The 143,488-nt window shown below is 44.5% G+C and overlaps 6 protein-coding genes across 13 annotated transcripts in view; 3 read left to right on the top strand and 3 right to left on the bottom strand.

The window, feature by feature from the left end:
- The window catches only part of LOC129816840 (vang-like protein 1), a 71,895-nt gene extending 34,177 nt beyond the window's left edge, over positions 1-37,718 (top strand). The window contains exons 4-10 of the mRNA XM_055871768.1: positions 7,255-7,686; positions 11,489-11,664; positions 30,918-31,051; positions 31,518-31,559; positions 32,951-33,116; positions 33,391-33,625; positions 33,754-37,718. Of these exons, the coding sequence (XP_055727743.1) occupies positions 7,255-7,686; positions 11,489-11,664; positions 30,918-31,051; positions 31,518-31,559; positions 32,951-33,116; positions 33,391-33,625; positions 33,754-34,014 (1,446 nt within the window). The 3' untranslated portion in view covers positions 34,015-37,718. The remainder of the gene's footprint in view (positions 1-7,254; positions 7,687-11,488; positions 11,665-30,917; positions 31,052-31,517; positions 31,560-32,950; positions 33,117-33,390; positions 33,626-33,753) is intronic.
- A 1,371-nt stretch (positions 37,719-39,089) lies between these two features.
- casq2 (calsequestrin 2) lies at positions 39,090-45,000 on the bottom strand. Its single transcript, XM_055872040.1, has 11 exons — positions 44,427-45,000; positions 42,121-42,205; positions 41,851-41,951; positions 41,653-41,764; positions 40,929-41,002; positions 40,689-40,819; positions 40,320-40,365; positions 40,137-40,191; positions 39,838-39,938; positions 39,651-39,725; positions 39,090-39,517 (listed from the first exon to the last, which is right to left on the bottom strand). The coding sequence occupies exons 1-11, from the start codon at positions 44,661-44,663 to the stop codon at positions 39,311-39,313; spliced, it is 1,224 nt and encodes a 407-aa protein (XP_055728015.1). The 5' UTR covers positions 44,664-45,000; the 3' UTR covers positions 39,090-39,310.
- Positions 45,001-54,497: 9,497 nt separating this feature from the next.
- Positions 54,498-64,207, bottom strand: LOC129816839 (potassium voltage-gated channel subfamily E member 2-like). Of its 2 annotated transcripts, XM_055871767.1 has the most exons (3): positions 64,050-64,207; positions 56,275-56,352; positions 54,498-55,935 (listed from the first exon to the last, which is right to left on the bottom strand). In XM_055871767.1, the coding sequence occupies exon 3, from the start codon at positions 55,927-55,929 to the stop codon at positions 55,597-55,599; it is 333 nt and encodes a 110-aa protein (XP_055727742.1). In that variant the 5' UTR covers positions 55,930-55,935; positions 56,275-56,352; positions 64,050-64,207; the 3' UTR covers positions 54,498-55,596. The 2 variants fall into 2 exon arrangements, with proteins under 2 accessions (XP_055727742.1, XP_055727741.1); XM_055871766.1 differs by lacking the exon at positions 64,050-64,207 and having other exon boundaries at positions 56,275-56,557.
- Positions 64,208-65,501: 1,294 nt separating this feature from the next.
- Positions 65,502-71,609, bottom strand: LOC129816837 (sodium/myo-inositol cotransporter-like). 2 transcript variants are annotated; one of them, XM_055871764.1, is made up of 2 exons: positions 71,343-71,609; positions 65,502-69,212 (listed from the first exon to the last, which is right to left on the bottom strand). In XM_055871764.1, exon 2 carries the CDS (start codon positions 68,938-68,940, stop codon positions 66,784-66,786), a length of 2,157 nt encoding a protein of 718 aa, XP_055727739.1. In that variant the 5' UTR covers positions 68,941-69,212; positions 71,343-71,609; the 3' UTR covers positions 65,502-66,783. The 2 variants fall into 2 exon arrangements, with proteins under 2 accessions (XP_055727739.1, XP_055727738.1); XM_055871763.1 differs by having other exon boundaries at positions 65,502-68,995; positions 71,343-71,608.
- Positions 71,610-75,059: 3,450 nt separating this feature from the next.
- LOC129816838 (ATP synthase subunit O, mitochondrial-like) lies at positions 75,060-82,424 on the top strand. Its single transcript, XM_055871765.1, has 7 exons — positions 75,060-75,123; positions 75,592-75,636; positions 75,818-75,928; positions 76,108-76,237; positions 76,904-77,016; positions 78,748-78,834; positions 82,196-82,424. The coding sequence occupies exons 1-7, from the start codon at positions 75,097-75,099 to the stop codon at positions 82,304-82,306; spliced, it is 624 nt and encodes a 207-aa protein (XP_055727740.1). The 5' UTR covers positions 75,060-75,096; the 3' UTR covers positions 82,307-82,424.
- A 4,208-nt stretch (positions 82,425-86,632) lies between these two features.
- On the top strand, positions 86,633-142,197 carry LOC129816834 (protein dopey-2-like). 6 transcript variants are annotated; one of them, XM_055871757.1, is made up of 36 exons: positions 86,633-86,934; positions 93,485-93,653; positions 94,699-94,880; positions 95,065-95,235; positions 95,367-95,556; positions 95,916-96,014; positions 96,223-96,346; positions 97,714-97,817; positions 98,030-98,141; positions 104,851-104,971; positions 108,968-109,087; positions 109,215-109,326; positions 109,438-109,641; positions 110,175-110,518; positions 111,251-111,666; positions 113,481-113,752; positions 114,056-114,208; positions 118,324-118,424; positions 118,644-118,834; positions 118,965-120,649; positions 120,781-120,972; positions 121,100-121,225; positions 122,570-122,704; positions 122,823-122,878; positions 123,005-123,109; positions 125,452-125,518; positions 125,750-125,906; positions 126,746-126,828; positions 126,908-127,167; positions 127,304-127,365; positions 127,450-127,578; positions 135,436-135,572; positions 135,722-135,777; positions 135,935-136,075; positions 136,198-136,330; positions 140,702-142,197. In XM_055871757.1, the coding sequence occupies exons 2-36, from the start codon at positions 93,516-93,518 to the stop codon at positions 140,951-140,953; spliced, it is 6,930 nt and encodes a 2,309-aa protein (XP_055727732.1). In that variant the 5' UTR covers positions 86,633-86,934; positions 93,485-93,515; the 3' UTR covers positions 140,954-142,197. The 6 variants fall into 6 exon arrangements, with proteins under 6 accessions (XP_055727732.1, XP_055727731.1, XP_055727733.1 ...); XM_055871756.1 differs by having other exon boundaries at positions 93,479-93,653; XM_055871758.1 differs by lacking the exon at positions 86,633-86,934 and adding an exon at positions 87,566-87,820.
- The last annotated feature ends 1,291 nt before the right edge of the window (positions 142,198-143,488 follow it).

Here is a 143,488-nt window from a genome sequence, read left to right as displayed (position 1 = left end):
TTTAAAACTGAACCCAGATCAGAGGATAATTCTCAGACCTTCGCAAGTCATGTCAGGATTTTTGCTGTAGAGGGAGTTCTGGGTCACCCACAGACATAATTAAAACGGTTTTAGAAACTAGACAGTGTTTTCTATCCAATATTAGTAAGGATATGCATATTGTACGATCAAGAATTGAGCAATAGGCCGTTTAATTTGGAGACCAAAATATGCTAATGCGGAACAGCACCCCCTATAGTTGCAAGAAGTTAAGCCATTTTGCCACAACATTGGAAGTATGCTTGGGGTCATTGTCCATTTGGAAGACCCATTTGCGACCAAGCTTTAACTTCTTGACTGATGTCTTGAGATGTTGCTTCAATATATCCACATAATTTTCCTGCCGCATGAGGCCATTCTATTTTGTGAAGTGCACCAGTCCCTCCTGCAGCAAAGCACGCCCACAACATGATGCTGCCACCCCCGTGCTTCACAGTTGGGATGGTGTTCTTCAGCTTGCAAGGCTCCCCCTTTTTCCGCCAAACATAACAATGGTCATTATGGCCAAACAGTTCTATTTTTGTTTCATCAGACCAGAGGAAATTTCTCCAAAGAATACGATCTTTGTCCCCATGTGCAGTTTCAAACCTTAGTCTGGCTTTTTTAATGGCGGTTTTGGAGTAGTGGCTTCTTCCTTGCTGAGCGGCCTCTCAGATTATGTCGATATATGACTCGTTTTACTGTGGATATAGATACTTTTGTACCTGTTTCCTCCAGCATCTTCACAAGGTCCTTTGCTGTTGTTCTGGGATTGATTTGCACTTTTCGCACCAAAGTACGTTCACCTCTAGGAAACAGAACGCGTCTCCTTCCTGCGCGGTATGACGGCTGCGTGGTCCCATGGTGTTTAGACTTGCGTACTATTGTTTGTACAGAACGTGGTACCTTCAGGCATTGGGAAATTGCTCCCAAGGATGAACCAGACATGTGGAGGTCTACAATTTTCTTTCTCTGAGGTCTTGGCTGATAGCTTTTGATTTTCCCATGATGTCAAGCAAAGAGGTACTGAAGGTTGGCCTTGAAATACATCCACAGGTACACCTCCAATTGACTCAAATGATGTCAATTGGTCAATTGTACCCTATCATAAGCTTCTAAAGCCATGACATTTTCTGGAATTTTCCAAGCTGTTTAAAGGCACAGTCAACTTAGTGTATGTAAACTTTTGACCCACTGGAATTGTGATACAGTGAAATAATCTGTCTGTAAACAGTTGTTGGAAAAATTACTTGCATGCACAAAGATGTCCTACCCGACTTGTTAACAAACTATAGTTTGTTAACAAACTATAATTTGTTAACAAGATATTTGTGGAGTGGTTGAAAAACGAGTTTTAAATGACTCCAACCTAAGTCTATGTAAACTTCCGACTTCAACTGTACACACACACAAGAGAAGAGAGAGTTTATAATGGTCACAAACACCCAGAACCTCAAATGTAAAGAGAGAGAAGCGAGCTGACAAACTTTTCTATAAACTTCCGGCTTCAGCTGTACCTACCCTTACCTCCTGGGGGGCGGCCGGTCAGGAAGTCCAGGATCCAGTTGCAGAGGGAGGTGTTTAGTCCCAGGGTCCTTAGCTTATTGATGAGATTTGAGGGCATTATGGTGTTGAATCCTGAGCTGTGTCAATGAATAGCATTCACACATAGGTGTTCCTTTTGTCTAGGTGGGAAAGGGCAGTGTGGAGTGCAATAGAGATTATATCATCTGTGGATCTATTGGGGCGGTATTCAAGTTGGAGTGGGTCTTGGGTTTCTGGGATAATGTTGATGATGTGAGCCTTGACCAGCCTTTCAAAGCACTTCATGGCTACAGACGTGAGTGCTATGGGTCGGTAGTCATTTAGGCAGGTTACCTTCGTGTTCTTGTGCACAGGCACTACGGTGGTCTGCTTTAAACATGTTGGTATTACAGACTCGGACAGGGAGAGGTTGAAAATGTCAGCGTATGCTCGCAGTACACATTCTGGTAACCTGTCTGGCCTTGTGAATGTTGGCCTGTTTAAAGGTCTTACTCACATCGGCTGCGGAGAGAGTGATCACACAGTCTTCCGGAACAGCTGGTGCTCTCATGCATGTTTCAGTGTTATTTGCCTCCAAGTGAGCATAAAGTAATTTAGCTCGTCTGGTAGGCTCGTGTCACTGGGCAGCTCTCGGCTGTGCTTCCCTTTGTAGTCTGTAATGGTTTTTAAGCCTTGCCACATTCGACGAGCGTCAGAGCCGGTGTAGTACGATTCGATCTTAGTCCTGTATTGATGCTTGGCCTGTTTGATGATTCGTCGGAGGGCATAGCAAGATTTCTTGTAAGCTTCCGGGTTAGAGTCCCACTCCTTGAAAGCGGCAGCTCTACCCTTTAGCTCAGTGCAGATGTTGCCTGTAATCCATGGCTTCTGGTTGGGGTATGTACGTGCGGTCACTGTGGGGACGACGTCATCAATGCACTTATTGATGAAGCCAATGACTGATGTGGTGTACTCCTCAATGCCATCGGAGGAATCCCGGAACATATTCCAGTCTGTGCTAGCAAAACAGTCCTGTAGCTCAGCATCTGCTTCATCTGACCACTTTTTTATTGATCTAGTCACTGGTGCTTCCTGCTTTAATTTTTTGCTTGTAAGCAGGAATCAGGAGGATAGAATTATGGTCAGATTTGCCAAATTGAGGGCGAGGGAGAGCTTTGTATGCGTCTCTGTGTGTGGAGTAAAGCTGGTCTATTTATTTATTTATTTTTTCCTCTGGCTGTACATTTAACATGCGGATAGAAATTTGGTCAAATGGATTTAAGTTTCCCTGCATTAAGGTCGCCGGCTACTAGGAGCGCCGCCTCTGGGTGAGTGTTTTCTTGTTTGCTTATGGCAGAATACAGCTCATTCAATGCTGTCTTAGTGCCAGCCTCTAACTGTGGTGGTATGTAAACAGCTACGAAAAATACGGATGAAAAATCTCGAGGTAGGTAGTGTGGTCTACAGTTTATCATGAGATACTCTACCTCAGGTCAGCAATAGCTCGAGACATCCTTAGATATCGTGCACCAGCTGTTATTTACAAAAATACATAGTATTTTTATACTATAATACAAAAATATATAGTCCGCCGCACCTTGTCTTAACAGACGCCGCTGTTCTATCCTGCCGGTGCAGCGTATAACCAGCCAGCTGTATGTTGATAGTGTCGTCGTTCAGCCACAACTCTGTGAAGCATAAGATATTACAGTTTTGAATGTCCCGTTGGTAGTTTAATCTTCCACGTAGGTTATCTATTTTATTGTCCAAAGATTGCACATTTGCTAGCAGAATGGAAGGAAGTGGGGTTTGATTTGATCGCCTACGAATTCTCAGAAGGTGGCCCGCCCTCCGGCCCATTTTTCTCCGCCTTCTCTTCACGCAGATCATGGGGATCTGGGCCTGTTCCAGAGAAAGCAGTATATCGTTCGCGTCGTGCTTGTCAGACTCATTAAAAGAATAAAAGGATTCTGCCAGTCCGTGGTGAGTAATTGCAGTCCCGATGTCCAGAAGTTATTTTCGGTCATAAGAGACGGTAGCGGCAACATTATGTACAACATTTGTAAAAAATATAAGTTGCCAATAAATGAACAAATAACACAATCGGTTGGGGACATGTAAAATGTCTGCCGCCTTGTCCGGTGCCATTTTAACACCAGTGTATAATCAATGTATAATCTCAAAACAGTGTACCCTATATCAGTCCACCGAATCCAAGCAGTCTTATTAGTCTATTCTAGGCCTACTTGGAGTAGGCTACACAGTGAGAGTGTGTGTAATTTACAATGGCAAGACCAAGAAGAATGGATGTGCATGCTGTGTTAGAGTTGCTACAAGATGAAAACGACTCAGATGGCGGGGAAGAGTGGATTGTGACATCTCTGAGGATTATTATTCTGATTCATGCTGATTGGCTTTCCATATCTGGGAATGGATCCATATCAGGCAGCAAGTGAGCGAGTGTCGGATAATGTTTTGGATCAGATGGCATGGGTGTACTTGGTGAAAGGATGAACTCGCCGCTACAACATGCTTGACTTGGCTGCTATCAACGCACACGTGTTGTTCAATCAGCACATGAACAACACCCATGAGCAGGAGGGAATCGAATGAAATACAACTTTATTGTCCATCCAGAACAGACATTTTTCTTTAGCGTCACCGTTCATTGAAAGGATCACATACTAGTCCATCATATTGCATACACTAAAAACATAGAGGACATTGATACATTTACTCACAAATGACCGCAGTCCCAACTGCACTGGATAGATAAATATATCATATACTGATACAATGTACATTGCATTTAGTAGTTCAACAGCACAAGGAACACATTAATGTTTGAACACGTTCTTCTTGACCATGGGCATTCTGAAGCGCCGGCAAGAGGGAGGCCTCTCAAACTGAGGGTGTAGAGGGTGGGAGGGGCCGCCAACGACAGCCAGTGCCTTCTTTATGGTTGCCTTGTGGAACAGACTGGTCAACTGTGCCTGTGGTCGACCAATTACTTTGCTGGCTGTGTTTACTATTCTGGTCAGTTTTGCTTTTGCTCCCCACGCTCAGACTACCATACCAGACTGTCATATTGAACGTGAGGATGCTCTACACCAAGCTGCTGTACACCCTCTCCAGAACATCCTGACTGACCACAAACCCCTTCAATTTCCAGATTAAAAACAGGTGCTGACTTGCTTTAAAAAAAAATACAGTCTGCATTCTCTGTGAAACTCAGCATGTTAAATTATAAATTTGAGAGGGGAGGGCCAAGGCAGCAGAAAAGATTCTACGTGAGCCATTGCGTAAGCCGAATTGCGCACAGCTCCCATGGAGGAAAAACTGCAAGGTGGGCAGATGCACTCGGAACAGAACCCATGACACCGGTTTCAAGCGGCAAGCGAATTGTTGCAATCAAGTGAAAGTGACAAAGACTTGTGGTGACTATTAGAAGAAGGGATAACAGCTACATGAGATCCAACTGTTGCGTGAAGACTCACACCATACTGTAAACATGAGTGAGGCCACAGATAATGTGTCCAATTACTGACAATAATAGACTTTTTAACAGCTGTCATATCAACACTTATGTTCATTATAATGCAATTATTGCTTTTGTGCTGATTTTCACTATTCACAAGCATGCTTGGCGCCTACACTGATATTTTCTTCATTGACCAGGTGTCTTGCAGTTTGGGTATTTATTTGTTTTGTAGTTTATAAAAATTACATTTTACTGTGTTTCAATGCACATTCTTTTGTTTCATAGTTGTAACAAAGGCACTCCACCAATAAAATAGATTTTCCACTTTAAATTCAGTTTTTGTTGCTTTTTCGTTTTTACATATAGCCTGCACAGTAACATGAACAAATGTGTATGTTCTTTCAAATAATTATATTTTGGTATACTAATGTTACCATAAACACAACCAAAAAGACATTGGCACAAAAAGGGGTCCAATGAGGCCTGACTTTTCTAGTTAAATGGATTTATTAGACTGGTGGCTATTGGTGCTCCTCAAGGCCCAGCTATTCTCCTGTTAAATATGCATACGGTCAAATGACCATCATGGCGCTTTGAGGATAAAATGCTGAAAGTTTTTGTCTTTTGTGATATTTGTCTGAAAGTACTGATCAAGTTTAAAGTACACGGCCTCCCGGGTGGCGCAGTGGTCTAGGGCACTGCATCGCAGTGCTAACTGCGCCACCAGAGTCTCTGGGTTCGCGCCCAGGCTCTGTCGCAGCCGGCCGCGACCGGGAGGTCCGTGGGGCGACGCACAATTGGCATAGCGTCGTCCGGGGTAGGGAGGGTTTGGCCGGTAGGGATATCCTTGTCTCATCGCGCTCCAGCGACTCCTGTGGCGGGCCGGGCGCAGTGCACGCCAACCAAGGGGGCCAGGTACACGGTGTTTCCTCCGACACATTGGTGCGGCTGGCTTCCGGGTTGGAGGCGCGCTGTGTTAAAGAAGCAGTACGGCTGGTTGGGTTGTGCTTCGGAGGACGCATGGCTTTCGACCTTCGTCTCTCCCGAGCCCGTACGGGAGTTGTAGCGATGAGACAAGGTAGTGATTGCTAGCGATTGGATACCACGAAAAAATGGGATGAAAAATAAATGAATAAAGTTTAAAGTACACATATTTAGGAAAAGTCAGGGACAGGTGGGTTCAAGGTTTTTAGTGAAATTAAGTTATTAAATTCCAAAATTGAAAACAGTCAGATTGACCGTCTTGGCAGTTCTAGTGTTAAGATTATTTTAAAAGAGCTGACCCATCACTCTCTCAAATAGGGGTCACCAGATTAATGTTTATCTCCATTCTCTGTCGTTCTCTCCATCGTTCTCCCCTTCTCTCTTTTTCTAACATTTTGTGTTTCTCACCCCCTCTCTTGTGAAGCTTTAGGGGTGTCATGTGGGTAAGTGTATGTGATCTGACAGAAGAAGGTGGCTACAGTATTCCAATCTACTTCTCATGGAATACACACACACACTGTTCCGAGCTCCTTACCAGGGAGAGGGAGAGAGCAAGATAATAAATAGCTGAATAACTGGCAGTAAGAGAAATGCTCTCTTCGGCAGACAGGCCTTTAATCAGTCTCTCGCTGTGCTCCTTCCTCTTACGGCACATTTATGTTCCTCTCCATCCTGAGCAGATTTGACTCTTAATTTGCAATGCTAGACCTGCAAAACATCATCCTTATTGTGATTCAGATGCTTGTGTGTGTTTGTGTGTGTGCGCATCTCTGTCATCCCTACCTGGTCATGATGAGCAGTCTGAATGTGTACTGTCCTCCTCTATGTGGATCAGTGGGGAGCTGAAAGCCTGTCACAATAACACAGAACCCCAGGAAAGCCGAAGGCTTCTTTAAATAGAATGACGGATGGGATGTTTGCGGTAAACCTCAAGGGATTTAGTCAGTGTATCTCTAGTCTGTCTGTCTTTGTGTGTAGCAGAGATAGAGAATGGAATAAAACCAGCATTTATGTGTATCTATCTACCATTGTGTATTTGTTACTTTGGTTTGTCTCTCATATCCCTCCACAGAGACTATTCCTGTCCTTTTCTATCTTCTGTTTTCACTCTCTTCCTCTCTCACTCTTCCTCCACCTCTCTTCTCTGGAAGTGTCTGTGCTATCAACCATATGCTACGTTTTAATCTCTTCTCTCTCCTTCTCTCTGTCCTTTCCCTCTCTTTATCTCCCTCTCCTCTCTCTTTTAGGATGATAACTGGGGGGAAACTACCACGGCGGTGACAGGCACCTCAGAGCTTAGTCTATCCCAGGAGGAGGTGGTTGGTCTGGGGAAGAGGTCGGAGGACGGCCTGGGGCAGGGCTGTCGGCGCTACGCTTCCCTAGCTCTGGGCCTCTGTGTGGGGCTACTGGTCCTGGCCACCCCCCTGGCCTTCCTGGTCCTCCCGGCGGTGCTGTGGCCGGCCAGGCTGCAGGCCTGTGGCTCAGCCTGCGAGGGCCTCTTCCTCTCTGTGTCCTGTAAACTTCTCATCCTTCTGCTAGCTGTGTGGGCGATCTTCCTGCGCCAGGCCCGTGCCAGCCTGCCCAGGGTGTGTGTGTACCGAGCCCTCCTGGCCATTCTCACACTGCTGCTCACAATCTCCTACTGGCTGTTCTATGGGGTCCGCATCCTCGACTCACAGGTGTGTATGTTTCATAATCGTGTGCGTGTGTACATCAAATTGTATTTGTCACATTCACCAAATACAACAGGTGTAGACGTACAGTGAAATGCTTACTTACAAGCCCTTAACCAACAATGCAGTTTTAAGAAAAATAAGGGTTAATGCATTTACTAAAATAAAATGAACTAAAAAACAAAACAATAAGAAGAAAATAGAAAAAGAACAAATAATTAAAGAGCACAATCAAATAATGGTAGCAAAGCTATATACAGGGGATGTCGGTACAGAGTCAATGTGTGGGTGCACTGGTTAGTCGAGGTAATTGAAGTAATATGTACATGTAGGTAGAGGTAAAGTGACTGTGCATGGATAATAAACAGAGAGTAGCAGCAGCGTAAAAATGGGGGGGTCAATGCAAATAGTCCAGGTAGCCATTTGATTAGCTGTTCAGGAGTCTAATGGCATGGGGGTAGAAGCTGTTAATAAGCCTTTTGGACCTAGACTTGGCGCTCCGGTACCGCTTGCCGTGCGGTAGCAGAGAGAACGGTCTATGACTAGGGTGGCTGGAGTCTTTGGCAATTTTTAGGGACTTCCTCTGACACCGCCTGGTATAGAGGTCCTGGATGGCAGGAAGCTTAGCCCCAGTGATGTACTGGGCCGTACGCACTACCCTCTGTAGTGCCTTGCGGTCAGAGGCCGAGCAGTTGCCATACCAGGCAGTGATGCAACCAGTCAGGATGCTCTCGATGGTACAACTTTTTGAGAATCTGAAGACTCATGCCAAATCTTTTCAGTCTCCTGAGGGGGAACAGGCGTTGTCATGCCCTCTTCATGACTGTATTGGTGTGTTTGGACCATGATAGTTCATTGGTGATGTGGACACCAAGGAATTTGAAGCTCTCAACCTGCTCTACTACAGCCCTGTCGATGAGAATGGGGGCGTTCTCGGCCCTCCTTTTCCTGTAGTCCACGATCATCTCCTTTGTCTTGATCACGTTGAGGGACAGGTTGTTGTCCTGGCACCACACTTCCAGGTCTCTGACCTCCTCCGTATAGGCTGTCCCATCGTGGTCGGTGATCAGGCCTACCACTGTTGTCGTCTGCAAACTTAATGATGGTGTTGGAATCATGCCTGGCCATGCAGTCCTGGGTGAACATGGAGTACAGGAGGGGACTGTGCATGCACCCCTGAGGGGCCCCTGTGTTGAGATTCAGCATGGCAGATGTGTTGTTACTTACCCTTACCACCTGGGGCAGCCCTTCAGGAAGTCCAGGATCCAGTTGCAGAGGGAGGTGTTTAGTCCCAGGGTCCTTAGCTTATTGATGAGCTTTGAGGGCACTATGGTGTTGAACGCTGAGCTGTAGTCAATGAACGGCATTCTTACGTAGGTGTTCCTTTTGTTCAGGTGGGAAAGGTCAGTGTGGAGTGCAGTAGAGATTGCATCATCTGTGGATCTGTTGGGGCAGTATGCAAATTGGAGTGGGTATAGGGTTTCTGGGATAATGTTATTGATGTGAGCCATGACCTTTTCAAAGCACTTCATGGCTACAGACGTGAGTGCTGCAGGTCGGTAGTCATTTAGGTAGGTTACCTTAGTGTACTTGGGCACAGGGACTATGGTGGTCTGCTTGAAACATGTTGGTATTACAGACTCAGTCAGGGACAGGTTGAAAATGTCAGTGAAGACACTTCAAATGCCATTTTATTTGGTCTTATACACATGGTTAGCAGATGTTAATGTGAGTGTAGCAAAATGCTTGTGCTTCTAGTTCTGACAGTGCAGTAATATCTAACAAGTAATCTAACAATTCCACAACTACCTAATACACACAATCTAAATGGATGGAATAAGAATATGTACAAATATGGATGACCGAGTGGCATAGGCAAGATGCAATAGATACGTATGAGATTATTAAAGTTAAAGTGGCATTATTAAAGTGACTAGTAGGGCCTCCCGGGTGGCGCAGTGGTCTAGGGCACTGCATCGCAGTGCTAACTGCGCCACCAGAGTCTCTGGGTTCGCGCCCAGGCTCTGTCGCAGCCGGCCGCGACCGGGAGGTCCGTGGGGCGACGCACAATTGGCATAGTGTCGTCCGGGGTAGGGAGGGTTGGGCCGGTAGGGATATCCTTGTCTCATCGCGCTCCAGCGACTCCTGTGGCGGGCCGGGCGCAGTGCGCGCCAGCCAAGGGGGCCAGGTACACGGTGTTTCCTCCGACACATTGGTGCGGCTGGCTTCCGGGTTGGAGGCGCGCTGTGTTAAGAAGCAGTACGGCTGGTTGGGTTGTGCTTCGGAGGACGCATGGCTTTCGACCTTCGTCTCTCCCGAGCCCGTACGGGAGTTGTAGCGAAGAGACAAGGTAGTAATTACTAGCGATTGGATACCACGAAAAATTGGGGAGAAAATGGGATAAAAAAATAAATTAAAAATAAATTAAAAATTGACTAGTGATCCATTTATTAAAGTGACTGATGATTTCAAGTCTGTATGTAGGCAGCAGCCTCTCTGTTTTAGTGGTGGCTGTTTAACAGTCTGATGGCCTTGAGATTGAAAAACAGCTTCGGTCTCTCGGTCCCAGCTTTGATGCCCTGTACTGACCTCGCCTTCTGGATGGTAGCGGGGTGACAAGCAGTGGCTTGGGTGGTTGTTGGCTTGGGTGAACTCTTTGGCCTTCCTGTGACATCGGGTGCTGTAGATGTCCTGGAGGGCAGGTAGTTTGCCCCCGCACCACCCTCTGGACAGCCCTGCGGTTGTGGGCGGTGCAGTTGCCGTACCAGGTGGTGATACAGCCCGACAGGATGCTCTCAATGCCAGTTGGTTAACGCATGCTCAGAGTACACTACCTGGTAATCCGTCTGGCCCTGCGGCCTTGTGAACTTAGACCTGTTTAAAGGTCTTACTTACATAATCTATGGAGAGCGTGATCACACGCCTAGTTAAATAAAGGTTAAATAAATAAAATTAAATCACACAGTTGTCCGGAACAGCTGGTGCTCAAATGCATGTTTCAGTGTTGCTTGCCTTCAAGCGAGCATAGAAGTCATTTAGCTCGTCTGGTAGACTCGTGTCACTGGCAGCTCATGGCTGTGCTTCCCTTTTGTAGTCCGTAATAATTTGCAAGTCTTGCCACGTCCGATGAGCGTCAGAGCTGGAGTAGTACGATTCAATCTTAGTCCTGTATTGACGCTTTGTCTGTTTGATGGTTCGTCAGAGGGCATAGCAGGATTTCTTATAAGCTTCCAGGTTAGAGTCTAGCTCCTTGAAAGCGGCAGCTCTACCCTTTAGCTCAGTGCGGATGCTGCCTGTAATCCATGGCTTCTGGTTGGGGTATGTATGTACGGTCACCGTGGGGACTGTCATTGATGCACTTATTGATGAAGCCAGTGACAAATGTGGTGTACTCCTCAATGCCATCGGAAGAATCCCGGAACATATTCCAGTCTGTGCTAGCAAAACAGTGCTGTACCTTAGCATCTACGTCATCTGACCACTTATGTATTGATCTAGTCACTGGTACTTCCTGCTTTAGTTTTTGCTTGTAAGCAGGAATCAGGAGGATAGAATTATGGTCAGATTTGTCAAATGGATGGCAAGTGAGAGCTTTGTACGCATCTCTGTGTGTGGAGTAAAGGTGGTCTAGATTTATTTTTTATTTTTTTACCTCTAGTTGCACATGTAACATGCTGGTAGAAATGAGGTCAAACGGATCTAAGTTTCCATGCATTGTAGGCCCCGGCCACTAGGAGCGCCACCTCCTGGATGAGCTTTTTCATGCAACTTGCAAACACGTGTGTGTGTGTTAACTCTGTGTTTCCAGGATGAGGACTACCAGGGTATCGTCCAGTTTGCTGTGTCTCTGGTGGACTCTCTGTTGTTTGTCCACTACCTGGCCATCGTTCTGCTGGAGCTCAGACAGCTCCAGCCCTGCTACAGCCTGTGTGTTATACGCTCCACTGACGGAGAGACACGCTACTACAACCTGGGACAGCTCAGGTAATACACACACACACAGAAACACACTCACAGACACACTCAAAACTGACTGAAATATGATGTAGAGAAATTCAATCATTTCATAAGCATCTTAACATATTAACCAAGCAAATCCATGCTGCTACAATCTCTTGCTAAAATGGTGCAGCTGACTGTAGCAAAGTCACTGATCTTCCAGCAATATGAACTCTGTCTGTATACAACAGTGGAGCCTCGGGGATCTGGCTGGTGTACTTATTGTGGCCCTGATGATCTGAGTAACCCTGTTGTGTCCACTATTGCCACTTAGCAGAAGCCAGTCATCTGATCAATCAGCTAGCATAAACATCTACAGATAATCAGACTATTAGAGAATGCCTTTAGAATGCCCCCCACCCATACACGTGTGTGTATACACACACACACACACACACACTGTTGAACTGTGAGTAATTGGAGACTTAAGTCCAAGGGGAAGAGTGGCAGTAATTTAGTTACTAAATCACCCAGAATGTTCCAGTCCAGTCCTTTAACTCTGGGGGGCTGTTCTGAGAATTGGGGTGGGGCCTGAGAAAAGCGGGCCGCTTTGATTGATTATGATGAATTCCCTCTAGTAACTGATCTAAGGTCAGCTTTGTGTTTTTCCCTTTACATTTACATTTTACATTTTAGTCATTTAGCAGACGCTCTTATCCAGAGCGACTTACAGTAGAGTGCATACATTTTATAACATTTTTTTTTTTTTTTTTTTACATACTGAGACAAGGATATCCCTACCGGCCAATCCCTCCCTAACCCCTAACCCGGACGACGCTTTGCCAATTGTGCGTCGCCCCACGGACCTCCCGGTTGCGGCCGGCTGCGACAGAGCCTGGGCGTGAACCCAGAGACTCTGGTGGCGCAGCCCTAGACCCCTGCTCCACCCGGGAGACCTTTAATGGTTAGGGTTTGTGGAAGACAAACTCATCCTAGATCTGTGCCTTAGGACAACTTCTACCCAGAGCTGTGCTGGGTGATTCCTCACAAAACTAGAACAAACAACATCATGATTTTGGGGATTTTCACAAAATGTAATCCATAGAAGGATCCTTTTCTTAATGTTTTTATTATTTGTTCAATCAATAGGCAGAATACACAGCAGTGAACAAATGATAAATGCCTTGTCAGTGCAACCCAAAATAAAACCCACTCCATGGATTGTTGACATATATTTGTCATTTGTATCTTAAAGCGTAATTGAGACAATAATTGAAGTTGGAGTATTTGTGACATTTAGGCCTTACCCAGGCCTCCTTTAAGTCTCCATAATGTTTCATCTGTAGGTGCACAATTCAATAGTTGGTGTCATATGAAGCCTTACGGCTTGTACTTTATGAGTAGTATTTTGATTTCAATATTTTTTTTGTAATGAATAATGCCAACATGAATCTTGAAAATAGATTTTATTATTACTGACATATCAATGTTCTAGAGTGGGATTTCTGCTAGTTTTAAAATCAACAGTGAAGAGGCGACTCCGGAATGCTGGCCTTCTAGGCCGAGTTCCTCTGTCCAGTGTCTGTGTTCTTTTGCCCATCTTAATCTTTTATTTTTATTGGCCAGTCTGAGAAATTGCTTTTTCTTTGCAACTGCCTGGAAGGCCAGCATCCTGGACGCCTCTTCACTGTTGACATTGAGACTGGTGTTTTGTGCGTGCTATTTAATGAAGCTGCCAGTTGAGGACTTGTGAGGCGTCTGTTTCTCGAACTAGACTCTCAAATGTACTTGTCCTCTTGCTCAGTTGTTCACCGGGGCCTCCAACTCCTCTTTCTATTCTGATTAGAGACAGTTTGTGCTGTTCTGTGAAGGGAGTAATACACAGCGTTGCACGAGATCTTCAGTTTCTTGGCAATTTCTCACATGCCTTCATTTCTCATTTCTCAGAACAAGAATAGACTGCTGAGTTTCAGAAGCAAGTTCTTTGTTTCTAGCCATTTTGAGCCTGTAATCGAACCCACAAATGCTGATGCTCCAGATACTCAACTAGTCTAAAGAAGGCCAGTTTTATTGCTTCTTTAATCACCACAACAGTTTTCAGCTGTGCTAACATAATAATGATCAATTAGCCTTTTAAAATGATAAACTTGGATTAGCTAACACAATGTGCCATTGGAACACAGGAGTGATGGTTGCTGATAATGGGCCTCTGTACGCCTATGTAGATATTCCATAAAAAATCTGCCGTCTCCAGCTACAATAGTCATTTTGTAACGGCAGCCTTCCCTCTCTTCACGTGAAGAGAGGGTGTAACAGGGATCGGACCAAGACGCAGCGTAGCTCGTGTTCAACATGACTTTAATAAACAAGACGAAACTGTGAACACTTACAACTAACAAAATAACAAACGTGGCAAACCGAAACAGCCCTATCTGGTGCAGAGAAAACACAGAGACAGGAAACAACCACCCACAAAATCCCAACACACAACAAGCCATCTATATATGATTCTCAATCAGAGACAACACAAAACACCTGCCTCTGATTGAGAACCATATTAGGCCAAACATAGAAACAGACAAACTAGACACACAACATAGAATGCCCACCCAGCTCACGTCCTGACCAACACTAAAACAAGCAAAACACACAAGAACTATGGTCAGAACGTGACACATTTACAACATTAACAATGTCTACACTGCATTTATGATAAATTTGATGTTATTTTAATGGACAACAAGGACATTTCTAAGTGACCTCAAACTTTTGAACGGTACTGTACATTGGCATAGTAGGCAATGTAACCAATCACAGCCCTACTATTAATTGTATCATTGCACATCCTGCAAATCACAAAGAAAGGGTGACCATTTTGAATCCATTTTCAAATTCACTCTGTTGGTAATGCTGACAAATTGGATCATAACTCTAAAAGTAGTGGAGATCCCACTCTGGAATGTTGATATGCACTTAGATTATATTATGTTCAACAATATATAGAACATTTTGCCAAATATTTTTTTGGTTCAAGTTTATATTTGACAATGTTCATACATTTAATAGAAGAAAGTTGTTATTGAAATCAAGATTGTACTCATATTACAGAGCAAGAAGCAAAGCTTTATACGACACCAACTTTTACTTGTGGCACCAACAGATGAACCATTATGGAGTCTTAAAACCTCTTAAGGATCGAATCCTTTTTTTCAATTTTTGCCTAAAATCACATACCCAAATCTAACTGCCTGTAGCTCAGGACCTGAAGCAAGGATATGCATATTCTTGATAGCATTTGAAAGGAAACACTTTGAAGTTTGTGGAAATGTGAAATGAATGTAGGGAGCACTGTATGACATAGCCCTGGTCTGCAGTAGTCTGGTCTGGGGGAGTAGTGTAGATATGAGGCATGCTGTAATGGACTATCTACTTATTTTCTGACCTTTTCTTATAATCCATCTGTTCTCTCTGTCCTCCTCTTATGCCTCTCTCTCCTCTCTTCTCTCTCTCTTTCAAGGGGCTTTATTGGCATGGGAAACATATGTTAACATTGCCAAAGCAAGTAAAGTAGATAATAAACAATACAAATGAACAGTAAACATTACACTCGCTGAAGTTCAAAAAGAATAAAGACATTACAAATGTCATATTATGTATGTATTTATACAGTGTTGTAACAATGGGCAAATGGTTAAAGTACAAAAGGGAAAATAAATATGGGTTGTATTTACAATGGTGTTTGATCTTCACTGGTTGACCTTTTCTTGTGGCAACAGGTCACAAATCTTGCTGCTGTGATGTCACACTGTGGTATTTCACCCAGTAGATATGGGAGTTTGTTTTCGAATTCTTTGTGGTTCTGTCTAATCTGAGGGAAATACAGTTGAAGTCAGAAGTTTACAAACACTTAGGTTGGAGTCATTAAAACTAGTTTTTCAACCACTCCACAAATTTCTTCTTAACAAACTATAGTTTTGGCAAGTTGGTTAGGACATCTACTTTGTGCATGACACAAGTCATTTTTCCAACAATTGTTTACAGACAGATTATTTCACTTATAATTCACCATATCACAATTTCAGTGGGTCAGAAGTTTACATACACTAAGTTGACTGTGCCTTTAACCTGTTTGGGCTGCAGGGGCAGTATTGAGTAGCCGGATAAAAGGTGCCCATTTCAAACGGCCTCGTACTCAATTCTTGCTCGTACAATATGCATATTATTATTACTATTGGATAGAAAACACTCTAGTTTCTAAAACCGTTTGAATTATATCTGTGAGTAAAACAGAACTCATTTTGCAGCAAACTTCCTGACAGGAAGTGGAAAATCTGAAATCGATGCTCTCTTCTAGGGGCTGCCTATTAAAGTCCTTGATATTTATTAGCTTAGATGCACTTCATACGTCTTCCACTAGATGTCGACAAGCAGTGAGAGAAGAAATTGAGTGTGTAACTTGATCTGGGCTCGCATAATAGCTCTTGGCATGACGTGTCACCAGTTTCCTGTTTTCTGGAGAGCGCGCGAAGGGACCTGGATTTGCCTTCTGTACAGCTGTCGTTATAGGCGACTAATATCTCCGGCTTTGATTTTATTTGATACATGTGACAATATCATCGTAAAGTATGTTTTTTCAATATAGTTTCATTTGATTATTGAATTTTTTTCGGGACGTTAGGCGTGTTGCGTTGTGTGCCTTTGTTCAGGAAGGAGAGCTTAGCGCCACTTTGCTAGCTTTCCGTGCTAATTGACTGGAGAAGAGGACATTCTAAATCCAAACAACGATTGTTCCCGACAAAGGACCCCTTGTACAACATTCTGATGAAAGATCATCAAAAGTAGGACCCATTTTATGATGTTATTTCATATATCTGTCGTACATGTGAACTAGTCGTTTGCGGCCAGGTTTTGGGTACTCTCTCGCCATAACGTAAACTGCATATCGTAATGAAGTTATTTTTAGAATTCTAACATGGCGATTGCATTAACCTGTTAGGCGGGCTGTCCCGACGTCGGTACACTTATGACAACATCCAGCTCAATTGCAGGGCGCGAAATTCAAAATCTATTTTTTTTAAATATTTAACTTTCACACATTAACAAGTCCAATACAGCATTTGAAAGATAAACATCTTGTTAATCCAGCCAATGTGTCCGATTTTTAAAATGTTTTACAGCAAAAACACCACGTATATTTATGTTAGTTCACCACCAAATACAAAAGAGGACAGACATTTTTCACAGCACAGGTAGCATGCACAAAGCCAACCTAACTAACCAAGATCCAACCAAACAAACCTAGAAACAACTTCCTCAGATGACAGTCCTATAACTTCTTGCAACTATAGGGGGTGCTGTTTCGCATTAGCATAATTTTCTCTACAGATTAAACTGCCTAGTACTCAATTCTTGCTCGTACAATATGCATATTATTGTTATTATTGGATAGAAAACACTCTCTAGTTTCTATAGCCGTTTGAATTATGTATCTGAGTGAAACAGAACTCATTCTACAGCACTTTTCCTCCCAGTGTGTGAGATTTAGACATCTTGGCCTCTGGTTCCAGATCAGTTTTAAAAGTCTCTGTTAATCCTATGAGATACAAACATTGCCCACGCCTTCCTCTAGATGTCAGTAAGTGGTGACAATTTGAATGGAGTCGATTGCGCAATCATTGGCTCTATAAATCACCAAATACCGGAAGTAGCGTTCCTTTGGACACTGCGCTCAACGCAAGAAGGATATCTGACTGGCCTTTTTCCAAGCCTTGGTTTAGCCAGTAATATAGCGTCGGTCATCTTTTTACTTGTTATAGGTGTTAGAAACATCATAATGTAGTTAATTTAAACCGTTTTATAGCAATTTATATCCGTTTAGTGCGATTTTGAGGCATTGCTTTGTAATAGACTTTGAAGCTCCGGGCACGTTTCGGGGTCCCGGTCGTACGTTAGTGGGCATTTTGACGGACAAGTGGACATCTTTCGACCAAAAGAAGATTAGACCCAAGAAAGGATTCATTGTCCAAGATTCTGATGGGAGAACAGCTCATAGTAAGAACAATTTATGATGATAAATCGTGTTTCTGTCGATAAATGTTAAACGTTTATGCCGCCATCTTGTTTGCTATAGCTTCACTTGGCGCAACCTGTATTGAAAAGTAAGAATAATTTTAAAAATGTAATTCCGCGATTGTATTAAGAATTAAATTGTCTATCAATCGCTGTCCACCCTGTATTTATGTATAAGACTAGATCACTGTCTAATATGGTGCAGGACATTTTCTGACCAGCTGAGCTACTTTTGTCATTGTCTAACCATGATTTTGGTGGCTAAATATGCACATTTTCGAACAAACTCTATATGTATGTTGTAATACGATGTTACAGGAGTGTCATCTGAAGAATTCTGAGAAGGTTAGTGAAAAAATTTATATATTTTGGCGATGTTGACGTTATCGCTCTCTTTGGCTAGAATCAATGCTCTGGTAATGTTTGCACATGTGGTATGCTAATATAACGATTTATTGTGTTTTCGCTGTAAGACACTTAGAAAATCTGAAATATTGTCTGTATTCACAGGATCTGTGTCTTTCGATTAGTGTATGCTGTGTATTTTTACGAAATGTTTGATGATTAGTAATTAGGTAATACACGTTGCTCTATGTATTTATTCTAGTCTAGTTGTGACGGTGGGTGCAATTGTAAACTATGATTTCTACCTGAAATATGCACATTTTTCTAACAAAACCTATCCTATACCATAAATATGTTATCAGACTGTCATCTGAGTTTTTTTCTTGGTTAGTGGCTATCAATATCTTAGTTTAGCCGAATTGGTGATAGCTACTGGTGTTGAGAGAAAATGGTGGACAAAGAAAAATGATGATTTTTGCTAACGTGTTTAGCTAATAGATTTACATATTGTGTCTTCCCTGTAAAACATTTTAAAAATCTGAAATGGTGGCTTTATTCACAGGATCTGTATCTTTCATTAGGTGTCTTGGACTTGTGATTTAATGATATTTAGATGCTACTATTTAATTGTGCCGCTATGCTAGCGATGCTAATCAGTGTGCGGGGTGCTCCCGGACCCGGTGTAGAGGCTCGTGAAAGGATAACATGTTACACAATAAATCTATATTTTGTTCGAAAAATGTGCATATTTGAGCTACACCATCCCAACTGTGAAGCACGGGAGTGGCAGCATCATGTTGTGGGCGTGCTTTGCTGCAGGAGGGACTGGTGCTCTTCACAAAATAGAATGGCCTCATGCGTCAGGAAAATTATGTGGATATATTGAAGCAACATCTCAAGACATCAGTCAAGAAGCTAAAGCTTTGTCGCAAGTGGGTCTTCCAAATGGACAATGACCCCAAGCACACTTCCAATGTTGTGGCAAAATGGCTTATGGACAACAAAGTCAAGGTAATGGAGTGGCCATCACAAAGCCCTGACCTCAAACCTGCAGAAAATGTGTGGGCAGAACTGAAAAAGCATGTGCGAGCAAGGAGGCCTACAAACCTGACTCACTTACACCAGCTCTGTCAGGAGGAATGGGCCAAAATTCACCCAACGTATTGTGGGAAGCTTGTGGAAGGCTACCTGAAACATTTGACCCAAGTTAAACAATTTAAAGGCAATGCTACCAAATACTAATTGATTGTATGTAAACTTCTGACCCACTGGGAATGTGATGAAATAAATAAATGCTGAAATAAATCATTCTCTCTCCTATTATTCTGACATTTCACATTCTAGAAAAATAAAGTGGTGATCCTAACTGACCTAAGACAGGGAATTCTTTCTATGATTCAATTTCATGAATTGTGAAAAACTGAGTTTAAATGTATTTGGCTAAGGTGTATGTCAACTTCTGACTTCAACTGTGTGTGTCTCTAATAATCAAATCAAATCAAATTTTATTAGTCACATACACATGGTTAGCAGATGTTAATGCGAGTGTAGCGAAATGCTTGTGCTTCTAGTTCCGACAATGCAGTAATAACAACAAGTAATCTAACCTAACAATTCCGCAACTACTACCTTATACACGCAAGTGTAAAGGGATAAAGAATATGTACATAGAGATATATGAATGAGTGATGGTACAGAACGGCATAGGCAATGGTGCAGTACATGGTATAGAGTACGGTATATACCTATGAGATGAGTACTGTAGGGTATGTAAACATAAAGTGGCATAGTTTAAAGTGGCTAGTGGTCCATGTATTACATAAGATGGCAAGATGCAGTAGATGATATAGAGTACAGTATATACATATACATAAGAGATGTGTAATGTAGGGTATGTAAACATTATATTAGGTGGCATTGTTTAAAGTGGCTGGTGGTACATTTTTACATAATTTCCATCAATTCCCATTTTTAAAGTGGCTGGAGTTGAGTCAGTATGTTGGCAGCGGCCGCTAAATGTTAGTGGTGGCTGTTTAACAGTCTGATGGCCTTGAGATAGAAGCTGTTTTTCAGTCTCTCGGTCCCTGCTTGGATGCACCTGTACTGACCTCGCCTTCTGGATGATAGCGGGGTGAACAGGCAGTGGCTTGGGTGGTTGTTGTCCTTGATGATCTTTATGGCCTTCCTGTGACATCGGGTGGTGTAGGTGTCCTGGAGGGCAGGTAGTTTGCCCCGGGTGATGCGTTCTGCCGACCTCACTACCCTCTGGAGAGCCTTACGGTTGTGTGCGGAGCAGTTGCCGTACCAGGCGGTGATACAGCCCGACAGGATGCTCTCGATTGTGCATCTGTAGAAGTTTGTGAGTGCTTTTGGTGACAAGCCGAATTTCTTCAGCCTCCTGAGGTTGAAGAGGCGCTGCTGCGCCTTCTTCACAATGCTGTCTGTGTGGGTGGACCAATTCAGTTTGTCCGTGATGTGTACACCGAGGAACTTAAAACTTTCCACCTTCTCCACTACTGACCCGTCGATGTGGATAGGGGGGTGCTCCCTCTGCTGTTTCCTGAAGTCCACAATCATCTCCTTTGTTTTGTTGACGTTGAGTGTGAGGTTATTTTCCTGACACCACACTCCGAGGGCCCTCACCTCCTCCCTGTAGGCCGTCTCGTCGTTGTTGGTAATCAAGCCTACCACTGTAGTGTCGTCCGCAAACTTGATGATTGAGTTGGAGGCGTGCATGGCCACGCAGTCGTGGGTGGACAGGGAGTACAGGAGAGGGCTCAGAACGCACCCTTGTGGGGCCCCAGTGTTGAGGATCAGCGGGGTGGAGATGTTGTTACCTACCCTCACCACCTGGGGGCGGCCCGTCAGGAAGTCCAGGACCCAGTTGCACAGGGCGGGGTCGAGACCCAGGGTCTCGAGCTTGATGACGAGTTTGGAGGGTACTATGGTGTTAAATGCTGAGCTGTAGTCGATGAACAGCATTCTCACATAGGTATTCCTCTTGTCCAGATGGGTTAGGGCAGTGTGCAGTGTGGTTGCGATTGCGTCGTCTGTGGACCTATTGGGTCGGTAAGCAAATTGGAGTGGGTCTAGGGTGTCCGGTAGGGTGGAGGTGATATGGTCCTTGACTAGTCTCTCAAAGCACTTCATGATGACGGAAGTGAGTGCTACGGGGCGGTAGTCGTTTAGCTCAGTTACCTTAGCTTTCTTGGGAACAAGAACAATGGTAGCCCTCTTGAAGCATGTGGGAACAGCAGACTGGGATAAGGATTGATTGAATATGTCCGTAAACACACCAGCCAGCTGGTCTGCGCATGCTCTGAGGACGCGGCTGGGAATGCCGTCTGGGCCTGCAGCCTTGCGAGGGTTAACACGTTTAAATGTTTTACTCACCTCGGCTGCAGTGAAGGAGAGCCCGCAGGTTTTGGTAGCGGGCCGTGTCAGTGGCACTGTATTGTCCTCAAAGCGGGCAAAAAAGGTATTTAGCCTGTCTGGGAGCAAGACATCCTGGTCCGCGACGGGGCTGGTTTTCTTTTTGTAATCCGTGATAGACTGTAGACCCTGCCACATACCTCTTGTGTCTGAGCTGTTGAATTGCGATTCAATTTTGTCTCTGTACTGGGACTTAGCCTGTTTGATAGCCTTGCGGAGAGAATAGCTACACTGTGTGTATTCGGTCATGTTTCCGGTCACCTTGCCCTGGTTAAAAGCAGTGGTTCGCGCTTTCAGTTTCACGCGAATGCTGCCGTCAATCCACGGTTTCTGGTTTGGGAATGTTTTAATCGTTGCTGTGGGTACGACATCGTCAATGCACTTCCTAATGAACTCGCTCACCGAATCAGCATATTCTTCAATGTTGTTGTTGGACGCGGTGCGGAACATATTCCAATCCGCGTGATCGAAGCAGTCTTGAAGCGTGGAATCAGATTGGTCGGACCAGCGTTGAACAGACCTGAGCGCGGGAGCTTGTAGTTTTAATTTCTGTTTGTAGGCTGGAATCAACAAAATGGAGTCGTGGTCAGCTTTTCCGAAAGGAGGGCGGGGGAGGGCCTTATATGCGTCGCGGAAGTTAGTATAACAATGGTCCAGAGTTTTGCCAGCCCTGGTAGGACAATCGATGTGCTGATAGAATTTAGGGAGTTTTGTTTTTAGATTAGCCTTGTTAAAATCCCCAGCTACGATGAATGCAGCCTCAGGGTGTGTGGTTTCCAGTTTGCAGAGAGTCAGATAGAGTTCGTTCAGGGCCATCGATGTGTCTGCTTGGGGGGGAATATATACGGCTGTGATTATGACCGAAGAGAATTCCCTTGGTAGATAATGCGGTCGACATTTGATTGTGAGGAGTTCTAGATCAGGTGAACAGAATGACTTGAGTTCCTGAGTGTTGTTATGATGGTCACACCACGTCTCGTTAATCATGAGGCATACCCCCCCGCCCCTCTTCTTACCAGAAAGATGTTTGTTTCTGTCGGCGCGATGCGTGAAGAAACCAGCTGGCTGCACCGACTCCGTTAGCGTCTTTTGAGTTAGCCATGTTTCCGTGAAGCAGAGCACGTTGCAATCCCTGATGTCTCTCTGGAAAGTTACCCGTGCTCGGATTTCATCGACCTTATTGTCAAGAGACTGGACATTGGCGAGTAGTATGCTAGGGAGTGGAGCGCGATGTGCCCGTCTCCGAAGCCTGACCAGGAGACTGCTACGTTTTCCCCTTTTACGGCGTCGAGTAGCTTCGCCGGCTGGGATCAGGTCCATTGTATTGGGTGGAAGGCAAAACACTGGATCCGTTTCGGGAAAGTCATATTCCTGGTAGGAACGGTGGTTAGTTGACGTTAATCGTATATTCAGTAGTTCCTCCCGACTGTATGTAATGACATCTAAGATCACCTGGGGTACCAATGTAAGAAATAACACACAAAAAAACAGAATACTGCATATTTTACAAGGAACGCAAAGCGAGGCAGCCATCTCGCTCGGCGCCCGGAAGTAGATGGTCATACATTGGGCAGGAGGTTAGGAAGTGCAGCTCAGTTTCCACCTTATTTTGTGGGCAGTGTGCACATAGACGGTCTTCTCTTGAGAGCCAGGTCTGCCTACGGCAGCCTTTCTCAATAGCAAGGCTATGCTCACTGAGTCTGTACATAGTCATAGCTTTCCTTCAGTTTGGGTCAGTCACAGTGGTCAGGTATTCTGCCACTGTGTACTCTCTGTTTAGGGCCAAATAGCATTCTAGTTTTCTCTGTTTTTTTGTTAATTCTTTCCAATGTGTCAAGTAATTATCTTTTTGTTTTCTCATGGTTTGGTTGGGTCTAATTGTGTTGCTGTCCTGGGGCTCTGTGGGGTGTGTTTGTGAACAGAGCCCCAGGACCAGCTTGCTTAGGGGACTCTTTTCTAGGTTCATCTCTCTGTAGGTGATGCCTTTGTTATGGAAAGTTTGGGAATCGCTTCCTTTTAGGTGGTTGTAGAATTTAACAGCTCTTTTATGGATTTTGATAATTAGCGGGTATCGGCCTAATTCTGCTCTGCATGCATTATTTGGTGTTCTACGTTGTACACGGAGGATATTTTCTGCATGCAGTCACAATTTGATCTTTGTCCCATTTTGTGAGTTCTTGGTTGGTGAGCGGACCCCAGATCTCACAACCATAAAGGGCAATGGGTTCTATAACTGATTCAAGTATTTTTAGCCAGATCCTAATTGGTATGTCAATTTTTATGTTCCTTTTGATGGCATAGAATGCCCTTCTTGCCTTGTCTCTCAGATCGTTTACAGCTTTGTGGAAGTTACCTGTGGTGCTGATGTTTAGGCCAAGGTATGTATAGTGTGTCTAGATGGAATTTGTATTCGTGGTCCTGGCGACTGGACCTTTTTTGGAAGACCATTAATTTGGTCTTACTGAGATTTACTGTCAGGGCCCAGGTCTGGCAGAATCTGTGCAGAAGATCTAGATGCTGCTGTAGGCCCTCCTTGGTTGGTGACCGTAGCACCAGATCATCAGCAAACAGTAGACATTTGACTTCAGATTCTAGTAGGGTGAGTCCGGGTGCTGCAGACTTTTCTAGTGCCCTCGCCAATCCGTTGATATGTGTTGAAGAGGGTGGGGCTTAAGCTGCATCCCTGTCTCACCCCACTGCCCTGTGGGAAGAAATGTGTGTGTTTTTTGCCTATTTTAGCCGCACACTTGTTGTTTGTGTACATGGATTCTATAAAGTCGTATGTTTTTGGTGGTTTACCCTAGAGGTCGACTGATTTAATTGGAATGGCCGATTTCAAGTTTTCATAACAATCGGGTAATCGGCATTTTTGGACACTGATCATGGCCGATTACATTGCACTCCACGAGAAGACTGGAGGCAATATTAAACGAGGGAAATTGTGTCACTTCTCTTGTGTTCATTGCACGCAGAATCAGGGTATATGCAACAGTTTGGGCCGCCTGGCTCGTTGCGAGCTAATTTGCCAGAATTTTACGTAATTATGACATAACATTGAAGGTTGTGCAATGTAATAGGAATATTTAGACTTATGGATGTCTAAATATAGACATCAGACATCAGACATCATATAGACGTTAGATAAAATATACGTAACGGTTCCGTATTTCACTGAAAGAGTAAACATTTTATTTTTGAAATGATAGTTTCCGGATTTGGCCATATTAATGACCTAAGGCTCGTATTTCTGTGTGTTATTATGTTATAATTAAGTCTATGATTTGATATTTGATAGAGCAGTCTGACTGAGCGGTGGTAGGCAGCAGCAGGCTCGTAAGCATTCATTCAAACAGCACTTTAGTGCGTTTGCCAGCAGCTCTTCGCAATGCTTCAAGCATTGAGCTGTTTATGACTTCAAGCCTATCAACTCCCGAGATTAGGTTGGTGTAACCGATGTGAAATGGCTAGCTAGTTAGCGGGGTGCGCGCTAATAGTGTTTCAAACGTCACTCGCTCTGAGACTTGGAGTAGTTGTTCCCCTTGCTCTGCAAGGGCCGCGGCTTTTGTGGAGTGATGGGTAACGATGCTTCGAGGGTGGCTGTTGTCGATGTGTTCCTGGTTCGAGCCCAGGTAGGTGCGAGGAGAGGGACGGAAGCTATACTGTTACACTGGCAATACTAAAGTGCCTATAAGAACATCCAATAGTCAAAGGTATATGAAATACAAATGGTATAGAGAGAAATAGTCCTATAATTCCTATAATAACCTAAAACTTCTTACCTGGGAATATTGAAGACTCATGTTAAGAGGTACCACCGGCTTTCATATGTTCTCATGTTCTGAGCAAGGAACTTAAACGTTAGCTTTTTTACATGGCACATATTTGTAAGGGCTGTCGTTCTCCTCTTCCTCAGACGAGGAGAGGAGAGAAAGATCAGTGGACCAATACGCAGCATTCGGGAAATAAGCCATCTTTTATTTGACACGATGGCAACACGAAAACAAACACTGAGAACACCCTACCTAAATATGACTCTTAATTAGAGGAAAACGCAAACCACCTGCCTCTAATTAAGAGCCATACCAGGCAACCCAAAACCAACATAGAAACAGAAAACATAGACTGCCCACCCAAAACACACGCCCTGACCATAAACACATACAAAAACAACAGAAAACAGGTCAGGACCGTTACAGAACCCCCCCTCAAGGTGCGAACGCCGAGCGCACCAGCACAAAGTCCAGGGGAGGGTCTGGGTGGGCAGTTGACCACGGTGGTGGCTCAGGCTCTGGACGCTGTCCCCACACCACCATAGTCACTCCCCGCTTCTGTCTTCCCCTCCCAATGACCACCCTAAAACTAACATCCCCTAAATGAACGGCCAGCACCAGGAGAAGGGGCAGCACCGGGACAAGGGGCAGCACCGGGACAAGGGGCAGCACCGGGACAAGGGGCAGCACCGGGACAAGGGGCAGCACCGGGACAAGGGGCAGCACCGGGACAAGGGGCAGCACCGGGACAAGGGGCAGCACCGGGATAAGGGGCAGCACCGGGATAAGGGGCAGCACCGGGATAAGGGGCAGCACCGGGATAAGGGGCAGCACCGGGATAAGGGGCAGCACCGGGATAAGGGGCAGCACCGGGATAAGGGGCAGCACCGGGATAAGGGGCAGCACCGGGATAAGGGGCAGCACCGGGATAAGGGGCAGCACCGGGATAAGGGGCAGCACCGGGATAAGGGGCAGCACCGGGACAAGGGGCAGGTCCCGGCTGAGATACTCTGGCAGATCCCGGCTGAGGGACTCTGGCAGATCCCGGCTGAGGGACTCTGGCAGGTCCCGGCTGAGGGACTCTGGCAGGTCCCGGCTGAGGGACTCTGGCAGGTCCCGGCTGAGGGACTCTGGCAGGTCCCGGCTGAGGGACTCTGGCAGGTCCCGGCTGAGGGACTCTGGCAGGTCCCGGCTGAGGGACTCTGGCAGGTCCCGGCTGAGGGACTCTGGCAGGTCCCGGCTGAGGGACTCTGGCAGGTCCCGGCTGAGGGACTCTGGCAGGTCCCGGCTGAGGGACTCTGGCAGGTCCCGGCTGAGGGACTCTGGCAGGTCCCGGCTGGACGGCTCTGGCAGGTCCCGGCTGGACGGCTCTGGCAGGTCCCGGCTGGACGGCTCTGGCAGGTCCCGGCTGGACGGCTCTGGCAGGTCCCGGCAGGACGGCTCTGGCAGGTCATGGCAGGACGGCTCTGGCAGGTCATGGCAGGACGGCTCTGGCTGGTCATGGCAGGACGGCTCTGGCTGGTCATGGCAGGACGGCTCTGGCTGGTCATGGCAGGACGGCTCTGTAGGAAGGAGAAGGAGAGACAGCCTGGTGCGTGGTATAGGCACTGGCTGCGCTGGAGAGGAGGAAACAGCTGGAGAGAGAACCCGGAGAGACAGCCTGGTACGGGGGGCTGCCACCGGAGGACTGGTACATGGAGGTGGCACCGGGTCTACCGGACCGTGAAGGAGGACACGTGCTCTTGAGCACCGAGCCTGCCCAACCTTACCAGGTTGAATGGTGCCCGTAGCCCTGCCAGTGCGGCGAGGTGGAATAGCCCGCACTGGGCTATACTGGCAAACCGGGGACACCACTCGTAAGGCTGGTGCCATGTATGCCGGCCCGAGGAGACGCACTGGTGGCCAGATGCGTTGGGCCGGCTTCATGACATCCAGCTCGATGCCCAACTTAGCCCTCCCAGTGCGGCAAGGTGGAATAGCCCGCACTGGGCTAAGCACGCGTACTGGGGACACCGTGCGCTTTACCGCATAACACGGTGTCTTACCAGTACGACGCCTTCTACCTCCACGGTAAGCACGGGGAGTTGGCTCGGGTATCCTACCCGGCTTTGCCACACTCCTCGTGTGCCCCCCCCCAAGAAATTTTTGGGTCTGACTCACGGGCTCCCAACCGCGTCGCCGCGCTGCCTCCTCATACCAGCGCCTCTCAGCCTTCGCTGCTTCCAACTCCTCCTTGGGACGGCGATATTCCCCTGGCTGAGCCCAAGGTCCTCTACCGTCCAGGATCTCCTCCCAAGTCCAGGAGTCCTTGTTGCTCTGTTGAGCACTCCCTTGCCGCTTGGTCCTAGTTTGGTGGGTGATTCTGTAAGGGCTGTCGTTCTCCTCTTCCTCAGACGAGGAGAGGAGAGAAAGATCAGTGGACCAATACGCAGCATTCGGGAAATAAGCCATCTTTTATTTGACACGATGGCAACACGAAAACAAACACTGAGAACACCCTACCTAAATATGACTCTTAATTAGAGGAAAACGCAAACCACCTGCCTCTAATTAAGAGCCATACCAGGCAACCCAAAACCAACATAGAAACAGAAAACATAGACTGCCCACCCAAAACACACGCCCTGACCATAAACACATACAAAAACAACAGAAAACAGGTCAGGACCGTTACAATATTGCAATTTTACTTTCTTCTCCAACACTTTGTTTTTGCATTTTTTAAACCAAATTGAACATGTTTCATTATTTATTTGAGAGTAAAAAAATGTGATTGATGTATTATATTAAGTTAAAATAAGTGTTCATTCAGTATTGTTGTAATTGTCATTATTACAAATAAATAAATAAAAAATCGGCCGATTAATCGGTATCGGCGTTGAAAAATCATAATCGGTCGACCTCTAGTTTATCCATACATCTCCATTTTGGATAGATCGTTCTTTGTGTTGTTTGTTTAGTGTTTTCCAATTTTCCCAGAAGTGTTTAGAGTGTATGGACATACCTAGCGTGCAACAGAGCTGCAGTTGTGACCTGTTATTGTTTGTTATGTTGTGATAGTGCCTAGGGGGGCATATGGTGGAGGGAATGCTGCCACCTCCAGGCAGGTGTTTGTCCCCCTGTGTGCTGAGGGTGTCAGGTTCTTGTCCAGTTCTGGCATTTAGGTCTCCACAGACTAGTACATGTCCCTGGGCCTGGAAATTATTGATTTTCCCCCTCTAGGATAGAGAAGCTGTCTTCATTAAAGTATGGGGATTCTAGTGGGGGGATATAGGTAGCACATAGGAGGACATTTTTCTCTGTTGAGATCATTTCCTTTTGAGTTTCTAGACAAATGTAAAATGTTCCTGTTTTGATTAATTTAATGGAGTGAGTTAGGTCTGCTCTATACCAAATTAGCATACAGCCTGAGTCCCTTCCCTGTTTCACACCTGGTAGTTTGGTGGATGGGACTACCAGCTCTCTGTAATCTAGAGGGCAACCAGCGGGTCCGTCTCCTCTATACCAGGTTTCTTGTAGGATGACAATGTCTGTATTTCCGATTTCTTTGAGGAAGTACAGGTTTGGGTGAAGTCCAGCTCCTGTGTGAAGTGTTGGGGCTGCGTTTGAGAACGATGTCCTTTAGAGTCCAGGCGAAGGTGGGCACTGCTGCCTTGTATAGGTGGACCTGGTCATAGAAGCTGTTCAAGTCCAGGGTGGAGTGGTGGGCCAGGAAAACATTTGGTTTTGAGGCACAGTCACGGGCAATACTAATACTACCATACAGCGTTTACCCGCTGTATGGTAGCAGGGTGGAAGTATTTTCGTGGTAGCAGAGTGGAGATAAGCACTTGTGCGTTGGGGAAAGTAGAAGAAGCTTTTTCAATCACTCCCTTCAGTGCTGTGGCCACCCTTTCCTGCTGTGCTCTCAGGTGGTTTGTGCCTGTGTGTATTATGTGGCTAGGTGAACCTAGTTGGTCCTCAGACAGAAGGTCTAGGGCACGCTAGGTGTTTGGACACGAGTTTAGACACACTGTGTTTGGGAAAAAGTTAATTTTCTTCTATATATTGCCCATTTGAGTCCATAAGGAGTACAATCTGTGTCTTGTGTATGTCCTCAGTGGGTGTGGGGGGGTTGTCAGGAGAGCTATCAGGGTGGCTGACGGGGGGCTCAGAGGGGGTGAGATCCCCTGGGCTTGGGGTTTCTCATTTGTCTGTTCTGCTGTGATGTCTACGCTATGGTCTGGTGTGGACTGTTCTGCTGTGGTGTCGAGACTTTTGTTGGGTGCTGAGGTGGGCTGTTCTGCTGGCTTCTCTGCGGGGGTGGCCACCTCTCTAGTGGGTTGTTCTCTGTCACACGCCATCCCCCTCACCCTCTCCTCCAGCAGTCTGATCCTCTCCTCTAGTGCTCTTTTCATCTCCTGCTCTTGCTTTTTATTTTGTTGAAGTTGTCTCACCACAGTCCAGAGTGCAGATTTGTCTCTCCACCTCCAGCTCTCTGGGTCTGGTTAAGGGGGTGGTGTTGTGCTGGACTGATGTCTGGGTCTGTGCTGATTGGAGTGTAATCACCTGCTGTTCCAGCTCCACCTGCCTTACCTCCAGCTGGGTAAATGTATCCTTCATTTCAATGAGGGGGTAGTACTCTGTGCTGGGAGGTTGACTTTCCGCTTGGGGTTGCTCGTCTATGGGGTTATATAATGAAGAGGTCTGGTCTGACCCGCTCGGGGTGGGGGTATCTTAAGGGAGCGCTTCTCCTACTGGGATAATTCTTTGATTAGGTGAAAGTACAGTTGAAACTATTTGGGGTTGCCCTGTACAAATACTGTTTCAGACTTATAGAGACTTATATTAGCAGACTCTGAGTCCTCGTTGTTTAGTATCCTGAGTGTCCACCCCTCGTAAACACCCCCCCCCCCCTCTTAACAGAGAGGTAGTGAGCTAATGTAGCACTGTGCCTTGCCAGGGGATGGTCTGTGTGGAAGATGAGGTTGCTGATGTTTCCATTTTTATAATTGTCAGCAAAAAGTGTCACTTGATTTTCCATAAGGAGCTTCATTTTGTTGTCTTTTCTTGCCTTATCATTCTTTACATACACAGGGTACTGTATTTTAATTACCTCTGAACAGCGAGAGGCAGCTTCTAAAGCCTCCATTTGGTTGGAGTAGACTGTTTGACTCTCCTGCCATTGTTGGGCTAAAGGGCTTTGACACCTCTCACTTGACACGTCAGTGCTAATTGAAGTTGTATCAAGCTTGGCAGCCTTAATTTAGCATTCAGTCTTTATAAAGTAATGTAATGTATTTTTCTTCTTGGCTTTTGGAAATAAAATATAGCTTCAGACTAAACATTACTCACTCAGTTCCAGGTTGGATGGTGTTTTCAGGTTTCTGCTGTTTTCTAGAGCATTTGCTGTATAGCGTTGGAATAATAATCTTTGGTAGTTGTAAGCCTTCCAGGTGATTCCGTCCAAAATCAGGTTGTAGGTTTTGAGTATTGATTTGGAGTGAAGGTTATGTTGTAGACGGAAGCATCCTGTATATGTTCCTGACAAAAAATCCAAGTTTATCTAACTCTAAACATATATTTTTTTAAGAACATGCTGAAAAATGCAGAAGCTCATCTGATCATGACCTCTCTCTCTATCCCCCTCTCTCTCTCTATACCTCTCTCCCTCCCCTCTCTCTTTCTCTTTGTCTGTGTCAGTATTCAGAGGGCAGCTCTGTCTCTGCTGGAGTTCTACTACAGGGACTTCCCTGTCCATAACCCTGCCCTTCTCTCCGCCTCCAAGCACCGTGCCGCCAAGCACCTGGCCGGCCTCAAGGTCTACACCGTGGACGGTTAGTACACCTACGTTTTTTCTATGGTTCCTCAGTGCTTACATTTGGTTTGTGTCACTGTGTCGTCTGACTTCCTATCATCTCTCTTTTCCTCATCTTAATGTGCAGCACTGACTCTTTCATTCTTTGTCGCTCTGTCTCTCCATTCTCTCAGATCTCTGTCTCTCCATTCTCTCAGCTCTCTGTCTCTCCATTCTCTCAGCTCTCTCTCTCCATTCTCTCAGCTCTCTGTCTCTCCATTCTCTCAGCTCTCTGTCTCTCCATTCTCTCAGCTCTCTGTCTCTCCATTCTCTCAGCTCTCTGTCTCTCCATTCTCTCAGCTCTCTGTCTCTCCATTCTCTCAGCTCTCTGTCTCTCCATTCTCTCAGCTCTCAGTCTCTCCATTCTCTCAGCTCTCTGTCTACCGTATTTGTTGCTTCGTTGTGACGCTCTCTCTTCATCTACTCTCCCATGCCACCCTAAGCAGCGTTTAAAGCTAAAGTGAGAGCTTACCTTTTGGACAATGACAGTAAGTAAAGATGGGTAATGATCTCTGCGTGCCCTCTCACTTTTCACTAGTGTACACTACTAACCTCACACCTCACTTCCCTTCCCCCACCCCCAATGTTTACACTGCTTCTAAGCATGCACACACAGATACACACCAATCTAACCCCCACTTTCATTCGCGAGATATGCTTTACACACACACACACACACACACACACGCACAGGCACCAACTTCCCAGCTCAGTGCGAAACAGCTTTTATGGTTCTTCTCTATGTTCTTTGTAGCAGAGTTTGATAGAGGAGTATGCTGGTACATTGTCCTCACAGACATTTGCATTTCAGCCTTTTAATAATTCATCACACTAGCTCCTTCTGCACATTCCCATGCTATCTCTTTGTCTTTGTCTCTGTCTCTCTCTCCTCTTTCTCTCTCTACCCCTCGTTCTCACGTTCACTCTCTCTCCTCTCTCTGTCTCTCTGTATTTCATCCTCCTTTTGTCAGTGTGTTCTCCAGTTAAGTCAGCAGTGTTTCTGTAGGCTAGCAGAGTGGGTCTTTATGTTTCTAGTGTTTTTAACCAGCCCAGATGTGCTCTAATGGAACTCACCCGTATTTATTTTGGGGGATTTAGAAAAAATTGGATTGCAATGAAATTTCATAAAACATTTATTTCTCAATCGGAAAAAGGCTGTGCTACCAAGCCTGTGCTTCGTTCAGCCTCACACACACACACACACACACACACACACACACACACACACACACACACACACACACACACACACACACACACACACACACACCACACACACCACACACACCACACACCACACACACACACACACACACACACACGCGCACGCACACATATACACACTCACACACCTTGGTGTTAATGATTCATCTCTCTTGGCCTGTATCTGCCGGGGTTACTGTACTGAACCCTCATACACACATATCCCTCATAAATATGGACCAGATTCCACTCCTCCATATTCATATCCCACAGGAACCCTAATTTATGCTTGAACTACTTCTGGGTTAGTTATTGGTATTCATCATAGAGAGAAATTAATTCTATGATCAACTGGTATTATTGTGTTTGAAGATCGTTCTTGTTTTTTTAAATTATATGAATATTTACTACCTGGTAGCCAGATGTGTTCGTTTCTGCTTTAGCCAACTCTGTTGTCATTTGGCAGTTGTCTAAACCATAATCGGGTCTGACTACCAGGATAAATATTAAATCACTCTCACAGTGAAAGGATCTGAACTGTGAAACTGCCTAATGAGATATTTAGATGTTACACAGAATCCGCACTAAGATCTGTGTTTTCCCCGGGTTACTGTCAATATGCTGACTGGGCCACACAGTGATCTTCCCATCATGCCTCTGTGCTTCCTGTTTGTAGGCCCAGTGAACCCGGTGGGGCCAGCAGGGGGATCGGGGGGATCGCAGGTGGGGGGTCAGTCGCGTGCCATGATCTCTGCAGCAGCCAGGCGCAGAGACGCCACTCACAACGAACTATACTACGAAGAGGCCGACCATGACCGACGGGTCCGCAAACGCAGAGCCAGGTGAAAGAGAAAGAGAGGGGAGGAGAGAGGGAGGGAGGGGGGACTCTGAGTGACTTAAAAACAAAAAGGTGGGGTGAAAGGAAGAAAGAGGGATGAAAGATGCATAAGTATGCTGCTTAATGTAAGGATTCAAATATAGATGAGGGTTTAGATAGATGGACATAAGAATTGAGTAGGCTAAATGTTGGCCTGTGTGTTTTTATAACTTGTAGGATGCAAGAACAGATGAGTGTACAGTATACTGAATGTTTTCTGTACATTGCTGTAACGTTAGGCTGGTGGTGGCTGTGGAGGAGGCCTTCATGCATGTGAGGCGGATGCAGCAGGAGGAGCAGAAAGCATCCCCTGGGGATGTGATGGACGTACGGGAGGCGGCCCTGGCCATCTTCCCCTCCATGGCCCGTGCCCTGCAGAAATACCTCCGAACCACCAGGAGGCAGCACTGCCACAGCATGGAGAGCATCCAGAGACACTTAGCCTTCTGCCTCACACACAACATGAGCCCCAAGGTAGGCAAGCTTCAACTTCTTGGTTCCAGATCATCCCCTGGCCAGTATCACTACTAGACACCTTTTGGCCTTGGCCCAACATAACAATCTCTATAGCAATATGATTGTGGTTGTCTGTGTCTCTTCAGGCATTCCTGGAGGCCTACCTGTCCCCTGGTCCTACGCTACAGTACGGTCGAGAGCGCTGGATGGCCGGTCAGTGGACTCTGGTCAGCGAGGCTGCGGTCACCAGCGGTCTAAAGGAGCACACAGCCTTCTCACTGAGGTGTCTAGACTTCAGCCTAGTGGTAACAGTCAAGTCCATCCCCTACATTCAAATGACCGAGGAGTACGTCGATCCTAAGTCACACAAGTTTACCCTGAGTCTCCAATCTGAAACATCAGTCTAACAGACACATGTAGAAGAACTGTGGGAATTCTAGACTTATCTTTTTTGTGTTCAGTTTCTTAAACCCTCTTACTTTGATATGCTCTTGTTGTGCTATTTTGCCTTTCTCTTCTATTTCTGTTACCGGTGTTTATAAAGATTATTTTGGCTACTTTTAGATTTGTTATTGTACGTAATTGATATGAACAGATGCATATGGGATATTGTAACAAGACGAAGTGTTAGCTGGCCATATAGTAGTTAATAAACGGTAGGGATCCCCAGCCCTATGGCTCTTTTGGAGTGAAGATGACCGATGGAGAGAGTTAGGGAACATGCTCTGATTTCTATTGTCCTGAGGCACACTGGACAATAGAAGGGGGGTGTCAGGGGGTTTTCAATACACTGTAGATGACCCTCCCGCATTTTGTTCTTCCTCTGTTTGTTTGTGTGTGTGTATGTGTGTGCACGCATGTGTTTGCGTGACTGTGTGTGTGTATGTGGGGGCGTATTTTCATATTGTCTGCCCTGCTAATTTGAATGAAATACTACCTAATAATCATATTTCAGGTTCATTTTTAAAAAACTAAGAATTGCTTTTCTTTACAATTAATTGATTGTACATGTGTGTTTTTATATACGTTTAAAGTCGGAAGTTTACATACACTTAGGTTGGAGTCATTAAAACACATTTTTCAACCACTCCACAAATTTCTTGTTAACAAACTATAGTTTTGGCAAGTCGGTTAGGACATCAACTTTGTGCATGACACAAGTAATTTTTCCAACAATTGTTTACAGACAGATTACTTCACTTATAATTCACTGCATCACAATTCCAGTGGGTCAGAAGTTTACATACACGAAGTTGACTGTGCCTTTAAACAGCTTGGAAAATTCCAGGAAATGTTATGGCTTTAGAAGCTTCTGATAGGCTAATTGACATCATTTGAGTCAATTGGAGGTATACCCGTGGATGTATTTCAAGGCCTACCTTCAAACTCAGTGCCTCTTTGCTTGACATCATGGGAAAATCAAAAGAAATCCGCCAAGACCTCAGAAAGAAAATTGTAGACCTCCACAAGTCTGGTTCATCTTTGGGAGCAATTTCCAAAAGCCTGAAAGGTACCACGTTCATCTGTATAAACAATAGTATGCAAGTATAAACGCTATGGGACCACGCAGCCGTCATACCGCTCAGGAAGGAGATGCGTTCTGTCTACTAGAGATGAACGTACTTTGGTGCGAAAAGTGCAAATCAATCACAGAACAACAGCAAAGGACCCTGTGAAGATGTTGGAGGAAACGGGTACAAAAGTATCTATATCCACAGTAAAACGAGTCCTATATCGACATAACCTGAGAGGCCACTCAGCAAGGAAGAAGCCACAGCTCCAAACCACCACAAAAAAAGCCAGACTACGGTTTGCAACTGCACATGGGGCCAGATATCGTACTTTTTTGAGAAATGTCCTTTGGTCTGATGAAACAAAAATAGAACTGTTTGGTCATAATGACCATCGTTATGTTTGGAGGGAAAAGGGGGAGGCTTGCAAGCTGAAGAACACCATCCCAACTGTGAAGCACGGGGGTGGCAGCATCATGTTGTGGGGGTGCTTTGCTGCAGGAGGGACTGGTGCACTTCACAATGGCATCATGGGGAGGAAAATTACACAGATCTATTGAAGCAACATCTCAAGACATCAGTCAGGAAGTTGAAGCTTGGTCGCAAATGGGTCTTCCAAATGGACAATGACCCCAAGCATACTTCCAATGTTGTGGCAAAATGGCTTAAGGACAATAAAGTCAAGGTATTGGAGTGGCCATCACAAAGCCCTGACCACAATCCTATAGAGAATTTGTGGGCAGAACTGAAAAAATGTGTGCGAGCAAGGAGGCCTTCAAACCTGACTCAGTTACACCAGCTCTGTCAGGAGGAATGGGCCAAAATTCACCCAACTTATTGTGGAAGCTTGTGGAACACTTCCTGAAACGTTTGACCCAAGTTAAACAATTTAAAGGCAATGTTACCAAATACTAATTGAGTGTATGTAAACTTCTGACCCACTGGGAATGTGATGAAAGAAATCAAAGCTTAAATAAATTATTCTCTCTACTATTATTCTGACATAAAGTGGTGATCATAACTGACCTAAGACAGGGGATTTTTACTATGATTAAATGTCAGGAATTGTGGAAAAACGGAGTTGAAATGTATTTGGCCAAGGTGTATGTAAACTTCCGACTTCAACTGTATATAATGTATTGTGTTTTTATTTAAAAGTTTTATTTGATTGATGCTTTTCTACCTGGCTGTACAGTTTGGCTGTCCAGTTATTGAATTATATGAATGAAGAAAAAGGTTCTATTATTGTACTCCCCAAGATTCCTAGACATCTGTAAGAGGTTGTCAGAACCTGTTGGGCGCAAACCCAAAGCGGACTATTGCGGAATACTACAGTTGAGCAAACAAAGAAGCTAGTAAGACAGGAAAAAATGTTTTCATAATTTTGAGAGAGATTTTCTGTACTTTTCTGATTTGGCGTCTAATGACAAGACATGCATTATATGTGTGTCTGATCTCCAGATGAAAGAGAGCTATTACATTTCTACAGAACCTAACCCTGTAAGCTAAGAGAATCAGATTGAGGCTAAAGTTTTTTGTCTTCAGATATGAGAGAAGACAAAAGATTAAAGAAGGATGGCACAATATTCTCTCTTTTAGTCCCCATTTTATGAGTGTTTGAGAAGTGTGGAGAATACACACAAAGAGAAGTGGTTCTCGTAATGCATTTTATTCCAGACATGACTGACTAATCTGATACCGTCCTCTACTGTCTCCAAGTTTGCATACACGTATCTTCATGTACTGAAAGTGATTCAAATAGGCCAAAAGTATACATTTCGTATGTCTTTTTTTACATTGTTTGATATGGTATATTCCTCAGTATTGATGTTCAGAGTGCAGACAACAGTCTCCTTATAGTGAGGGAAGTTTACAGTCACAAAAGAGGCTGTAGTGCCATCTAGCCACAACTAGTACAACTGACACAGCTATGGGATTTTTATGCTAATCTCTGTGCATTCAATATACAGTATTTGTTTGTTTTAATATTGTATTGTTTTAGCCAAATCTTCCCTATTACATGTGCATATTATTCAAGACTATATTAGAATGAAATAGTTTGTTATTGTAATTGTACAATCATTGTTGTCACCAAAAGTTTACATGTTTTTGAGGATTTTATAGTGATTCAATTATGGCTGTGAATATTGGCCTGTTCGGATTTACCCTTTTATTAGTTTTTATCTTGAGGTGACCACATGTTATAAGTGTTGGATAGGTCAAAGCAAGGTTGCCAACCAATTGCTTTCCCTAATCTAACCAATTCCGATATGTGACTACTTCAAGGAAGGGAGAAAGGATGTATTTTTAAAGTATTCGACCAGGGCATTTGTCTCCTTGTATGTCTCCTTCATTACAAAGGTGCCTCTGTTTTAAAACACATGATGTATGCTCAATGTGTTTGTTGTTGTATGCAAGTATGTTCGTCCAATAAGGTATGGTGTGTGTGCGCGTGCACAATTGCCATCCTAAATGTTGTTCTGACCAATTCGGTCTCAAGTTTTCACTGGTTGTTTTTTTAAAGATTTACATATATGGAATTACAATAACTGTATAAAGATTCAAATTTGTAAAATAAATATTTGTATGAACATTTTCAACATATTCTCATATTACTTTATTGTTGGTGTGTGTGGTGCTTTGTATTTGTCTGTGCACTAGAAAGTATGTAAGTGAGACTATTGGGTGAGAGTGTCTGTCTGCACTGTCCAGTTGAAGACAAGAGAGAGAGAGTTAGTGGTTGTAATATGAAGGTTGAGTAGAGACCGTGAGTTCATATCTGAAGGCCCCTTCACACTACTGCATCCTGGGCTTACAGAACACAAAGATCTCTCTCCTGCCACTTCACGTATTCTCTCTTCTAATTGCCCACTGAGGGAGAGAGAGAACGAGGTATAAGTCAAGGAGGGAAAGAGACCAAGATTAAGAGAGAGTGAAACATGGAGTGAGAAAACATGAGACAAATTGAGACTTGAGGAATTGGCAGCTTTTGCTATCTGGGTGTGTAATGATGATCTCACTTTGCAGCTGCTGCATATTTGGATAAATATTAATACATTTTGTCAGATGGAGAGGGGAAAAGAATCCAGGCTGTATCACATTCGGCCGTGATTGGGAGTCCCATAGGGCGCGTCGTCCGGGCCAACTGACTTGCCTAGTTAAATAAAGATAAAAAATATATACACTACTGTTCAAAAGTTTGGGGTCACTTAGAAATGTCCTTGTTTTTGAAAGAAAAGCACATTTTTTGTCCATTAAAATAATATAACATTTATCAGAAATACAGTGTAGACATTGTTAATGTTGTAAATGACTATTGTAGCATAACAGTTTTCAGCTGTGCTAACATAATTGCAAAAGGGTTTTCTAATGATCAATTAGCCTTTTAAAATGATAAATTAGTTAACTATGGATTAGCTAACACAACGTGCCATTGGAACACAGGAGTGATGGTTGCTGATAATGGGCCTCTGAACGCCTATGTAGATATTCCAATAAAAATAAGCTGTTTCCAGCTACAACATTAACCATGTCTACACTGTATTTCTGATAAATTGTATGTTATTTTAATGGACAAAAAATTTGCTTTTCTTTAAAAAAAACATGTGAATTTCAAAGTGACCCCAAACTTTTGAACTGTAGTATATATATTTAAATAAAAGAGTTGTGGAAATTGCAAGGTGTGATTTATTTTTATTTTTTTACATTTAACTGATTTAGCAGACTGTTATCCAGAGCGTCTTACATTTTCACACAGGCCCCCCCGTGGGAAACAAACCCACAACCCTGGCATTCCAAACACCATGCTCTGCCAACTGAGCCACACGGGACCCAATAGTAATAACAAAGATATAGCCACTGTGGCATGGAGAGAAGGGAGTGTGTGCACTGAAATCCAGAAAGTCAAACCTAAAATGCAATTATCTACACACATAGCGTGTATTAGAGGGCATGGTTTGGAGACCGCAAAATACACAAAGATACCACACTTTATTGAGGTTTAGGATAGTATACAGCAGCAGTTCACAGTTTTTTAAATTTAACTAGGCAAGTTAGTTAAGAACAAATTCTTATTTACAATGACGGCCTAGGAACAGTGGGTTAACTGCCTTGTTCAGGGGCAGAACGACAGATTTTTACCTTGCCAGCTCGGGGATTATGAATTCTAGATGACAAATTCACAGTTTTTGAATTATTCATCATCGTTGTCGTCTTCTTCATCATCAGAGTCATCATCAGAGTCATCATCAGAGTCATCATCAGAGTCGTCGTCGTCGTCGTCGTCGTCATCATCATCCTCTGTGTTGACCTTGCCAGACAGGACGTTCTCTATCCAGTCCGCCAGCTTCTGGGCTGTGGGCAGATCTTGTTCTTCCATCTCCAGCCAGATGCTGTCAGCCTGTTCAGAGGAAGAGAGGTCAAAGGTCAGGGGCCAAAGGTCATGGACCATCATGAGTTAGATCTAAGTTTCACAATTTCTGACTGGTTTCCACCAATTCCTCATGCTGTATTGGAGCTGTTCGGGGACTCACATCAGTTACGTTGACAACGCCAATCTGAGGTTTGAACAGGTCCACCTGGAAGGTCTTCTCCCAGTAGGGGATAAGCTGAGGAGAGTGAGAGAGAACACACTGTGAGATCTGAAACTGTAGGGACTTGAGTTCACTTAGTCCTGTCCGTCCGTCTGTCCGTCCATCCATCTGTCTGTCTGTGTCTCACCAGGGGGAAGTCATCAGGGTCGATCCAGATGATGCTGAGACCAGGGTGGTGGGTGTTGTCTCTAGCCACCTCCTTCAGCAGCTCCAGGAACTCATAACCATCTGAACATCACCAAACAACACATCAAGAAGGTTAGTCTGTGTTTTATCATGCCAGGAGAAGTTTGTTTGATTTCCTGAAAGCTATGAACCATTTCAGTGATTCTCAGTTTCAGATAAGACTGATAAGAACTTATGTTGCAAAGCTGATGTTGGCCCTGATCAAAGCTGATGTTACTGTAATATTGATGCATTTTTTACCAGGGTCCTCCTCCTCTGCGAAGGCCACTATATGGCTCCCCTCCACAACGTCCTCCTGAAAATGAGACATCATGAGACGCTGTCCAAGGTTTGACAGAAATGAACACACTTACTGTTGTATTTGCCTTTCTTGCACTAACCCTTGAACTTGCATAAGGTAAATGAACTGACAAAACTCCTCACCCATGTCTCAAACATGTCCTCAGCACGCAGCTTTCGCAGTGTTGGCCTGAAAACATTACACAACGCTATCAGTCACAGACCACTGATCAGATAATCCGAATGAAGTGATTCTGTTCTGACAGCTGCAGTAGGGCTGCAGGTAGCCTAGCGATTAGAGTGTTGGACCAGTAACAGAAATGTCGCTAGTTAGAATCCTGAGCTGACAAGGTGAAAATATGTTGATGTGCCGTTGAGCAAGGCACGTAACCCTAATTGCTCAAGGGTCGCCGCTGACCTGGCCATGACCCGACTCTCAGGGTGAAATGGGATATGCAGAAAACACAGGACAAATATAAGCACCCACCCCCAAAAAATATTACACTTCCATACCTTCTGTGTTCAGTGACGAAAGCCACGATCTCCTCCTCAGAGTTGGGTCTGTCAGGGAGGGTGACAGGCTCCTCCATGAAGGGCTCGTAGAAATCAACCTCGTTCATTTTCAGGGTCAGCTCCTTGGCCACCTTAAACACCACAGACACCAGAATCAGCACCCAACTTCTTGCATTGACAGGACCCCTTCTCACAGACCAAGGATATAGGATGTCAAGGCATGGATGTCTGTATACTCACAGCTTTCTCAAAGGTGGCAAAGAATTTGATGTAGGGTTGGAACTGCTCTGCAGCCTCCTTGAACGCACTGTAGTCTGGAGGAAAGGAGCGGTTTATGAAGAAGAGAAAGGAGTGGATGGGAGGAGGGAGGGAGGAGAGGAGAGGGCATTTGACTTCTTTTGAAGATGGTGTACTACTGTATAACCACTACTCTATAACCTCACCATTTATTATCCGTTGAACAGAGGTAGACCTTCAGCATTTAGAATAATTCCCCTTCTGCTGCTATTATTTAGCATAGCTGTCAGCGAGCATCTACTAGCTTGTGTGTGCTAGCTAGACTAGGATTGGTCTTTAGGGAGATGCCATTGACACATTCGTGTACTGAAATAACTGAGATCCATTGACCCCTAGTTCTTGGCTCCCACAGTCGGTCAGGGGTGAGACAGCCGCCTTGCTTATCATGAGCGCGATGCGGTGTCTTACGATAAATGGAAAAATATTTGTCCCTCGCAGCTGTGTGTGGAGGGAGGGTAAAATTGGACATGTAAATCCATGGGGATGGTGAGTTTAAAATTCCCCGGTTATTATCAAGGCCAGGGGATCAGCCAATAGCCACCCAACCCTGGCCATCACACTAGCATGACAGGGAGCACATTTAAACAACCTTAACACATACACACAGAGACACACACAGACAGATTGTCAGAAAGTCAGAAAGACAGACACACACACACACACTCACGTTCTGAGTCCTCGTTCTTAAAATATCCAATGAGGCGGATGTCTTCCTCCATCCTGTCGAAGGCCCTCAGCTCCAGAGCATTTCCTATCACCTCCACAGGCTCCTCCAAAAGCTAGAGAGAGAAAATAACATAACATAACAGTAAGCTGATCCTAGATCTGTGTGTAGTATCAATGAGGGCACCCCCAGTCCACTCACGTCTAGAAGGAACTCCACCAGGGTGTCGGCAGAGAGCATGCCGTCAAACTCAATCACACGGTCTGCCTTGAACACATACACACTGCCCTCTTCCACCAGGCCTGGGGTCAGAGGTCAGGGGGTCAAGTACAGACCATTATTTACAGCCATTCACTGAATGCTTTACAAAAACCTTTTGGTGCTTTCATGTAGTATGCTTCATAGTCATGCAGTATAATAATAATGATGAGCAACTATAGTTCGCACTGAAGTGTTAATGTGTTTCCTTACCCAGCTTCTTGGCAACCTTGGTGTCTTTGTGGGAGTCTACCATTCCAAACCCAATCTCCTTTTCCTCCATAACCTGAGCAGCCAGCTGGGGATGAAGACAGAAGTCAGTTAGTGACATTCTTTCAACGTCATCATAACACTTAAATTGGAACAGTGTCAAATAGAGCCCTTGTTGTTCTACACGCAGGAACTATGATCCAGTTTGAAGCATGTTTGGCAGGGGGACAGACAAACAGACAGACAAACAGACAGGGCTGAGATGAGGCTTAGTTGGAGTGACGTTATTGAGTAGATAATGGTCCAGAGAGCAGAACAGCCCCAAGGCAACACACACTCACAAACACGCACGCACGCACGCACGCACGCACGCACGCACACACACACACACACACACACACACACACACACACACACACACACACACACACACACACACACACACACACACACAGAGGGAGACAGAGACAGTCATATGATGACTAAAAGTGCCATGCTCCATATCCAGGCCAGAATCCTGCAGCCATTGTGGTCTCAATAGGGGAGGGTCTGCTAGCCAAGGCCTTGAGCTCTGATAGATCCCAAGGCATATTGATTGCTAAGAATACCTGACTGACCGAAATATCAGGAGGGGAACAGAGTGATTTGTCTGTCTTCATCCAGGTAATACGTTGACAGGTGATAATTTAGGACTTTGAACATCATGTTTGAAAGGCACTTTATGAATACAGTTATCGGTGTTAACATTTAGAAGCATGGACTCTCCATTGGTTGTAGACAAGAAGAAAGTCTTTGTCATACTTTTGACAACTCAGCAAAGCGGTACATTTTTCAACCTTTAGCAAACCCAAACAAAGAACACATAGGCCTAGACTGAATACAACACAACATACATAGGCCTAGACAGAATACAACACAACATACATAGGCCTAGACAGAATACAACACAACATACATAGGCCTAGACAGAATACAACACAACATACATAGGCCTAGACAGAATACAACACAACATACATAGGCCTAGACAGAATACAACACAACATACATTACCACATGCAACAAGTAGCCATTATCAAAGCAGGAGATACTGTATGTTGATGAAACATTGACAGAGTGATGAAGAAAGACCAGATGTGGTCTCTTCAAACAAATCTCACTCTTTTGGCTCCTTATAAAATAATGGAACATGGATGCAATCCTACACAGATAACCTGTAGCGAAGCAATAGAGCAAGTAATTATGTTAATTATGATGACCCAGGGCCCTAACCCTAGTCCGGTCCACCTGTGGTGAGTTAAACATCTGTGGCTATTAGGAGTGAGAGACTGTGCTCAGGTTATCTGCTGCACATCACACTCTAACTCAACACAAGCCATGATGAACACAGGACAGCTAGGGAGGGGAGATTAGGCCATAGTAGCCCACTGTCACAGCTCTGCTGAAGTGGGATACTAACTGACACTTTACTTGAAGTAGCTTCTAATGAAGTATTCATTACCTTATAAACATATTCATAGCACGTTATAATATAAATGCCATCATAGAACATTAGCGAATGTTATAATCAGTTAGCTAACCCTCTAGTTAATAAATATACATGTCATTGACATAGTATTTTAAGACCGACTCAATCTAAGTGTAAAAGCAAAACAGGGAGAGAGACAGACCTACTGCAATGCCCTTCACATGTATAGCTCAATAACATAAAGGGCATGAGTGCCGGTCCTATTTGTGCCTGTGGCAGAGAGCTCGGGGGAATGACATACATTACTATGGGAAGTGAATTAACAGAAATAACCTTAACTGACTGGACAGAACTGGGGAGTCTCTCTCTCTCTCTCTCTCTCTCTCTCTCTCTCTCTCTCTCTCTCTCTCTCTCTCTCTCTCTCTCTCTCCTTGAGAGCAAGCAACACACTGCACATAAACAATAGTATCTCAAAGTCATAAGAATCACTGTTTAATTGAATGCCATTTTATGACAAAGTTTCATGACAGTCTCTCATTCTAACTCTTGTGGGTTTCGTGCCCATTGGGACACTCTAATGTCTAGGTACTGTAAATTATTTATGGAGTGGGTCTAGCTGACCCAGTGACCCCAGATTGTTAAATCACCTCAGTCTAGCCCAGGTGCTCCCCCTCCCTAGTGACTCTCCTCTTATCTCTCTCTCTGCCTTTTCCTCCTTCATCTTTTCTTCACCATCTCGTTCCTAGACTCCTTCATCCCCACTTCTCCCTCCTCTTCCACCTCCCTTTATCTCTCTTCCCCTACCTCCCTCACCTTCTCCCTTCTTCCTCCTCAGGCTTACCTCCAGCACCATCTCAGTCATCTGGTGTTGTTTCTGCAGCTCCTTCCCGTCAGGGATGGGTTTGTGGTACAGCAGACACATCATGGTGTACTTCTTCATGGCCTTCTGGTAGTTCTTGTTATTGATGTCGATGACTCGGTCTTTCCCGTCATAGCGAGGGAACTCCAGGCCCTTCTCGGTCTGAACGAGCGGCGACAGAGACAGGCACGGGAGCAGCAGCAGCCACAGGGCAAGCATGGCCTAGGGACGTGTTATGAACGACCACACACCCGAGAATCACAGAGTAACCTTTAATCACTAGATACGGCCTCCACAAGAGTACTTAGGCTGAGGAAGGTCAATAAACTCCCCAAAATGGAAAAATATTCTTTTTTTTAAACAATAGATAGAGAGGTGTAGAATAGCAGGTTGCCCTTAAATTATAGTATACATCTCCTTGAGTCTCCTTCCAAGCCGTCCTCTATAGTCCAATGCCCAAGGCTTGTTTAGGAACCTGCGATCCTCTCTCTCCCTGTTTCACTCCCTTGCTCCCTCTCTCCAGCCGAGACAAAGGGAAAGAACAGACCTGACAGCCCTGGAGCGCTGGGGGGCTAGATACCGTACATAGCAGCGCCCCTCTCCCCCTGGCCACCACACACAGGCCCATTTTTAGGAGACCAGTTGTTTAGGTGCTAAAAATAAATAGGTGAGTGAGAGAGATAGATAGATAGAAAGAGCACGAGAGCAGAGAGGAGATAGTGGGTTTTAACAGGCCTCCGCTCTCTGCTCACACTCTCACACCATGGCGTTTCTACTTGGCATGTTGGGAGGAATGAGAGAGAGGTGTGCTGAGGAGATTTAGGTGTGTAGAGATTTTGGGATGATAGCAATCTGGGGTCTGCATATCTACAGTTCTAACAGTCACTATAGATTGGGTTTGTAACCATGAGCATAAAAAGAGACTCCTGAACAGTGCCCAACACCGTGAAACGGGTATTCCCAACAGGTTAGCGTTATGCTAACAGTGTCCCACACCACAAGGTCGAGTGTATGTTGATAGATGCATGCAGTGACAGGCTAATGGACAGCGCCTGAAGGCCAGTTACATTTTACATTACATTTAAGTCATTTAGCAGACGCTCTTATCCAGAGCGACTTACAAATTGGTGCATTCACCTTATGATATCCAGTGGAACAACCACTTTACAATAGTGTATCTAACTCTTTTAAGGGGGGGGGGGGGGGGTTAGAAGGATTACTTTATCCTATCCTAGGTATTCCTTAAAGAGGTGGGGTTTCAGGTGTCTCCGGAAGGTGGTGATTGACTCCGCTGACCTGGCGTCGTGAGGGAGTTTGTTCCACCATTGGGGTGCCAGAGCAGCGAACAGTTTTGACTGGGCTGAGCGGGAACTGTACTTCCTCAGAGGTAGGGAGGCGAGCAGGCCAGAGGTGGATGAACGCAGTGCCCTTGTTTGGGTGTAGGGCCTGATCAGAGCCTGAAGGTACGGAGGTGCCGTTCCCCTCACAGCTCCGTAGGCAAGCACCATGGTCTTGTAGCGGATGCGAGCTTCAACTGGAAGCCAGTGGAGAGAGCGGAGGAGCGGGGTGACGTGAGAGAACTTGGGAAAGTTGAACACCAGACGGGCTGCGGCGTTCTGGATGAGTTGTAGGGGTTTAATGGCACAGGCAGGGAGCCCAGCCAACAGCTAGTTGCAGTAATCCAGACGGAAGATGACAAGTGCCTGGATTAGGACCTGCGCCGCTTCCTGCGTGAGGCAGGGTCGTACTCTGCGAATGTTGTAGAGCATGAACCTACAGGAACGGGTCACCGCCTTGATGTTAGATGAGAACGACAGGGTGTTGTCCAGGATCACGCCAAGGTTCTTAGCACTCTGGGAGGAGGACACAATGGAGTTGTCAACCGTGATGGCGAGATCATGGAACAAGCAGTCCTTCCCCGGGAGGAAGAGCAGCTCCGTCTTGCCGAGGTTCAGCTTGAGGTGGTGATCCGTCATCCACACTGATATGTCTGCCAGACATGCAGAGATGCGATTCACCACCTGGTTATCAGAGGGGGGAAAGGAGAAGATTAATTGTGTGTCGTCTGCATAGCAATGATAGGAGAGACCATGTGAGGATATGACAGAGCCAAGTGACTTGGTGTATAGCGAGAATAGGAGAGGGCCTAGAACAGAGCCCTGGGGGACACCAGTGGTGAGAGCACGTGGTGCGGAGACAGATTCTCGCCACGCCACCTGGTAGGAGCGACCTGTCAGGTAGGACGCAATCCAAGCGTGGGCCGCGCCGGAGATGCCCAGCTCGGAGAGGGTGGAGAGGAGGATCTGATGGTTCACAGTATCAAAGGCAGCCGATAGGTCTAGAAGGATGAGAGCAGAGGAGAGAGAGTTAGCTTTAGCAGTGCGGAGCGCCTCCGTGACACAGAGAAGAGCAGTCTCAGTTGAATGACTAGTCTTGAAACCTGACTGATTTGGATCAAGAAGGTCATTCTGAGAGAGATAGCAGGAGAGCTGGCCAAGGACGGCACGTTCAAGAGTTTTGGAGAGAAAAGAAAGAAGGGATACTGGTCTGTAGTTGTTGACATCGGAGGGATCGAGTGTAGGATTTTTCAGAAGGGGTGCAACTCTCGCTCTCTTGAAGACGGAAGGGACGTAGCCAGCGGTCAAGGATGAGTTGATGAGCGAGGTGAGGTAAGGGAGAAGGTCTCCGGAAATGGTCTGGAGAAGAGAGGAGGGGATAGGGTCAAGCGGGCAGGTTGTTGGGCGGCCGACCGTGACAAGACGCGAGATTTCATCTGGAGAGAGAGGGGAGAAAGAGGTCAAAGCACAGGTTAGGGCAGTGTGAGCAGAACCAGCGGTGTCGTTTGACTTAGCAAACGAGGATCGGATGTCGTCGACCTTCTTTTCAAAATGGTTGACGAAGTCATCAGCAGAGAGGGAGGAGGGGGGAGGAGGGGGAGGAGGATTCAGGAGGGAGGAGAAGGTGGCAAAGAGCTTCCTAGGGTTAGAGGCAGATGCTTGGAATTTAGAGTGGTAGAAATTGGCTTTAGCAGCAGAGACAGAAGAGGAGAATGTAGAGAGGAGGGAGTGAAAGGATGCCAGGTCCGCAGGGAGGCGAGTTTTCCTCCATTTCCGCTCGGCTGCCCGGAGCCCTGTTCTGTGAGCTCGCAATGAGTCGTCGAGCCACGGAGCAGGAGGGGAGGACCGAGCCGGCCTGGAGGATAGGGGACATAGAGAGTCAAAGGATGCAAAAAGGGAGGAGAGGAGGGTTGAGGAGGCAGAATCAGGAGATAGGTTGGAGAAGGTTTGAGCAGAGGGAAGAGATGATAGGATGGAAGAGGAGAGAGTAGCGGGGGAGAGAGAGCGAAGGTTGGGACGGCGCGATACCATCCGAGTAGGGGCAGTGTGGGAAGTGTTGGATGAGAGCGAGAGGGAAAAGGATACAAGGTAGTGGTCGGAGACTTGGAGGGGAGTTGCAATGAGATTAGTGGAAGAAAGTTGGAGGGAAGGTAAATATACTCTCCTTTGAGAGGGTAGGCTTAACTGGGATATTAGGCAGGGTTGGGTAGGTTACTTTCTAAATGTAATCCATTACAGTTTCTAGTTACCTGTCCAAAATGGTAATTAATTACTCTCCCCATAAGAAGCATCATTAGTGGTTTCTGACTTGTGGTTAGACTTCAATGCTGATTTTAATGCCATTGAGAAAACAGAAAGGTGTCATATAATGTCTTTTTTCACAAACATCCTTTCTGAATTTAAAAGTAATCCATAAGTAATCATCTAGTTTTTCAAAAGTATCCCCCAAATGCTATGACACTGAAACTTTTCCCCTGACCCTTGACCCCAGGGATGTGCTGACAATCACTGAAACAGCTGTGTATACATGTGTGTGTATGCATGCATGTTTGTTAGTATGTGTGCATATATCACAGGGGGTTGGTGGCACCTTAATTGGGGAGGACAGGCTCGTGGTAATGGCTGGAGTGGAATAAGTGAAATGGTATCAAATACATCAAACACATGGTTTCATGCGTTTGATACCAGTCCATTTGCTCCATTCCAGCCATTATTATGAGCTGTCCTCCCTTCAGCAGCCTCCTGTGGTATGCATGTGTGAGCATGTAGTTTACCTGTTGCCAATGACTATATGCAAAGCAAACCAAAGGCTTGATCTCAGCAAAATATAAAACGTGTGAACCAGGCACCATTTTCTTTGAGTACACTGCCTGTGTGACTATGTGTGTCTCTGGGTAGTCTAAATGATGAGGACAGTAACATGGTGAAAGATGCCATCTCTGGCACTGAGTCTTTTTTGTCAAGGTTTGTTTTCAGCCTTGCAGAGACAGTAACCTGATCTCTCTGCTTTCTCATTGTCACTGGGGTTAAAATGGAACAGCCTGGGCTTACAGTACATTGTATGTCTCAGAGTCTCTGATGAAGAAGTAACCTGCTAGCAGGCCGTGCTTGGTGTTATCACAACTTCAATGTACTGTAAATGGTTAGTGATTACTATTGCTAAGTTTTAAACTGGCAAAGAAGGAAGGTTGTGTGTTTGTTGAGTTCACTTGCGGGAAATATCACAGAGTCAACTCCATACTTTACCATCCCTGCTGTAGGAAGAGGAGAATTGCAGCTTGTCTTCATACTTGTGCAACCTGGACTCGGAGGTAGATATAACATAGTTAAAGTAAATCTATGAGACTCAAATTAGTATGATATGTTACGTTTGGTATGGTATGTGATTTGTGGATGTCCAGCATCCATTTCGTATGATATGTTATGAATTACAATTCGCATGGTATACAGTTGAAGTCGGAAGTTTACATATACTTAGGTTGGAGTCATTACAACTCGTTTTTCAACCACTCCACAAATTTCTTGTTAACAAACTATAGTTATGGCAAGTTGGTTAGGACATCTACTTTGTGCATGACACAAATCATTTTTCCAACAATTGTTCACAGACAGATCTTTTCACTTAGAATTCCCTGTATCAAGGCCTCCCGGGTGGCGCAGTGGTCTAGGGCACTGCATCGCAGTGCTAACTGCGCCACCAGAGTCTCTGGGTTCGCGCCCAGGCTCTGTCGCAGCCGGCCGCGACCGGGATGTCCGTGGGGCGACGCACAATTGGCATAGCGTGGTCCGGGGTAGGGAGGGTTTGGCCGGTAGGGATATCCTTGTCTCATCGCGCTCCAGCGACTCCTGTGGCGGGCCGGGCGCAGTGCGCGCTAACCAAGGGGGCCAGGTACACGGTGTTTCCTCCGACACATTGGTGCGGCTGGCTTCCGGGTTGGAGGCGCGCTGTGTTAAGAAGCAGTACGGCTGGTTGGGTTGTGCTTCGGAGGACGCATGGCTTTCTACCTTCGTCTCTCCCGAGCCCGTACGGGAGTTGTAGCGATGAGACAAGGTAGTAATTACTAGCGATTGGATACCACGAAAAAAATTGGGGAGAAAATGGGATAAAATTTAAAAAATATATTAAAATATCCCTGTATCACAACTCCAGTGGGTCAGAAGTTTACATACACTAAGTTGACTGGGCCTTGAAATAGCTTGGGAAATTCCAGAAAACTATGTCACGGCTTTAGAAGCTTCTGATAGGCTAATTGACATCATTTGAGTCAATTGGAGGTATACCTGTGGATGTATATCAAGGCCTACCTTCAAACTCAGTGCCTCTTTGCTTGACATTATGGGAAAATCAAAAGAAATCAGCCAAGACCGCAGAAAGAAATTTGTAGACCTCCACAAGTCTGGTTCATCCTTCTGAGCAATTTCCAAAGCCAGAAGGTGCCACGTTCATCTGTACAAATAATAGTACGCAAGTCTAAACACTATGGGACCACGCAGCCATCATACCGCTCAGGAATGAGACGCATTCTGTCTCCTAGAGATGAACGTACTTTGGTGCGATAAGTGCAAATCAATCCCAGAACAACAGCAAAGGACCTTGTGAAGATGCTGGAGGAAACAGGTACAAAAGTATCTTTATCCACAGTAAAACAAGTCCTATATCGACATAACCTGAGAGGCCACTCATCAAGGAAGAATCCACTGCTACAAAACCGCCATAAAAAAGCCAGACTACGGTTTGCAACTGCACATCGGGACAAAGATTGTACTTTTTGGAGAAACGTCCTCTGGTCTGATGAAACAAAAATAGAACTGTTTGGCAATAATGACCATCTTTATGTTTGGAGGAAAAAGGCGGAGGCTTGCAAGCCGAAGAACACCATCCCAACCGTGAAGTAAGGGGGTGGCAGCATCATGTTGTGGGGGTGCTTTGCTGCAGGAGGGTCTGGTGCACTTCACAAAATATATGGCATCAGGAAAATTATGTGGAAGTATCATCTCAAGACATCAGTCAGGAAGTTAAAAATTGGTCGCAAATGGGTCTTTGAGAAATAAATCATTCTCTATACTATTATTCTGACGTTTCACATTCTTAAAATAAAGTGGTGATCCTAACTGACCTAAGACAGGGAATCTTTACTAGGACTAAATGTCAGGAATTGTGAAAAACTGAGTTTAAATGTATTTGGCTAAGTTGCATTTAAACTTCCGACTTGAACTGTATTACGAATTGTAATTCAAATCAAATCACATTTTATTGGTCACAGACACATGTTTAGCAGATGTTAATGCGGGTGTTGCGAAATGCTTGTGTTTCTAGTTCCAACAGTGCAGTAATATCTAACAAGTAATATCTAACAATTTCACAACAATACACACAAATCTAAGTAAAGGAATGGAATTAAGAATATTTGGACGAGCAACCTCAGAGCGGCATAGACTAAGATACAGTAGAATAGAATACAGTATATACATACAAAATATTTAAACATTATTAAAGTGACTAGTGTTCCATTATTAAAGCGGCCAGTGATTTCAAGTCTATGTATATAGAGCAGCAGCCTCGAATGTGCTAGTGATGGCTATTTAACAGTATGATGGCCTTGAGATAGAAGCTGTTTTTCAGTCTCTCGGTCCCAGCTTTGATGCACCTGTACTGACCTCAACTTCTGGATGATAGCGGGGTGAACAAGTAGTGGCTCGGGTGGTTGTTGTACTTGATGATCTTTTTGGCCTTCCTGTGACATCTGGTGCTGTAGGTGTCCTGGAGGGCAGGTAGTCCCAGTGTTTTGGATCAGCGAAGTGGATGTGTTGTTTCCTACCTTCACCACCTGGGGGCGGCTTGTCAGGAAGTCCAGGACCCAGTTGCACAGGGCGGGGTTCAGACCCAGGGCCTCAAGCTTAATGATGAGCTTGGAGAATACTATGGTGTTGAATGCTGAGCTATAGTCAATGAACAGCATTCTTACATAGGTATTCCTCTTGTCCAGATGGAAAGGAAAGGGATAGGGCAGTGTGCAGTGCGATGGTGATTGCATCGTCTGTAGATCTATTGTGGTGGTAAGCAAATTCAAGTGGGTCTAGGGTGTCAGGTAAGGTAGAGGTGATATGATCCTTGACTAGTATTTTAAAGCACTTCATGATGACAGAGGTGAGTGCTACGGGGCGATAGTCATTTAGTTCAGTTACCTTTGCTTTCTTGGGTACAGGAACAATGGTGGCCATCTTGAAGCATGTGAGGACAGCAGACTGGGGTAGGGAGATATTGAATATGTCCGTAAACACTCCAGCCAGTTGGTCTGCGCATGCTCTGAGGACGTGTCTAGGGATGCCGTCTGGGCCGGCAGCCTTGTGAGGGTTAACACGCTTAAATGTCTTACTCATGTCGGCCACAGAGATGGAGGCCGCATCGGGTGGCACTGTGTTATCCTCAAAGCAGGCGAAGAAGGTGTTTTTTGTAACTATTTTTTTTATTTCACCTTTATTTAACTAGGCAAGTCAGTTAATTATTCACAATGATGGTCTTCCAGAAGGCCAAAGACCTCCTCCGATGACAGGGGCTGGGATTAAAAATAAAAATATAGGACAAAACAAACATCACGACAAGAGAGACACAACAACACTGTCAGCGACGTGGCTGGTTTTCCCTTTGTAGTCCATAATTGTCTGTACACCCTGCCACACACGTCTCGTGTCTGAACTGTTGAATTGCGACTCCACTTTGTCTCTATACTGACGTTTTCCCTGTTTGATTACCTTATGGAGGGAATAACTACACTGTTTGTATTCGGCCATATTCCCAGCCACCTTGCCATGGTTAAATGCAGTGGTTCGTGCTTTCAGTTTTACGTGAATGCTGCCATCTATCCACGGTTTCCGGTTAGGGTAGGTTTTAATAGTCAGAGTGGGTACAACATCTCCTATACACTTCCTGATAAACTCAGTCACCGTATCAGTGTATTAGTCTATGTTATTCTCGGAGACTACCCAGAACATGTCCCAGTCCACGTGATCAAAAGAATCTTGAAGGGTGGATTCCAATTGGTCAGTCCTGCGTTGAATAGCACTTAGCACGGGTACTTCCTGTTGGGGTTTCTGCTTATAGGAAGGGAGGAGCAAAATGGAGTCGTGATCAGATTTTCCGAAGGGAGGGCGGGGGAGGGCCTTGTAGGCATCCCGGAAGTTGGAGTAGCAGTGGTCAAGTGTTTTAGCAGCGCGAGTACTCCTGTCAATGTGTTGATAGAACTTCGGTAGGTTTTTCGTCAAATTTGCTTTGTTAAAATCCCCAGCTACAATAAATGTGGCCTTAGTTTGCATAAAGTCCAGTGAAGTTCTATGAGGGCAATCACGGTATCGGCTTGAGGGGGAATATACATGGCTGTGACTATAACCGAAGAGAATTCTCCTGGGAGGTAATACGATCGGCATTTGATTGTGAGGTATTCTAGGTCGAGTGAACAAAAGGACTTGAGTTCCTGTATGTTATCACAATCACACCATGAGTAGTTAATCATGAAACATACACCACTGCCCTTCTTCTTCCCGGAGAGATATTTATTCCTGTCTGCGCGATGAACTGAGAACCCAACTGGCTGTATGGACTCAGAGAGTATATCCAGAGTGAGCCATGTTTCCGTGAAACAGAGTATGTTACAATCCCTGATGTCTCTCTGGAAGGAAATCCTCGCCCTGAGCTCATCAACTTTATTATCCAGAGACTGAACATTAGCAAGTAACATACTCGGAAGTAGTGGCTGGTGTGCGCACCTCCTGAGTCGGACTAGGGGTCCACTCAGAATACCTCTTCTCCACCGGCTGTGTTATGGATCAGCCTCTGGAATCATTTAAATTACCCTGGGGGGTACAAACAAAGGTTCCAATTCGGGAATGTCATATTCCTGGTCATAATGCTGGTAATGCTGGTGAGTTACCGCCGCTCTGATATCCAAAAGTTCTTCCCCGCTGTATGTAATAACACAAAACAATTCTGGGCTAATAATGTTGACTAGGGGCTAGAATCACGGCTACCCTATCTATCGGCACCATTTTCATGTTTCGTACAATATGTTAGGAATTTGCAATACATATGATATGTTAAGAATTCCAATTTGTTGTGGCTAACGTTAGTTAGGTGACTAGGTGACTAACGTTAGCTATGCTAGTGGTTAAGGTTAGGGTTAGCTAACATGCTTTGATTTTATTAGGATCTCTTTTGGTTGTCATTTGGACTAATCTTCCAGGAGTTCATGCTTAGTTGCTAAGTAGCTACAGAGCCTGCAGAATGTATTCACACCCTTTTGACTATACGGGTTGCATTAACTATGCTGTGATATGCTAAATTGCTAATACCTGCATCAGTATTCTGTAAGTAAATCTCTCTCTCTCTCTTTGCACACACACACACACACACACACACACATCCATGTGGGCAGTCAGAGCAGGCAGTGTTGTAGGGTAGCAGCTGCACCTCTATTTTATAATGCTCTTATTATTTATCTTTCTCTCGTTCCCTCTCTCTACTTCTGTCTGTCACCCCTTTCCCGTCTCTCCAGTCTACCTCAGTCTCCCTCTCTCTTTGCTCTCAGTTTGTCTTTGTAAATATATTTTTGTTGTGTGTGTGTTGCTCTCTACAGGGCACTCGTGGTTTGACAGCCCTATTACTTGTCCCTACTTCATTAGCGCAGACATACTCCTAGTCAGAAGCCAGATCACCACATCAGTATTGATAGATGCACTTTTTTAATACAATCCACGATTAACATATTAGTTATACATTCAATACAACACATTTGTTACTAATGGATACCACAAGATTATTTGACTTTCGGACCATAGAGCTCACCAGTTTTTAGTCCTAAAACCCGGAAATTAGTTCCCTCTGGTTCGTTCAGACATTCCTATGGGGAAAATTAAGGGGGAAAGAATTGAGTTTTGGGATAAATGCCGAAATATAAGGTCAACAGGTTAACAGGCTTAGGAGATTTTATATGTTTTGTTCTATGAGATCATATTTTTTTACCTAAATGCTTCAAAATTCACAAAAAATGATGTTAACTAATGAAGATTATCTCCTAGAACAAAACATATAAAATCTCCTAAGCCTGTGTTTACCTTATTTTTGGCATTTATCTAAAAACCCTACAAAAACTCCATTAATTTTCCCATAGGCGTGGTCCAATACAAAAAGACAGTATTCATATTCCTCTCTATGTGCATGTGTGTGTGCCTGTGTGTCTGTCAGTGGTTAAAGTGCTTAAGTAAATATACTTTAAAGTACAACTTAAGTAGATTTTTTGGGTATCTGTACTTTACTATTTATATTTTTGACTACTTTTAGTTCACTACATTCCTAAAGAAAACAATGTACTTTTTACTCCATACATTTTCCTTTTGAATGCTTAGCAGAACAGAAAAATTGTCAAATTCACGCACTTAGCCTCTGATCTGGCAGACTCACTAAACACACGTGCTTCGTTTATAAATTATATCTGAGTGTTGGAGTGTGCCCCTGGCTATCTGTAAATATATATATATTTTTTTAATGGTGCAGTCTTGTTTATTAGTATAAGGAATTTGAAATTATTTATACTTTTACTTTTGATACTTAAGTATATTTTCGAAATTACATTTAGTTTTGATACTTAAGTATATTTAAAACCAAATACTTTTAGACTTTTACTCAAGTAGTATTTTACTGGGTGACTTTCATTTTTACTTGAGTCATTCTCTATTAAGATATCCTTACTTTTACTCAAGTATGACAATTAGGTACTTTTCCACCACTGGTGTTTGTATATGGCATGTGAATATACATTGGGTTAGTTGGCCGTGGGGTTGTTGATGACGAAGCTCTGCTGTTGGAGCTGGGCGGTCCAGTCTTCCTCGATGTATTTATGGTAGGGGTCGTTAGAATGCTCACGCCGCTTCGACTTCACCGTGCTCACCAGGATCGCCACGACGATGAAGGCAAACATTCCGATCATCACTATCAGATACCATATGACGTTCCTGAAGTTCTCCTCTGCCAGAGTGTTGTCCAGAGCCTGTTCTGCCTTCGAGGAATTCCGGCTCCAGTTGTCAAGATAATGGCCCAGGGCACGGGTCAGAGAGTCCTCCAGGTGGAGGGTCATGTTTGACCAATTGACCACCATGATCACCTGGTGGGCGGGGTAAAGAGAGTGAATTTGATCAGTGACAGAGGTGAAGACATTGACATTGTACTGTCTTTCTGTGATCTGTGCACTGAATCTGCATATAAGAATACACTAACAAGCACATACACAGACAATACCGTTTATACAGAAGCAGACAATGAACGTTCATACTGTACATACAGAATCAGACAGCGAACCTTCATACTGTACATACAGAATCAGACAGCGAACCTTCATACTGTACATACAGAATCAGACAGTGAACCTTCATACTGTACATACAGAATCAGACAGTGAACCTTTATACCGCCCAGTTGTGACTTAAACAAGAAAACATCTGACCTGTTCAGGGTTTCCTCTATCGCTCCAGAGAGGTTGAGAAGATGTTACAATCACAGGCGTCGAAATAGAGGCTGGGTCCTGGAGGGGGGAAGTAGGACGAGAAAGAGAGAAATACCACACAATCGACCAACTAACCAGCCAACCTCAGCCTAGGACAGACAGACAGGTACAAAAAGAAACACTACTCATATTTGATCTACAGTGTTTGCTTGTGTGTGTGTGTGTGTGTGTGTGTGTGTGTGTGTGTGTGTGTGTGTGTGTGTGTGTGTGTGTGTGTGTGTGTATGCAAGTGTTTCTGATGACCTTGAGAAAAGCATCAAGCTCAGCTGATATGGAAAGGGGAGTAGAGTGTTGAGGGTCACTCTCACCCTGCCACACAAACACACACTGTAGCCTATATTGGATTCCTAAACAGTGGCAATACTATCAATTGTGGATTAAGTTGTAATACTTGAAGTCATGTACTCAAAAAGGATCTCAAACATGCTAGCATTCAAGACAATAGTGTTAAGTGTAATAGTCTTTGCAAACATGTTTAGGTAAAGTTTGACGCTAGTAGTGGAGCTGTTCTATAGCCTGCTGCAAAGTCTGCCTTTTGAAATTCACCTAGTACTTACAATGTTCCTGCTTGTGAAATTCCATAGCAGTACCCATATTTGCCACTAGATGGCAGACAACTTCTCCGGGTGTACTGTCACGACGTGTACCTCAGGGATTAAATTGGGCATTCGGAGGGTTTAGGTTTGAGCCAGGGTTAAACATACATTAAGGTTGAACATAAGAGTTCATATTATGGCTAGGACTGAATTGGGGTGTGGACATGAAGCTAGGGTTAGGGTTAGTGTTGAATTGGGGCGTGGAAATGAAGCTAGGGTTAGGGTTAGGGTTAGTGTTGAATTGGGGTGTGGACATGAAGTTAGGGTTAGGGTTAGTGTTAGGGTTAGTGTTGAATTGGGGCGTGAACATGAAGCTAGGGTTAGGGTTAGTGTTAGGGTTAGTGTTGAATTGGGGCGTGGAAATGAAGCTAGGGTTAGGGTTAGTGTTGAATTAGGGTGTGGACATGAAGCTAGGGTTAGGGTTAGTGTTAGGGTTAGTGTTGAATTGGGGCGTGGAAATGAAGCTAGGGTTAGGGTTAGTGTTGAATTAGGGTGTGGACATGAAGCTAGGGTTAGGGTTAGTGTTAGGGTTAGTGTTGAATTGGGGCGTGGAAATGAAGCTAGGGTTAGGGTTAGGGTTAGTGTTGAATTGGGGTGTGGACATGAAGCTAGGGTTAGGGTTAGTGTTAGGGTTAGTGTTGAATTGGGGCGTGGACATGAAGCTAGGGTTAGGGTTAGTGTTGAATTGGGGCGTGGAAATGAAGCTAGGGTTAGGGTTAGTGTTAGGGTTAGTGTTGAACTGGGGTGTGGACATGAAGCTAGGGTTAGTGTTAGGGTTAGGGTTAGTGTTGAATTGGGGCGTGGAAATGAAGCTAGGGTTAGTGTTAGGGTTAGTGTTGAATTGGGGCGTGGAAATGAAGCTAGGATTAGGGTTAGTGTTAGGGTTAGGGTTAGTGTTGAATTGGGGCGTGGAAATGAAGCTAGGGTTAGGGTTAGTGTTAGTGTTGAATTGGGGCGTGGAAATGAAGCTAGGGTTAGGACTTTTATCCTACTTTCTATCCTACTCCTCTTTTAAGGTGCTGGATCTCGGCTTCACCTGGCTCTCTCTTTGGACCCTTAAGGTTCTGGAGCTTGGCTTCACCTAGCTCTCTCTTTGACCCAAGGTTTAAGTGCCCGGAACCGGCTGTACCTCACCAGTTCCTGGTGATTTGTATTAGGCCTTAAGCTGTTCACCTGACGATGGTTATAGTGTATTACTGTACATAACCAGACAGGACTCGGTGTTGTCCAGGGAAAAGAGTAGAGGAAAGTTGCTGAACCTGTTCCCATGGTCACACCCCTGCCACTCTTCTTGGGTGGAGGACATGAAACATGACCGGTACAGCACTAATAAATCTGAGGTACTGTTTGATGTGGCTGAGAGCCAGCAAACGCGCACACAAGCACACTCTGTGAGTCACTCTGGTATGAGTTTGAGGCCTTTTATGTGATCGATGACACAGGTTTACCATCAGCTTTGTCTGTGTAATCAGGGGAGGGACCAGAGAGCACCACGGTATAGTAGCTCCACTACATGGAAGGGTTAGCCCTCTCACCCTGCACCACCACCACTATCTTTTTTTTTGCGCAAGTGAAATATATCTACAGATATGCTAATGTTCAGTACAATACAAGCATTCACAGTGTGCTCTATTCTCTCATCTCAAAGGGTCAGGTGTCTAATATCGGTATGTCCAACAATCTGTTGTTGGGAATTGAGAGGTATAACTACACTGGAAGGTCATTTGATACGTCTTACCCCAAGATGACTGGAAGGACAATTAAAAACGTAACACGCACAGGCAGGGTCAGAGGTTGACCGGAATAACAGAGGAGAGCTGGAGGAAGGACTATGTTATGAGAGCAGCAACACAGGAACCAATGTGTCATGGACCTCCTATTAGAGACTCATGTTACATAATCAGAGAAATGGATGCTCCGCATGCCCACAAACACGCAGTTAACCACATGGCTGCCATAGTGATTATGCATAGTAGACCTTTTTAAATGTGCTTGGTTTGTGTATGGGTCTGTGCCACGCATGTGTAACAGTATAACTTTAGACCGCCCCCTCGCCCCGACGCGAACCAGGGACCCTCTGCACACATCAACAACAGTCACCCACGAAGCATCGTTACCCATCGCTCCACAAAGGCCACGGCCCTTGCAGAGCAAGGGGAAACCCTACTTCAGGTCTCAGAGCAAGTGACGTGACCGATTGAAATGCTATTAGCGCGTACCCGCTAACTAGCTAGCCATTTCACATCCGTTACACATGTGTAAGGGCTCTATTCAATCTGTATCGCTGAAGAGTTACAGATTGCGCGACAGAAACCTACATTTCCGATTTTGACAACTGAGCCGACATATGCAGCATTTACCGTGAATGCAGTCTCCTCTAACGCAGGAACATTGCCTTTAAATTTCAATCACGCTGTAACGCTGAACTTCAGCAATACGGATTGAATAGAGCCCTAAGTATGGTGTTTGTGTATATATGAAGCCATGCATGGATTATGCTATTATTGTGCTCGCATAAACAGTAAACAGCTTTGAGGGTTGAGTCTCTGTAAGTCAAAGGTACCAATTATACAATCCCACATGGAATTATGCATGTCCTGTATCTGTGTACATATGTCTGTGTGCGTGTTGAGACCTAACCTCCATTTACCAAACCCAATTTGTCATGTGTCTCTGTCCCGTGTCCCTATTTCACAACGTCATTGCCTCACCACACACACCACAACCACCACCAATGTTATCCACACAGGAGGAACTATGTACATTGTCAAAACATCATTGGCTGTGGAATGTTAAATCAAAAGATACATGAAGAGGAAAATGACTAGCTAAGTGAGCTGAGCTTATGATAAGCCTCAATGACTGTCCACTGATTCTGATGTCCCTAATAGACTGCTCATTCCAACACAGATTTCAAAGAGAGGTAAATATTTCCTTTTGCCATTGAGGTCTTTTTCTGTGGATTAATTCAGGAGTCAGGAGTGTCAGGAGTCAGGAGTGTCAGGAGTCAGGAGTGTCAGGAGTCAGGAGTGTCAGGAGTCAGGAGTGTCAGGAGTCAGGAGTGTCAGGAGTCAGGAGTGTCAGGAGTCAGGAGTGTCAGGAGTCAGGAGTGTCAGGAGTCAGGAGTGTCAGGAGTCAGGAGTGTCAGGAGTCAGGAGTGTCAGGAGTCAGGAGTGTCAGGAGTCAGGAGTGTCAGGAGTCAGGAGTGTCAGGAGTCAGGAGTGTCAGGAGTCAGGAGTGTGTGGTATGAATGGAATGCGTTGGTTGTGTGTTTGCGGTATATTCCACAGTGTTAGTCAGTGCTCAAACCACATTCCCGCCATGGTTGATTCCGGACTGTCACCCCCATGAGTGGGAATACCTGTGACGTGTTTATGTTCTAATAACCATTGGTCAATGACTCACTCACTGTTGTAGGACATTCTCAATCACATAAGGAAGTTTACTGTACAGAGTATTGCATATCAAATTCATTAAAAAAAATGTATCATTCAAGTCTAACCAGGGAACACTGTTGGTGTGATGTTCCCAGTGAATTTCCTTCTCAGTTTGGTGGGGAGTGGGCTCTGATGGGCTTTGACACACACATGTATTGTTAGGATGATGTGATGTTCCCAGTGAATGTCTCTCTAAGCTTGGTGGGGAGTGGGCTCTGATGGCTCTGCAGTTGAACCTCTGCTGAGTGACAGGCAGCAGGTAGATCACCAACATCCATCCAGCTTTGTCGTCTCTAACACATCATGGAAAGTGACTACTGTGTAAAAAAGTTAACCTTCACGCAAGAGATTTAGACAAGTTCAGAGGAGCTCTCTCTTATCCACGTCTGGCCCTGCTGTGACATGATTGGTGTATTGTTGTCAGAACCAGACCTTGAGGCGATTCTTCTCAACCCTGTCATGAGCGTCTTCGTGGAGGCAGAACAGAACTCTGGAGCTAGACTGATAAGTGGTGTAATTGACTTTAACATACTATAATGATTTCTTAAAATATTGTGTATTTATATTTAATATACTTGTAATATTGGCTACCTACATTTTTACCAACAAGAGTAACAGGAAAAAGAACAAACACTAATGTAATAAACAACAATAAACAAAGAGTGGCCTGATTGCCAGTAATTTTCCACCGAGGATGACGATATCATTGGTTTCTGCTGGGGAGGGGCAGATGACTGATCCCAACCAATAAGAGAAACAGTTACATCCTGTGGATTTCACTCACTTTGAGAATGTGAGACTGAGACACCATTGACACAGCAGCAGCAGAGGGTCAAATACCACCCTGCAGGCAGCATGTACACACTCAGATGAAACAGGGAGCTTAGTCAACCAAGAACAGGCATTCATTAGGCTAGCTGAGAATATTAACAGCAGTGTTGAAGCATGGCCAGCTAAATATAGATACTTGTAGGAATATCACACAACCATTTGAAAATCATATTTTTGTGAATAGTCCAATAGGTGAGGTTGTGGCTTGGTTTGGTCAACACCATGATGACAATGAGCTTCTGTTACGTTGTCACCTGTCCCCTTTCAGAATCCCTGGAGCTTTACTTTTATTAGCGAGGCATTGTTCATGTGTATCATCCCCGTCGCAATTTCCTGTGTGGCTTCCATAGAAATGAAATAGGCTTGAAACGCATGTGAGTGTGGTACAAAGGTGTTGATCATATGCATGGTGGTTTCTATGTGTTTGATGCAATTCCAACAACTCCGTTCCAGACATTATTATAAGCTGTCCTCCCCTCAGCAGCCTCCTCGGTTCATTCATTGAGCCATGGAACATCACTCATACCGTAGGACTCACTCATCAGGCCTTCCATTGACTGTGTATTCTATAATCATGGTTACAAAGTATGAAGTAATTTGTTTGACTTAAAAGCAGTGTTTTACTGCAAACGTCAGGAATGTCACTCTACTGTGGAAAAGTACAGAGGGAGAGGGAGAAGAAACAGTGGAGGATGATAAAGATATGGAGGAGGCAGGGAGAAAGCTGGCACTGTCCCTGTATATAAACTCAGTAACCAGGACCCTGTCTTTCAAAGATAATTCATAAAAATCCAAATAACTTCACAGATCTTCATTGTAAAGGGTTTAAACACTGTTTACCATGCTTGTTCAATGAACCATAAACAATTAATGAACATGTACCTGTGGAATGGTCGTTAAGACACTAAAAGCTTACAGACGGTAGGCAATTAAGGTCACAGTTATGAAAACTTAGGACACTAAAGAGGCCTTTCTACTGACTCTGAAATACACCAAAAGAAAGATGCCCAGGGTCCCTACTCATCTGCGTGAACGTGCCTTAGGCATGCTGCAAGGAGGCATGAGGACTGCAGATGTGGCCAGGGCAATAAATTGCAATGTCCGTACTGTGAGACGCCTAAGACAGCACTAAAGGGAGACAGGACGGACAGCGGATCGTCCTCGCAGTGGCAGACCACGTGTAACAACACCTGCACAGGATCGGTACATCTGAACATCACACCTGTGGGACAGGTACAGGATGGCAACAACAACTGCCCGAGTTACACCAGGAATGCACAATCCCTCCATCAGTGCTCAGACTGTCCGCAATAGGCTGAGAGAGGCTTGTAGGCCTGTTGTAAGGCAGGTCCTCACCGGCAACAACGTCACCTATGGGCACAAACCCACCGTCGCTTGACAAGACAGGACTGGCAAAAAGTGCTCTTTACTGACGAGTCACGTTTATCGTCGAAGGAATGAGCGTTACCCCGAGGCCTGTACTCTGGAGCGGGATCGATTTGGAGGTGGAGGGTCCGTCATGGTCTGGGGCGGTGTCACAGCATCATCGGACTGAGCTTGTTGCCATTGCAGGCAATCTCAACGCTGTCCGTTACAGGCAAGACATCCTCCTCCCTCATGTGGTACCCTTCCTGCAGGCTCATCCTGACATGACCCTCAAGCATGACAATGCCACCAGCCATACTGCTCGTTCTATGCGTCATTTCCTGCAAGACAGGAATGTCAGTGTTCTGCCATGGCCAGCGAAGAGCCCGGATCTCAATCCCATTGAGCACATCTGGGACCTGTTGGATCGGAGGGTGAGGGCTAGGGCCATTCCCCCCAGAAGTGTCCGGGATCTTGCAGGTGCCTTGGTGGAAGAGTGGGGTAACATCTTACAGCAATAACTGGCAAATCTGGTGCAGTCCATGAGGAGGAGATGCACTGCAGTACTTAATGCACCTGGTGGCCACACCAGATACTGACTGTTACTTTTGATTTTGAACCCCCCTTTGTTCAGGGAAACATTATTTCATTTCTGTTAGTCACATGTCTGTGGAACTTGTTCAGTTTATGTCTCAGTTGTTGAATCTTATGTTAATACAAATATTTACACACGTTAAGTTTGCTGAAAATAAACCCAGTTGTCAGTGAGAGGAAGTTTCTTTTTTTCCCTGAGTTTAGCTTCCGGTCTTATTTCTTGTGTTTTTTGGTGTGTTATACTATTTTGATATTGAATACTGCACTGTTGGTTAGGGCTTGCAAGTTAACCATTTAACTGTACTTGTGAAAGATACAACTTGAAACTGGAGAGCTGATGTGAGACATTCCAGAGAAAATGATCATCTGCAAAGAAGCCTTGAATCATCCAATCCCCTCCAGCCTTGGAACAAATTAATAATAGCGTTACATAACCCGTCAGTCAGGTGCCACTAAGCCCAAGGGATTCATGGGAAACACTTAAAAGACACAACCTATCCCCTCAGCTCTCAAATTAAGTGGACACATTTGATGACGTATCATGACATTTGACGAGTATACACTTGCAGGGCAAGAGAGGAATGAACTATTGTTTTTAAATGGACCACCCTTGGCCAGAAATTCGTCAATCGTTCATCCCGCGATGATCCTGCTACAGTCTATTATGAGCGCATGTCCACTTATATTAATAATTTATATATTTAATATATACCTACTGTATGATAGCTAGCAAATTAATTAGATAACTAACGTTTGCCCGTCTAGCTGGAACTTCTGAAGGAAAATGTTTTATTTCTACAATTTCCAAAAGACAACACATTTACGATAAGTGTTTGTGCCATCATGTGCATTAGTAGCACAATTGAACGTATTTGCTTTCGTTTTTACTTACACATGTATGTTGACTTATCCATTGATGTTAAGTTTTCGCTGACTTTTCTTTGCGGATGAACAATCGTCTCGAATTTAATTATGGGGAGTTTCAGGCCCAGAGAGAACATAATTGTACACGCAAAGCCGACTACAAACGAGGGCTGAGGGGCTTACGTTGCAAACATCCCTTGCTCGGTTTATCATTTGGACCACCCGCCAAGATAGCGACGGGGATTCCCCCAGGGCAAAAGGCAAAGATAAGTGGACGAGGGTGTGTCTAAGTGTAGACAGTGTTTATGAACTTGTCATATGACAACCATGTTATTTTTATACCCTTTACATTTAAAATAAATACATTTACTTATTTTCCACAGGAACTTTATTTGTAGACTTCTAAAACTAAAACCCATAAAAATAAAATTTATCGGAAAAAGAAAACGTTTAAAGCTTTCGTCTCAATCCAGTTTTTCAAAAGATTAAATACATAGAAATAGAACGGACAAATAGTTGCCTAGATTGGTAACTCCTGTTCAATCAATTTAAGCCTATATATATATATGATAACACGGAACCCAAACTGGCTGCGCGTGTGCGCCATCGTGCATAAATGTATTTTGTACCCCCAACACCAAACGCGATCACGACACGCAACTTAAAATATCAAACTCTGAACCAATTTTATTAATTTGGGGACATGCCGAAAAGCATTTAACATTTTTGGCAATTTAGCTAGCTAGCTTGCACTTGCTAGCTAATTTGTCTTATTTACCTGACATGCACAAGGTCCTCTACTTCACCAATTAATCCATACATAAAATGGTAAACCGAATCATTTCTAGTCATCTCTCATCCTTCCGGGCCTTTTCTTCTCTTGACTTTATAATGCGATTGGCAACTTTCATAAATTAGGTGCATTACCGCCACTGACCTTGTTCGTCTTCAGTCACCCACTTGGGTATAACCAATAAGGAGATGGCATGTGGGTACCTGCTTCTATAAACCAATGAGGAGATGGGAGAAGCAGGACTAGCAGCGGGATCTGCGTCAGAAATAGAACAGACTTCTATTTTAGCCCTTAGCAACGCAGACGCTCGTTGGCGAGCGTGAGCAGTGTGGGTGCAATAATATAGATTTCAAAATTTATTTTGCGACGCGAGCGGTGTAGTCCACCTGTAATCCTCCTTTTATCAGACTCGGAACAGGGATGGTTAGCGAAGCTTTAATTTTCAGCAAAACAAGTAAAGGTCTGAAATTGCATGTCTACTTTGCAAATGAATCTCCATTAGGTACGCTATTGAAGAGTTGCCACTATTTCACTACAAAACATTAGCCAATTAATAGCAAGGCTTAATAATAACCATAGCATTCACTGCTCAAATTAGCATTGTTTTGTCTTCTTGTAAAACAAAAACATTTTCTTCAGCATTGAACACTAAGACACATTTGGTAAGAGGTTTCACTCAAATGCATGTTGTGTTTATTTTACCTTTATTTAACTAGGCAAGTCAGTTTAGAACAAATTCTTATTTTCAATGACAGCCTAGGAACAGTGGGTTAACTGCCTTCTTCAGGGTCAGAACGACAGATTTTTACCTTGTCAGCTTATAATTTTTGTTCAGTATAAATAAAGGTCAAACAAAAGACACAAAAAACAGGGCTTGGTTTAGTGTTCTGCCACTAAGTTACCAAAATAGCTTACTGTACAAATGGCATGACATTAACTGTGGAAGATACAACATTCAGACAAACAGTAGGAAATTGCAAATATTAACCTAATCATAAACACATGACAAACTACGAGCATTGATACTGTATGTTCCATTCCTTGCAATGCTACAATAAGTCTATAATAAAAAGTAGAGTTTTTCATGTTGACAAACTTTCATCTTTATACTTAAGAAAATCATTTTTACACATTCTACAGCAACTCACCTGGGTATTCTTAGGAATTGGAAACATCAGAAAATAAAAAGTAATAGGACAAACATTAACTAAATAATTTGGTAAAAATTCTAAGCATTTGCAATCACCATATATAATGCTATTAGGAAGGGAAAACACTTATGAGTTGTATTCTCCATCTGTGGTAGAGGGTGGTGGCTTTAGTGTAACTGAGGTAATCTCTGCATAACAAAAAGGCCTTAAAATGGTTTCTTAAACTTTCTCAATAGAAGAGCTGGTGGAATAACACAGCAGCACACTAAGCTGTAATAAACAAGGAATTCACCCATCTTAACCAATTGTGCTGATAAGGATATAGTAACATAGTAGTACATGGAAAGTCTGAACACACTATTCGTATACCACATACAGTACATTTTCAAAGTACATAGACATTCAGATATATGGGTGTGCTATAGCTAACATCACTACAAAGTCAATGGTCCCAATAACACTTTTAGCACAGAAACAACTGTTCCTCAAGGAAATATAAAAAGTGAATATAAATAATGCTAATGTCACCAAACACATTCAAATAGAATACCACAGTTCTATAAATCACAATAGATATGTCAGTCACATTAACAACAAGCACTTTACAAAAATGACAAGTACAGGATAGAGTTGAAGAGGTTCGGGAGTTTTATGAGACAAGACAGAAGATTCAATCGTTTCAAAAGAATGATTTCAAAAAGCTTAGTGAATCCTTGTTAGGAAGCTGCACTGTAAATATTAAACTTCAGATTCATAAAATATTAGAAAATTGTAACTTCCCTTGAAACAATCCCCAACAACCCCTCCTTTGGCCCAGTCTATAGAGAAAAGTAGACAAATAGGAATATTCCCAATGAGCAGACGAGAAACAGGCCACAGTTGAGCAGCAGTTTGGTTCTGGGTGGCTCGTACAGCATCTCCATAACGGCTTTCTCGTCCTCCACTGTCCTTTTGGGATGGGCATCATATGCCGCTTCCTTAAACCCACAGAACCACTCCAACAGCTGCATGCACCTCCCACCCTCCTCATCCCCACAACCTTCCTCTGCATGCACTAGCCCTGGGTGCCCGTTATCAAACTGGGTGGTGGGCGTTGCTAGTGTCATTTCCGGGGTTGTCTCGCCGCTGGGAGTCGCAGGGTCAAAGTCAGAAGGCGGAGCTAGCAGCTTGACGTCCTCCCCATCTAGACACCTAGCATTGCAGATGTCTGGGGGCAGATCCTTATAGAGGCCGCCATTCCCATTCAACTGCAAAGGGCTCTTATCCGTCAGCTTGTACATCTCCTCACAGTCTTTGAGGAGAAGCTTTCCCATGTTACGCAGGCCCCATAATGTGGTGGTGCGGATCTGCTCCTTATCTGGAGGAGGGTTGCAGAGACTGACGACCACAGCCACCAGTCCAGACACCCAGAACAGCCCAGCAGCCACATACATGTAGTGGACATGTGTGATGAAGAAAGGCCTGTCGTCTGGCTGGTCACAGGGAGGCTCTCGGTAAATAAACGCCAAGATCAGCCGGGTGGTACCCAGCGCAAACCCGGTCATACCACCCCAGAATGCACCCCTTTCGTTGCAGCGCTTCCAGAACACACCCAGCAGGAAGAGGGCGGCAATGGGCGGGGTTAGGTATCCGGCTACTTCCTGTATGTACAAGTACATCTGGCCACCCTGCATCTCAATGATGACAGGGACCCAGGCGATGCTGATAACCACCATGAACACCACGAACAGCCGGCCCACCAACAACAGCTCTTTATGGGACGCACCACGCCTAGCACTCTGGTAGATGTCCAGGGTGAAGATGGTGCTAGCACTGTTAAAGATGGAGTCCAGATCACTCATGAGAGCCGCAATCATCACAGCCATCATCAGCCCTCGCAGTCCCACAGGCATCACTGCCATAACCAGCCGCGGGTAGGCGATATTGGAGCACCCCGCCTTAGAGCCACACACAGCCAGGCAGTGCTCTGGCCCAATGCAGGCTATCTCGTCTGCAAACAAGATCCGGGATATCATCCCGGGGATAACGATAATAAACATGGGCAGGACCTTCAGGAAGCCAGCCATCAGCGTGGAGCCCTTGGCGTGGGCGAGGTTCTTAGCAGCCAGCACCCTCTGGACGATGACCTGGTCAGCACACCAGTACCAGATGGAAGCTGGGGTTTGACCTAAGAGGAAGCCAGGCCAGGGGATGTCCTCATCCAGCGGGCCCCGGAGGATCCTCAGGGAGTCTGGCTTGGGCTCGATGCGGCAGGAGGGTGAGTGGGTGAAGTTCCCACTGGCCAGGATAGCCGTTACATTTGGGACAGCTAGCATGTACTTGGTCCGAACCCCTTCAAGACCACCGACCTTGATCAGGCTGATGATGGTCAGGCTGAGAGCTCCACCAATCATCAGCACTGCCTGGAGGGTGTCTGTGTACATGACCGCAACCAGGCCGCCGGTGACCGTAAGCAGTGCGGTCATACTAATGAGCAGAATGATGGACAGGTAGAGATTCCAGCCCAGTGACTCCTGGATGAAAAGCGCCCCGGCATACAAGTCCACAGAGATCTTGGTGAAGATGTAGAGCAGCACAGAAAGGGAAGCAAAGTACACCTTTAGCCTATTGCCCCCATAACGTTTGGACAGGTACTCCGGCATGGTGTACACACCAGAGTGGATATACACAGGTATGAAGACCCAGCCCAGCAGCTGCAGCAGGAGAAGAGCGTTAAACTCCCATGCTCCCACAGCAAAGCCGCTGGCTGCTCCCGACCCAGCCAGGCCTATGAAGTGTTCACTGCCGATGTTGCTGACAAACAGGGATGCTCCGATCACCCACCACGTCATGGAGCGTCCCGCAAGGAAGTATCCGCTCACCGTGCTCCGGTTGGCCTTCCACATGGCGAAGAACCCGATGCTCAGCACCAGGATGAAGTACAGCACCACCACAGCAATGTCTGCTGCCTCCATGACAGCTGTACCCATCTTCATTGTGAGTGCTAAACGGAACCACTGGTTCAAAACGGCTGAAAAACTCCCTTGAACCCTGCAAAAGTCAAAGCCAAGTTTTAGCGTAACAGAAGGGCAATAAAAATTCTCTATCCTTTGGTTTGCTGTCTGGGTGGAAGCTGTAGTATCCACCGTCAGGTCAAATTCACTAGGGGTGTCTGCATTTGGGGGTGTAATCCACCTGCACTGAGAACACTAGTTTTAAGGGAGGATGCAGCAGGCCTCTGGTCTAGTATAGCCTAGAGTTTACATTCCTGCAAGACAGCAAAGACAAAGACAAACACCTGATTAGAGCCTGTGTCAGATGGGAACCAAGAAAGGTGACACATTCTAAAATTGATTAAATTGTCCCCCCCTCTCAATCTACACACAATACCCCATAATGACATAGCAAAAACAGGTTTAGACATTTATGCAAATGTATTAAAAATAAACTTAATCACATTTACATAAGTATTAAGATACTTTACTCAGTACTTTGTTATCATCTTTGGCAGTGATTACAGCCTCAAGTCTTGGGTATGACACTAAGCTTGGCACACCTGTATTTGGGGAGTTTCTCCCATTCTTCTCTGGAGATCCTCAAGCTCCGTTAGGTTGGATGGGGAGCGTCGATGCACAGCTATTTACACATTGATTTGGACCTTCTATAGACATTTGTGCCTTTCCAAACCATGTCCAATCAATCGAATTTACCACAGGTGTACTCCAATCAAGTTGTATAAACATCTCAAGGATGATCAATGGTAACAGGATGCACCTAGGCTCAATTTCGAGTCTCATAGCAAAGGGTCTGAATACTTATGTAAATGTGATATTTCAGTTGTTAATTTTTAATACATTTGTAAACATTGAAAAAAAATCTGTTTCTGTCATTATGAGGTATTGTTTGTCGATTGACGAGGAAATATAACAATTTAGTTACATTTTAGAATAAGGCTGTAATGTAACAAAATGTGGAAAAAGTCAAGGGGTCTGAATACTTTCCGAGTGGGACACACGCAACATTTCTGAGAAACATGTCATCAAAACAGAGCTTGATCAGATGACTTTAGTCACACTCAAACTGGGCATGGTAACAGATTTAAAAACCATATTTACAGTAACTTTCTCAAGCCCTCACTCCAATCTCTTAAATAGTGGCTAAACCTAAAAGAGAAAGAGCCATGTCCATCTCAGAGCTTCAAACCAAAAAGTCTAGCAGCTCAGTCCATGTGAAGAGATCAAAAATGCCTACATAGCCTAGTGTTTAAATAAGGAGTAATTATATTTTTAAAATATATATAAAAATATACAAATAAAATCACTCATGTATTACACAATCATTTTCAATCATGACAGACGCATTATGATTACATCATCACCCCCCAACCAAGTCATTATGCCAGAGGCAAGCATTGCTAATTATTTAATAGACAATACGATATTTTAGATTAATATTTCTGGTCACCTTCAGCATCATCGTCTACAGCTAGTGCTGACCGATTTAACCAATTTTTGGGTTTGTTGCCGCAATATTGTTTGTTGTTTTTAAAACAGCTAATTGACCAACGTCGATTCAAATACTTGAAATACATTTTATTTATTTTGAGCCGAACGTGCCGTTCCTCTAGAAAGAAATCAAATAATAAACGAGAAATGTAGTTTTCATTAAGCAAATATTCTACCTAGTTCAGCGCAGAAACGTGGTAATTAACTACAATGACCATAATCCATTGCGCTAGTTTTCGTCCCAGCTCAGAGAGAAAGAGGTTCCACTCTTGTCAATATCTTTCCAAAACAAGCACAATGCATTTCTATGGCCTTATTTTTGACCCAACTTGTCTTCCCGCCTTTGGGACGGCTCCCATTGTCTAGGCATAGACATGAGCATCTTGTCATTATATACAAATCTACGCTAAATACACAGACCGCATGAGAGAGGAATATGCACAACTACGAGGGACAAAGACAGCTCGTGAAAGTTGGCCTTATCTACTTTGAAGAAATGGTATCAACATGATACTTGTAAGAGAGATATGAGGATCAGTGCAATATAGTCAAAGTATTATCACGACATGTGGCACGCTACACAACAGCGGCGGAATATTCTAGAAAAAGACTACGCGCATCTTCCGCATTGCAAGGAGGGTATATCTAATTGAGGTAGGCCATATATGTAGTCTCGTCGTAGTTTGAGTAAAACAAGTGTGGTTGAATTCGTCAAATAGAATAGGACCCTGACCTAGTAGCCTATATTCAATGCACAATAGTAAATTAAGCGCTCGACCTGCTTTATAAACTTTCTCCATCACCATCTTTTGTCCCTTCTGCTTTTCTAGCGTCAGTTACATTATCTAGGCTACAAATTAAAACGGGCGGCCATCACAAAAATACACACTCACCATTGCAATTACAATACTCCGCTATATTGTAGCTAATGTAGGCTACATCAAACCACAAGTTCAGGATGCGACTGTCTGAGCCTGCTTTTCTGGCAACAGTATGTATGTGTCTCTTCCTGCGTCAGTTCTTCCGATGTAGCGATAGTTCGTGTCCTCTGTTTCGGAGCAATTAGTTTTAACACACAAGGTAGCTAGCTGCACTTTATAAGCATCGACTCTGCTTCTTCCCCATTGCCACGCCCTTCATGTGTAATACCAGAGAGGAAGCGGAAGAGAGAGGCCCAACTCGGCGGAAAATCATTAGGTTTTGTATGTAGCTCAATGAGAGTGTCGAATTTGGTCAACAAAAAAATAAATGGCTTATTTGCTACGTGAGGTTTATTTGATTGATAGAAGTTTCGTAATGCTTAAGTTGTTACTGATGTACTGCTTTGGACACGTGACATCCCGGCTACTTTGAGAAAAACACATTTGAGTTGCCTCGAGATGTATATGCATATTCATGACATGAGGCTAGTAGCATAGCATCTCTCTCCATACAGTCGGTTGACGTCAACAACCCTGGTCGAATATTTTTTTAATTACAATAGTGAGATTTATACAGCAATCCAAAGAACGTATTGGCGGGCGCTAGACAGTCGTCCGCTTTGTGGACGACTCCCATTGTTAGGGCGAGGAGACATGTAGTATCTTGTTAGTTTATCCACAATCTTTGGTAAAACACATGTGACGTTTCAAATGCAACACGCCCATTGGTTATTCTTCTAATTCTAGTAGCCTGGATTTGAAATACCGTATTGTTTTGAGACGCAATTGAATTTTTCGGATAACAACCGACTCAGAATGCATGCTACTGTAAGTGAACCTGTTAGGCTACTTAGGTCGAAATTGCCTTAAACCCCACTTTGCCTAATTAACCGACTAGTTTACATATCCTGGTTGATAATGAGCTTTAACAGTGGAATGGTAATAACTGAACAATCTAGAAACTGGCACTTTTGGATATATTAACTTGTAAAACCCTTGTACTCTTCCTTCAAAGTGTTCAACTTTCCAGAAATGTATATCGGCATATAGCCTAATCTGACCTATTAACAGGCTACATACAACTCATGCATCTATCTAAAATGTAATGTCATAGCATATGGGGGAGATAAACGGGATGCATTTGATAAGTTATTAAAGTTATTTGCTGTCTCAATAACACAATACAGTGACAGCTGGGTCTCCCATTCAGTGCGTCCATCATTTACGTCAATTTACAGTGTACTGGTATTCAATCGTTGGGCACAGGTGTAGGAACCACACAGGTAACCTTACGCCTTTTGATTAGTTACTAGCTCCTGCCATTCTCTCTGATAAATAAATAGACTCTGTCTGATGTAGGACGTGACAAATTTAAGACTATTAAAATTATACCTTAGTCAAGATATGTTGACCTGTATGCAATGATAAACCCTTCAGTTCAGCACACACATAAGTGGCATGTTTTATCATGGTGAAAGGTGCATAAGATGTCTGGAGAAGCCACTTTGGCTGTGTCACTGCGCATCTGTGAGTATGAAATACATAATGCTTAAACAATGTGGATCCATCTACACTCGGCCCCTAAACTACATACTGACACAGTCTGACAGTATCTTCATACAGGTTATGTTGGGACAACTAGGCCTGTGTCAATACATACATGAGGTGATATCAGCAAGAATGCACTTATAAGCTTTATATAAAACAGAGCTCCTATTTTAATTACATAGGCCTAATTTTTAACACTTTCTGAGAACCTGATAAGTAGCCAACTATATGGCCTTGATGAGAAAATAGTATTGTCCCACACATTTACATTTTAGTCATTTAGCAAACGCTTTTATCCAGACCGACTTCATACATTTTTGTACTATGGGGGACCAAACCCACAACCCTGATGTTCCAAACGCCATGCACTACCAACTGAGCCACATAGCTTAAACAAATTAAATTGGTTGCTTTTCTGCCAAAGTGTATCTGACAAGGACAGTGAATTTCCACTTACTATTTTTTTAGGTTTAGGAAGTAAATTCTTCTTCTTCTCTGTATTTTTTATGGCGGTTGGCAACCAACTTTAAGGTGCCTTTACCGCCACCAACTGGACTGGAGTGTGGACCAGAGACAGGGAAGGTCTAAATCCTACCTAATATTCTCATCTCCCTAAGGAAACGAAATGCATAATTAAATACTACATCCCCTGAAGATTTCCCCAGCAGTTCACTTAATGTTGGCTCTTCAACCCTATTACTCGTTAAATCTAATAACAATCACTTCATTTCCCTCCCATATTGCTGGTACTGAAATAGAACGTGTTCCACTGTCTCCATCTCCTCCTGACAATGATCACACCTCCCAGTCTGCAGATGTTCTACCAATTTCAAAGGTAGGACACACTATTGAGCCTTGTGTGTCCCAGTCTCTGATTACACACTCCTCCCTTCTCTCTCGACCTGAGGACCTCCCTGCCCCCACATTTTCCTGTATCTTATACAGGTGTCTTCCCTTTCTCTTCCTTTTCCACAACTCTTGCCATTTCTTTTTAACTACTGTTTTTATCAACCCCTTGGCTTCTTCTTTACTGATTGACAATTCCATCTCAACATTAGGATGTTTAAGAGCCTGCTTGGCGATAACATCCACCTCCTCATTCCCCTCTACTCCCACATGAGCTGGTGCCCACAGGAACATCACAAATACCACAATCTGTCTCACCCTATACAAGCACTGCAAAACCTCATACAACACATCCCGTCTGCTCTGAGACACAAATTAATTTAATCTTATCAGTGCTGCACAGGAGTCAGAGTAGATGACTACCCTGTCTGGCCTCACCTCCTCCACCGACTCTGCAACCAAGAGTATGGCCAGCAACTCCATTGTGTAAACAGATAAATAATCCTTTGTTCATTTTGTCACTGCCAACTTAGACTCAGGAACACTAAAAGCTGCACCTGTCCTCCCAGTTTTAGGGTCTATAGATCCATCTGTGAATATATTCAAGAAAGCATAGTATTGTGTTTTTAAATGTTCACTTACAACAGAATCTACTCCTTCCTTAACAACTTACCCTCTCAAGCACCCTAGCTCTATCCCTGGCTGAGGGAGCAACCAAGCAGTGGAGGAGGGCATGACGGTTCACAATAATCGCTGGAATGTATCAAATCGAATGGCAAACACTTGGAAACCATGTGTTTGATGTATTTGATACCATCACACTTACTCCTCTCCAGCCATTACCACAAGCCAATTAAGGTGCCACCAACCTCCTGTGCAACCAGTGGGATAGCAGGAAGACACACAGAGGGGCTAACCTCCTTCCCAATCAACCCCATTTCTCTCGCCGTGCCATTGCCTATCCACCCAAAACTTGTGCTCAAATTTTGTTCACTTTCCCATTACTCTAGGAGTACCTTTTTTTGTAGGATATGCAATCTTGTGTCCTTTTAGATTTACCCATATGTCATGGTTAGTTGCTGTCTATCTTAACTTTAATGGCATCTCTCCCAACTGTACCTGCATTGCTGCCACCGAGGAGGTCCTGAGTGCTCCACAACATATTTTTAGGGCTTGTCTGAGCTGCTTATCCATATGCCACACTTTTAGGAAGTACATTTCCACTATATCGACATACGAACTACGTTTCCCATAATGCTTCTCGCTTCAGAATATACGTGTTTCTTTTGCGACCAGCTTTCATGCGCAGAAGTTGACCTACAGTCTGAAGAAAATGGCAGCATTAGGACTGGGGCTGCAGGTATGACTTTCGGATGAACGTGAATGTTATGCGATTCATGGCTGGGTTTTTAATTTGAGAATGTATGTATATTATTAATTGGCACAAAATGGATCAATGTGCATTGTTTTGATGCCGTGCAGAACTAGTTATCAACGCACAACACGCGAGGCCTTCTGTGAACTTGACAAGCCCGCTCCGCTACCGTTAACTAGCTAATGTTAATGACAGCCCACTAGCTTGTTGAATATAGCTAGCTACCTAGTTATGCTTATTTGTTATTTTGCTACGGAGCAATGACATTACTGTTTACTGTTGTCCATAAGACATGCGCATGACATTGTAGAAAATGTGGTCAAGATTTTTTGCTAGTTCAAAACGATTTTGATAGTTAGCAAGTTATCTTCATTAGCAAACTAACAGCTACTGCACTCCAGACGTCACTGTTATGTATTAATAATTTCCTTTATCATCTCTATCCTTCTTCAGGTGCGTCAATTCAGCACATCGGTTCTCCGACAAGCTTTGATCAGGGTAAGAATTATGAAGTTCAACTTCAAATTACCCTTGTCATCTGATCAGTGCAATATTCTGTTCTATGACTGATCATGTCCTTTGGTAATATGATTATCACGCACGCTACAGCTTGAGCAATGTCTGTGGTTCAAGTACGTGGTTGGTTATTGCTTATGTTTGTGTCCGTTTTCTATTTTAGCCCCCCATCGACGTGTATGGGGTCGGAGGCCGCTATGCCACAGCCCTGTTCTCTGCTGCCAGCAAGCAGAAGAAACTGGAACAAGTCGAGAAGGAGATGAGGACGTTGTCGGTGAGTTAACCACTGCACCTCTCTCTCCTGTCTTAGTACTCTCTGTCCACTTGTGTGTAATGTGTATATACACTCTCTATTAACTAGGGAAACATACATTAGTTTGTTAGGCACTGACTGCAGCCACTATCATTTTTGACCAGCTCTCTTTCTCTCTGTCTTTTCATTCTCTCAACCAGGTTCTGATCAAGGACCCCAAGCTGTCCAGTATTGTGATGAACCCTCATGTCAAGCGCAGCCTCAAGCTGAAGTTCTTTGGTGCTGCCATGACTAAGGCGAATCTCTCCCCAATAACAGTTAACCTCATCAGTGAGTCGCCCAGCCTAACTAAGTCATACTCCACAGTGCACTCTTGTTCTGGAAACTGCTGTTGTGTAAGACAAATAAATGGGTCTGGTTTGGGGAGGATGACATTGTTTTTCTGCTGTCAAGAGCCTTATCTACCAAACTGATTAATTTACTTGTCTTCTGACTCTCTTGACCATCTGAACTGGAAAAAGCGATATGGATGTCACTCCATACCTTTTTTTTGTCTCCACTAGTTACCACAGACGCAGTCAAAGTTGTGTAAATTCATGAAAACAAAAATGTGCTTTTTGGTCTACATTTAAGGTTGGAGTTAGGCATGAGGTTAGCAATGTGGTTACATTTTAGGCTTAAAATCAAATTTTAAGAGAAATTGTAGTAATGACTTTGTCTGTGGTAAGTAGTGACAACCTACCTTTTTGGTTGGCTAGTTGATACCGGAATATAAAGTAAATGTCAGCTAAGAGTACTGTTTACTGCTCACTAATGATCTTAATTAACTAGTGATACAAAGGAGAGATTAGGAGAAATAGTTGAGTATTTGTGCTTTTGTTATGAGAACATCGTCACCCTTACTAATGTTACTGAATGCAAATGCAGTTTGTGCAAATGTTATTTGTGGCTACTGGCTAAGCCACTGATGTTTCATTGTTCCCCTTTCCTCCTCAGCTGTGTTGGCAGATAATGGTCGCCTGACCCTGACCGCAGATGTCGTTGGCGCCTTTGCGAAAATGATGAGCGCTCACCGTGGCGAGGTCATCTGCACTGTCACCACCGCACATGTACGGTGACCCACCACCATACACACATGCACACTGTGGTTGTACAGTCGAAGTCGGAAGTTTACATACACCTTAGCCAAATACATTTAAACTCAGTTTTTCCACAATTCCTGAAATTGAATCCTAGTAAAAAATTCCCTGTTTTAGGTCAGTTAGGATCTCACTTTATTTTAAGAATGTGAAATGTCAGATGAATAGTAGAGAGAATGATTTATTTAATGTTTTATTTCTTTCATCACATTCCCAGTGGGTCAGAAGTTTACATGCACTCAATTAGTATTTGGTAGCATTGCCTTTAAATTGTTTAACTTGGGTCAAATGTTTCAGGTAGCCTTCCACAAGCTTCCCACAATAAGTTGGGTGAATTGTGGCCCATTCCTCCTGACAGAGCTTGTGTAACCGAGTCAGGTTTGTAGGCCTCCTTGTTCGCACACTCTTTTTCAGTTCTGCCCACAAATATTCTATAGGATTGAGGTCAGGGCTTTGTGATGGCCACTCCAATACCTTGACTTTGTTGTCCTTAAGCCATTTTCCCACAACTTTGGAAGCATGCTTGGGGTCATTGTCCATTTGGAAGACCCATTTGCGACCAAGCTTTAACTTCCTGACTGATGTCTTGAGATGTTGCTTCAATATCCACATAAGTTGACTTTCTCATGAAGCCATCTATTTTGTGAAGTGCACCAGTCCCTCCTGCAGCAAAGCACCCCCACAACATGATGCTGCCACCCCCGTGCTTCACGGTTGGGATGGTGTTCTTTGACTTGCAAGCCTCCTCCTTCTTCCTCCAAACATAATGATGGTCATTATGGCCAAACAGTTCTATTTTTGTTTCATCAGACCAGAGGACATTTCTCAAAGTATGATATTTTTCCCCATGTGCAGTTGCAAACTAGTCTGGCTTTTTTTTGGTGGTTTTGGAGCAGTGGCTTCTTCCTTGCGGAGCAGCCTCTCAGGTTATGTCGATATAGGACGCGTTTTACTGTGGATATATATACTTTTGTGCCTGTTTCCTCCAGCATCTTCACAAGGTCCTTTGCTGTTGTTCTGGGATTGAGTTGCACTTTTCGCACCAAAGTACGTTCATCTGTCGGAGACAGAACACGCCTCCTTCCTGAGCGATGTGATGGCTGCGTGGTCCCATGGTGTTTATACGTGCGTACTATTGTTTGTACAGATGATTGTGGTACCTTCAGGCGTTTGGAAATTGCTACCAAGGATGAACCAGACTTGTGGAGGTCAACAATTTTTTTTCTGCGGTCTTGGCGGATTTCTTTTGATTTTCCCATGATGTCAAGCAAAGAGGCACTGATTTTGAAGGTAGGCCTTGAAATACATCTACATGTACTCCTCCAATTGACTCAGGCTAATTGACATCATTTATCAAAGCTTCTAATGCATGACATCATTATCTGGAATTTTACAAGCTGTTTAAAGGCACAGTCAACTTAGTGTTTTTAAACATTTGACCCACTGGAATTGTGATACAGTGAAATAATCTCTAAACGATTTTTTGGAAAAATTACTTGTCATGCACAATGTAGATGTCCTAACTGCTTTGCCAAAACTATAGTTTGTTGACAAGAAATTTGTGGAGTGGTTGAAAAACGAGTTTTAATGACTCCAACCTAAGTGTATGTAAACTTCCGACTTCAACTGTATATAGTTGTCAAACCAAGTTCCATATTAGTTATTATAGTGTTTGATTTGATCTTTGTGTGTATGACACAGCCCCTGGATGAAGCTAACCTGGCAGAGCTGAAGGTGGCTCTGAACGGCTTCCTGGCAAAGGGAGAGACTCTCATACTAGAGACCAAGGTGAGACCATACTCAATTTGTGTCCTCGGTGGCACAATAAGGATTTATCTCCCGTCAACTCCTGGTAGGGCAGGGCGGTAAACTGTTAAAAATATATACTGGTATTCATTCACACTTCTTTTTTTTTTTTCCACCAGAGATGTGTTTAAATCAAATTGATTAGTTGTGGCTAAAAGGCTGTGCGTGATGACGTAGTGCACATAAATAACTTGCAGTTAAATTCTCATGTAGTGAATAGAAAATAGCATTTTAAACTCTACTGATGGTTTTGCCATACACGCATTTTTAGTTATATAGCGAAAGTGCCCGATTTGGTCTTGGCACATGCTCTCCAGCCACAACCAAGCAAGGCTAAGGCTGTACAATGGCTTGGTTATTTCACCAGTAGGGGAGTGTGAACTACAAGCCAATCATGATGCGGAAACCTATGTGCTAAAGTTCCAAATGGTGAAAACCTTGCAAAAGCCTCTCCTTTCAGCAGAAACATGTGAAAAGCTTACGTTAATACAGCTCAACCACCAACATGTTGTTCATCATGTCACCACTAAAGAAAAACTAAATGTCCCATCATACTTGAACACCTCAGAGACAATACTGAAACAGTTTGAGGACATTTTTGAAGGGTTGGAATATCTGTGAGGTGAGCTCTACCTAGTGGTGGAAGAGTCTGTCAGACCAGTTCAACAACTTCCCCGCCAAATCCCCACTCCACTGAAGGAAACGATAATAAAGGCTGTTGATTCAATGGAGGAACAGGGTGTCAATACGAAGGTCACCAAACCTACTAAGTGGATAAGCAACATGATTGTGGTGGAAAAGCCAGGCAAAATAAGTCTGTCTTGATCCAAGTGCCCTGAACAAAGCCTTATGTAGGGTACATGACCAAATACATACCATTGAAGAGGTACTCCCTAGCCTGGAAAAAACAAATATTTTTGTGAATGGATGCAAAAAAATGAGTACTGGCAGGTATGCTGTTTGGATGAAGGGAAAAGTTACCTCACCACATTTTGGACCCCCAATGGTAGATACCGATGGACAAGGTTGGTTACCTTTTTGGAGTGAAACCAGCTGCAGACTAATATCAGCAAAGGCAACAGGATGCACTTCAGGGACTGCCAGGAATAAGCGTTATGACTGATGACATCCTGGTATACGACTGTGGTGCTACATTGGAAGAAGCCGTGCAGGACTAAACCACAACCTGACTCACCTCTTACAAAGAGCAAGGGAGATGGATCTAAAGGAGAGGATATGCCCAAATTGAGGAGTGCCTAGCCATTGTGTTCGCCTGTGACCGTTTTGATCAATACCTTTTATGGTAGGTGCAGGTATCGCCCACATGATGAGATTATTTCTTTTTTCCCCCTCTATTCTTTGGGGGTGAAGCCTTTCACTGTTGGTGAACACCTGTTTACGAATCATTTGCAAATAACATTTGATTTCATATTATGGACAAGAGCAAGATTATTTTATTTGTAAACTGCAGCCAAGCGTCGATCATGTCGCCAGAATAAGACTCACAATATTTATTGGAAAGGAGCATCAAGCTCATCACCATGCACTGTCACCACCCTGTGAAGTTAATTTATTTCAGCTGTAGCCTAACAAACTGCATCTTTCCTGAGTCAGTCGGAGGACCACACAACACCATAGCGTGACTCCAAGTTTATTTTGATATGATGATTATATCAACATTTGTGCATGAAAGCAATTCTACCATTAATTGCATTTTACAGACACAAAAAGATCCCAGCTTGTCTAGTGTGTTTTGTTGACATTTGGAAAGTTGACCAACATTTGCTATTTCCGTCGTGACATTTTCTAATTGTGCCTTCAGAAAGTATTCATAGCCCTCAACATTTTGTTTTTACAAAGTGGGTTTCAAATGAATGTCATTTTTGATCAACGATCAACACAAAATACTTGTCAGTGGAAGAAAAATTCGAACATTTTCAAAAGAGTTAAGGAAAATAAAACTACACTGAACTAAAATATAAACGCAACAATTTCAGTGATTTTACCAAGTTACAGTTCATATAAGGAAATCAATCAATTGAAATAAATTCATTAGACCCTAATCTATGGATTTCACTTGACTGGGAATGCAAATATAAAAATTGAAGGGAAAAAAAGTGAAATGTCTGAGTAAGCTGGTCATGGAAGAACTGGGACATTTTCAGCTTCCAGGAATTGTGTACAGATCCTTGCGACATGGGGTTGTGCATTATCATGCTGAAGCATAACGTGATGTCGGTAGAAGAATGGCACATCAATGTGCCTCAGGATCTTGTCATTCATTTGTGCATTCAAATTGCCATTGACTATAATGCAATTGTGTTCGTTGTCCGTGGCTTATGCTTGCCCATACCATAACCCCACAGTGGGGCACTCAGTTCACAACGTTGATATCAGCAGAACGCTCGCCCACACGACACTATACACGCTATCTGCCCGGTACAGTTGTAAACGGGATTCATCCGTGAAGAGGCCACTTCTTGGTGGCTATCGAAGGTGAGCATTTTCCCACTGGTTACGACACCGCAATGCAGTCAGGTGAGGACAACGAGCACTCCAAGAGCTTCCCTTAGACGGTTTCTGACAGTTTGTACAGAAATTCTTCAGTTGTACAAACCCACAGTTTCATCAGCTGTCTGGGTGGCTGGTCTGATGATCCCGCAGGTGAAGAAGCTGGATGTAGAGGTCCTGGGCTGGCGTGGCTGTGATGGGGTTCTAAACAGATTTGTACACAATATTTGAGAGAAGCTTTTTGTGCATCTGAAAAAATGTGATCTTTAAATTTAGCTCATGATACATGGGACCAACGCTTTACATGTTGCGTTTTATTTTTGTTCAGTGTAATAACAAATTAGTGCAGAAAATGTAAGAAATTCATAAATGCTGGAAGTGAATGCAGAAATGTAATAAATAACTACAAATGGGAACCGTTGGTCGAGTACCAGAGTTGGGGGCTACAAAAGAGGATTTTTGATTCCTGTGCAATGTTCTACAAATGGGACTACTTCGCTCTCAGTTTGGTCCTGTTATTTTTGGTTGAACAGTATGAAGCAATCAGAATGGAGAAAGCCCATTTTTAAAACCACTTCGAATTCATGTTTTGCCATCCTAGGGTCATGCACTACCCATAAAGCATAGCCTAGAACTCTTATTATTCAGAAACATTAAATACCGTCAAATGAGAAAAATACTTTGATATATTATGTCGATATTGCCCAGCCCTCCCTAACACCTGGTGTATGCAAAGGCTTAGGACTGTCAGGCTAGCACTAATCTGGAACATGCTGATATGCCTATGGTTTGAATGGTGCTTTAACTTGTATTACTTTTCTCTTTCCTCCAGTCTGACGCATCCATCCTGGGTGGTATGATTGTCAGCATAGGAGATAAGTATGTGGACATGTCCACCAAGACAAAGATCCACAAACTGACCAAGATCATCAGAGATAGTTAAGTCCATTGCCCCGTCCAGAGAAGCATGGGAATGTTTCTCTGCTTCCTGCCACCTATACAGCGCTTTGTCCGCAAAAATCCTGTCTAGTTGTTATCGTAATAAAATATTCTGTAACATACACTTTGTAATGTTTTTTTTCTTTCTTTTTTTTCCACCTTTTATTTAACCAGGTAGGCCAGTTGAGAGCAAGTTCTCATTTACAACTGCGACTTGGCCAAGATAGAGCAAAGCAGTGCGAAACAAACAACACAGAGTTACACATGGGATAAACAAACGTGCAGTCAATAACACAATAGAAATATCTGTATATAGTGTGTGCAAATGAAGTAAGGAGGTAAGGCAATAAATTGGCCATAGTGGCAAAGTAATTACAATTTAGCAATTAACACTGGAGTGATAATGTGCAGATGAAGATGTGCAAGTAGAAATACTGGTGTGCAAAAGAGCAGAAAAAAACAAAACAAGTATGGGGATGACGTAGGTAGTTGGATGGGCTATTTACAGATGGGCTGTGTACAGCTGCAGCGATCTGTGAGCTGCTCTGACAGCCGATGCTTGAAGTTAGTGAGGGAGCTATGTCTTCAACTTCAGGGATTTTTGCATTTGTTCCAGTCATTGGTAGGACTGGAAGGAAAGGCGGCCAAAGGAGGTGTTGGCTTTGGGGATGACTAGTGAAATATAAATGCTGGAGCGCATGCTAAGGGTGGGTGTTGCTATGGTGACCAGTGAGCTGAGATAAGACAGAGTTTTACCTAGCAAAGACTTTAATTTCTGTTTCCATGCAGACTGGTTGTTGCTGGTGGAGGGAATATAAAATGCCTGTATCAGCTTGGATCATTTATGATGCATTTGATGTACCAGACTAGTGCCATAATCTCAATTATAAACTGGGTGGTTCGAGCCTTGAATTCTGATTTGGCTGAAAGCCATGGTATATCCGACTATACCATGGGTATGACCAAATATTTATTTTTACTGCTTACGGTGCTAATCCGTTTATAATAGCAATAAGGCTCCTCGGGGTGGGTCTGTGTAGCAAAGCCACACCGTGTTGCGTCTTACATAAGAACAGCCCTTAGTCGTGGTATATTTCCCATATACCGCACCACCTCAGGTCCTATAGCTTAATTATAAAATTACAAACTAGTTTGACTCCTGGATGCTGATATGATGCAAATGTATTTGTTTATGTTTTTTAATTATGATGGTAACCAGTTTATAATAGCAAGGCACCCTGGGGGGGTTTGTGGTAAATGGCCAATATACAGTATCACAGCTAAGGGTGGTATCCAGGCACTCCGTGTTGCGAGAACAGCCCTTATCTTTGGTATAACCCCTCGTTCTTATTGCTTAAATGTATTCTCTCTTTTGACTTCAACAGATATTAATATCAGAATGTAGCAATTAGTGTTTCCTCTCATTCATGGGAATATGCTCTGCCACTTCTTGGTATATCCGTTCATACTATGCTCTCTGCATAGTCGGGGGTGTGCTCCATACTACTTTAACAATTTTACATCCACACTGGTGATGCAGTGATTTCGGAAAGTATTCAGACTCCTTTATCCAAATTTTGTTACGTTACAGCCTTATTCTAAAATTGATTTAAATTGTTTTTCCCCTTTCAATCTACACACCCCATAATGACAAAGCAAAAACAGTTTTTTAGAAATTCTTGCAAATGTATTAAAAATAAACAAATATCACATTTACATAAGTGTTCTGACCCTTTATGCAGTACTTTGAAGTAACTTTGGCAGCGATTACAGCCCCGAGTCTTGAGTATAACACACCTGTTTGGGGAGTTTCTTCCATTTGTCTGCAGATCCTCTCAAGTTCTGTCAAGTTGTTCGATCAGGTTCAAGTCCGGGCCACTCAAGGACTTTCAGAGACTTGTCCCGATGCCACTTCTGTGTTGTTTTGGCTGTGGCTTAGGGTAATTGTCCTGTTGGAAGGTGAACCTTCGCCCCAGTCTGAGATCCTGAGCGATCTGGAGCAGGTTTTCATCAAGGGTCTCTTTGTACTTTGCTCTGTTCATCTTTCCCTCAATCCTGACTAGTCTCCCAGTCCCTGCCGCTGAAGAACATCCCAACTGCATGATGCTCCCAACATGCTTCACCGTAGGGATGGTGCCAGTTTCCTCCAGACGAGACGCTGGGCATTCAGGCCTAAGAGTTCAATCTTGGTTTCTCCAAGCAGGCTGTCATGTGCTTCCGTCTGGCCACTCTACCATAAAGGCCTGATTGGTGGAGTGCAGTAGAGATGGTTGTCCTTCTGTTTTCACTTTGTCCTTATGGGGTATTGTGTGTGGGTTGGGTTGGGGGGGAATAAGACTGTAATGTAACAGAATGCCAAAAAAGTTAAGGTTTCTGAATACTTTCCGGATGCACTGTACATCTGAATGAAAAATATTCTTTATTCACTGGTGACCACAATGTCATGTGACTGTGTAGACTTTAGGGGTCACCATACTCCTACAATATAGCCTACTGCTTAAATTCCTCTGGTAATTCCGTTTTAATGTATGTTTAGATTATGTGGATGTGTTAGATGATTCATTTTTTACTGCATAGCAGCATACCCCAACAAGTCCTGTCGAGTTTCAGGGCGTGCCGGCTAATGTTATAGGCCATCACTAAAACAACTGATTAAACTACCATGAACCTTGATTAACGTTTCAACGTTTATTCACAACGTGCACAGGATACAACCGGTGTAAAACAATAGTTAAATTCCTACCTTGAGAGCTATTTTCCAACAATGCAGGATATAGTAGGATATACTTGTAAAACAGCTGAAAAGTGACTGGTGTTAGGATTATATACAGTAAATACTTATGGTAATATACTAGTGGTAATATATACTGAACATGTAAACAGGAGTAATAGTGACCAGTTGGGATAAACAAATACGAATGGCAATCAATGGACAGCAGTGTAATGGAGTAATACATGTAATCAATAGTAATTTTAGCAGCAGCATAGGTTGTGTCTGAGTAGGTTGAGACCTATGGATGGGCATAGAGTCAGTGTGGATACTCTGAGAGGGATATTTTTTTCAGAGTTAGTAGTTAGCCATGAACAGTTTTATGGCCAGGGGATAGGCTCTGTTTAGGAGTCTGTCTGAGCCTTGATGCACCAGTACGGCCTGCCGGACGGTAGCATGTAGAACAGTCCATGTATTGGGTGGCTGGAGTTGAATAAGGTATGTAGCGCTGGGTCAGAGCAACAGCTGACAAACTAGCTCTCTGGATTTGTGAAGCGGCAGGTAGCCTAGTGGTTAGAGCGTTGAGCAAGTAACCGAAAGGTTCTGCCCCTAAACAAGGCAGTTAACCCACTGTTCATAGGCTGTCATTGAAAATAAGAATTTGTTCTTAACTGACTCGCCTCGTTAAATTTTACATTTAAAAAAATATATATCTGCTATAAAGTGTTTCATACCTATTAATTGTTATTGAGGACATAAACGTTTAACTCGGGAAATGTGTTTACCGGTAGCTCAGAATCTATGGCCCTCAAATTCAAATCTGGACCTTGAAGCCAGTTCCATTTTTTATTTTTTTTAATCAGGGAAGGGTTTAGAACTGGAACACCAAGGTGTGTGCAATTAATCATCAGGTATAACAGAAGTCTGAACCTCATAGGGAAAGATCTAAATACCCCTGCTCTGTAGCTTTCAGAATCTATAGCTTTTGATTTCTCTCTCTCTTTTTGAGGTGATGTCTGGCCCACAGGTGGCTCTGGTCACTGGTTCCATGTGGGGCCTGGGGTTAGCCATAGTGCAGGCACTGTGCCAGGGCTTTAAATGGGATGTGTATCTGAGCGCCTGGGACGTCCAGAGGGGGGCCGTGGTTGTGGAGGATCTGTAGAGGGAGGGACTCAAGCCCAGACTCCTCCGACTGGACATTACAGACCCGGCCAACATCCTTGCGGCATGGCAGCATTTCATGAAGGAGTACGGGGGTCTGGATGTGCTAATCAACAACGCACGCATCACCCCAAGACGTAACTGCACATTATTAATGCCTTAACATTCACTCACACAGTCTGACACACTGGCTGCTTTCACACAGGCAGCCCATTTTTTTTTTTTTTCCCTACATCAGATTTTTGTCAGAGCTAATTTGATTGGTCAAAATACAATTAGTAAAAAAATAACAGAGTTGGGTTGCCTGTCTAAATGCAGCCATTGTGCAATAGTTATTGTGTGTTAGCTGGCCTGGGATACAGTGACATTTAAAGTAAACGAATAGCTCCCTCTATGTCCAGAAGGTGACCCTGCATCCTTCGGTAGCCAAGTAGAACACATTCTCTAAACCAAATTCTTCGCCACCAGTGACATGTGCAATGAGCTTCTTCCTCTCCATGTGTGTTCTTCGGACCTCCAGAAATGACATCGCAGAGGAGGAGCTAGTGGCTCTGATGAAGTGCTTTGTTGCCACGTCAGCAAGGGCTGGCCAAATTCTGGCTATGGGTTGTCCAAAATAGGCCTGATGGCTCTTAGAGACACCCCAGAGAGGATCCAGCTAAATCCCTGCTGCCCGGGTTGGGTGAAGTCTGACATTACCTATACCAACGGGACTAGGACACCCGCGGAGGGGTTGGACACACCTGTACACCTTATTACAGGTGCAGTGAAATATGTTGTTTTACTGGGACAGCCATAGTAGTACGGCGCAAATTATATATTTTTCACCTTGTTGGCTCAAGTATTCAAACCAGTGACCTTACTTACTGGGCTAATGCTCTAACCATTAGGTTCCTTGCCACCCTACATTAAACAACCATGTTAATGTGTCTCATTTGTTTACAGGGCCAGAGGCTAGGTTGTGCACTGAATAGCTAGTATTATAAGATAGTCTTATCTTTGATTAAACAAGTCACTTCATTGTCTCAAAAAGGACTGTTCAATGTAATACATGATTATTAAATAACAAATAAACAGATACAGTACAGTACAGTTTTTAATGCTCTTTACCCCAGCGTTGACCAAATATCTGACAGTGAAGTGAGAGGTTTGTAAACGTCGCATATCCTGGAATGTGCCAACACCGGGGGTGCCAGTGAGAAAATATACATAATTTCTTATTTGAACGCCGAACTCAAGAAACAGGTTTACCTAACACGGCTGAATCGCTTATTCATTAATTGTGAATACTTTTAAATGACATTGTGAGGGGATTTTAGCTTGTGAAGATAAATACTGCACCTAAACTGTCAAGGAGCTCCACGCCCCACCCCTCCGAAGATCAGGAAGTGCGCTCTCCGTGCTCCAATCGCTCTCTGTGAATCAGCTGAGTTTGGGCTTTCCACATTGTTGCGTTTAGCATGATCTGCACGGGAGAAATTGGAAACCCCCCCCCCCCTAACGGTTGGTTGACGGTTTCTCAAAGCTTCAGTTACAGAACGGTCGCTACACCCAGAACCGTTAACATTCTCCGGTTTCCCCGGATTTTGTGAAATTTGTTGGACGCACGCGAATGGTCAGCTCAAACCCGAACTTGTTTTGCAGTTGGTGAGTCATTGATGCACCCATATGATGCACCTCGTGTTTTTTGTTTACCGCAACATTAGGTGCCGGTTTGGTGAGAATACAAATTGACGGGGTGTAGCCAATAATATAGGCCTATAAATCACTGGATATAGCACATTGAAATCACCATGTTTCCATTTTAATTGGCTTGTGTTTTCTCCCCAGTTCACGTTTTCCTGTTGTTAATCAATATTATCTAAATATAGTGCTACCCTAATTCCTTTAACTCGGTGGACAACGGGGACATGATGCAGTGCCGCGTTCACACTATTTTAATTATTTCTCTGCAACATCAACAACCATTCAATCTCAGTTATTGTAACATTGTTGTACTGAGTCTGGAGCTTTATAAACAACATTGGAAAGATGAAGAAGCAGCAGAATTTTGGTTGGGCCTGGGAGGGCATAGGCCCACCCACTGGGGAGCCAGACCCAGCCAATCAGAATTCGTTTTGCCCCACAAAAGGGCTTTATTACAGGTATAAATACTCGTCAGTATCATCAGCTGTCCGGGTGGCCATCCTGACCATCCTGCAGGTGAAGAAACAGGATGTGGAGGTCCTGGGCTGGCATTGTTACACGTGATCTGCGGTTGTGAGGCCTGTTGGATGCACTGCAAATTTCTCTAAAATGATGTTGGAGGCAGCTTATGGTAGAGAAATGAACATTCACTTATCTGGCAACAGCTCTCATGAACATTCCTGCAGTCAGCATGCCAATTGAACACTCCCTTTTAACTTAAGACCTGTGGAATTGTGTTGTATGACATTTTAGAGTGGCCTTTTATTGTAACCAGTATAAGGTGCACCTGTGTAATGATCATGCTGTTTAATCAGCTTCTTGATATGCCACACCGGTCAGGTGGATTATCTTGGCAAAGGAGAAATGCTCACTAATAGGAATGTAAAGAAATTTGTGCAAAAAATATGCTTTTTGTGTGTATGGAACATTTCTGGGATCTTTTATTCAGCTCATGAAACATGGGACCAACACTTTACACGTTGCATTTATATTTTTGTTCAGTATACATTGGCAACAACATCTAATTGGATGAAATCGTTTCTCCTTCTCATTCTCTTTCTCACACACAGACAGATGGAAATCCCTGATTTGCTCTTTGATGAGGCCATCTTACATAATGCAGTCAGGTCTATAGAGTCACATTCAGAGCCATAGCGCTGCCATGACTCAATCTTTAACAGCAGTGTCTGTCCCATCCTAGAAGTTCTAGCCTGTTCTATTCATTTTATAGGCCTTGTCTCACAAGGCATACGGTAGTCATATGCTATATGGTACGGTAGTCAGTTTCCTTGTGTCACAATCAGGTGACTGATATCTCTTTGCATTTCCTATTGGGTTTGTGTCCCTAAATCAGCTGGTAGTGAGTCCACCCTCTAAACACACAGTCTCCTTTCCCCTTCAGGAGCAAACGTTGCAGGCCTACCACGAGCACTCCCAGCTCCCTATCAGCATGTTCATGAGATGGAGAATGAGTGTCTGATAGGCCGCTCCAGGTATTATTGTGTGTTGAAGTGCAACTTTGGGCTACACAGCAATGTGTTTGAGTATTTACACGATGTAGGCCTAAATATCTACATTTCCTTGTTTGAATTCAAACATTAGTTTATGACTAGATAAATATTCCAGGAAGCTAATAAAATCAGTTTTGTGAAAGATATTTGTATCCACAGGGTAATGTGTTTGCAGAGGGTTTTAGTAGGTCACTTGACAGGCTTGGGGTTGTGCTATGCAGAGCAGCCTGTATTTCTGCACCTGACGTGTTCACATGGCATACAAATCAGGTAGCCTGGCAGGTAGGAGTGTTGGGCCAGTGGATCAAATCCCAGAGCTGACAAGGTAAAAATCTGTAGTTATGCCCCTGAGCAAGGCAGTTAACCCACTGTTCCCCAGGCGCCAATGTTGATTAAGGCAGCCCCACGCACCTCTCATTCAGAGGGGTTAGGTTAAATGTGGAAGACACATTTCAATTGAATGCATTCAATTGTATGACTGACTAGGTATCCCCTTTTCTTCTTTACTTCTCTGTCAGGAGAGAACATACCACATTAGCAGAAGTTGCGAGAGTGAGACAAAGGAAAGGGGGAAAAAATTAACCTGACTGAAGATGTGTGGATGCGTCAGCAGCTGTAATGAGACTGGCCTTTTCACTACGTTTGGGGATAGCACTGACCCAGCCTCTTAAAGGAGAGGTTCTGATCCAGAATCTGTATTAAAGTGGAGCTCAACCAGTCGACTAATTGGGGTCGGCTCTAGTCCAATGGCCACAGCTGTGATAGAGAATGGTCAATTCACATCTTATCTGTTCTGTAATCTGACCAGAGCTAGACAGACTATAGTCCGTCAGTTCACGTACAGGCTAAAGTCATACTGTGTGTGTGTGTGTGTAGGTGTATGTACCAAAGTAGTAAGTCAGTTAATCTTTGTAATGCGTTGAGTTTGGGAGTGATTTGCAGGATTTAGTGGGTGAGGGTGTGTTATTCAAGGTCGGTCAGGAGATGAGGACATGATGTGTAAGTTGCTGTCAACGTCACTTCTGCCTACTCATAAGCCAGGATTCCCCTCTCAGTGATAAAATACTCCTCCTTATAGCTCTTGTCCTCTTTCTCGCTCTCTCTCACTCTCTTACTCCAATTCAAATTAAATCTAATTTTATTTATCACATGCTTTGTAAACAACAGGTGTGTACTAACAGTGAGATGCTTACTTACGAGCCCTTCCCAACAATGCAGAGAGAAAGAAAATAGAGGAATAATAATAGAAAAGTAAAACCCATAATAAAAGTAATAATCGATAGACAATGAGTAATGATGATCTTGGCTATATACTAGGGGTACCAGTACCGAGTCGATGTGCAGGGGTACGAAGTAATAGATATCTACATATAACTAGGAATGAAGTGACAGATAGTGAACAAGTAGCAGCAGTGTATGTGATGAGTCAAAAAAAGTTAGTGCAAAAAGGGTCAATGTGGATAGTCCTGGTAGCTAGTTGGTCAAAGTGGCAATATGTAACTTTTTGGGTGACCTGACCAAATTGACATAGAAATGTGAGTTATAGATCTATAATTCCACTTGAAAGCAAGTCTAAGAAGCGGTAGATCTGTTCTATGTGCACTGTTACTGTGCTTCCCCTTAAGTTTTGTTTTTGTGTCTTTTGGTTTTGTACACCAGATGAAACAACAATATTTTTGGTTATGGAAAATATATTTCACAGTGGTTTAAATGGTACAATGATTCTCTACACTATACTAGCTATTTTTGTCACAAACTGAAATTAGGCAAACTATTAAAGTTTTAGCAACCACAAAATGGCAGCGCGATGTCTGCATAGTGCAACTTGAACTATTTAACTAACTATTTAGCAGTTCTATAGCTTGTGGGTAGAAGCTATTCAGGGTCCTGTTGGTTCCAAACTTGGTGTATCGTTACCGCTTGCCTTGTGGTAGCAGAGAGAACAGTATGACTTGGGTGGCTGGAGTCTTTGACAATTTTTAAGGGCCTTCCTCTGACACCGCCTGGTATAGAGGTCCTGGATGGCAGGGAGTTCTGCCCCAGTAATGGACTAGACCAGTCAAGATTCTCTCAATGGCGCAGCTGCAGAACATTTTGAGGATCTTAAGGTGTTGTTGTGGTGGAAGAGGCATTGTCATGCCCTTTTCATGACTGTGTTGGTGTGTTTGGACCACAATAGATCCTTAGTGATGTGGACACAGGAACTTGATGCTCTCGACCTGCTCCACCTCAGCCCCGTCCATGTGAATGGGGGCGTGCTCGGCCCTTCGGTTCACGTAGTCCACCATCAGCTCCTTTGTCGTGCTGACGTTGAGGGACAGGTTGTTGTCCTGGCACCACACTGCCAGGTCTCTGACCTCCCTATATGCTGTTTCATCATCGTCGGTGATCAGGCCTACCACCGTTGTGCCATCGGCAAACTTTCCCGTCTGTCTCTTTGTCAACCTTTCTGTCTACAAAACCCTAAGCTTGTCTGAGATAAAGGTTTAGAGAGAAACAGAGACAGAAATAGGCCTAGATTTAAAGGAGATAGTCATAGTCAATTAGCAAGTCAATCCATGTGTGTGTCGGCGTGTCTGCTCATTTTGTTTCCAGGAAACACTTTGAAGATCAATGTTGTGGAGGAGACAGACAGATAAAGAATGCTAAGGCTGGAAAACAAACAAAAGCAGCCCCTCCTGTCCATTAGAACCCAGACTAGAGATGTTGACCTGAGATGGCCCTAATTTAATCAACCGACTGAGTGTGCCTGTGATCTCACTATCCACACACAGCCTCTAAGACACAGACACAGAGAGCTAGGTTGTTACACATATAGAGGGGAGGAATATGGGTTCTGAGCTTGAGGTGTGCGCAGGTATACCCCAGACAGAGTGATTAGGGTAGAGCATGTATTGGTAGACCACTTTGTTGTTGACATTTACTCTGACTTGGTTACTGGCTGCCATGTTATTGTTGCTCAGCAGCACCATGTTCTCTCCTGTTTCCATGGCTCAAGGCATTGAGTTTTATAGTGCTTCCTCACTGTTATTCTGTTAATGGAGGAATTATTTCCAGAGGCAAGCTGACCTGCTACTGTACTGACATGGAGTGACCAGAATGAGACTCCTCCCATGTGGCAGTGCTCGTGTCTTTAACGAAACAACCAGGGAACTCATGATATTGTGTTTTTATAAGCATAATATTGTGTGTGCGTGTGTGTTGTCAGGCACGTGTTGGGCAGGCTTGCCCATGTTAAAGCCTCTCTCTCTCCCAAAGTGAGTCCAGATGTCTCTGTTGCTCTAATCCTGTCCTGTATGTTAGTCCCTCTCTCTGCTCTATTACATTGGCATAGTACACACACACACACAAAACAACTATGCCACTGCAGAAGAGCCATCTGATCATAATACAGTTCAACCAAATATTTTTGCTATCTGAAAAATGGTTTTATTGACTTTAAGCCTGTTTATTGCATATCGAGGATGAGGTTTCCATTTGAGATCTTTCAAAGGACTCGCTATCCCACTGGTTGTCATAGCAAGCGTCTGTGGGCATTACTTGCTCCAGTATTCACAAATCATCTCAAGAGTAAGAGTGCTCCCATCTTATTCATCATGATTTAAAAGGCTAAACTACTCCTAGATCAGCACTTCTATCTGGAGACACTTTGTGAATATGGGCCCTGATGTTTATTCCTCTGGGAGCATGTGTAAATGTGGTAAACAGGAATTCTTCGCCTTGTGTCCTAAATACCAGTTGTCTATTGTACACACTCCTCCCTCTCCCATCGTTCTCAGAATTCAAGACAGGCCAGGCAGACCAGCACAGAGCAGACCCAATCATGATTGAGCACATTGTGATTCCTGCATGTGTGTGTGTGTGTGCACGTGTGACTGTAAGCATATCAAACCACGTTTGCAAGAGAAATCCCTCTGCAACATGCTACAAACAGAGATCTGGGTTCAGGGTTGTGTTCATTAGGTTACACCGTATCAAAACATTTCAAGTACATGTAGCCTATTGGACATGATTTTGGTGTAGGGATTAATGTCTGACAACAATTCTCTGTTCTGTCTCCCCCTCTCTCCCTATCCTCCTCTGCTCCCCTTCCTCCCCCTTTCCCCAGATACAGGCTGAGCATGCTGGGGTGTGAGTGAGGCATCATGGATCCCGAGGAGCAGGAGCTGCAGAATGACTACCGTTACCGTAGCTACGCAGCGGTCATCGAGAAAGCCCTGCGGAACTTTGAGTCGTCCAGCGAGTGGGCTGACCTCATCTCCTCTCTGGGCAAACTCAACAAGGTATGGATGGCAAAGCTGGTACAATATATTGAGTCTGGAGGTCAGACATCCAGACACTCTATACTATTGAGTTGCACCCATTGTGTGACAGATGAAATTACTCAGTGGTGCATTCAGTTGTATTTCCATCCTGGTTTGCATTTCCTCAGTGTGTTCGTGTCCTGTCAGAGTAGAAGAGCACTGCTTATTCTTTTGCATTGATGAGTTAGACAGGCCATTGGTCTCTTGATCAGTGTATTGCCAATAGTGTTTTATTAGTTATTTTGTGTATGTTGGTTTGCATTGAGAGTATTTGCATGTGGTAGTGTCAGTTTAACAGTTCTGTAAACAAAGCAGGAATAGTTTTTGCTACTTTCGGCAATTTTAAACTCAACAACATGCATATTATATGTGTGTAAGAGTTGATGGGCGTATGTCTGTGTGTGAGTGACTCTCTGGCTCTGAGCCCAGTCACTACCTGCAGTCACTTATCTGGGATGGAAATCATTCCCAATCTATCAATTGAGTTTCTAAAAATTATCCTACATCAGTGTTCATTCACTTATCCCCCAATCATTCAATGGAGAGGCTGATAGACTATCCCTTTCACTGAATAATGTATTTACCAAACACATTATTCAAACTCTTATTGACCTATCAAATAGTGTGTATAGATTGCTTTTGCAGGCACTCTGTTTCAAGTTTCTCGTCAATTGTTCTACTTCAATAGCCCAGAATACATGGCCTGACTCTCTGTCCCCTGCTCCACCCAAGTGGGACTTTGGACACTAGTAGGTCCCTGCTTTAGGAAGAAGGATGTTTGCTAAGGAGTGTTATGGTAGAATGGCCGTGTGTTGATCTGTGTGTGTCTAGGTGGTATGTGTGAATGAAGGAGAATTATTTCAGGCCACTTTAGCATTAATCTGTCAAGTAAACAAAGCAAATTACAAAGTAGCATGGTAATTATACAATAATTGCCAATGAATTACGAACTTCATTGATATTCATTAAAACACATACCACTAACACGCACCACTGGCATATCTCTCACTGTCTGTCCCCCTAGGCCCTGCAAAGTAACCTGCGCTACTCTCTGCTGCCCCAGAGGCTGATCATTGGGAAGCGTCTGGCCCAGTGTCTGCACCCGGCCCTGCCCAGTGGAGTGCACCTCAAGGCCTTAGAGACCTATGAGATCATCTTCAAGATCATCGGCACCAAATGGCTGGCCAAGGACCTCTTCATTTACAGGTGTGGGACTCGTGCGAACCAGTCTAACCCATTTTGTGTGTGTGCATGTACATGCCTCTCTATTGTCCTGATTTGTTTGAAGGCCTATTGAACATTGCTAGTGTGTTTTGGGGGGATTTGTGTGTTGTTCACCTGTACTGTATGAGTTAGTGTGTTGTATTGATCTCTGTCGTGTGTGTTTTAGCTCAGGACTGTTCCCGTTGCTGGGCCATGCTGCGATGGCTGTGAAGCCAGCCCTGTTGACGCTGTATGAGCGCTACTACCTCCCTCTACAGAGGGCCTTACTGCCCAGCCTACAGGCCTTCATCACTGGACTACTGCCTGGCCTGGAGGAGGGAGCTGATGTCTACGACAGGTATGCACACATGTACCTGTGTATCTAAACAGAGCTAAAAATAGCTCTCCCATAAATATTTGCATAATATAACATATCCTCTTCCTTTTCCCACTATCTTAAACTTTGATCTCTCTCCCTTCTCTGTCCAGGACGGATGCGTTGCTACTGAGGCTGTCTCTGTTAGTGGGCCAGCAAGTGTTCTATGGTGCTCTGTGGGGCAGTGTGTTGGTCAGCCCTCTGGTCCGGCTACCCGCCTCTCTCTTCATCGTCACACACTTCGACCGCTTCACCCCACCGCGCCAGCAGAGATGCATGCTGGGCTATAACAACCGCTTGGTGGTGAGTTGATGTGTGTTTCCACATGTTAATATGAGTATGAGTGTCGGGATGTGTCTGCCATGTTGGATATGTTGTAGAACCTCTCTCTCCCTCTAGTGGTTAGAGCGTTGGGCCAGTAACCGAAAGGTTGCTGGATCGAATCCCCGAGCTGACAAGGTAAAAATCTGTCATTCTGCCCCTGAGCAAGGCAGTTAACCCACTGTTCCCCGGGCGCCGAAGACGTGGATGTCGATTAAGGCAGCTCCCCACACCTCTCAGATTCAGAGGGGTTGGGTTAAATGCGGAAGACACATTTCAGTTGAAGGCATTCAGTTGTACAACTGACTAGGTATCTCCCTTTACTTTCCTCTCTCTTCCAGATGAAGGCGTTGTGTCTGTCTCTGCAGGACTCTAATGTTCTGGTGCAGAGGAACATGTTGGAGATCCTGCTATACTTCTTCTCCTTGGCCACCTGCCTGGTGAGTAACTTTTCCTCCTCCTCACCACCTTCACCACCTCACCTTTTTCAGCTTATCCACCCTGTCCTGCTCCTCCACTTCCCCTCGCTCCTCCTCCAACTCTTCCTTCTCTGCCTCTCTATCTTCATCCGCTACTGTTTCCTTCTCCCTCTTCATTAACTCCTTCTTCCTCCTCCCGGTGCCCCCTCTGTACCTGTTGTTCTCTCAGGACCCAACAGAAGGCAGTATTCCTATGACCAGGGAGGACACGATCACAGTGGTGTCTGCTGCTTCCCTCACGCTTCTCCGCAGAGACATGTCCCTCAACAGACGCCTCTACGGCTGGCTGCTAGGTAGCTACTGTGGATAGACATGCACCACACACACACACACACCCACATGCAATGAAGTTATGGCTTTGAGTCCTAGTCTAGCAATAGGCCTGAATATAGTTCACTGTGTAGCTAATAATAGCTTTAGTTGCTTTAGTAGCTAATGTCGTTAAGGTCTAGGTAATACATTTATCCATATAGCTTCAATTATTTTCCCCTTGCATTAAAGAGACAAAAATGTATGCCTTGTTATTATACAGTGTCTTCAAAAAGTATTCATACCCCTTGACTTATTCAATATTTTGTTGTGTTACAGCCAGAATTCAAAAAGTATTTATTTTCTACACACAAAACATGTTTTTAGAAATGTTTACAAATGTATTGAAAATGAAATAGAGATCTCATTTACATAAGTATTCACACCCCTGAGTCAATACTTTGTAGAAGCACCTTTGGCAGCGATTACAACTGTCTTTTTGGGTAAATCTCTAAGAGCTTTCCACACCTGGATTGGGCAACATTTGCTCATTATTCTTTTCAAAATTCTTCAAGCTCTTTCAAATTGGTTGTTGATCATTGCTAGATAAACATTTTCAGATCTTGCCATAGATTTTCAAGTAGATTTAAGTCAAAACGGTAACTCGGCCACTCCAGAACATTCACTGTCTTCTTGGTAAGCAACTAGTGTAGATTTGACCTTGTGTTTTAGGTTATTATCCTTCTGAAAGGTGGATTCATCTCCCAGTGTCTGGTGGAAAGCAGACTGAACCAGGTTTTCTGCTAGGATTTTGCCTGTGCTTAGCTCCATTCAATGTATTTTTTATCCTGAAAAACTCCCCAGTCCATGACGGTTGCAAGCATACCCATAACATGATACAGCCACCACTTTGCTTGAAAATATGGAGAATTGTACTCAGTAATGTGTTGTATTGGATTTGCCCCAAACATAACACTTTGTATTAAGGACAAAAAAATGTGCCTTGTTACAAACAGGATACATGTTTTGGAATTAGTTTAGTCAATTAGTTTAGTATTGTGGAGTAACTACAATGTTGTTGATCCATCCTCACCCTTGGCATCATGGCGAAATACCTGAGCGGTTTCCTTCCTCTCTGGCAACTGAATTAGGAAGGAAGCCTGTATCTTTGTAGTGACTTGATGTATTTATACACCATCCAGTGTTATTAGTAGTTCATTAGTAAACATTTTGAAAAGCATAATTCCACTTTATGGGGTGTTGTGTGTTTTTTTAAATATATTTTTTTTAAGCAATTTTCTTTTTAGGCGGTAACAACAAAATGTTGAAAAAGTCAAGGGGTGTGAATACTTTCTGAAGGCACTGTAAATTACTATCTGTCAGTGTGTGTGTGTGTGTTGCTGTTCGCCAGGCACAGACATTAAGGGGGGTATGATTGCAGCAGACCCTGACATCTCCATGGAGGAACACACAGCCTTCTACTTCAACACCCACTCCAGAGAACTCCTAGTGCAGGTCAGACACACTAACACTACTGTTGAGCAGTTATATAAATCATACAGTTACAGAGGATTAAACCTCACAAAGGACTTCTCGAAAAACACCTGCCCTTTAAATGCAAGTCACTCATTCAAATACGAAAACATAGAAACAATGTGACCTTGGATTCAGTCAATACCTGGTGGTGTAACCTTGTGTATGTATGTACTCTGTTTCTCTGTACTTAGGCTTTGATCAACATCCTGAATCAGAAGGATGTGGAGGCAGACCCGGAGAGCGTGATTGGTTATCTCCGACCCTTCCGCATCATCATCAGCCTCATGGATAAGCCAGAGATAGGTAGTCACACACACCTCCCCTCCTTCAGGCCTAAACACACACACACACACACACACACACCTCCCCTTCCTTACATTTTACTTTTTAGTAATTTAGCAGACCCTCTTATCAAAAGCGACTTACATTTAGTGCATTCATCTGCAGATAGCTAGGTGAGACAACCACATATCACAGTCATAGTTTGGAGGGCCAAGAGACCAGAGGTGGCAGAAGAGTGCTCGGGTTGGGGTGTAGGATTTGAGCATAGCCTAAAGGTATGGAGGGGCAGTTCCTGTTGCTGCTTCGTAGGCAAGTACCATGGTCTTGTAGTGGATGCGAGCTTCGACTGGAAGCCAGTGGATTGTGCGGAAGAGCGGGGTGACATGGGAGAACTTTGGAAGGTTGAACACCAGGTGGGCAGCAGCGTTCTGGATCATTTGCAGGGGTTTGATGGCACAAGTGAGGAGCCCAGCCAACAGCAAGTTACAGTAGTCCAAACGGGAGATGACAAGTGCCTGGAAAAGGACTTGCGGCGCTTCCTATGTGTGATAGGCTCATACTCTATGGATGGTTGTAGAGCATGAACCTGCAGGATGCGAGTCACTGCTTTGATGTTGTCCAGGGTCACGCCAAGGTTCTTTGCACTCTGATAGGGGGACACCATGGAGTTGTCAAAGGGGGGGTGTATCTGCCATGCATGCAGAGATGTGTGTCACCACCTGGTGCAGACACAGATCCTCTCCACGTCACCTGGTAGAAGCAGCCTGCCAGGTAGGATGCAATCCAAGAGTGTGCAGAGCCTGAGACGCCTAGCCTGAGAAAGTGGAGAGGAGGTCTGATGGTTCATGGTGTCAAAGGCAGTGGATAGATCTAGGAGGATGAGAGAGGAGAGTCAGCTTTGGCATTGCAGAGAGCCTCTGTGACACAGAGGAGCAGTCTCGGTTGAGTTACCCATCTTGAAGCCTGACTGGTTAAGGTCAAGAAGATCATTCTGAGAGAGATGGCAAGAGAGTTGGTCAGAGACCGACCTCACACTCAATGTTTTGAAAATAAAGTAAAGAATACCGGTCTGTAGTTTTTGACATCAGAGGAGTCATGAGTGTTGCTTTGAGCAGGGGAGCGACTCAGGTGGGACGCAGCCAGTGGTCTGGGAGAAGGTCTCAAGAGATATGGAGAGGGGATGGGGTTGAGTGGGCAAGTTGTCTGGCGGCCGGATCTCACTAGTCGCAGGATTTCATCGGGAGAGAGAGGGGATAAAGTGGTCAAGGCGTAGGGTAACTATGTGTGAGTGGGACCAGTGGACTCAATATGCTGAGTGAATGAGGAGCGGATGTCGTCAACCTTCTTTTCAAAGTGGTTGACAAAGTCATCCACGTAGGGGGAGGGTGTGGAGGATTAGGGAGGGAGAAGGTTGGAAAGAGTTTCCTAGGGTTAGAGGCAGAAGCTTGACATTTAGAGTGATTGAAAGTGGAGTTAGCAGTGGATACAGAGGAAGCAAAGGTAGAGATGAGGGAGTGAAAGGCTGATAGGTCGTCCGGAAGTTTAGTCCCCTTTCCTCCCAAGCCGACCGGGAGGAAAGGGTTAGAGGTTGACCGATACCGATTATTGGAGGACCCAAAAAAGCCCATACCGATTAATCGGCCGATTTTATAATATGTATGTGTGTAATAATGACAATTATTGAACAATGAACAATCAACACTTTTATTTTAACTTAATAAAATACATAAATAAAATCAATTTAGTCTCAAATAAATAATGAAACAAGTTCAATTTGGTTTTAATAATGCACAAACACAGTGTTGGAGAAGAAAGTAGGTGCCATGTAAAAAAAGTTAACGTTTAAGTTCCTTGCTCAGAACATGAGAACATATGAAAGCTTCCTTTTAACATGGTTCGTTTTAACATGAGTCTTCAATATTCCCAGTTAAGAAGTTTTAGGTTGTCGTTATTATAGTAATTATGACTCGCCGACTATTTCTCTCTATACCATTTGTATTTCATATACCTTTGACCATTGGATGTTCTGATAGGCACTTTAGTATTGCCAGCCTAATCTTGGGAGTTGATAGGCTTGAAGTCATAAACAGCACTGTGCATCAAGCATTGCTAAGAGCTGCTGGCAAACGCAGTAAAGTGCTGTTTGAATGAATTCTTACGAGCCTGCTGCTGCTTACCAGCGCGCAGTCAGACTGCTCTATCAAATATCAAATCATATACTCAATTATAATATAATAAACACACAGAAATACGAGCCTTTGGTCATTAATATGGTCAAATCCGAAAACTATCATTTCGAAAACAAAACGTTTATTTTTTCAGTGAAATACGGAACGTTACGTATTTGGTCGAACGTGTGGCAACCCTAAGTCTAAATATTGCTGTTACATTGCACAACCTTCAATGTTACGTCATAATTATGTCAAATTCTGGCAAATTAATTACAGTCTATGTTAGGAAGAAATACTCTTCACACAGTTCGCAACGAGCCAGGCGGCCCAAACTGCTGCATATACCCTGACTCTGCTTGCACTGAACGCAAGAGAAGTGACAATTTCTCTAGTTAATACTGCTTGCTAACATGCATTTCGTTTTACTAAATATGCAGGTTTAAAAAAATATATACTTCAGTGTATTGATGTTTATGGTTAGGTACATTTGAGCTTTTGTTAAATCACCACCCGTTTGGCGAAATTGAAGTAGGCTGTGATTCGATGATAAATTAACAGGCACCGCATTTATTATATGCAACGCAGAACAAGCTAATTAACCTAGAAATATCATCAACTATGTGTAGTTAACTAGTGATTATGTTAAGATTGATTGTTTTTTATAAGTTAATGCTAGCAAGCAACTTACCTTGGCTCCTTGCAGCCACAGGTCGTTTTGATGCTGCACTCGCGTAACAGGTGGTCAGCCTGCCATGCAGTCTCCTCGTGGATTGCAATGTAATCCAAAAAGGCCGATTATCGATTGTTATGAAAACTTGAAATCGGCCCTAATTAATCGGGCATGTCGATAAATCGGTCGACCTCTAGTGCAAGTCATAGGATGCGGAAAGGGAGGAGAGTTGGGTTGAAGAGGCAGAATCAGGAGACAGGAGGGAGAAGGATTTAGCAGAAGGGAAAGATGAGAGAGTAGTGGGAGAGAGAGTGCAAAGATTGCGATGGCACATGATCATCTGGGTAGGGGCTGTGTAGCTATGGTTGGAGGAAAGGGAGACAGAAAAGGAAACTAAGTAGGGATCAGAGACCTGGAGGGGGATTGCAGTGAGATAAGTAGGCAAACAGCCTCAAGTAAAGATAAGGTCAAGCATATTGCCTGCCTTGTGAGTGGGAGGGGACTGGGAAAGGGTGAGGTCAAAAGAGGCAAGGAGGGGAAAGCGAGAGTTGGAAAGAAATGAGGTTGAAGTCGCCAAGTACGAAGAGCGGTGAGCCATTGTCAGGAAATTAGCTTAATCAAGGTGTCAAGCTCATTGAGGAACTATTTAAGGACACCTGGTGGGCAATAGGTGACATCATTGTTAAGCTTGAGTGGACAAGTGACAGTGACCGCATGGAATTGAAATGATAGAAAGTCTCCACTTAGGAGTTATTAGTAGTCCTGTGTGACGACCAGATGCTCTCGAACTATGAAGAGAGAGGAGCTGGAGTAGCAGTGTTCTCTGGGGGTATTCATGTCTCTGTCAGGGCCAAAAAGTAAAAGGACTGAAGGGCAGGATAGGCTCTGGAAGTTCCAAACGCTGCCAGAGACCAGGGTTGTGCGTGCAGGGTACACCAAATTAGATGGGTTGTAGGCAAGGGGTGGGGAGCATCTGTAAAGCCTCCAGGAAGAGGAGCGAACAGGTATAGAAAACACACACACACACACATATTGTAGTTGTCAAAGCTACAAAAGAGCAAAATGAGATCTGAAAATAACCAAATAAGATACTTAAGTGAGATAGTGGTGTGGATGGAGCCTTCCTCTCTTTCCTTCCTCGAACAACTCAGCAGAACCGTTTTTGTTTCGGTGACAATCTTCGTTTTGCGACTAGACCGCCGCTTAGAAATCAGGGGAGTCTGAAGTACTAATAATAATTGCTTGCAAAGGTGAAGAGCACACATCCTGGTACTAATTTCTGACTGCTGAGGAGAGGGAAAACCACTCCCCCTCCAATACAGCCAATGATTATGAAAACAACAAGAGTCACAAATTGCCTTGCCCCTTAATCCTGGTTTATGTGTCAACAATCATCTGCAAGTTATGAGCAGTCAGCAGTTCACGCACCAAGTAAGCTACTGGGAAGACAGGCAGCACTTAAAGTAGATGGCCCTAGCTAGCAAAAAGACAGTACTAGACAACAACAGATAAAGACAAATATTATACTCATCACTCCTGGAGATATCAGGAGTCCTCTAGCTATAGAATGAAGCACACCCTTAGGCCCAAACACACACACCTCCCCTCCCACAGGCCCAAACACACATACCTCACCTCCCTTAAGTCTTCCGAATGCTTCGGTTCGGCTGGTGCCTAGTCGAACGAGTCTGCTCGCATACTCCCTTAAAAGACTGCTTGAAAAACGAGAAAAAAGTGTCAATAGTATTTACTAAAAATAGATAACTCAAGAAATGTCATTAAAGTTTTTGCTGAGGAGATCTTACATCTAACTAAGATGTTTGTTGCAGTACAAGTGAAAAATTAGCATGAAAAATATTTGTCTCTCGTTGAATGACAACATTGAAGAATTCCTACTATTGACCAACCACCGACGAAGGCGAGTAGACTTCTGCTTACCTAAAAAAAAAAAAAAAGTGTGCACGAACAGCCGAAAAAACACTTTCCGAAGACCAAAACGAACAAAAAAACGTCATCATAATATACAGTGCATTCCGAATGTATTCAGATCCCTTGACGTTAAAGCCTTATTCTAAAATGGATTAAATTGTTTTTTCCCCCTCATGAATCCTCACACAATACCCCATAATAACAAAGCAAAAACAGGTTTTTATACATTTTTGCAAATTTATAAAATAATATAAATATCGTATTTACATAAGTATTCAGACCCTTTACTGAGTACTTTGTTGAAGAACCTTTGGCATTACACCCGCGAGTCTTCTTGGGTATGATGCTATAAGCTTGGCACACCTGTATTTGGTGTGTTTCTCTCATTCTTCTCTGCAGATCCTCAAGCTCTGTCAGGTTGTGTGGGGAGCATCGCTGCACAGCTACTCTTAGATCTCTCCAGAGATGTTCGATCGGGTTCAAGTCCGGGCTCTGTCTTGGCTGTGTGCTTAGGGGCGTTGTTCTGTTGGGAGGTGAACCTTCACCCCAGTCTGAGGTCCTGAGCAGGTTTTCATCAAGGATCTCTCTGTACTTTGCTCCGTTCATCTTCCCCTCAATCCTGACTAGTCTCCCAGTCCCTGCCACTGAAAAACATCCCCACAGCATGATGCTGCCACCACCATGCTTCACCATAGGGATGGTGCCAAGTTTCCTCCAGACGTGACGCTTGGCATTCAGGCCAAGGAGTTCAATCTTGTTTCTCATGCTATGAGAGTCTTTAGGTGCCTTTTGGCAAACTCCAAGCGGGCTGTCGTGTGCCTTTTACTAAGGAGTGGCTTCCGTCTGGCCACTCTACGATAAAGGCCTGATTGGTGGAGTGCTGCAGAAATGGTTGTCCTTCTGGAAAGTTCTCCCATCTCCACAGAGGAACTGTGGAGGGCTGTCAAAGTGACCATCAGGTTCTTGGTCACCTCCCTGACCAAGGCCCTACTCCCCCGATTGCTCAGTTTGGCCCGGCGGCCAGCTCTTTGAAGAGTCTTTGTGGGTCTAAACTTCTTCCATTTAGAATGATGGAGGCCACTGTGTTCTTGGGGACCTTCAATGCTGCATAATTGTTTTGTTACCCTTCCCCAGATCAGTGCCTCGACACAATCCTTTCTCGGAGCTCTACGGACAATTCCTTCGACCTCATGGCTTGGTTTTTGCTCTGACATGCACTGTCAACTGTGGGACCTTATATAGACAGGTGTGTGCCTTTCCAAATCATGTCCAATCAATTGAATTTACCACAGATGGACTCTAAACAAGTTGTAGAAACATCTCAAGGATGATCAATGGAAACAGGATGCACCTGAGCTCAATTTCGAGTCTCATAGCAAAAGGTCTGAATAATTATGTAAATAAGGTATCTGTTTTTAATACATTTTCAAAATTGTCTAAACTTGTTTTTGCTTTGTCAATATGGGGTTTTGTGTGTAGATTGATGAGGGAAAAACAAATATTTAATCTGTTTTAGAATAAGGTTGTAACGTAAGAATATGTGGGAAAAGGGAAGCGGTCTGAATACTTTCCGAATGCACTGTATGCACAAACTGTTTCGGATGGGAAGCATGCAGACACCTTCAGGCCTAAATACACACATCTCCCCTCCCTCTGGCCTTATCTCCCCCCCCCACCCCTTGCCTTCTATCTCTCTTCATCTGTCTCAATCCCTCTGCTCGTAGATAGTGTAGTGGTGATGAAGAAGATGATGATGGTAGTCTCTCAGGACCTCTGGTAGTGATGATAATGATGGTAGTCTCTCTAAGGCCCTCTGGTATGGTGTAGTGATGATGATGGTGATGGTTTCTATTAGGTCCTCTGGTGGTGGACAGTGTGTAGTGATGATGATGATGATGGTGGTCTCTATCAGGTCCTCTGGTGGTGGACAGTGTGTAGTGATGATGGTGGTCTCTAACAGGTCCTCTGGTGGTGGGCAGTGTGTTATTGGAGGCAGTGAGAGCGTTCTACAGCTACTGCAGAGAGATGCTGGGAGAGGAGTCTATCACCAGCACTGGCCTGACGGGCAACCAACTAACCAGGTGAGAAGACCGGTGCGGAAGAGATACTGTGCCTTCAGAAAGTATTCACACACCTTGACTTTTTCCACATTTTGTTGTGTTACAAAGTGGGATTAAAATGTATTTAATTGTCATTTTTTGTAAACGATCTACACAGTATTCTAATGTCAAAGTGGAAGAAAAATTATAACATTGGTAAAACATTTATGAAAAATAAAACACTAATGTCTTGATTAGAGAAGGATTCAACCCCCTGAGTCAGTACCTTCAGCAGCAAAAATGTGTTTTTATGGGTAACTCTCTAAGAGCTTTCCACACCTGAATTGTGCAACATTTGCCTATTATTCTTTTCAGAATTCGTTCTTTGTTCTTGATCATGGCTAGACAACCATTTTCTGGTCTTACCATAGATTTTCAAGCAAATTTATGTCAGAACTGTAACTCGGCCACTCAGGAACATTCACTTTCTTGGTAAGCAACTCCAGTGTATATTTGACCTTGTGTTTTTAAGTTATTGTCCTGCTGAAAGGTGAATTCATCTCCCAGTGTCTTGTGGAAAGCAGACTGAACTAGGTTTTCCTCTAGGATTTTGCCTATGCTTGGCTCCATTCCATTTATTTTTACCCTGAAAAAACTCCCCTTGCTTCTACATCTGTATTGCTTCCTGTTTTGGGTTTTAGGATGGGTTTCTGTATAAGCACTTTGTGACATCTGCTGATGTAAAAAGGGCTTTATAAATACATTTGATTAATTAACGATTACAAGCATACCTATAACATGATGCTGCTGCCACCACTATGCTTGGAAATATGGAAAGTGGTACTCAGTAATGTGTTGTAATGTTTGGGGCAAATCCAAAACACTTTGTATTCAGGTCAAAAAATGAATTGCTTTGCCACATTTTTTGTAGTATTATTTTAGTGCCTTGTTGCAAACAGGATGCATGTTTTGGAATATTTGTTATTCTTTACAGGCTTCCTTCTTTTCACTCTGTCAATTAGGTTAGTATTGTGGAGTAACTACAATGTTGTTGATCCATCCTCAATTTTCTCCTATCACAGCCATTCAACTTTGTAACTGTTTGAAAGTCACCATTGGCCTCATGGTGGAATCTGAGCGTTTTCCTTCCTCTCTGGCAACTGAATTAGTAAGGACGCCTGCATCTTTGTAGTGACTACGTGTATTGATACACCATCCAAAGTGAACTTATTTAGGCTTCTCATAACAAAGGGTTTGAAAACTTATTTTCTCAAGACATTTCAGCTTTTCACAATTAATTAGCCCGACTAACCGGTGCCCCTGCACGTTGACTCTGTACCGGTACCACCTGTACAGTGGGGCAAAAAAGTATTTAGTCAGCCACAAATTGTGCAAGTCCTCCCACTTAAAAAGACGAGAGAGGCCTGTAATTTTCATCATAGGTACACTTCAACTATGACAGACAAAATTAGAAAAAAAATCCAGAAAATGACATTGTAGGATTTTTTAAGGATTTTAAGGATTTTTTGCAAATTATGGTGGAAAATAAGTATTTGGTCACCTACAAACAAGCAAGATTTCTGGCTCTCACAGACCTGTAACTTCTTCTTTAAGAGGCTCCTCTGTCCTCCACTCGTTACCTGTATTAATGGCACCTGTTTTGAACTTGTTATCAGTATAAAAGACACCTGTCCACAACTTCAAACAGTCACACTCCAAACTCCACTATGGCCAAGACCAAAGAGCTGTCAAAGGACACCAGAAACAAAATTGTAGACCTGAACCAGGTTGGGAAGACTTAATCTGCAATAGGTAAGCAGCTTGGTTTGAAGAAATCAACTGTGGGAGCAATTATTAGGAAATGGAAGACATACAAGACCACTGATAATCTCCCTCGATCTGGGGCTCCACGCAAGATCTCACCCCGTGGGGTCAAAATTATCACAAGAACGGTGAGCAAAAATCCCAGAACCACACAGGGGGACCTAGTGAATGACCTGCAGAGAGCTGGGACCAAAGTAACAAAGCCTACAATCAGTAACACACTACGCCGCCAGGGACTCTGCAAAGGGACCAGGACGACTGATCCGTGTAAAGGAAAGAATGAATGGGGCCATGTATAGTGAGATTTTGAGTGAAAACCTCCTTCCATCAGCAAGGGCATTGAAGATGAAATGTGGCTGGGTCTTTCAGCATGACAATGATCCCAAACACACCGCCCGGGCAACGAAGGAGTGGCTTCGTAAGAAGCATTTCAAGGTCCTGGAGTGGCCTAGCCAGTCTCCAGATCTCAACCCCATAGAAAATCTTTGGAGGGAGTTGAAAGTCCGTGTTGCCCAGCAACAGCCCCAAAACATCACTGCTCTAGAGGAGATCTGCATGGAGGAATGGGCCAAAATACCAGCAACAGTGTGTGAACCTTGTGAAGACTTACAGAAAACGTTTGACCTCTGTCATTGCTAACAAAGGGTATATAACAAAGTATTGAGATAAACTTTTGTTATTGACCATATACTTATTTTCCACCATAATTTGCAAATAAATTCATTAAAAATCCTACAATGTGGTTTTCTGGATTTTCTCCCCCTCATTTTTTTCTGTCATAGTTGAAGTGTACCTATGATTTACATTGAACACCCTGAACAGGCAGTTAACCCACTGTTCCTAGGCCGTCATTGAAAATAAGAATTTGTTCTTAACTGACTTGCCTAGTTAAATAAAGGTAAAATAAAAATAAAATTACAGGCCTCTCTCATCTTTTTAAGTGGGAGAACTTGCACAATTGGTGGCTGACTAAATACTTTTTTGCCCCACTGTATATAGCCTCGCTACTGTTATTTTCACTGTCCTTTTACTGTTTCTTTACTTATCTATTGTTTACCTAATACCTATTTTTTACTTAAAAATTGCACTGTTCGTTAAGTAAGCATTTCACCTGCTGTATTCGGCGCACGTGACAAATACACTTTGATTTGAATTACACTGAACAAAAATATAAACTCAACATGTAAAGTGTTGGTTTCATGAGCTGAAATAAAAAAAAGAACAGAACTTTTCCATATAGTATGCACAAAAAGCTTATTTGGTGGACAGTGTGTAGTGATGCTTATTTTGCTAAAATTTTGTGCACAAATTTGTTTACATCCTGGTTAGTAAGCATTTCTCCTTTGCCAAGATAATCCATCCACCTGACAGGTGTGGAATATCCAGAAGCCGATTAAACAGCATGATCATTACACAGGTGCACCTTGTGCTGGGGACAATAAACGGCCACTTTAAAATGTGCATTTCTGTCACACAGCACAATGCCACAGATGTTTTGAAGGAGTTTGCAATTGGCATGCTGACTGCAGGAATGTCCACCAGAGCTGTTGCCAGAGAATTGGATGTTCATTTCTCTACCATAAACTGCCTCCAACGTCGTTTAAGAGAATATGGCAGAACTTCCGGCCTCACAACCGCAGATCACGTGTAACCATGCCAGCCCAGATCCTCCACATCCGGCTTCTTCAACTGATGGACTAGGAGTATGACTGTCTGTAATAAAGCCCTTTTGTGAGGTAAAACTCATTCTGATTGGCTCTACCTGGCTCCCCAGTCATAGGCCCACCCATTAATGCACCCCTGCCCAGACAAGTGGAATCCACAGGTTAGGGCCTAATGATTTTATTTCAATTGACTGACTTCTTTATATGAACTGTAACTCAGTAAACTATTAGACATTGTTCCGTTTACATTTTTGTTCAGTATAATTTGTAAAAAATTCAAAAAACATCTTTCCACTTTGACATTGTGGGGTATTGTGGAGGCCAGGGACGCAATCTCAATTTAATCAATTTTAAATTCAGGCTGTAACACAACAACATTTGGAAAAAATCAAGGGTTGTGAATACTTTCTGAAGGCACTGTGAGTGGAGAATAAACTGATATCTAAATGAATGTTATTTATTGGGAATGGTTGTCCTTATATCCTAACATTTTTCTAAAAGGAGAGTGACATGATAGTGACTTCGAGGATGTATTGTGTTGTCTGTGCAGTAAAATAAAAGAAAACAAGAACGCGTCAGAGATCATAAAGACAGTGAACATGCTGGTGAGCTCCATGAACAGTGATTTCCTGTGGGATTACATGACCTGCCACTTCTGCACCTGCCTCAGGTAACACCTCTACTAACCCTTACTGTACCTCCTCTGGAATAGTCATAGTAGCTTTAATGTTATAAAGCATATTTCTCAAACATTGTTTAACTGCTCTCTCTCTCTCTTCCTGTCTCTGTCTCCATAGTGACCTAGCTGACCTGCCGCTACCCACTCTGCAGTATCAGACTGCCTCTCCTGCTCCCTCTGTCACAGAGATCTCCACACTCATCATATTTCTAATGGATGTTATCCCTCTGGTACACTCTCTCTCTCCTCTCTCCTCTCTCTCTCTCGCTCTCTCTTTGATTGGTCGGTTTCTCTGTGTCTCTCTCTTTGATTGGTCCGTTTCTCTGTGTCTGGTCCAATAGGAGCTCCATGCTGACATCCAGTCTCAGTTCCTGCCCCAGATGTTGTGTCGCATGCTGAACGCGCTCTGCACCCACATGACTTCCCTGGACTTATTGGAGCTCACGCAAGGCCTGCACGCCTGCTTCAAGGTGCTCAGTAAGATCCAGATGCCCGTGGCTCATATGGACGTGGAGGCACAGGAGGAGAGCTTTGAATATGTTCAGGTCAGAGAGAGAGTGTGTGTGTGTGTGTGTGCAGTGGTTCAGATACGCTATGACATGTATTGAGAGTAGAAGAAAAATGGGAGTTAAGGATGCAGCATTACAGAGGTACTTCAGAAAGGACATGCCTTTAGGTCAGGATACTGTCTGGGAGGTGATCTGTCTGACCGAGGGATAACATTTCTGGTAGGGTACTATACTACTCTTGTCTTGATCTTAGATCCTGACTGTACACAGGCCGGCCAATCACATGCTTAACATTTCACTGTCCATTCAGATGTAATAGTTTTTTTTGCCAAGGTCTGGAGTCCAGCTGTAACATAAACCTGTCTGTCTGTCACATAGACACAGCTCCCACTGATCTCTAGCTTTGTTCAGTCACTGACTGGACCGTGATGGGATTTCTCCTTGAAAATTAATGGATATTTGAGAAGTTTAAGGACAAGGAGATGGTTCTTTAACAGTCCTTTTAGGTCATATTACACTCTCCCTCAATGGTGATAATCTGGTTGGATCATACATTTTCTACCCTACAGGACGTGGACAAGGAAAGGGATGAAGAGGATAATGATGAAGATGGTGGTAAGGTCAACGGTAACCATGACAACACAGAACCAGAGGAAGAACCTAAACTGAATGGGGACATGGAGCACGAGACTGGTCCAGGAGAGGGAGAAAGCCCCTTCCTGCCCCTTCGGTCTGAAGACAGCGGATTGGGCATCAGCGCCTCGCCGTCAGAGCTGCACTTCCTACCAGGGGCGAGCCTGGGCCCTGAGGAGGCAGGGATTGTGAAAGAGGGCGAGGGCGTGTGGAGGAAGGGGGGCAGTGTGGAGACCATAACCCAGTATCTGCAGGATATCCTGGCCTTCATCACCAGCAGGTAGAGAACACTATCACATCAGGGAAACATAATCATCAACTCTTAACAAACTTTATCTGTCTCTTTCTCTCACTATACTGGATTCGCTAAATGTACAGTAGCCCTTATCCAGCTATCCATTTAGCTAACACTAACTGCAACAAACACAAAAGTGCATGTTGTCAGTTACAGTAGTATAGAGCACAGAATATCTTCCACAATAACTGCACTAAATGTATGAAATAAGGAATAAGAGTACTCAATCTAGAGCAAAATATAAAATAAAGTTACTACAATGCAATTGTATGCTTAATATTACTCAGCTAGGTATCCCTAGGGAGAAATAGCATTGAAGCTAATGCAAAGTAACTAACCGCGAACTCAATTATTCATCTTTTACAGAAACATGAAAATGGTGTGATAAACATTTACCTTGTGTTAATAAACAAATGTACTTACAGACATTGTGTCAGACAAGCTTATAAAGAAGGATGTTGAAGGATTGTAACTACTCACACTTGCACATCTTACACATTGCTTCACTTCTAAAATAAAAACATTGCTTCACTTCTGAAACTGCTTTCTGTCACATGACACAAACAGGTCAATTCTAGACTGCTGAACTTAAACTGCCACCTGGGGGTTCTAAACAACTAACAGGTCTAGAAAACTCACTCTCTATGTCTCTGTCTACCTCGCTCTCTCTCCAACTCTCTTTCTCTCCCCCCTATCCTTCCTTCTCTCCCCTCCCAGGTACCTGCTTGTTCAGGTGGAGGATGTCAGGGGGCAGGAGGAGGCTGTACAACCCGACCCCGCTGCCATCTCCCCTGGTCTGAAGTCCTCGTTCCGAGAGGGCTCTCAGATCACCACCACCCAGATCAAAGACAAGCTAGCCGAGCTCTTCACCCCCAACAAACACAAACCACGTGCCACCTCAGACCCCCCTGTCCCAGACCCCCCTACAGAGAAGAAGAAGGGGCGAAGGTGTGCAGGAGGAGGGGTGGACTGGGGGGCAGGGTACATGCCCCGGAGCAGGGTGGAGATTTCGGAGGAGTGTCGACAGGCGTTCACGGCAGCGTGCCACCTTCTGTTGGAGTCTACCACCTTCCCCCTGTACCTGAGTGAGGGGGAGAGCCATGGGCTCTATAACGACATGTTCAACCATACAGGTGATGTCACTGTATGAACTTTTACCCAATAATAGTTGTTTACCCATACCCTAATACGGCTTACTAACAGGGTTGATTTGACTACTTTATGATGCTTAAAGTCAGCACCCTGATATACTTTCCTAATCGTTGAACATATTGAATGTGAAGTCACCAACATGTTTTTTTTTTATCTTACAGTTGAAATCGGAAGTTTACATACACCTGAGCCAAATACATTTAAAATCAGTTTTTCACAATTCCTGCCATTTAATCCTAGTAAAAATTGCCTGTCTTAGGTCAGTTAGGATCACCACTTTATTTTAAGAATGTGAAATGTCAGAAGAATAGTAGAGAGTGATTTATTTAAGCTTTTATTTCTTTCATCACATTCCCAGTGGGTCAGAAGTTTACATACACTCAATTAGTATTTAATAGCATTGCCTTTAAATTGTTTAACTTGGGTCAAATGTTTCGGGTAGCCTTCCATAACCTTCCTACAATAAGTTGGGTGAATTGTGGCCCATTCCTCCTGACAGAGCTTGTGTAACCGAGTCAGGTTTGTAGGCCTCCTTGCTCGCACATGCTTTTTCAATTCTGCCCACACATTTCCTATAGGATTGTGGTCAGGTCTTTTTGATGGCCACTCCAATACCCTGACTTTGTTGTCCTTAATTCATTTTGCCCCAACTTTGGAAGTATGCTTGGGGTCATTGTCCATTTGGAAGACCCATTTGCGACCAAGCTTCAACTTCCTGACTGATGTCTTGAGATGTTGCTTCAATATCCACATAATTTTACTTTCTGATGATGCCATCTATTTTGTTTAGCGCACCAGACCCTCCTGCAGCAAAGCACACCCACAACATGATGCTGCCACCCCCGTGCTTCACGGTTGGGATGGTGTTCTTCGGCTTGCAAGCTTCCCCCTTTTTTCCTTCGAACATAACAATGGTCACTATGGCCAAACAGTTCTATTTTTGTTTCATCAGACCAGAGGACATTTCTCCAAAAAGTACGATCTTTGTCCCCATGTGCAGTTGCAAACCGTAGTCTGGCTTTTTTATGGTGGTTTTGGAGCATTGGCTTCTTCCTTGCTGAGCGGCCTTTCAGGTTATGTCGATATAGGACGCGTTTTACTGTGGATATAGATACTTTTGAACCTGTTTCCTCCAGCATCTTCACAAGGTCCTTTGCTGTTGTTCTGGGATTGATTTGCACTTTTCGCACCAAAGTATGTTAATCTCTAGGAGACAGAACGCGTCTCCTTCCTGACCGGTATGACGGCTGCGTGGTCCCATGGTGTTTAGACTTGCGTACTATTGTTTGTACAGATGAATGTGGTCCCTTCAGGCGTTTGGAAATTGCTCTCAAGGATGAACCAGACTTGTGGAGGTCTACAATTTTTTTCTCTGAGGTCTTGGCTGATTTCTTTTGATTTTCCCATGATGTCAAGCAAAGAGGCACTGATTTTGAAGGTAGGCCTTGAAATACATCCACAGGTACACCTCCAATTGACTCGAATTATGTAAATTCGCCTATCAGAAGCTTCTAAAGCCATGACATCATTTTCTGGAATTTTCCAAGCTGTTTAAAGGCACAGTCAACTTAGTGTATGTAAACTTCTGACCCACTGGAATTGTGATACAGTGAATTATATGAAATAATCTGTCTGTAAACAATTGTTGGAAAGATGTCTTGTGTCATGCACAAAGTAGATGTCCTAACCGACTTGCCAAAACTATAGTTTGTTAAGTGGTTGAAAAACGAGTTTTAATGATTCCAACCTAAGTGTATGTAAACTTCCGACTTCAACTGAATGTGTTTCTCTTCAGGCAGTGATGTAGACAGCCTGCCTGTGTGGCTGAGGTCCTTGATGACTCTGTGTTGCCTGTCGAGGGACTACCACGTGCAGCACACGGCCATGTCATCTCTGCTGGAGCTCATCAACCACTCCCAGTCCCTGGCCCTGGTCATTCAGGACAAGACCAGGTGCTACCAGGCCAGCGATGCTAACCGCCTCAGTGGGCGGCTGCAGATGGTCACTATTCCCCCCATCTACCCAGGCCTGCTAAGCACCATCGAGCAGGGCACAGACTTCTACCAGGTCAGGAAACAATTGTCTGCCATGGCAGTTGGCTTGTATTACTGCCACATGAAGAGGGAACATATAAGGGGGCCTAGCTGGTCCGATGTGTTCCTGTATAATATGATGAAATATGTCAATTTCCTTACTGAAGATGTCGTCTGTAAAACTCACTTGTACAACAGCATCATCACCTTTTATGTCCGCTGCCTATTACCTCACCAGATCAAGAATGTTTGTCATATGATGCTGCTGCCTTCAGTTGATCCAAATGAACACCAATCAACCTCACCTCTAACCTTAGACCTCTGTGACCCCATGCAGCGGGTGGCCCAGGTGCTATGGGGTCAGCTGGACGTGGAGCGTCGAGAGCAGCACACCTCCTGTGTGGAGCTCTTCTATCGGCTCCACTGCTTGGCCCCCTCCGCATCCATCTGTGAGGACATCGTCTGCCAGGCTTTATTGCACAGAGACAAGGTACAGAACACACACATATACACACACTAACAAGAGTTTACCGTACTATCAAACAAATTGTGCACTACACGCCTACTGCAAAGATCCATCCTATGCCACTATAGTAGGGTTCGGCAAAATGCAGCCCACGGGCCAAAACCGGCCCACAAGTGAATTGTTTAGGCCCCCAAAGTTTTTTGTTAAACAGATAATATATATGTTGGTTTTTGGTAAAATACTGTAAAATCTCCTGGAAGTCATCTAAAAATGTGTTTAATTTAGGAAATCTGTTCCCAATAGAGTTTTCCCGGTGTTTTACAAATGTTCCATCCCGAGAATAAATCAGTTTTCTCCTAGATAATCCGGTATTTCCCGCCAAAACCGGAAGTGTCATTATAAAGCATATAAATATGTCTGGATTTCATTCAAGCTATGATCAGCATGAAAATTCAAGCCTGATGCTACCTGAGCCTGATGAGTCATACACTACAGACATTTTATGTACCCTACATTAAAGACATTTTATGAGCCCAAGCCCAAATTATTGTGCCGTCATCCAATACATAGCCTATGGTGACTCCCTGCTTAGTCTAGCTTTTCCCGAGACTCCAAGAGCTAAGGAGTGTTTTTTTAAGGAGAGAGGCCAGCAGAGCGCAGGTGCGTATTGAGCAAGAGGCTATAAATTAGAACTGTATGCATAACCTTTTATTCATGAGCTAAAGGCTATACTGCATTGAATTTATTACCTGAAAGAGGTAGGCTAGGACATCTATATATCTATCTATCGTGAACAGGAATATCTATTTTGTATTTTGATTGGAATTGATGAAGAGACAAAATGACAGTGAGTGCTCAAGTGCGCACTGATTTAAAGCAATTATATTCGAGTGTTAGGCTGTTTTTTAAAACTCTGCAGATGCAAATATCCCAAAAGTATCTTTAGGCTACAATTAAAAAGTAAGGTGGCCCCTTGGTGATGTGTAAATTAGTCCTTATATTATATACTGTAGCATAGGCTTTGCTGTAGCAAATGTAGGCTTGTCACAAGAAAATAAGTTACTATGATAAGATGATTCATGTATTGTGAACTGCGCTCCATAGCTTAATGAGATGCACTGTCTGTCCCCACCCTGAGCGTTGATGATTGATAATGCAGATTATTATTTTTATTTATTTAACTTTATTTAAGTCAGTTAAGAACAAATTCTTAGTTCCAATGACAGCCTACCAAAAGGCCTCCTGCGGGGACAGGGGATTAAAAATACAAAATAAAAATAAAGAACATAAACACACATCACGACGAGAGACACCACAACACTACATAACGAGAGACCTAAGTCAACAACATAGCATGGCAGCAACACAACATGACAACAACATGGTAGCAACACAACATGGCAGCAACATGGTAGCAACACAACATGGCAACAACATGGTAGCAACACGACAACAACATGGCAGCAACACATGGCAGCAGCACAACATCGTAGCAGCACGAAAGATGGTACAAACATTATTGGGCACAGACAACAGCACAAAGGGCAAGAAGGTAGAGACAACAATACTTCATGTGAAGCAGCCACAACTGTCAGTAAGAGTGTCCATGATTGAGTATTTGAATGAAGAGATGGAGAAACTGTCCAGTTTGAGTGTTTGTTGCAGCTCGTTCCAGTCACTAGCTGCAGCGAACTGAAACGAGGAGCGACCCAGGGATGTGTGTGCTTTGGGGACCTTTAACAAAATGTGACTGTCAGAACGGGTGTTGTATGTGGAGGATGAGGGCTGCAGTAGGTATCTCAGATGGGGGGAGTGAGTGTTTTATAAATAAGCATCAACCAGTGGGTCTTGCAACAGGTATACAGATATGATCCGTTTACAGAGGAATATAGAGTGCAGTGATGTGTCCTATAAGGGGCATTGGTGGCAAATCTGATGGCTGAATGGTGAAGAACATCTAGCCGCTCGAGAGCACCCTTAACTGCCGATCTATAAATTACGTCTCCGTAATCTAGCATGGGTAAGATGGTAGCTGGGGTGAAAGAGAAGCGATTGCGATAGAGGAAACCAAGTCTATATTTAACCTTAGCCTGCAGCTTTAATATGTGCTGAGAGAAGGACAGGGCACTGTCTAGCCATACTCCCAAGTACTTGTATGAGGTGACTACCTCAAGCTCTAAACCCTCAGAGGTAGTAATCACAACTGTGGGGAGAGGGGCATTCTTCTTACCAAACCACATGACCTTTGTTTTGGAGGTGTTCAGAACAAGGATAAGGGTAGAGAAAGCTTGTTGGACACTAAGAAAGCTTTGTTATAGAGCATTTAACACAAAATCCTGGGAGGGCCCAGCTGAGTGTAAGACTATCATCTGCATATAAGTGGATGAGAGAGGTTCCTACTGCCTGAGCTGTGTTGTTGATGTAAATTGAGAAGAGCGTGGGGGCCTCCCTTGGTGACAGGCAGTGGCTGAGACAGCAGATGCTCTAACTTTATACACTGCACTCTTTGAGAGAGGTAGTTAGCAAACCAGGCCAAAGACCAGTCAGAAACACCAATACTCCCACAAGAATGGAATGGTCTACTGTATCAAAAGCTTTGGCCAAGTCAATAAAAATAGTAGCACAACATTGCTTAGAATCAAGGGCAATGGTGACAACATTGAGGACCTTTAAGGTTGCAGTGACACATCCATAACCTGAGAGGAAAGCAGATTGAATACCAGAGAAAATACTATAGACATCAAGAAAGCCAGTCAGTTGATTATTGACAAGTTTTTCCAACACTTTTGATAAAAAGGGCAAAATAGAAATTAGTCTATAACGGTTAGAATCAGCTTGATCTCCCCCTTTAAATAAAGGACGCACAATGGCTGCCTTCCAAGCAATGGGAACCTCCCCAGAGAGGAGAGACAGGTTAAAAAGGTCAGAGATGTGCTTGGCGATAATAGGGGCAGCAACCTTAAAGAAGAAAGGGTCTAAACCATCTGACCCAGATGGTTTTTTGGGCTCACATTTAGGAGCTCCTTTAGCACCTCGGACTCAGTGACTGCCTGCAGGGAGAAACTTTGTAGCGGGGCAGGAGAAAAGAGGGTAGAGCAACGGGGATAGTTGCATTAGAAGGGGTGGGAGATAAGGAAATGTTGGACGGGCAAGGAGGCATGGCTGAGTCAAATAGGAATCCTGACTTAATGAAGTGGTGATTAAGGAGCTCAGCCATGTGCTTCTTGTCAGTAACAACCACATCAACTTTAAGGGACATGGGCAGCTGTGAGGAGGAGGGTTTATTCTCTAGGTCTTTAACCATTTTCCAGAACTTCTTGGGGTTAGACCCACAGAGAGAGAACTGCTCCTTAAAGTAACTAACTTTGGCCTTCCGGATAGCCTGAGTGCACTTATTTCTCATTTGCCTGAACGAGAGCCAGTCAGCCTGAGTATGCGTGTGCCGAGCCTCTCGCCAAATGCAATTCTTTAGGTGGAGTAACTGCAAGATCGTGGTCGACCCAGGGGCTGAACCTGTTTTGAATTCTAATTTTCTTTACGGGGGGCATTTGTTAACAATACCACTGAAAGTATTAAAAGAATAGCAGAGAGAAGTCCATAGATAAGTCAGATTTAGACATTGCATATAACTTAACAGATATATTTCACGTCATGCTGTTCATTTAAGTAATTTCTTATAATTTACCGGTTTCTCGCAGTTATTTATTCTTTGAAAAGGTAACCCGGTTCCCGCTATTCAACCCTAGTTCCCAAGCATCCCCCCCTCCCCCCAAAAAGAGAGACGTGATCAATGTAATCAAGGTATGAAATACAATCTCATTTTGGGAACTCGGGTTGAATAGATTTTCAAATACAATCTAATTTGGGGCTTTGTTGTGGTCAATTTGTAGTGTATCATTTATCATTTTGTTCCGGCCCCCCAACCATCCACTCCGACAGAAATCTAGTTGCCTACCCCTGCCCTACAGCATCCCTAACACATTTAAATAAGGCCCTGTAACTAAGAAACCCAGTTTTACACATATCCACCTTACATTGACGAGGAACAAATACATGAAGCCATGCTCATGTGATATGACTAAGACTAAGTTATCCTGTGTGTTTAACTAACATGTAAATGACGTGTGTGTGTTCCTCAGGCTGTACGGTTGGAGGCCCTACACAGGTTCTCAGTGCTGTGGCACCTGACCAGGGACATCCAGTCAAACCGGACCATGTCTCTGAACCGCTCATTTGACCGGTGAGTACAGAGCTGGAGTGCGGTCAGTGGTTTCCTACAACATCACTCTTAACTACCATGGTGAACCTGTTCTCCTTTTCCTCAGATTGTGGAGATGGGATGTGTATCTCTTTCTCCTTATCTCTCGCGCTCCTCTCTCTCTCTCTCTCTGGTCACCATTTAAGATTATGTGTGTGTCTCTCTCAGCTCTCTATGACTGACTGTGTATCTCTGTCCCAGATCTCTGTGTGTGGTGGTGGACTGTCTGAACAGCCCAGATGGTTCTGTGAGTGCTGCAGCCCAGTGCTGGCTGGTCAGGGCTCTCTCCCTGCAGGACGTTGTCCGCATCCTGGAGCCTGTTCTGCTGCTGCTGCTCCACCCTTCCACCCAGCGCTGCACCATCCAGAGTGTCAAACAGAACCTCACCGCAGGTATGGGTGTGTTTTGGTGTGTGAAGTGGTGATTGTTGGAGTGTTTAGGGATGTTGCTCTCCTAGTGTGTGTGTGTGTGTGTGTGTGTGTGTGTGTTTTGATATGCTCAGAAATATCTTTCTCTCTGTAGGTATTCCGAAAGATTTAAAGAGCAGAAGTCGAAGCACTACCAATGGTTACACGAACGCCATGACAACCAGCACCCAAACAGATGAAGGTACACTGGGTCACATGATCCTGGTGGACCGGGAGGCCCTGTGGGGGGAGCTAGAGCATGACCCGGAGACAACCAAACCACCGGCCGACTCCACGGGGGTGTCTCGCAGCGATAGCGAAGCGACAGAGGAAGAAAACGAACCGGAGGAGGTGGAGGATGAGAGTGTACACACAGAGTCGAGCGGCGTCCAGGTCTCCACGGAGAACTCTAGCTCTGGCTCCGCCCCTTACGGTAGTAGTGTAGAAGAAGGAAGCATGGTCAACGGCCTGAGGAGGGTGGAATCGGAACACACGCAGGCGTCCGATTCGCTGTCGAGCGAGGAGGAGGAGGACTTGGAGCTTGAAGCCATTGCTCGGTCACGTCTCCTCAAACAGGAGCGTGAGAAGCGGGAAGCCATTGACTCTATGTTCCGCCATGTTCTGCTGTACTCTGTGGCCGGCGGCTGGCCCCGTCTGCTCCACGGCCTGGCCCTGCTGGACAGCCTTTTGAGGAGCAGTGCCCAGCAGCCTCTAGTGAATGCCCTCTCCTCCACCTCCCTGGACACCAGCTCAGCTGCACACCTCAATTTGGTCTCCAACCTGCTCCAGCGCCACCAGCAGGCCCAGGACGGAAGAGGCTTCTACGGACGCCTGCTCTTGCCCAACGCTTCGCCCTCCAGTCCCCTCTCCCTGCTCATCGAGCTGATGGTGTCCCTGTGCCTGAAGTTCCTGCGCTCCCACTACCCGTCCTACCTCACTCTGGACCCCGGGGAGCTGCAGGGGAACAGGGAGGTCCAGGTGAAGAGCGTGGGGGTGCTGACCCGCCTGGTGACACAGCTGGGGATCGTGGCGCGGGGCCAGGGAGACACCTCCACCCAGGGGGAGGCTGGGGTCAGCCCAGAGCCCATCTGTAAGCTGCTGGCCAGGTGTAAGGTGCAGCAGTACGCACTCCTCACCCTCTCAGCCTCCATGTACATCAGCCAGAGAGGAACGGAGAAGGGCTCTGCCATGGGGGGTGTAGATCTGTTAGATGAACAGGTGGGTCTGTCTGAGGAGAGCCTGGTGAATCTGGGAGGGGGAGGGGGACAAGAGCAGTACCCCTTACAGATGGAGCTGCTCAAGCTCCTACAGGCCCTCATCGTCCTGGAGTACCATGTGTGGCCAGGGGAGTCTGGTTTGACCCTGCACTCCGATGAGCCCCGTGACTCCCATGCCCCCTCAGCACTAGCACGGGAATGGCAGACAGCGGTTCTGTTCCAACAGTCCATCAAGGCAGCTCAGTACGTCCAAACCCAGCCCATCACAGCCCAGGGGATGTTTGTGTCTGCTGCAGCCCGGGCTCTGCAGCCGCAGTACGGCTATGCCATGCACCCCCACTGGGTGGCGCTGCTTTGCTCGTCTCTGCCCTACCTGGGGCGCTCGCTGGGCATCATTGTGGCTCCTCTCATCACTCAGATGTGCAGGAACCTGGACGAGCTGGTCAAACAGTACGATCACGACGGGGGGAAGGCTACACAGAGTCTGATTGGCAGGAAGGAGAACATCGCTCCTGATTATCCTCTCACCCTACTGGAGGGACTGACCACACTCACTCACCACTGTCTACTAGACAACAAGAAGGTGAGGCACACTCACACACATCCATGCAGTCTGCTGATTTGGCTACATGTAGGTGGATCACTGTGCCACACACTTAGACACACAGAGTTGAATGCAGAAAACTTTTAAATGTTTCTCTCCCACCTTCTCAGTCCCTGGTGGCTTGTGACCCTGCAGACGTCCGGAACGCCCGCAACGCTGTGATTGAGGAGCTGCCGCACATGCTCAGTAGCATGGCTCTGCTGTGGGGTGTGGTCAAGAGGGAGGAGTCCCAGAGTAGGGGCTCAGACTATTCCCAGACCGCCAGACACACCTCTACTTCTGTCTACTTCAGGAGCTCCAAGGTATGTATGTATGTGTGTGTTGGTGTGTGTGTGTGCATTCTTATGGACAGTAGTGCTGTGATATGTTTTGCATGTGCATTTGTGTGTCACTCTCTGATGGTACTACTCATTGTGTGTGTGTGTGTAGACCCTGAGACAGCGTGTGTTGGAGTTCCTGACTCCTCTGACGGGGCAGTACGGGGTGCAGCTAATGGCCTCAGTGGGAGCTGTGTGGAGCAGCCGGAGGAGCAGGAGGAGACACACCAAAAACAAAGTGAGTGCTTTAAAACATCATTATTTATTTAGCAATAAGCGGGTGGGACATGTAGGCTACACACACACATACACTACACTACAAAAGTAAGTGGACACCTGCTCGTCAAACATCTCATTCCAAAATCATGGGCATTAATATGGAGTTGGTCCCCTCTTTGCCGCAATAACAGCCTCCCCTCTTCTAGTGGAAAGCCTTCCCAGATGTTGGAACATTGCTGCGGGGGCTTGCTTCAATTCAGCCACGAGCATTGGTGAGGTCGGTCACTGATGTTGGGCGATTAGGCCTGGCTCGCAGTCGGCGTTCCAATTCATCCCAAAGGTGGTCGATAGGGTTGATGTCAGGGCTCTGTGCAGGCCAGTCAAGTTCTTCCACATCGATCTCGACAAACCATTTCTGTATGGACTTCGCTTTGTGCACAGGGGCATTGTCATGCTGAAACAGGAAAGAGCCTTCCCCAAACTTTTGCCACAAAGTTGGAAGTATGTAATTGGATTTTGTAGCGTTAAGATTTCCCTTCACTGGAACTAAGGGGTCAAGCCTGAACCAAGAAAAACAGCCCTAGACCATTATTCCTCCACTAAACTTTACAGTTGGCACTATGCATTCAGGAAGGGAGAGTTCTCCTGGATCCGCCATACCCACATTCATCCGTTGGACTGCCACACGGTGAAGCGTGATTCATCACTGAGAGAATGCTTTTCCCTTGCTCCAGAGTCCAATGGCGGCAAGCTTTACACCACTCCAGCTGACTCTTGGCATTGCATCACATGATGATCTTAGGCTTGTGCGCGGCTGCTAGGCCACGGAAACCCATTTAATTAAGCTCCCACCGAACAGTTCCTGTGCTGACGTTGCTTCCAGTGGCAGTTTGGAACTTGGTAGTGAGTGTTGCAACTGAGGACAGACAATTTTTACCCGCTTCAGCACTCGGCGGTCCCGTTCTGTGAGCTTGTGTGGACTACGACTTCTCGGCAGAGCCGTTGTTGCTCAAAGACATTTCCACTTCACAATAACAATACTTACAGTTGACCAGGTCAGCTCTAGCAGGGTAGAAATTGAACGAACTGACTTGTTGGAAAGGTTGCATCCTATGACGGCGTTACATTGAAAGTCACTGAGCTTTTCAGTAAGGCCATTCTACTGACAATGTTTCTATTTGGAGATTGCATGGCTGTGTGCTCGATTTGAAATGTCAGAATCCACTAATTTGAAGGGGTGTCCACATATTTTTGTATATATAGTGTACCTTCATCACACACCCCTGTTTACATGACAACAAGAAGGTGACACACAAAGTAATCCCTCTCTCTCTCCCCCCCCTCCCCCTCTATCTCAATCTAGATCTTACCTGTGGCCAGTGAGTCTCGTCTGACCATCGTGGATCTGGTGAAGTCCTTGGGCACGCTCAGTACAGAAAATATCCTGCAGATGGTCAAAGAGGTGGTGAAAAAACCCCACCAGATCAAACGAGACCAGGTACACACACATACACCTAAACATTTGACTGTTTAACCCAGAGATAAATGACACGGTAGTAATCTGAAGGTCATAGTTGATGCAAGTCCTTTTTTTGTTTCCTTCCTCTGTGTGGCAGAAGTCCACCCTGGTAGACATCCCAATGCTACAGTTCAGCTATGCCTACATTCAGAGGTAACAAACTACAACAACAACACAGAGATTCACAGTGTCATGTAGTTAGTAATACACTTCAGTTCTTGCCTATATGTGATAGCATTTAAAAGTGTTTCACCTTCCTCCTCTCTCTGTGTGTGGTAGTATTCCGGCACAGGCACTCCAGGAGAACATGGCGCCCCTCCTCACTCTTCTCAGAGAGTCTGTGCAGCTCAACCTGGCCCCGCCCGGACACTTCCTGCTGCTGGGGTGAGTTAGCAACTTCCTTTCTCTCTGACACATGTACTGTCATTTGTTGTCCAATGCCCATAAACCATTATCAGCAGTGGTGGAAAAAGTACCCAACTGTCATACTTGAGTAAAAGTAAAGATACCTTCAAGTAAAAGTGAAAGTCACTCAGTAAAATATTACTTGAGTAAAAGTCTAAAAGTATTTGGTTAAATAAACTCAGCAAAAAAAGGAATGTCTCTTTTTCAGGACCCTGTCTTTCAAAGATAATTCATAAAAATCCAAGTAACTTCACAGATCTTCATTGTAAAGGGTTTAAACACTGTTTCCCAAGGTTGTTCAATGAACCATAAACAATTAATGAACATGCACCTATGGAACGGTCGTTAAGACACTAACAGCTTACAGACGGTAGGCAATTAAGGTCACAGTTATGAAAACTTAGGACACTAAAGAGGCCTTTCTACTGACTCTGAAAAACACCAAAAGAAAGATGCCCAGGGTCCCTGCTCATCTGCGTGAACGTGCCTTAGGCATGCTGCAAGGAGGCATGAGGACTGCAGATGTGGCCAGGGCAATAAATTGCAATGTCTGTACTGTGAGACGCCTAAGACAGGACTACAGGGAGAAAGGACGGACAGCTGATTGTCCTTGCAGTGGCAGACCATGTGTAACAACAACTGCACAGGATCGGTACATCGAAACATCACACCTGCGGGACAGGTACAGGATGGCAACAACAACTGCCCGAGTTACAACGGGAACGCACAATCCCTCCATCAGTGCTCAGACTGTCCGCAATAGGCTGAGAGAGGCTGGACTGAGGGCTTGTAGGCCTGTTGTAAGACATCACCGGCAACAACGTCGCCCATGGGCACAAACCCACCATTGCTGGACCAGACAGGACTGGCAAAAAGTGCTCTTCACTGACGAGTTGCGGTTTTGTCTCACATGGGGTGATGGTCGGATTCTCGTTTATCGTCGAAGGAATGAGTGTTACACCGAGGCCTGTACTCTGGAGCGGGATCGATTTGGAGGTGGAGGGTCCATCATGGTCTGGGGCGGTGTGTCACAGCATCATCGGACTAAGCTTGTTGTCATTGCAGGCAATCTCAACGCTGTGCATTACAGGGAAGACATCGTCCTCTCTCATGTGGTACCCTTCCTGTAGGTTCATCCTGACATGACCCTCCAGCATGACAATGCCACCAGCCGAACTGCTCGTTCTGTGCATGATTTCCTCCAGTGTTCTGCCATGGCCAGCGAAGAGCCCATATCTTAATCCCATTGAGCACATCTGAGACCTGTTGGATCGGAGGGTGAGGGCTAGGGCCATTCCCCCCAGAAGTGTCCGGGAACTTGCAGGTGCCTTGGTGGACGAGTGGGGTAAAATCTCACAGCATGAACTGGCAAATCTGGTGCAGTCCATGAGAAGGAGGTGCACTGCAGTACTTAATGCAGCTGGTGGCCACACCAGATACTGACTGTTACTTTTGATTTTGACCCCCCCTTTGTTCAGGGACACATTATTCAATTTCTGTTAGTCACATGTATGTGGAACTTGTTCAGTTTATGTCTCAGTTGTTGAATCTTGTTATGTTCATACAAATACAAAGTTTCCTGAAAATAAACGCAGTTGACAGAGAGGACTTTTCTTTTTTTTGCTGAGTTTATACTTATTAAGTATCAAATGGAAAGTAATTGCTAAAATATACTTAAGTATCAAAAGTATAACTCATTTCAAATTCCTTATAATAAGCAAACCAGAAGGCACTATTTTATTGTTGTTATTTTTTTACAGATAGCCAAGGGCACACTCAAACACTCAGACATAATTTGCAAACTAAGTATGTGTGTTTAGTGAGTCTGCCAGATCAGAGGCAGTAGGGATGACCAGTGATATTCTTTTCGTACATGCGTGAATTTTACCATTTTCCTGTCCTGCTAATAAGCATTAAAAATGTAACGAGTACTTTTGATTGTCAGGGAAAATGTATGGAGTAAAAAGTACATGATTTTCTTTAGGAATGTAGTGAAGTTAAAGTAAATAGTAAAGTACAGATACCCATACAAACTACTTAAGTAGTAATTAAAATTATTTTTACCGAAGTACTTTACACCACTGGTTATCAGTCATTAATCTCTGGTCATACCGATTTATTACTATAGATATTGTTCCTAGCATAACACTCTCTGTTTGAAACTATGTTTCTCCTATATGTTTTTACCAAACATAAGTAGAATGTCACACATCTCTCAGATGTGCTTTGGTTTGATACTGTATCATAATCAATAAGATATTATTGCACTCTGGTCTACCAATCCATAATTGTACTGTTATTTTAATTCTCTCCTACCACAGGATCCTCAATGACTTTGTAAACCGGCTCCCCAACCTGGACAATAAGAAGGACACTAGGGATATGCAGGTAAGACATGGGTCACAGTGTCACCATCCTTCAGCCTAATTTACACCTTTCTCTTCCGCACCATCCGCTAGGTCTGTCCTCACGGATTCAGAAACCCCACTTTGCAGAACTGTGCGAAAGGGAGCGGACATTTGATTGAAGTGAAAGGTGTAAATTAGGCTTTAGTATGAGATTGAAAGGGTACAGTGTGAGATGCATGATGATGGTGGTAATGATGGTGATGCCATGTAGGAGGTGACCCAGAAGATCCTGGAGGCTGTGGGTGGGGTGGCGGGGTCGTCTCTGGAGCAGACCAGCTGGCTCAGCCGTAACCTGGAGGTCAAGAACCAGCCTCAGGTGTGTCCTGAGACAGAGGAGCCATCCGACGAGCTGGACCTGGACCTCTATGGTAACCATGGATACCACACACACACTCACCTGTAGACATCCCTGGTTTCTATCAGGTACAGACTCAAGCCTAGTTTACACCTTGGTCTGATAGGTCCGCTCTAAAGAAATGATGCCATATCAAATGTCCACTCCTGTCTCTATATGTCCACACTTTTCCAGGTGCGGACTGGAGCGGATGTTCAATTGACATTCGATTGAAGCAGTAGGTTAGGCTTCAAACTGGCTCAGAGCTGCTCACATCCTAAACCCTCAGGACATGACTCTCCTCTGTAACCATGGCAACCAAACCCTGACCCCCTTATGCACGTTCCACATTAGCTGAGAAAGGGCCCACCTCAACCAACAGTCTCCTTTCCTTTCCTCTCTTCTCATTTATTTTTAATTTAACCATTTAACCTTTATTCTCTACTCATCTCTCTTCAGGTCTACATTAGAGTGGACTGAGAGAGTCCACAGACCCATACTGTAACCATGGAAATACAGCACTTCCCCTCTTAGTCCCCCAGTGTAGTGATCGAGGGAGGAAGAAGGACACTTCTCTCAAAAGTGCATTGGGAGAAATGCTTCTCTCCTCTGCTGTTACCATGGCAACCAGACTAGTTCCTCCAGTGACGTAAGAGCACTGCAGCTTCACTGGCATTGGTACTTCATGGGTAGACTCAGGATGTGGTCTGAAGTATGGGATAGAGTTCCTTCCTGATACCCTGAGAAGGTTAAGCCTTGGGTCTGTCCTCAGGGCACGCACTAAAGAAGAAAGTCATAAATATTTATGAGTAACAACACTTCTGTCCCCATCTCCTTCTTTCCCTTTCTCCTCAATTGTCTTCTCTTCTCCAGACTCTGAGGCTCAGGCCAGCACCATGGTCTCTTCCTCAGCCCCTTCTGTGTACAGTGTGCAAGCCCTAGTGCTATTGGCAGAGGTAAGTGGGTTTGTGTGCAACTATGGTTTTCACGCCTATGTATGTGATTCTGTATATGACAGACCCTCCTTCTCTGCAGGTTCTAGCCCCTCTCCTGGACATGGTGTATCGCAGTGATGAGAAGGAGAAAGCCGTCCCTCTCATCTCTCGCCTCATGTACTACGTCTTCCCCTACCTGAAGAACCACAGTGCTTACAACATGCCCAGTTTCGGTGCGGGTGCCCAGCTTCTGAGCAATCTGAGTGGGTACGCCTACACCAAGAGGGCCTGGAGGAAAGAGGCCTTCGAACTCTACATGGACCCCCTCTTCTTCACCATGGATGTCTCCTGCACCCCCCAGTAAGATTGGATTTGTGTGTGTGTGTGGGTGCGTGTGTACATCACATGTACATTACATGTAAATATTGACATTATTATCATCAGATAAAATGTCAAAAGAAATGGTCTGTTTGACCTCCTCACCTGTTTTCTATAGCTGGAGGTCTATCATCGACCACCTGCTGACCCATGAGAAGACCATGTTCAAAGACCTCATGAGTAAGTAGAGCCACCCAACCCTGTTTGTGTGTTCATGCATGTGTTTGTACGCACGTGCGTGTTAACTCTGTGTGTGTATTACAGGCATGCAGAGCAGTTCTCTGAAGCTGTTTCCCAGTGCAGAGCAGAAGCCCATGTTACTGAAGCGTCAGGCCTTTGCCATGTTCAGTGGAGAGTTAGACCAGTACCACCTCTACCTGCCCCTCATCCAAGGTGGGTGTGCTTTTTGTGTATTTAGGCATTTCTTTGTGTGTGTGACTGAATGCTTTGCATGAACATTGCTGCTGTGTGTCTGAGTATGTAGACAATGAAATGCGATAGAGAATGTGAGTGTGTGTGTGAAATGTTATAAGGTCAATATGAGTCTTTAATTTACAGTATAATGTAATTAGGAATGGGCATTTTGAAATGATTTCAGTATTCTAATGATATCATTATATTTTTTCAGATTTCCGGACAGTCCAAATACATGTACAATTTTGTTAACTTTACAAAAATAAATCAATGCTCGTGCAACTCGATAGAGCCGGTTTGCTGTGCTCTGCTTGTGTCAGCAGAAGGGTGGGGGTGGGGCGAGAGAGGAGCAGGGGCCAGTGATCTGTATATAATGACGAGATGCTCATGCTCGTTGTCCCAAAGATGGGCGACAAGCTTAGATCCAAAATAAGCCCATAGAAACGCATTGGGCTTATTTTGGACAGATTTCAGCGGGTGTGTGGGTTTGTGTCCCAAACCAACTTGCACTAGTTAGACAAACTTGTTGCTGCCATATGTTATCTATCATACCAGCTGGTAGTACTTGTCTTGACTACATCAAATCGTTGTAAAGAAGCTAGCTACATTAGCCAGCTACACTATATATACACTCAAAAGTATGTGGACACCGCTTCAAATTAATGGATTCGGCTATTTCTTTTCTTTTTTTCTTTTATCCCCTTTTCTCCCCAATTTTCGTGGTATCCAATCACTAGTAATTACTATCTTGTCTCATCGCTACAACTCCCATACGGGCTCGGGAGAGACGAAGGTCGAAAGCCATGCGTCCTCCGAAGCACAACCCAACCAAGCCGCACTGCTTCTTAACACAGCGCGCCTCCAACCCGGAAGCCAGCCGCACCAATGTGTCGGAGGAAACACCGTGCACCTGACCCCCTTGGTTAGCGCGCACTGCGCCCGGCCCGCCACAGGAGTCGCTGGAGCGCGATGAGACAAGCATATCCCTACCGGCCAAACCCTCCCTAACCCGGACGACGCTAGGCCAATTGTGCGTCGCCCCACGGACCTCCCGGTCACGGCCGGCTGCGACAGAGCCTGGGCGCGAACCCAGAGACTCAGGTGGCGCAGCTAGCGCTGCGATGCAGTGCCCTAGACCACTGCGCCACCCGGGAGGCCCCGGATTTGGCTGTTTCAGCCACCCGTTGCTGACAAGTGTATAAAATCAACACACAGCCATGCAATCTCCATAGACAAGCATTGGCAATAGAATGGCCTTACTGAAGAGCTCAGTGACTTTCAACGTGGCACCGTCATAGGATGCAACCTTTCCAACAAATCAGTTTATCAAATTTCTACCCTGCTAGAGCAGCCCCGGTCAACAATAAGTGCTGTTATTGTGAAGTGGAAACATCTAGGCGCAACCACGGCTCAGCCTCGAAGTTGTAGGCCACACAAGCTCACAAAACAGGACCGCTGAAGCGCGTCACTCGTAACAATTGTCTGTTCTCGGTTTTAACATTCACTACAGAGTTCCAAACTGCCTCTGGAAGCAACATTAGCACAATAACTGTTCATCGGGAGCTTCATTAAATGGGTTTCCATGGCCGAGCAGCCGCACACAAGCCTAAGATCACCATGCGCAATGCCAAGCATCGGCGGGAGTGGTGAAAAGCTTGCCGCCATTGGATTCTGGAGCAGTGGAAACGTGTTCTCTCGAGTGATGAATCACGCTTCACCATCTGGCAGTCCGACAGACAAATCTGTGTTTGGAGGATGCCAGGAGAACGCTACCTGCCCCAATGCATAGTGCCAACTGTAAAGTTTGGTGGAGGAGGAATAATGGTTCGGGCTAGGCCCCTCAGTTCCAGTGAAGAGAAAGCTTAACGCTACAGCATACAATGACATTCTAGGCGATTCTGTGCTTCCAACTTTGTGGCAACAGTTTGGGGAAGGCCCTTTCCTGTTTCAGCTTGACAATGCCCTCATGCACAAAGCGCGGTCCATAGAGAAATGGTTTGTCAAGATCGGTGAGGAAGAACTTGACTGGCCTGCACAGAGCCCTGACCTCCACCCCATCGAACACCTTTGGGATGAATTGGAACTCCGACTGCGAGCCTGGCCTAATCGGCCAAAACATCAGTGCCAGTCCTCACTAATACTCTTGTGGCTGAATGGCAGAAAGTACCCGCAGCAATGTTCCAACAGCTAGTGGAAAGCCTTCCCAGAAGAGTGGATGCTGTTATAACAGCGAAGGGAGGACCAACTCCATATTAATGCCCATGATTTTGGAATTAGATGTTCGACGAACATGTAGTGTAAGTCATCTAGCTAGCTAAAGTAGCAAGGCTAATTGAGGCTATTTTTCTGCGCTTCCCATCCAATGTTTCCTTTTTATGGGACACACTCATAAAAACTGTAGAATGTAATAGTCTATCCTTGTAGGCAATGTAGCAATGTCACAGATACATATATTTCAGTGGCGGTTAGTGCCGTTTAAGATGTGTTTTTTTTTTATGAGCATGGCCTTATTTCTATTACAGCATATTGGATGACTGTCATGTATATTCCATTCACCTAGTTCAATGTACTGTAACAGCCATAGGTTTTGGCTACAACCCGATGCTCATATTTTCCCTATACCTATCATGAGGTTGCTACAACCTAGCCTATGAGTGATAGTTTACAATGTAGGTGCACACAGGTCGAGAGAAACATTTTAGGCAGACAGTGACACATGGACAGACAGTGACACATTCAATACCGCCTTGCACACTCTTGCCTGCATCGAGCTTATCTAGGTGTAATCATTAGTCCAACAGTTGCAAGCTACAGTTTCTTTTGGACAAATTAGGGTATGTTTATCCCCGTTCCGAAAGAAACGTTTTTCAACAGAATCGGCAGGAATGAATACACCCCTGATCACGCGTAAACACAGTTTACTTTCATGTTGTATTCCTTCTCGCATCCAGCGCTCGCCTCTTCTCACCTTTTCCCTTCGCTCGTGTACTTCAATGGACAACACTGTATGTGACCAGGCGAAAAAACCTTTCCAAGCCAAACCATATCATAACTGCTACACACAGTCTACATCATTGTCACCATATTAGCTAAAGTAACGTCATAGTCAACATACTATAGCTAATAGAACTAACATGTTTGCTAGCACAGACTGGAATATGTTCCGGAATTCTTCCGATGGCATTGAGGAGTACACCACATCAGTCACTGGCTTTATCAATAAGTGCATCAAGGCTGTCGTCCCCACAGTGACTGTACGTACATACGCCAACCAGAAGCCATGGAAAGCTGCCGCTTTCAAGGAGCGGGACTCTAACCCGGAAGCTTAAAAGAAATCCTGCTATGCCCTCCGACGAACCATCAAACAGACAAAGCGTCAATACAGAACTAAGTTCGAATCATACTACACTGACTCCGGCGCTTGTAGGATGTGGCAGGGCATGCAAACTATTACAGACTACAAAGGGAAGCACAGTCGAGAGCTGCCCGGTGACACGAGCCTACCAGACGAGCTAAATAAATTCTATGCTCACTTCGAGACAGGGAACACTGAAACATGCAATAGAGCATCAGCTGTTCTGGACAACTGTGTGATCACGCTCTCCGCAGCCAATGTGAGTAAGACATTCAAACAGGTCAACATTCACAAGGCCGCAGGGCCAGACGGATTACCAGGACGTGTACTGCGAGCATGCGCTGACCAACTGGCAAGTGTCTTCACTGACATTTTCAACCCCTCCCTGTTTGAGTCTAAAACCAACATGTTTCAAGCAGACCACCATAGTCCCTGTGCCCAAGAACACTAAAATAACCTGCCTAAATGACTACCGACCTGTAGAACTCACGTCTGTAGCCATGAAATGCTTTGAATGGCTGGTCATGGCTCACATCAACATCATTATCCCAGAAACCCTAGACCCACTCCAATTTGCATACCGCACCAACAGATCCACAGATGATGCCATCTCTATTGCACTCCACACTGCCCTTTCACACCTGGACAAAAGGAACACCTACAGTTGAAGTCGGAAGTTTACATTAACACAATTAACACAACATTTAAACTCAGTTTTTCACAATTCTTGACATTTAATCCTAGTAAAAAATCCCCTGTCTTAGGTCAGTTAGGATCACCACTTTATTTTAAGAATGTGAAATGTTAGAATATTAGTAGAGAGAATGATTTATTTCAGCTTTTATTTCTTTCATCACATTCCCAGTGAGTCAGAAGTTTACATACACTCAATTAGTATTTGGTAGCATTGCCTTTAAATTGTTTAACTTGGGTCAAATGTTTCAGGTAGCCTTCCACAAGCTTCCCACAATAAGTTGGGTGAATTTTGGCCCATTCCTCCTGACAGCGCGGGTGTAACTGAGTCAGGGTTGTAGGCCTTCTTGCTCACACATGCTTTTTCAGTTCTGCCCACACATTTTCTATAGGATTGAGGTCAGGGCTTTGTGATGGCCACTCCAATACCTTGACTGTGTTGTCCTTAAGCCATTTTGCCACAGCTGTGGAAATATGCTTGGGGTCATTGTCCATTTGGAAGACCCATTTGTGACCAAGCTTTAACTTCCTGACTGATGTCTTAAGATGTTGCTTCAATATATCCACATAATTTTACTTTCTCAAGATACCATCTATTTTGTTTAGTGCACCAGTCCCTCCTGCAGCAAAGCACCCCCACAACATGATACTGCCACCCCTGTGCTTCACGGTTGGGATGGTGTTCTTCGGCTTGCAAGCATCCCCCTTTTTCCTCCAAACATAAGGATGGTCATTATGGCCAAACAGTTCTATTTTTGTCATTAGACCAGAGGATATTTCTCAAAAAGACGATCTTTGTCCCCATGTGCAGTTACAAACCATAGTCTGGCTTTTTTATGGTGGTTTTGGAGCAGTTGCTTCTTCCTTGCTGAGCGGCCTTTAAGGTTATGTCGATATAGGACTCATTTTACTGTGGATATAGATACTTTTGTACTTGTTTCCTCCAGCATCTTCACAAGGTCCTTTGCTGTTGTTCTGGGATTGATTTGCTCTTTTCGCACCAAAGTACGTTCATCTCTAGGAGACAGAATGCGTCTCCTTCCTGAGCGGTATGACGGCTGCGTGGTCCCATGGTGTTTATACTTGCGTACTATTGTTTGTACAGATGAACGTGGTACCTTCAAGCGTTTGGAAATTGCTCTCAAGGATGAACCATACTTGTGGAGGTCTACAATTTTTTTGGCTAATTTCCTTTGATTTTCCCATGATGTCAAGCAAAGAGGTACTGAGTTTGAAGATGGGCCTTGAAATACATCCACAGGTACACCGCCAATTGACTCGAATTATGTAAATTAGCCTATCAGAATCTTCTAAAGCCATGACTTCATGTTCTGTAATTTTCTAAGCTGTTTAAAGGAACAGTCAACTTAGTGTATGTAAACTTCTGACCCACTGGAATTGTGATGCAGTGAATTATAAGTGAAATAATCTGTCTGTAAACAATTGTTGGAAAAATTACTTGTGTCATGCACAAAGTTGATGTCCTAACCAACTTGACAAAACTATAGTTTTTTTAACAAGAAATGTGCGGAGTGGTTGAAAATGAATTTTAATGACTCCAACCTAAGTGTACGTAAACTTCCGACTTCAACTGTATGTGAGAATGCTATTAATTGACTACAGCTCAAAATTCAACACCATAGTGCCCTCAAAGCTCATCACTATGCTAAGTACCCTGGGACTAAACACCTTCCTCTGCAACTGGATCCTGGACTTCCTGACGGGCCGCTCCCAGGTGGTAAGGGTAGGTAACAACACATCCGCCACTCTGATCCTCAACACAGGGGCCCCTCAGGGGTGCGTGCTCAGCCCCCTCCTGTACTCCCTGTTCACTCTTGACTGCATGGCCAGGCACGACTCCAACACCATTAAGTTTGCTGATGACACAACAGTGGTAGGCCTGATCACCAACAACGATGAGACAGCCTATAGGGAGGAGGTCAGAGACCTGACCGTGTGGTGCAAGGACAACAACCTCTACCTCAGCGTGATCAAGACAAAGGAGATGATTGTGGACTACAGGAAAAGGAGGACCGAGCACGCCCCCATTCTCATCGACGGGCTGTAGTGGAGCAGGTTGAGAGCTTCAAGTTCCTTGGCGTCCACATCACCAACAAACTAACATGGACCAAGCACATCAAGACAGTCACCCTCAGGAGACTGAAAAGATTTGACATGGGTCCTCAGATCCTCAAAAGGTTTTAAAGCTGCACCATCAAGAGCATCCTGACGGGTTGCATCACTTCCTGGTATGGCAATTGCTCGGCATCCAACCGCAAGGCACTGCAGAGGGTAGTGCGTACGGCCCAGTACATCACCGGGGCCAAGCTTCCTGCCATCCAGAACTTCTATACCAGGCGGTGTCAGAGGAAGGCCTTAAAATTTCAAAGACTCCAGCCACGCTAGTCATAGACTGTTCTCTCTGCAACCGCACAGCAAGCGATACCGGAGCGCCAAGTCTAGGTCCAAGAGGCTCCTAAATAGCTTCTACCCCCAAGCCATAAGACTCCTGAATAGGTAAGCAAATGCCTACCCAGACTATTTGCATTGCCCCCCGCTCTGGAACGCTGCTGCTACTCTGTTATTACCTACATGTACATATTTCCTCAATTACCTCGACACCGGTGCACCTGTACATTGACATTGACTCTGTACCGGTACCCCCTTTATATAGCCCCACTCTTGTTATTTACTGCTGCTCTTTAATTATTTGTTATTCTTATCTCTTACTTTTTTTCAATTAAGGTATTTTCTTAACTGCATTGTTGGTTAAGGGTTTGTAAGTAAGCATTTCACTGTAAGGTCTACACCTATTGTATTCGGCTCATGTGACAAATAAAATGTTATTTGATTTATTTAAACCCGATACAATCATGCAGTAACGTTAGTGTACAGTCAGTAAGCAGTTTAGCACTGACACCGGCGGGCCCCGTGGCAATTAATTTGTCAAACCTAAAGCTTACCTTGACTTGGAAGATTTCCAGTGTTGTGTTGCATAGCCAGCTAGCTAACATAGCATCCCTCTGTTTGAGCAGGGTGTTTGAGTAGGCTAAACTAGCTAGCTGCATTTGCTAGCTAAATAAGTGAAACTGATTTAAAAAAAATATTTTTTTAAATGAAATCTCTCTCGATCTCTCTATGGCTTCTCCTTCATTTTGGAACACTGTTCAACTATTTTCTTTCTCTCCGAGTCAACTACTCACCATATTTTATGCTCTGCAGTGCTAGCTCTGTACCTTATGCTTTCAGTACTAGATTAATTCTCTGATTCTTTGATTGGGTGGACATGTCAGTTCATGCTGCAAGAGCTCTGATAGGTTGGAGGACGTTCTCTGGAAGTTGTCATAATTACTGTGTAAGTCTATGGAAGGGGGTGAGAACCATGAGCCTCCTAGGTTTTGTATTGAAGTCAATGTACCCAGAGGAGGACGGAAGCTAGCTGTACTCCGGTTACACCATGGTGCTATCCTACAGAGTGATGTTGAGGCTACTGTAGACCTTCATTGTAAAATAGTGTATTTAATCAATCATTTGGTGGCGTGAATAGTTTTAACTTTTTAAATGTTCAACAATTTATTTTGTAATGTTTTATGGTTCTCCCCTTCCTCTGAGTAGCTTCCACTGATTTTATTTAAATTTCAGACAAGGTCTTTAAAATAAAAGCCTATTTAAAAAATGAATACTCTCTTAAGTAATCGAATACCTATGTACGTTCAGATATTTGAATATTCAAATAACCGTACCCATCCCTAAATGTAATGATGATCTCTCCTCCCATCCTCACTCAGAGCGGCTGACAGAGGCTCTGCGTATGGGTCAGACGCCCTCCGTCTCTGCTCAGATGTTTCTGACGTTCCGTGTTCTTGTGCTGCGGATCTCCCCTCAGCACCTCACCTCCCTCTGGCCAATCATGGTCACAGAACTGGTGAGGAACAACCCCGCCCTGATGACATCACTTCCTGTCACTGTTGATTTCCTGACATGCATTGTTTTCAGCAGAGTTGTGGCATGTAAAAATAAAGTGTTTGTCCAGTCCTGTCTTCTAATGGCGTGTCTCTTCTCTCCGTTTGTCAGATCCGAATATTTGTTCGACTGGAAAAAGCCTTGTTGGACGAAAAAGAGGTGTCAAAGTGAGTCAGTCTACCCATCCAGTATTTTATCTACATATATAATGTCAATGTATCAGGCAGTATCTCATGTGAATATCTTGACTATGTTTCATTCAGACTTATTGTGTTGTCTCTTGCTTTTTCTCTGTTCTCCTTCTACTCTGTCTTTCTCTGTCAGGTTGACTAAAGTTGTACGAGGACCCATGGGGAACGGGCCATTGGCTTTCCCCCAGCCAGAGTTGGACATGTACCTGTCTGCATGCAAGTTCTTGGACACCGCCCTGGCCTTCCCCCCAGAGAAGATGCCCCTCTTTCAGATGTAAGAGCCTCATCGGCTTAGTATCTGCTTCGCATCTATGTAGGGTGTGCTTAGAATGATTACAATTGCATTCCATTCTCTCTGCTCTTTTGTGTGTGTCTGGTGTGTGCATGTGTGTCTAGGTATCGCTGGGCCTTTGTTCCAGAAGTGGATATGAGCTGCTACAGTGGCCCAGAGAATAGTCTCCTGGAGGGAGAGCAGGAGTGCAAACCCCATATTGTCAAAGTACTAGAGGCACTACACCAACGCTACGGAGTAAGGGAACACCCTACCTTGTACTATGCACACACACACACAGTCTTGTACGACTAATCTTGTGGGGACACACAATTCAGTACCATTCAAAATCCTATTTTCCCTAACCCCTAACCTTAACCAGTGCTCTTAACCCCAACCTCCTAGCTCCTAACCCTAAACCTAATTCTAAACTTAACCCCCTAGAAATAGCATTTGACCTTGTGGGGACCAACAAAATGTTTGTTTGTTAATTTACTATTCTTGTGGGGACTTCTGATCCCCACAAGTATAGTTAAACATGTCCACACACACACAGACACTCTCACACAAAACTCACACACGCATGCATATCGACAACGCAAACACATATACACACAGATACCAACACAACACAAACGCACATACACACGCGCACACACACACACACACACACACTTTTACACTCATCATATGCTGCTGCTACTCTATTCTTTATTTGACTCTTCTTTATTTGACCCCAGTCAACTCTTAATTGCTGTTATTGTGAAGTGGAAATGTCTAGGAGCAACAACAGCTCAGCCGCAAAGTGGTAGGCCACACAAGCTCACAGAATGGGACTGCCGGGTGCTAAAGCTGTAACGGGTGACGCTCTCCTCATCCTCGGATGAGGTGAGGAGAGAAGGATCCTCAGACCAAAACGCAGGCTTTGGGAAATAAGCCATCTTTATTTAATATACGATGGCAACACGAAACGAAACAAAACACTTTCAAACTACAAAACAAGAAAACGACGTTGAACGAAACCTGAACATAAACTTACATAACTAAACATAAACTTACGTACAGGAAACGGACGACATCGAAACGAAACGAAACAAACAAACAAACGCTACAGTCCCATGTGGTACGAACATACATACAGACATAGGAGACAATCACCCACAAACAAACAGTGAGAATGCCCTACCTAAATATGACTCTTAATTAGAGGCAAACGCAAACCACCTGCCTCTAATCAAGAGCCATACCAGGCAAACCGAAACCAACATAGAAACAGATAACATAGAATGCCCACCCAACCTCACGTCCTGACCAACTAACACACAAAAACTAACATAAATAGGTCAGGAACGTGACAGTACCCCCCCCACAAGGTGCGAACTCCGGACGCACCAGCACAAAGTCTAGGGGAGGGTCTGGGTGGGCATCTAACCACGGTGGTGGCTCAGGCTCCGGGCGCGGTTCCCACCCCACCATAATCCATCCTAGCCCCCTCCCTTCAAGAATGTCCACCCTCTTACTTCCCCCACAAAATCCTCCTAATAACATATCTAATAATGACAATACCGGGACAGAGAGATAAACCAAGACAGAGGGATAGATAAGACTATAGAGGTAGATAAAGATAGAGAGGGAGATCAGGATAGAGGGGCAACTCCGGACTGAAAGGCAGCTCCGGACAGAGAGACAGCTCTGGACTGATGGGCAGTTCTGGGTATCTAGCCTTTTCAGGCTGAAGGGCAGCTCATGGCTGACTGACGACTCTCGATGCTCATGGCTGGCTGACGGCTCTCGACGCTCATGGCAGGCTGACGGCTCTCGACGCTCATGGCAGGCTGACGGCTCTCGACGCTCATGGCAGGCTGACGGCTCTCGACGCTCATGGCAGGCTGACGGCTCTCGACGCTCATGGCAGGCTGACGGCTCTCGACGCTCATGGCAGGCTGACGGCTCTCGACGCTCATGGCGCTCTGACGGCTCTGGCTGCTCATGGCGCTCTGACGGCTCTGGCTGCTCATGGCGCTCTGACGGCTCTGGCTGCTCATGGCGCTCTGACGGCTCTGGCTGCTCATGGCTCGCTGGCGGCTCTGGCTGCTCATGGCTCGCTGGCGGCTCTGGCAGATCCTGTCTGGTTGGCGGCTCTGGCAGATCCTGTCTGGTTGGCGGCTCTGGCAGATCCTGTCTGGTTGGCGGCTCTGGCAGATCCTGTCTGGTTGGCGGCTCTGGCAGATCCTGTCTGGTTGGCGGCTCTGGCAGATCCTGTCTGGTTGGCGGCTCTGGCAGATCCTGTCTGGTTGGCGGCTCTGGCGGATCCTGTCTGGCTGACGGCTCTAGCGGCTCCTGTCTGGCTGACGGCTCTAGCGGCTCCTGTCTGGCTGACGGCTCTAGCGGCTCATGGCAGACGGGCGGCTTTGCAGGCTCATGGCAGACGGGCGGCTTTGCAGGCTCCTGGCAGACGGATGGCTCAGACGGCGTTGGGGAGACGGATGGCTCAGATGGCGCTGGGGAGACGGATGGCTCAGATGGCGCTGGGGAGACGGATGGCTCAGATGACGCTGGGGAGACGGATGGCTCAGATGGCGCTGGGGAGACGGATGGCTCTGGCCGGATATGGCGCACTGTAGACCTGGTGCGTGGTGCCGGAACTGGAGGCACCGTGCTAATGACAAGCACCTTCCTACTAGTGCGGGGAGCAGGGACAGGGCACACTGTATTCTCAAAGCCTACTCTATCCCTGATGCGTGGTACCGGCACTGGTGACGCCGGGCTGAGGACAAGCACATCAGGATTAGTAGGGGGAGAATATACAGTGTGTACAGGGCTCTGGAGACGCACTGGTAGCTTAGTGCGTGGGGCCGGAACTGGAGGCACCGGGCTAGATACACGCACTACAGGGAGAGTGCGTGGAGGAGGAACAGGGCTCAGGATACGCACTGGTAGCCTAGTGCGTAGTGTAGACACTGTAGGTACTAGGCTGGGGCGGGGAGGTGGTGCCGGAAATACCGGACCGTGGAGACGTACTGGCACTCTTGAGCATTGAGCCTGCCCAACCTTACCTGGTTGAATGCTCCCGGTTGCCCGACCAGTGCGGGGAGGTGGAATAACCCGCACCGGCCTATGTAGGCGAACCGGGGAAACCATGCGTAAGGCAGGTGCCATGTATGCCGGCCCGAGGAGACGCACTGGAGACCAGACGCGTTGAGCCGGCCTCATGACACCTGGCTCAATACCCAATCTAGCCCTCCCAGTGCGGGGAGGTGGAATAACCCGCACTGGGCTATGCACTCGTACAGGAGACACCGTGCGCTCTACTGCGTAACACGGCGCCTGCCCGTACTCCCGCTCTCCACGGTAAGCCTGGGAAGTGGACGCAGGTCTCCTACCTGCCCTTGGCCCACTATCTCCTAGCCCCCCCCCAAGAAATTTTTGGGAATTACTCACGGGCTTTTTTGGCTTCCGTGCCAGACGCGTTCCCTCATAGCTCCGGTTCCTCTCCCAGGTAGCCTCTGCTCTCCTCAGTGCCTCCACCTGTTCCCATGGGAGGCGATCTCTACCAGCTAGGATCTCCTCCCAAGTGTAGCAACCCTTTCCATCCAAAACCTCGTCCCATGTCCATTGCTCCTTTCTCTCCTGTCCCTTACTCCGTTTCGTTTTCCCTTGCCGCTTGGTCTTAGCGTGTTGGTGGGTGATTCTGTAACGGGTGACGCTCTCCTCATCCTCGGATGAGGTGAGGAGAGAAGGATCCTCAGACCAAAACGCAGGCTTTGGGAAATAAGCCATCTTTATTTAATATACGATGGCAACACGAAACGAAACAAAACACTTTCAAACTACAAAACAAGAAAACGACGTTGAACGCAACCTGAACATAAACTTACATAACTAAACATAAACTTACGTACAGGAAACGGACGACATCGAAACGAAACGAAACAAACAAACAAACGCTACAGTCCCATGTGGTACGAACATACATACAGACATAGGAGACAATCACCCACAAACAAACAGTGAGAATGCCCTACCTAAATATGACTCTTAATTAGAGGCAAACGCAAACCACCTGCCTCTAATCAAGAGCCATACTAGGCAAACCGAAACCAACATAGAAACAGATAACATAGAATGCCCACCCAACCTCACGTCCTGACCAACTAACACACAAAAACTAACATAAATAGGTCAGGAACGTGACAAAAGCACGTAAAAATAGTTTTTCCCTCAGTTGCAGCACTCACTACCGACTTCCAAACTGTGTCTGGAAGCAACGAGCAGGTTGTCAACATACTTTTGGTCATGTAGTGTACCTCTCACCTCTGCACATTGATCTGGTTCTGGTACTCACTGGATATAACACCATTCTTGTGTATTTTATTCCTCACATGTTACTATTTTATTATTTATTATTATTTCTTAACTATGCATCGTTGGGAAGGGTTTGTAAGCAGGCATTTCATGGATAAGTCTACACCCATTGTATTCGGCGCATGTGACAAATACATTTTGAATTGAACACACACACCGTTATCGAGCAAAATAACACGTCCTTATATACACCATGATAACGAGCTGACTCAATCATGCAGTCCCATCGTCCCTTTCTGATGAGCACATGTATTTTCATTCCAGATGCTGAACGGGCTGAGCGAGGAGTCATCTACGGAGCGTCTGGAGTTCCCCCTCCTCACCCGTCGCTTTCTCACCTCCATCATCCAGCTTGCTCCCTTCCTCCATACACTCTGCTGTTCCTTCCAGGGCACTTCACCCAGCAGCCCTCCAGATTACCCTGTGACAGACTACCCTGCAGCCAACGCCGACCAAGTCCTGAAGAGACTGGAGCACATCACTGAGGAAGAGTTCCTAGACTCCATGGAGAGTTAGAACTCCACCAAGGATCTAGATCTTAGAACGTAGAGGAAATGAGAACTGGAACCATAGAAATGGAATGTGTAGAATGGGCACAACCACTGAAAGCAATGTTGTATTGTAGGCATATACCAACTAAATTGTCATCTTTTGGGATGTTCTTTTGAATTTTGAATTGTTTACCTTACCTGGTTGAGATTTAACACGTCTATATAGGATATTCTACATTTGAGATACTCGAAAATAATCTAGAATTAACTGACACAAACTGGAATGGCAGTTGGGGCGGCAGGTAGCCTAGTGGTTAGAGCGTTGGACTAGTAACCGAAAGGTTGCAAGATCGAATCACCGAGCTGACAAGGTAAAAATCTGTCGCTCTACCCCTAAACAAGGCAGTTAAACCACTGTTCCTAGGCCGTCATTGAAAATAAGAATTTGTTCTTAACTGACTTGCCTAGTTGAATAAAGGTGAAATACATTTTTAAAAATTAGACTCTCTCTGAGTACAAGTCTGAATGTTCTGACTTAAAATAAGAGTAGTACTGATACTAGCTAGCTTTTAGAGGTGACACTGGTCATAAAAGAAGCACCACTGTAACCACTGTAACAAAGAGAGAGACCGCAGTACTGACTACTAATTGCTCTACAAAGCTCTCCATAAACCTGCTCCCTCCTATTAGCATATGTTGTAATATATTCCAATGAGACAGGAGTAGATGAGTATACCTGCTGGTCAGTGACTATGGGACCTCTAAGGCTTTTAATAGAGGATGGTTGATTTTTTTTATGTTTAAAAAGCTCTGCTTGTCATCAATCATGTCACAGTTTTATTTGTGGGTAAATTCTTTAATTGGATTTGTGTGCATAGTAATACCTCTAGATATCTAATATAAGTTAAATAACGTGTGGTATTTGTTCATTGGGAGTCTGTCTATTTTTAGGTGTTTTGTGGAATGTTTGGACATATGGTGCTTTCAAAGCAACTCAAAATCTCTGAAATTTGACTTGGAAACTAGTTGTAGAATGATGAGGCCCAAGTTTCTAGAATCAACCAATAGGAAGCTCTATGCAAACAAATGTAAATTAACTCAGAGGTTCAGTTTACCACTTGTCATGAATACACCATTACCACTCAACACAATTTTATTCTTCAAATGTGAATGCTTAACTAAACTATGTAAATGTTTGACCTCCTGAAAATGATTACTTGTTAATATCCGAATTAATATATCATGGTCTGCAAATAAAAACATTTAAAAATGGCCACCAGACTATTTACATTGATACCACCCCTTTGATTTTACACCACTGCTACTCACTGTTTATTATCTATGTATAGTCACTTTACCCCTACTTACAAGTACAAACTACCTCAACTAACCTGTATCCCCTAACACGGATAACTCTGGGCCAATTGTGCGCCGACCTATGGGATTCCCAATCACGGCCGGTTGATACAGCCCAGGATCGAACCCGGGTCTGTAGTGATGCCTCTAGCACTACGATGCAATGCCTTAGACTGCTGCGCCACTCAGGATCCCAATAGCATAATGTATGCAGGTTTTATAATTGTTTATCAAAGCCAATTCTTCCTTTGGCCGCCTTTCCTTTCAGTTCTCTGCTGCCAATGACTGGAACGAACTGCAAAAATCACTGAAGCTGGAGACTCATATTTCCCTAACTAGCTTTAAGCACCAGCTGCCAGAGCAGCTCACAGATCACTGGACTTGTACATAGCCCATCTGTAAATAGCCCATCCAACTACTTCATCCCCATACTGTATTTATTTATGTTACGGATACAGGTATTCTGTGTGTATCCTGTGTGTATTTCTTTTCTCTCCTTCTCCCCTACTCACAGGTGACAATCATCATTCCCCAATCAGTCATCAATCAGTCGCTAATCAGAAGACACCTACTCGTTTTCTCCTACCCAATCACAGTCGCTTTCCCTTGGGTTAAAAACCCTGTCAGTTGTTTTCTCTGGAGCGTGATCTCTCTGTGTAGCAATCTCTCTGTGTAGCAATCTCTCTGTGTAGCAATCTCTCTGTGTAGCAATCTCTCTGTGTAGCAATCTCTCTGTGTAGCAATCTCTCTGTAAATGCCATATGTTTGTAGATCTCTTGTGTGGTTTAGGATATATGTCACTTTGTCCCCACCTGTGAGTATTGTTTTTGGTTATGGTTGGGAAAGGGGGTAACCAGACAGGTCGCCCATGGGCATACACTACCCGTAGGTAAACTTTGTTATATACACTAGTTAGAACTGGGCAGACCACCCACTGTATTTTTAGTTGTTGTTTAAATAGGCTAGTCTAGCTTAGGGGTGTTTTTGGGTGCTTTTTCTTTCCTTGGGTCCAGCTCAGCCCCTTTTATAAAATAATAATCTAGGGAGGCAGGTGTTTGTTCTGGGTCAATACCAGCTTCTATCTTTTAAATTAAAATCAATTGGTTCATGAATAAACAGAAATTAAGTTATTCTTCAACACTCCAAAGAGTGTTCAGTTTGATTCACCCTGTTACACCCACCAAATGGAGAAAACGTAACGCAA

Source organism: Salvelinus fontinalis, chromosome 19 (genome assembly GCF_029448725.1).
Source record: "Salvelinus fontinalis isolate EN_2023a chromosome 19, ASM2944872v1, whole genome shotgun sequence".
Taxonomy (NCBI): domain Eukaryota; kingdom Metazoa; phylum Chordata; class Actinopteri; order Salmoniformes; family Salmonidae; genus Salvelinus; species Salvelinus fontinalis.
This window is presented reverse-complemented; position numbering and strand designations above follow the sequence as displayed.

Excerpts from the sequence above, each read along its gene's own strand:
- casq2 (XM_055872040.1), bottom strand. The coding sequence starts at position 44,663 with ATGCTTGCCCTGTGGCTGCTGCTGCTCCCGTGCCTGTCTCTGTCGCCG. Across the intron at positions 40,820-40,928 it reads TTGCCACCTTTGAGAAAGCT|GTGGCCAAGGAGCTGACCCT; the intron begins GTGAGTATACAG and ends GTGGTGTTTAAG. Across the intron at positions 39,939-40,136 it reads CGCAGAGGAGGAGGACCCTG|ATGGTTATGAGTTCCTGGAG; the intron begins GTAAAAAATGCA and ends GGTGATGTTCAG.
- LOC129816839 (XM_055871767.1), bottom strand. The coding sequence starts at position 55,929 with ATGGTGGTCAATTGGTCAAACATGACCCTCCACCTGGAGGACTCTCTG.
- LOC129816837 (XM_055871764.1), bottom strand. The coding sequence starts at position 68,940 with ATGAAGATGGGTACAGCTGTCATGGAGGCAGCAGACATTGCTGTGGTG.
- LOC129816838 (XM_055871765.1), top strand. The coding sequence starts at position 75,097 with ATGGCAGCATTAGGACTGGGGCTGCAG. Across the intron at positions 75,637-75,817 it reads TCCGACAAGCTTTGATCAGG|CCCCCCATCGACGTGTATGG; the intron begins GTAAGAATTATG and ends TTTCTATTTTAG. Across the intron at positions 76,238-76,903 it reads AATAACAGTTAACCTCATCA|CTGTGTTGGCAGATAATGGT; the intron begins GTGAGTCGCCCA and ends TTTCCTCCTCAG.
- LOC129816834 (XM_055871757.1), top strand. The coding sequence starts at position 93,516 with ATGGATCCCGAGGAGCAGGAGCTGCAGAATGACTACCGTTACCGTAGC. Across the intron at positions 98,142-104,850 it reads CATGGATAAGCCAGAGATAG|GTCCTCTGGTGGTGGGCAGT; the intron begins GTAGTCACACAC and ends GGTCTCTAACAG. Across the intron at positions 104,972-108,967 it reads ACGGGCAACCAACTAACCAG|TAAAATAAAAGAAAACAAGA; the intron begins GTGAGAAGACCG and ends TTGTCTGTGCAG.